The 127,805-nt window shown below is 43.6% G+C and overlaps 7 protein-coding genes across 12 annotated transcripts; 3 read left to right on the top strand and 4 right to left on the bottom strand.

The window, feature by feature from the left end:
- The first annotated feature begins 12,205 nt into the window (after positions 1 to 12,205).
- On the top strand, positions 12,206 to 16,772 carry lysmd3 (LysM, putative peptidoglycan-binding, domain containing 3). 2 transcript variants are annotated; one of them, XM_041937032.1, is made up of 3 exons: positions 12,206 to 12,326; positions 13,637 to 13,913; positions 15,088 to 16,772. In XM_041937032.1, the coding sequence occupies exons 2-3, from the start codon at positions 13,647 to 13,649 to the stop codon at positions 15,685 to 15,687; spliced, it is 867 nt and encodes a 288-aa protein (XP_041792966.1). In that variant the 5' UTR covers positions 12,206 to 12,326; positions 13,637 to 13,646; the 3' UTR covers positions 15,688 to 16,772. The 2 variants fall into 2 exon arrangements, with proteins under 2 accessions (XP_041792966.1, XP_041792965.1); XM_041937031.1 differs by having other exon boundaries at positions 12,211 to 12,326; positions 13,554 to 13,913.
- polr3g (polymerase (RNA) III (DNA directed) polypeptide G) lies at positions 16,042 to 20,152 on the bottom strand. Its single transcript, XM_041937033.1, has 8 exons — positions 19,936 to 20,152; positions 19,625 to 19,756; positions 18,317 to 18,446; positions 17,813 to 17,878; positions 17,671 to 17,730; positions 17,503 to 17,564; positions 17,169 to 17,294; positions 16,042 to 17,055 (listed from the first exon to the last, which is right to left on the bottom strand). The coding sequence occupies exons 2-8, from the start codon at positions 19,733 to 19,735 to the stop codon at positions 16,966 to 16,968; spliced, it is 645 nt and encodes a 214-aa protein (XP_041792967.1). The 5' UTR covers positions 19,736 to 19,756; positions 19,936 to 20,152; the 3' UTR covers positions 16,042 to 16,965.
- A 211-nt stretch (positions 20,153 to 20,363) lies between these two features.
- mblac2 (metallo-beta-lactamase domain containing 2) lies at positions 20,364 to 23,866 on the top strand. The gene is made up of 3 exons (XM_041937836.1): positions 20,364 to 20,919; positions 22,144 to 22,358; positions 23,133 to 23,866. Exons 1-3 carry the CDS (start codon positions 20,478 to 20,480, stop codon positions 23,304 to 23,306), a joined length of 831 nt encoding a protein of 276 aa, XP_041793770.1. The 5' UTR covers positions 20,364 to 20,477; the 3' UTR covers positions 23,307 to 23,866.
- Positions 23,867 to 24,360: 494 nt separating this feature from the next.
- Positions 24,361 to 79,056, bottom strand: rtkn (rhotekin). 5 transcript variants are annotated; one of them, XM_041937885.1, is made up of 11 exons: positions 78,661 to 79,056; positions 33,642 to 33,903; positions 32,947 to 33,000; positions 31,104 to 31,221; positions 30,783 to 31,007; positions 30,552 to 30,646; positions 29,863 to 29,969; positions 29,548 to 29,679; positions 28,331 to 28,496; positions 28,109 to 28,213; positions 24,361 to 26,905 (listed from the first exon to the last, which is right to left on the bottom strand). In XM_041937885.1, exons 1-11 carry the CDS (start codon positions 78,769 to 78,771, stop codon positions 26,190 to 26,192), a joined length of 2,091 nt encoding a protein of 696 aa, XP_041793819.1. In that variant the 5' UTR covers positions 78,772 to 79,056; the 3' UTR covers positions 24,361 to 26,189. The 5 variants fall into 5 exon arrangements, with proteins under 5 accessions (XP_041793819.1, XP_041793820.1, XP_041793823.1 ...); XM_041937886.1 differs by having other exon boundaries at positions 29,548 to 29,676; XM_041937889.1 differs by lacking the exon at positions 78,661 to 79,056 and adding an exon at positions 74,495 to 74,575.
- Positions 79,057 to 82,913: 3,857 nt separating this feature from the next.
- On the bottom strand, positions 82,914 to 87,347 carry smn1 (survival of motor neuron 1, telomeric). Its single transcript, XM_041936760.1, has 8 exons — positions 87,227 to 87,347; positions 86,656 to 86,727; positions 86,448 to 86,567; positions 86,003 to 86,194; positions 85,408 to 85,587; positions 83,802 to 83,876; positions 83,474 to 83,581; positions 82,914 to 83,188 (listed from the first exon to the last, which is right to left on the bottom strand). Exons 1-8 carry the CDS (start codon positions 87,272 to 87,274, stop codon positions 83,132 to 83,134), a joined length of 852 nt encoding a protein of 283 aa, XP_041792694.1. The 5' UTR covers positions 87,275 to 87,347; the 3' UTR covers positions 82,914 to 83,131.
- A 97-nt stretch (positions 87,348 to 87,444) lies between these two features.
- On the top strand, positions 87,445 to 91,784 carry hspb11 (heat shock protein family B (small) member 11). Its single transcript, XM_041936761.1, has 5 exons — positions 87,445 to 87,619; positions 87,783 to 87,889; positions 89,316 to 89,384; positions 89,478 to 89,521; positions 89,615 to 91,784. Exons 1-5 carry the CDS (start codon positions 87,528 to 87,530, stop codon positions 89,705 to 89,707), a joined length of 405 nt encoding a protein of 134 aa, XP_041792695.1. The 5' UTR covers positions 87,445 to 87,527; the 3' UTR covers positions 89,708 to 91,784.
- Positions 91,785 to 94,285: 2,501 nt separating this feature from the next.
- On the bottom strand, positions 94,286 to 100,015 carry lzts1 (leucine zipper, putative tumor suppressor 1). Its single transcript, XM_041937837.1, has 8 exons — positions 99,797 to 100,015; positions 99,560 to 99,697; positions 97,627 to 97,789; positions 97,132 to 97,523; positions 96,849 to 97,022; positions 96,558 to 96,689; positions 95,120 to 95,314; positions 94,286 to 94,834 (listed from the first exon to the last, which is right to left on the bottom strand). Exons 1-8 carry the CDS (start codon positions 100,013 to 100,015, stop codon positions 94,286 to 94,288), a joined length of 1,962 nt encoding a protein of 653 aa, XP_041793771.1.
- Between the last annotated feature and the right edge of the window lie 27,790 nt (positions 100,016 to 127,805).

Raw genomic sequence — 127,805 nt, 5'->3', positions numbered from 1 at the left:
TAAGATCAAAATCTTAAAGACTTCTGTGTGCAGTACTAAGAGTAAAGATGTATGAAGGAGAGGATTCAGAGTAAAACAAGAGAGGTGAGGACAACAGGAAAGCTTCCCAGACAAGAAAGCAAAATATTCACTTCATGCATGGTGGGCAGGCTTCTTCCAGTTTCATAAATGATGTCACCATGTCCAATAACCAATATGCAATCAGTTCAGATTAAAACTGATCTACGGGCAGTATTGAGTGGCCAGATGTTCAGAAAGCCTTCTGAAAATGTGCGGCCAGGCTGACTGGCAGGCTTGATGGTCACTGTGGTCTAAATGATTCATAACATTATTCCATAATTTTAACGGCTGTTGTCCTCATGTTGTCATAACTGTTACAGCAGTTGTTGTTGAGTTTATTCTTCCTGACCACATGAATATAATGTCATGCCAGAATAAATGTGATCACTCAAGGTACTTTCAGTAATTCAGCATGGAGCCTCAATTCTGCACTGCCAACACTCCCTTCTCTCTCTCTCTCTAATTATCTCTTCTGCTCTCCTTCCTCCTCAAATCATCCTCACATCTCAGCTTGTCTCTCATCTCCTGTCCTCGTCCCATCGCCTCATCTGTCCTCTGCTTTCCCTCGCCTCTCCTCTCCCCCTGTCCTCTCCTGCTCAGCTCTCTCACCCAGAATAATCCTTAAGATGGATGGAGCCACTCAGACAGTTGTCATGGTTAACACAACAAAACAACACAGCATGACAAGCGGGGTGGAGCCAGCTTGAAGCCGAAACGCGGGTACTCTGTCCTGCCTTTCCCCTCCCTGCTGCCTTTTACCCATCCCATTCATAATCTGCACCACACAGCCTCGCCAACAGCATGAACACGTGAGGTCTTTAAAAAAAAATATTTGCTCTTAATTACAAGGTTGAAAAAGAACATCAGCAGCTACGGTGGATGAAGTCATGCTGTTTGGTTCTTTTTTCATAAGCAGAAATCGTTTAGGAAAGTTGGACATTGAAAATATCCCATTTTTCATATGTTCCATTGCTGTTATATCAATCTGAGTTATTCTCAGTATTGGCCGGTGTTTAAATAGTAACCATCCATCAATCAGCTTGTCAGCTCAGAGAGGCGAACAAGACACTGTATCAGCATTAGAAACTGTTGGTTGACAGATACAGTCAGAATCAATTGATGCAGGTGTTATGAGTGTGCGTGTGTGGCAGAGAGAGATAGAATATGCATGAGTGTGAGAGTTTATGTGATGGAGTTCATGTCAAGGGGCACGTGTGTGTGTGTGTGCATGTGTCACACACATGCCAGCAGTGGAGAGATTGCTGGGAAATCCATCAAAAAGGGATTTAGAGCTCTTGGGTAGCAGGGCTGGACAGTGGGGAACAGAGGGTGAGGCTAAGGGGGAAGAGAGGTGAGCGTGTTGCTGGACAAAGAGGGGCCGGGGCTGATTAAATCCTGTTATCCACCCCTCTCTCTGTCCTGGGGTTGAGAACTTCCTGCACCACTGACAGAGAGCTTAAATGAAAAGCTACAAACCTTCTCTCTTGCACCATGTCACTGGGACTGCCTCACACAGTATAAGTCTAGACTAGTCTAAGCTATACTCTCATCGGTAATGATGCACCTCAGGGTGTGTGTAATTTGTGTGGACACCTGCTACTGTAGTTCCACTTTCCTGCCAAATTGATTTAATGTTATTGCACAATAACGGCACCAAATGTCTGTTTTAGTCATAGCAATACATTGTCACAACTATCACAAATTCATTATATAGAATAAAACATATTTCAGTGAATCTCAGTCTCATATTTCATGTCTTGCTGTTATTGGAACAGAAAGTCAGACTTCCCACACACTATTTCTTCAGAAGATCTTTGTGCCTCAAAACCTCACTTCCAAATGATTGCCTAACATCACTTGGACCACAATGTTTAAGATGGATGGTAGCAAGCATCCAACCCTCTAACCTCTTAACCCCTTACTCCAGAACAGAGGGGTGGTCTCTTTTGCATCCACTGACCCAGATGCTGCACTTCCTTCAAAGGTCCTAATACAAAGCAGATGCTGTGTGTATGGTACAGGTTTTATATGCGGCGTGGCAGTTTTTGTGCTAGCATCATGCATTGTGCCAACCCTGACCCCGGGGGCTACAGGGGGACCAAGGATCTGTCTGTCACAGCAATAGGCAGCATGGAGTGCCTGGCGCAGACCTCTGACATTGATAAGACTGGGAGTCAGAATCTGTGTAGAGAGGTGTGCAGAGACACAGTTGCATGCGTGCACACACACACACACACACACACACACACACACACACAACACACACACACACACACAGACACACACACACCACACGTTTGCATACATGGATGCATTTGCAAGAGCTGGCACAGTCAGCATATGCGTCCAAAATGCAAGGTCTCAATGCTGAGACAGACAGTTGGGTGACAGGCCAGAACACTGGAGAGCTCTGAAATGCATGAAAACACACTGTCCATCACAAATATCCTGGGCCAAAGAAACACAAAATTATGGCTGGGGCCAGGACTCTGGGACCTGGCGCTCTAACAAGCCACAGACAACACCACAACTGAAGAGACTTCACGTTCTGAACATCCAAAATTGCTTTTATTGACTTATTCTGTGACTCTGACCTCAGTCAGCTGACTTTTCTTTTATATTGCATTACTTTATTTCCTGGAACACACACAGCGTCCAATAAATACGTAATACCCACTATATATAGTACTGACTAAATATATGATGCACATCACTGTATCAACAATGCATTTGTTATTGTTGTGTATTCTTTAATACGTCATCAAGCTCAGACAAAAATTAACCTTTGTCCTGGAACAATCCTGAATCATTCTTCACAAACAAATACCTAAAGCTGTCGTTTAAATCGGATTATTATCTCGTTGAGGCTTGACCTTGAACCTGCTTTCGCCATAACCATTTTTGTCCAGTGCATAATACTTCCAGCTAGCTTCTTTCTTCTTTTCAATATGCAGAGCCATTTAGAATTATGGTCCTCTTGCACAAGAAGGCTTTGTGCTTGCCAGGAAAGTTTCTTAGCGCCGGGCATTGAGCTACAACATGAGTGTCACTAAGTCCACCCGTTTCACCAGCTAAGCTCAGATCAAAGCTGAAAGTAACAATGCATAGGCACCGCACACACATACACACATGCAAATGCACACACAAACACACATATACTATATATAATGTATCCCCTCAGTATCCACTTTCAATTACTCACTGCTCTCTATCTTCTGATCTCTCTCTGTCACACATCTTATCGTTTCCTTCTTTCTTGGAGACATACACCTTTTCCTGTATCTCTGTGATGGATGGCTCACCACCAGAGAGCATTCTCTGCAGGCTCAAAAGTGATAAGCACCAGCCACAGAGATCATATCAGTGCTGGTCAGTGGTCGTTTGACCCCGTCACCTGTCAGCCTTTCTTAAAGCAGCCTACTGGTGTAAAACTATTATATCAGATCCCTTGCAGACACACCACACACGCACACATACACACACTCATTCACTCACTCACTGATCTATTGGATATCCCTGTCAGAGGTGCTGAGGAGGTGTCTGGTTGCAGGGCTGCTCCTGGGGTCAGGGCTCGGCGCTGATGCCTCTTGGGTTTCTCCTGACAGTGGCCTCTGTGTCGTAATCTTTGGCATAAATTATTCACTGCAAGCCTAAGACTTCACAGTCAGAGGATGGTAGTAAGCGTGACACCGCAGGATTCACGGTATAGATGCCATGTGCCGTCAGTGGTTAGTCAGGCTGTTGACGTAAGCGTACGTAATCACAAACATGCTGTCAGAGTTTGACAGTCAGTGACCTGAATTTCTCCTTGTTAACTAAAAAATGTTGAAAAAAAACTGTCACATGAATTAGAGAATTTGTCATCCCTTTTTGCCACTTAAGCTCACTGGGAGCTTCTCAATAAAGCCTCCGTATAATCACTGTCAAGGACTTTGCCTTTCCCCCGGTTATTTAACTGAGAATACTAGGTATTGGAAGCTTTAAAAGGGGAAAGCAATGCCCTTACTTCCTTTTTGGTAGAGGGCGTGTGGGATAACAGTCTGTGGAGTTTTAATCAAGGGCTTTCCCATGAGGCATCCCTGCCCTGAGGCTTCCCTGGTCCTGAGACGCCCTTGTCGAAAAGCTTGTGGTTATATCCGGCAGTTGGTCACATGCACACACACTCACACACACACACACACACACCGAGAGGGATCTCCAGTTGTCTAACACTGGGAGGCCTGCAGTGGGATCTCATTCATCAATCTTACAGCTCTGGTCGGTGATCTGGAGTCAGTCTGGCCACAGAAAGAAACTGCTCTGTCATTAACATCAACTAATATAACAGTGTTCCTGGAACGCTTGTGTGTCTCCTCAGGACAAATTCACACGAAAAACCAACAACGCATACAGACAATATGGCTGATAGTGACAGAGATAAACAGATAAGTACACAGCAACAGACACAGAGATAGATGATGTGGTAGGCAGAAAGGAACAAAGACAGAGCTGATAATAGGCCTTCGTGAATATTAGTCTGTATTTATATATAATGTAAGGGGTGAAAGCTAATGAAAACATGTAAAACGTCTGCACACTGCTGCTCCTTTAAGCGCAATATAATGGTATATCAACCGAGGAGGACATGAGCAGTTGGAAAATGGAAGTACCTTGTGGTTGTATGGCCATAATATTATTCAGGGGTCAGACTACATATGAAAAATTCCTTATTAAATACATTGCAAACAAAATAAGAGAAGGTTTGTTAAAGCTCTTGACACCTTAAACATAAAATTCAATAGTAAAAATGAAAAAAATACTGCATCATTTAATGAATATAAACAAAATATTTCTCAGGCTGCTGTATTAGTTAGCTCACTTTGTATTTATAAGTCTCAGGCTATGTGTTCGGCCCAAAACCATGGTGCCTCCTCTGCTCTGTTTATTGGATTGTTTTCTGTTGGAGCTGTGCTCCACGCTAAGCAATGCCACCAGCCCAATGTGTGTCGGGTCCTACCTCAGAAACCACCCACCGTCCGTTCTCAGCCCGGCACAGCCGCGGCTGCCATACCCGGTCAACTCACAAGCCCATAATTGCACTTCGCATGTAGTTTCTCCCCCTGGTATTTTTAGATCAGTGAATGTTCTCGCCATACAGGGAAGTTGGGGAGAAGAAATTAAGAAACTTAATAAGCGAGTAGAACTAAAACATAGATCATTAAATCTGACAAAAACTCTGTGTTACTCACTGGGCTTATTTTGGAAAGCTTTACCCAAAAACAGAATTCTATTTATTTTGAGGAGAAAAACAGAAAACCTACCATTAGTCCAACAAGAAGGGGGGAACAGATTTTTTGGGGAAAGGGGGCGGCAGTCTGCTGAACTGCAGCCAAATTATGCCATTCCACATAACGGGAACAAGAAAACACTTGAATGAATACCTCTCTAAAGAACAAAAATGCATGAGGTCAGCCTTCCAGCTATTGTCAGACAATACTTTTCAACCAGGCATTTCTCCTTCAGGGGCAAGAGGCTGCCAATCAAGTGTGCATTTTACTGTGAAAAAGAAACAGAGAGGGAGAGTTTTCCTGAGGTATTGTCCACACAGCCGTGGTCGGCTGCTCTTAAGTTGAGCCAATAGCATCTCGCATCTCTAACTAAAAACAAGAGCTTTTTTCTTCTTCTTTGAAAACAGTGGGAAGGAAGGAATATAGCAAAAGGAAAGTGCTTCCAATTGAGTAGGAACCAGTGCGTGAGCAATTTAGAGCATTTTCCAGTTTGAGCATTTGGCTGACTGATTAGCCTGTATGACACACAGTGATGGAGGCAGACAGAAAAGCACTTTCAGAGGATTAAACAAGGTTGTGCTCTCCACAGTCTCGCAGACCAAAGGGCCAAATTAGAAAGGGTATTACTTCATTGCATGTAACCGGTTGGGCCTGGATGAAATGCTAATTGCATTTCAAAAGAGTTCCCAAAACAGAGAGGCAACCAAGAACGGGGGTGTATTTTCATTGGAGAAGAAGCGGGACTTTACGATTCACTGACCAGCACACAATTTTAAGGAGCAGGCTTTTGTTCGCTCATGCTCCTTTTTGTGTTTCGTGTGCATTTCTAAAATTGCCACAGTGCTCTATTCTTTTGTTTCTCCCACTTTCTGGCATGCTGGCCTCCTCTCCCAACAGAATCCAAACCATCCTATTCAGGCTCCCTTCTTTTATCTCGGCTCTACTCTATCACTCCTAAACAAGGACGCGCACAGCACACACATCCGCGGTACAGTAGGTGTGGGAGAGCCCCTCTTTCAAGCCTTTGCAGCTTTGGAAAACTAAGGGCCAGATGGCAGGATTGAAGGGGAAGAAAATCCCTGCACAAGTGTGGTCAACAGATCCTGATTTTCATACGGGAAAAATAATAAAAAGAACTGTTTTAAAAAGTGCTCGATGCTTTCAACTGTGACGGTGAGAGGTGCCTACAGGTACATTAAATAACATTTCAGCCTAATATAAACCATTTCTCCTCTGCAGTGCTTCACAGATCACAGAGCGCAAGAGAAAGATGCAGGCTGCGTTGTCTAGCGATCTAAGTGATCCTGATCTCTTGGCATGTTTTACTCACAAAGCTATAATCCATAATGAAAGGTGCCCGGAGAAAGTTGATGAATGCATCTTTTTACAACGATAAACACACGCCGCCACCTCTCAGCCATGCTTGGATCAACCACCCCCACCCACTCGTGGAATTCCTCTGCCGTGACCGACTACGGTACAAAGAGGGAAGTGAGAGATAAACAGAGAAAGACAAGAAAAGAAAGAAAGAGGGGCTGGTGTAAGGGACTGGGCAGATGGGGGGGTGGAGATGATTGTGTGTATGTGTGGATGAAATAATACAGAATGGGTCACACACACACACACATTGGGGGGATGGCGAAGGGTAATGGAGAGAAGCAAGGGTTTCGGAAGAGTCGGTGACCTACACCAAAAGGTTTATGCTTTAAATAGGCATCCTTCTTTTCTGAAGCGCACTTGTTTTCACTCTGTCTCACACACACACACACACGCACGCACACACACAAAGACCCTAGTGGGAGGCAGTAGGGGCACTAACAAAGAAAGAAGCGTAAAAGGATGGTCAGGCATGACGTCCTTCCAGCCAAACACCAAGTGTGACCCACTCAACCTGACCTGTCTAAATGTGTACAGGAAGCAGGGACCACCAAGAGATGTGTTCCACGTGGCTCCCCCAAAAACATCTCAGCGAGGGGTAGAACTCACAGGCATCTATGGCTGGACAGAGGGAGCCATGCATGCAGCGGCTTTCAAAGAATGGGATCAGTGAAGAGCAGCCAAAGAGTGTGTTGATTTAACAAATAAGGCTGAGGAGCAGCTTTATCATTTAGGGATAATAAGTCATTCAATGATCAAAGAAGAAGAAGAAGAAGACGAAGAAGAAAAATCTTGCTTTACAGTCCTCAAGACTTAATTTAATTTGTACAGAGTCTAGCCAAGCTAATGTGAACCAGAGGCCAGAGGAAACAGCCTTCCTAAAATGTTCTTTTTCTTTTCTCTATGTTTTGACATCTGAGGAAAGGATGTTGCTCGGTGTGCTTCCTGCACTGATTTTCCATCCAGCTTGCAAGTTGAAATGAAACATAGCTGCTTTAGTTTAACAGGATTTCAATGTAATTGCCATAGAATGAAGCGAACATGTCCCAAAAATATGTAAAGTTAAATTAATGTTTGATTTTGTGTAGAATATCTGTGGTTGAGCGTTTTGTTATTGATCGTTGTTCGACCTAACAGAGGAACTGGTCATGCGTTATGCTCAGCACAGCAGGTAGGAGAGGCTCTGAGGCTGACCTATGTGAGGCCACCGGCTTTACTAACATCACAAGAGGTCAGAGTTCAAGTTTAATACTCGAGTGGAGATGCTGGGCAGCTGTAGGCTGTAGGCAGGCTCCCAGTCGCCCCTACGGAGCTCAAGATACAACAATAAGCGTGTGTGTACGTGTACATGCGTGTGTGTATGTATGAGAGTGCGATTATGAGAGTTGACGGCGAGGTCATGACCGAGGGTTTGCTGCAGCGGCCATACTACCATCCTCTCACCGGGAACAATATGTGGTTGGTCAGGCCCACTAAAGAGACCTCAGGATTGTTGGCCATCGCTGAGGGCCCACCACTTTCCTGTCCCTCTGCTCCAAGGACAACAACTACTAAAACATGATACTGTCTCCTGTGCGTAAGCATGAACTGTCAAATGATTTTCGAAAACAAAGCATTAAAATCCCAGGGAACATTATAAGTGACTTACTTACAACTTGAATTTGTCCATTCAGTAAATCTAAAATCAACTTTCTCAGGGGTTTCCAGACATGTTGGCATCAGACCTGATGATCCCAGTCAAGTTAAACATCAGAAAGATGTGAATGAACTAGATGGTTGCTGGGGAGCACACTGAATGTTAGAAATAAGCAATTGTAACATTATCCACATCACATCTTTCATCTCATGCTCATTTCTTTCTTTGACCCTACCGCACACTCATTGTCTCTTCAATTTCTCCTCATGCAGAGACGTAATTATAATGTCTACCCACAGCAGTGCCTTTTTTCCCCCCCACACACTATCACACAATATCACACAATCAAGAAGCAACAAACTTAAATGACACCAAACAGTGAATGAGATGGCTTCAAACTCATTTCTGTCTTGGACTGACCAAGTCTAAGGAAATTATTCCGATACCTAGAATCCAATCCGGTCACCATGCACAGCATAGAAAACTGTTTAAATTCTTATCCATTATCTTTAGAAATATAAACAATTTTGTGATGTATTTAAAAAGTATGGGGAAACATTCCACATCTCAGCTGTGCATGCAGAAACGTTTGGCTAAGATGCTAGTGCTCCAAAAAAAATCATGTGAATTTGGTTTGGTGTTTTTAAAAATGTTAACGCCAGTGGTTCATACACTCAAATAAGCATCCAGCGAGCCCAGTCAGCTCCAAGTATAGTTAAAAAGTGGCAGGTCTATGGTATACATCTGTCTTGCACCACGGGATTATGAATTGTTCTACTGCATGGTACTACTGAGGGAAACGGTAATTTGAGGGAGAAGTGGGAAAGTAGGTGCAACATTTTATCCTCTCGAGGTGTGGAAATGAAAACCAGACCATAACTAATAAGACGTGAACGGTGGGTATAAGTCTGCTCAGGAAAAATGTAAATCCAGAACACTCACTGAGGAGAAGACAACCTTTGGCAGGTTTTCATGTGATTATTAAAGAGGAAGATGCAAAAACATAAGAAAACAACCAAATAACTTGTGTTTCTATCTATCTATAGTGCAGATATGTCCAGGAAAGAGGGTAATATATAACTATTGTAGATCCTGAACAAGATCATGTTTATCTGTACAGCTATCAAGCTATGCAAAGTTCAGACTCAGCTTTACAAATGTCCATTCAACAGATAAAGACATCCTTTACAGCTCTTGCCCCCAATAGTGAGCCATGGTGCACAGAGGCGGGCGCAGCCTGTTGCAGGGCGGTTCAGTGTATGTAGAGCCATGCCTCCATCTACTATTTCCCTCTATCCCCACACGCTGGGAATGCAAGCCCTCTCTCATCCCCTGCAAACATCAATCTCATCCTCTCTGCAATGTGCAACACTTCAGCACCTTTCATCAATGAACAGTCTCTTTTAATGGCACTGTCCCCTTTTGTGCTGCGCAGCCATTAGAGGGGTGAGACAGAAGGGGAGAGAGGCAGGCAGTAAAACAGTTTCCGCCCAGTGAATCACATTCAAACCCTCACACAGGCGACTGGGGGCTGACCCCTGCCAGGCGATGACATAAACACAGGCAAACAAAGGACCTGAGCTCTGAGCAAGTGTGGATCTTAGAGGATCCAAATCTACAGAAAGCAGACTGTGACCTGTGGGTTCGTGATGATGGAAATAGAGATTGTAGGTTCGAGGAAATAAAATCGTGAAGATTTCATGGCAAGTTTTATTGCTTCTTTGCAAACAAAGGGAGAAGACTGTTCTTCTTCAACTGATTCAATAATGCGGCCCTTGTATACAAAGACACATTTCAGAAACAGTTAACAGTGAAGGCTGACGCTGAGGAAGAGCAGGTGTAAGTGCTGAATGGATACAGAGCCAGCTCCCTCCCTTCCTCCCCAGCCAGAAAAGGGATTTAACTCTGCTGAGGCACCACTGAGGAGGCAACAAAAGAGATTTGCAGGGGACGCACCGCGATGACATCATGTCAAATCAATTACAGATAAGGTGGACATATTCAATTATTCAAGGACTGAAAACCCCACCCCATCAGCTGGTGTAAACTATGGAGCCTGCAACATCTGCGTAAAATACGCAAAGAAGCGGCAGCACAATGAGGCTCCGGGCACAACTCGATTTAACAGTAACAGCACATGTGCGCAACTCAAAGTGTGCCAAGATTACTTATGGCCAGAGTAAGCCTATAGATTAGTCAACGGAGCTCTTTTGAGAGGGTCTCCAGCTCACCATGTGTGGCAGTTCCCCCTGAATTGTTGTTTTATTTCAGTGGGAGAGAGAAAACCCACACAAAGCGCAGTAATCACACTGGAGATCCTGGATGTAACCATGGAAGCGTTTGTCTCCGTCCTCAATGGGCTACCCGGCCATTCATTTACTGATTGCGCTGAATCAATATTTAGGCTTTTCAATTTTATTAGCTGCTCCGAGGGGGATTTTTTGGCACAACGCAAAAAGAAATTAGCAGCGGCCAACCACTTTTAATCGTTTTCTTATAGTGTTATACAATATGTCTGCTTGAGCTGTCTGGCATAATTGATGAGGAGTATCGCTACTCATTTGTTTCCTTTATTCTCTGCGCTATTAATCTACCACTGGCCACCAATCATTACTGACTCGCTTGAAAATCAATCATCTCGCATCCTTTCTTTGAAATTATCCAGCAAAGTTTGCCTGGTCGGCACACATCCATACCAGCAGCCCACACTCACAATGACAAACAGCAACGTCTATGAAAACAGACGTAAAATGAATCATTCCAACTTACCTGACACCTTGCTTGGCCTCTCTGTCCAAGATAAATTAGTATAATATATCTGTTGCTGAGGATAACATCGATAAGTGCTCCCAGGGTCCTCAGCTCCGTCTCTTCTCAGACAGCAGCCGGTAGCTGCATCATTTTGTGCTCTGCTGAATTCGGCTTTTCCTTCGGCAGCTTCGGGTTCCCGGTGAACAACATGGGATGAAGCGCGTTTGTCATCTAACGGGACTGAAGCCGGGAGAGATAACGAGAGACGGAGCGGCTCCCCTGTGTGTTCAGGACCTTCTCCCCTCTCTACACACAGCTCCGGGCTCCTGCAGCCATGTGAGGGCTGCTGCTACTGTACACACACACACACTCACACGACTCACTGTCCAACAGACGGATTAGTTTGTAGATACTCAGGGAGTCCTGCTCGTCCCCCGGTCGCTGCCTAATGAGACAAGATGTTTTAATCCCATTTGTCTCTCAAGGGTGCTCGGTGTGGTGGCGGACAGCTCCACCCTGCGCACCGAACAGGCATCTGTCCTCATGCTAGCTGTCCTCCCCTCTGTTGTTGTCACTCCGCATAAACTTTGCCAGCGTACTTCATTATAAATAACTTAAAATCTGAGGAAATGACATAACAAGCCGCAACACAAGCAGTTTTACACGAAAGGCCTCTTGTATGGGTAGCGACCTGTTGATTTAGTAAAACGCTAAAAACGTCATAAGCTAACTATACAGTGAGTAAATTGAATTTAATTAGCTATCTAGCTGAGCATGCATACCCTCCTGTAGCCCATAGCTTGTATCTTCATTGACAGGGCAGTTAGTTTAGATAGCTAAGCATTAGGACAACCTAAAAATAAATCATTCGCTAATTTAAACATTAAATTAGCTACGAATAGAGATGTATGAATAAAAATAATCAGATTCTAACTTTAACCCAAAATCTCAGTACTTGGTCTGTTCCCAGCATGGATATAAAAAATTGAGCTCCAACCAACTATTAGCTTGACCTTTAGCGCCATCTCGCGATTACAAATGAGGGCTTCGTTGGGGGCGTCGGCGTTTACGTCATCACGCAGATATTCTGTTGACGTGGCGTGAGCGGTAGCGCTTCAACAGTAGCTAGCAGGTAGGTAAGTTAACTAAGCGAAGGGAAGGTGAAACCGAATATACTCCGGTGGAAGTATGGATATTATTCAGGTCAACTGATTGATCTGTGTTCACATTTTCAGGTAAAGGCAGTTGCTGACGACTTCTTTCAAATATATAATTAATCAACTTTGACCACTGGCCGATAGAATGTACAAACGTTACTACCCAGATAACATAGGTGGACGCTAGTTAGCTCTAGCTAGCTTTGTAGCTTATAGTTCGCTAACTGTGGACGTGCGCTGTGCACCACACTCCTATCAGTACAAGATCAACCTGACAGTTCGTGAAAGCCACTGATTTGCTTTCTTAAACAGACGTATTTGTAAAATTACGTAGTTATTCCTATCGGACGACGATGTGGTCTGGACTTATGTGTTGTGAGAGAGACTGAGGTGGCTATGGTTATATAGTCATGTTAAGCGCCTAGTTAAATAGTAAATTAGCTAGCCGGGATTTTTATCCACAGTAACTCTTTACAAGCTTAGGTAGTTAATCGCACCCCTGCGCGCTTATTAAAGAAGATGCTTGCAGTTGTGTTTATAGTTAACACCTTACATTGCTAGCGTTAGCTGCTAGCGTAGCTAACATCACCTTACATCGGCCAGCAATCTGCTATTGGTGTTAAAGTTGTAACCTAGAGTGAAGCCTGCCTTGCTCATAGGTTACAGTTGTGATAGGGGAATAGCTAGGTAATGTTATCTGAAAAGATCAACCCGTGGTCGTAATGGTTAGTGAAGCAGAAACATTACGTAAACAGGGGACCTTGGCATCATTAAGATAAAATGTACTGCCTGTAATGTCACTTATGAAACTGAAAGAGGCCCAGTCTTATCCATCTCAACTAAATATAACTTGACTGCTCAGGACTACCAGTGAAATGGACTACATGTTTCGGCTACTATTCTGATCATAAGAAAAAATATAATTAGTGTAATTGAAGTTGCTGCCGCCTGCCCCTAATTGCAGGTTTCAGAGAATGAGAGGCATGTTTAGTCTTGTATGGTGCCTTAAAGTTCACACAGGCTAGCTTTCATGCACAGTCTTTTTTTATTCTGTGCAGTTAAATTGGTCATATTTCTAACTTCATATGAAGAAGTGGTCACATTTGGGATGACACCGATAGTTATACACTACTTTATAAAGAGTCCACTGTTACCGTTCCCCCATGCTGTGAAAACAATGGCATTGTAGTCACCTGCATGTACTGTATGGCCAAATGTGTGGTGATAAAACATATTTCGCAGTGTATCCCTCCCTTGTTTTAGGTCTATTGGTTCAAACATGTTTTCCGTGTTTTCTTCCCTCAGGGTCAAGATTACCCTGCTGATATACCCAAAGAATTTGCTGCAGAATGTGGTACTCAAGCCTGTCTCTGCTCTTCCCAACACAGTGAAGAAAAAATGTCCAGTAGAAGCCAGCACTATGGGTTCCAGTCAGCCACCATGGTGCAGCCTGCCAATGGCGGTCATGCCTATCTGTTTGGAAACAATGGCTCAGAGAACGACCTGTCAGAGGAGGATGGGGAGAGCTATGAGCTGCGGCCACGTGGCAGAGAGAGGCTGCGGAGAAGCACCTCCAGAGAGAAGATGGAGGATATTATCTACCTGACCAGGGATATCCAGGAGGGTGACACCCTGAACAGCATTGCCCTGCAGTACCATTGCTCAGTATGTCCGCTCAAACCTGTGTGTGTGTATGCTTGTCTTTCTTTCTCTATTTGGGAGTACCCACTCAACTCTCATTATCTTATTTCTTCTCTTACATTACACATATACACAAACATTCTCCACCCTCATAAATCTTCTAATAGTGATTAGAAATGTCTTACTTTTATATGAATTGACTAACCAGTTAGTCTATAGAGTTATAACAATAACATGCACAACATTAATTACAAGGGTCCAACTGATATCCTAATTATTTTATCTAACCAATATTCAAACAATGCAGAATAATGAATGTACAATAAGAGAGATGGGGTATTACAAATATCAAAGCATCAGGCAGATTTTCAGTGAAAAAGCTCTTTTAAAAAAAACACCGTACACTAACTGCCCAGCATCACATGGCAGGCACACATGAATAGCTGGTGAAAATAGTGGTACATTCAGCAGGTAAAGAGCCAGAGGCTTTCCTCAGGAGTTGGTAGAGACTAAATAACAGCTAAACAGAGAGCGAATATTGGATTTACATTCACCAGGTGGCCAGAAACACAAATCCAAATGGATGATAATGTTGCTCTGTAACTGCTGGATGTGTAAATAAGGAACTGATTTCTTCACCGTATGAACTTAAAACGCTCAGTGTTGATGCAAGTTTAAATGTAGGTGAAAACATAAGTATAAAATATAAATAATTCCTAATTATTATTAATTCCTACTTCCCAGTTGCCTTCCTGTTACAAAGAATTAGTTCATGACTGATGCAAACACTCTTACAACAGATCCAAGTTTTTTGATTTCGAGAGTTCAGTGCATTATTTCATTTTACGGCTCCTAAATGACAAGGTAATTTTTCTAAGGAGCATTTTTTAAATGGTCAGTGCTCTGTATAATTTCACCATAATCATATTGACAATATTTAGTACTCTTTGATAATATGGGTTTTACTTTACAAGTTTTGTCAGTTCTTGTATTAAATAATTAAAATTATTTCCAGCATGCTTTTTGGAGGACATCTGCACTTGGTATTTTGTATCATGCAGTGTGTTTTGCAATAAGCCATTCTGTTTTAGCGGTTGACTCAGAATCCAGAGAATTCAGATGACAGTAAATGTAAAATATTAATTTGTGTCTGTATGCGGTATAGTAAATGTATCTTTTTTGTGTGTGTGTTTCCTAGGTGGCTGATATAAAGCGTGCCAACAACCTTTTGACAGAGCAAGACTTCTTTGCCCTACGGTCGGTCAAGATTCCTGTGAGGCGCTTTAGTGTCCTCACAGAGACTCACAGCACTGGACCTCACAAATCAGCCTCCCCCTCAGGTGCCAGGCGTGTACCCCAGATCTCTTCCATGACCTCCCTCCCCTCTGAGTCCTCCACAGACTCTTCTTCATCCTCTACCGACAGCGTGGAAGGATTTCTCCTGGAGAAGGACAAGGACATTGAGCGGCTGGTGAAGTCCACAGGTCCGTCTCGGAGCAGCCTGAATGAGGTTGTGTCCTCCTTAACGCTGCAGCAACAGCAGCCACTGCTAGGAGAAGTCGAGTATAAACCAGCACAAAAAAAGGACCCTTATTATGGAGCAGACTGGGGCATGAGATGGTGGACGGCTGTGGTCATCATGCTGGTTGTTGGCATTGTTACACCTGTGTTTTATCTGCTGTACTATGAGGTTCTCATGAAAGCTGACGTCAGCCATCATGGCATTCCTACACAAGCTCAAGGCGACATGCCTCATGGACATCTCCAAGACAATAATTTGGATCTTCCTGTTGGATAAAACAGCAGCGCAGATGCTGGACAGCAATGTGGTTTATGGAGATCCCACATGCACTCGATGTGGACAAAGCAGGAAGCGGTGAACACGGAGGGCTTGAGAAAACATAACAAGGGATTATCACTTTACATACAAGTTTGTTGCTAACTCAGAGACCAAATAAAACTGGGTGGATGTCCCCATTTGAGTAGTTATTATAGATTTAATACAGCAATGCAATCTGTCTGACTGAGACAGTCACTTTATAGTGGGGACAGTTACCAAGTAGAGGGACTAGTAATAAGGGTGCGGCCACAGTCATGCCGTGTGTCGGTCCAGCCAGATATGCTGTACAGAGTATAAAATGGGCCAAAAATAACAAGTGATATGATTGGCTCAGTTTTTTTCAAAATGATGGATACATTTCAGAGTTGTTATCAGTGTCGCCAGTAGAATTGAGGTGATGTTTTTTCATCTATGCTGCTGCACTCTCAGTAAGCTTCACACAAACTGCGGGACAGAAAGTAACACTAACCAGTTTGTTTATTCAGTAATGAGGCAGTGGTCACACCCTGAGAGAGTAATTAATTCTGTGGTTGTGGTTTTAAACCAGTTTTTACTTAATTTGGTCCAACTGTATTTTTTGCCATGTTAGAAATAGTGTATTTTCCAACGCTATTGCTGCCATTGTGTTTAATATAGAGTTAATTTATTACAAGACTATTGAGCATTTGCCTTTACCACTCAAACAGTATTCAGAGTTACCAGTTAAATTATGTTTTTGAATTTCCATGAAAGTTGCTTGAATTTTTCTTTCCTTTAGCTTGCTTGGAGAGAAGTGCATTTTTTTCCATTTCAAAAAACCTCAAAGAGCATGGTGAGGAAAATGGGAAATGCACAGTATTCCCACAATGACTCATTCTTGTAATTATGTGAAATTTTAGACTTTGTTATGTAGCCCTTTTATTTTATCACCGTCTTCACTTGACACTTCATGAAATGCATAATGTGTTTTTGACAGTATGTGCCTTTCAAACTGTGGAAATGTGCTACAGGCTGGAAAATAAATACATCTATTTTGAATAAATTATTGCCAGTATGCACATAGTTTGGAATTTCTTATTTACATAAGTCCTCAAGGAAAGCTTGCGCCTCAAGATCAAACAAAGCAAACAACCATGACTCTGCTAAACAGTATTCCCAGCTTATCTCCAACATTTAACGAATAGAAACAATCACATACTGATTGTTTACTTGAACAGTGCAAGCTTTCTTGAGTTTGCATGGTTGAATCACACTTTCTCAGTATGTTGCTTCACCGTCCATATTATCATCACTGTCTGCAGCAAAATCTTCGCCATTGTCAAAATAGCTTTCAATGTAGTCGTTTTCCTACAGAGAAACAAAGGAAACAGTAAAATATTAACTCGGCTTCTAACATATCAACCATATTAACTTTCCTTTAACAAACTATGAAGATTTCAGGTTGTCATGTGTAATCTAACCTCTTCGATATCCTCTTCGTCATATTCTTCTGCTTCAATTTCCTCCTCATCATCCTCATTCCCCGTTTTCTTTTTGGTCTCATCGTCTGATTTTTCAAGGTTCCCATCATCTTTCTTTTCCAGTTCCTGAAATATTGACATATTAAATAACTTGTGCAAAACATTTGCTTGCTCAGAAGGACATATATAGTTTTTGGTAAGCACATGTGCATCCTGAGCTCTTATATACTGCACCATCTACCCCCCTTTACATGATAAAACACATCAAGAGAAAATAAACAGTGCATGTAATGCTCAGTAGCTGAACACAACAAATAAGTTCAGAAAAACTTACATCTAATTTAGTCATCATATCCTCTGTGTGTTTGCGTGATATCACAGTTTTCTTCTTTGTGCCTGTTGGATTTAAGCATTTGGTCTTTATTCTTATGGCCATTTATTACTGTACAATTACATATATATTACATAATATATTCTATATATTAGATAATGGCTGTAATACCTGGTTTAGCCCGCCGTTTTTTCACTTGGGGCATCAATTCTTTTGGGAAAAGGTTCCAGTCTAAAATATTAAGAGTACTTCCGTTATTTTCCACTTATTTCTCTACTTGCTCTAATCAAGTGACAGTATGTTGTGCAAGTACCTGGAGTCCATTCCTCATCCTCCATCTGGCTTTTCTTGAGGTATCTTTCCGTGTATTTCTCCACGTCTGTTTCATATAAACAAGAGAAAGTTCTGCTTCAGTATACTCTTAAACAAGTCCCAATTCACGCTCACATCACAATCAGCAGTTTATCATAACTAGAGTCTTTCACCACAAACCACTGGGTGCTCCTCCTGATTCTTAGCCACAACGGTTAATCATAGGTTGAATAGTTTTGACTATACTACTTATTATGGATATATTTAGCTCATCACTGAAGAGACCCTATCAGGCCAGACCATAGAAATTGTATTAAAACCATCAGATGGGGTAGCAGCTGTAACTCAATATTCTGCCATAAATCTGCCTTTCTCTACTTTACCCAGATATCTTAATTAAATGTGTCAGTTCCTAAGTGCTGCATTATCTTCCCTCACAGCCGCCAATAGTCTTGCCATTGCATTTCTATTAGATGTCAGATTTCTAATGCACTACTCTCCTCACCTGCTTTATTGGAGTGAGGTCTGATGTTGTGTGGAAGCCGCTGCATCGATCCCCTCAGCTCCTGTTTTAAGGCCAGCATGTAGTCCTCATCCTCGCCAGCTTTTAACGGCACTGGCTTAAACTCTGTGTTCTGGAGGAGAACAGATAGTGGAAGGGAGATGACAGCAATCATGTGTAAGAGGTATGTTACTGTTAGCTTTGGATAAACATGTTGGTTTGTTGATGCTGGGTTACCTCCAATTTCTTTCTTCAAGAGCTTACATTTTAGTTGAACTAATAGGATGCCATTTCATCAGTTTACAGTCAAATTCTGTGCAGGAAAATAGTACCAACCTGTTCCCAACTGATCCTACAAGTAAAACTGAAAGAAGTAATATAAGGGCAGTTAAAACGCAGTCTTTCCAATCTTTCAGGTAATGGTGCACAACTAATTTGGTACAAATAAGAAAAAGCTGCCTCAATATATTGAATGAATGATTAAGTTATTCAAATTGGTGTATCTGTTATCAGTGGGACCTACAACATGTAAAAGTGAACAATAGTGAAGTGATTAACTTGAAAAATAATACTGACCCTCAAGAGCCTCAAAAGCCCCAGGTATGTCAGTTAGTCTATGTTGAATTGCTTTGGAAAATATATACCACCAAATCAGATGTCATGGTCTCTAGGCCTGTGAAAATAGCCACCCTCCGCCCAATGATGTAGCAAACAATAGAGGCATGCTCACACAACTGACGTTCTCGAGAGATGCTCAATTTTAAACAGGTGCAGGCTCTTAACATGATGAAGACTAATGTTACTTTACCAATTTATCATTTTATTCGTGGTAATACAAATTGATTTTTCCGACACATTTTCTTTATACATGTCTACTTTGTGAGGACAAATAGATGTATGTATAATAGATGTCCAGTATTTGTTGACAGGCAAGGGAGACAAATTTCACCTGTCTCTCTGACAACAACAACAAATACTGGTGCAGTTAGAGGCTTGAATCACTCCCGTCCAGGTGAGTTTAATATACTGCAATTCAATATGTCATCATGGGATCTCTGCATTTGTGTGTGTGTGTGTGTGTGTGTGTGTGTGGATATGTATTACTGATTTCCTGAGGACATAAAAACAGAGTCACAGGCCAGGTGAAGCCTTGGCTTATGGTAAGATTAGGTTCAGCATCAGGTTAAGGTTAAGGTAAGTCTCCAGGATTGAATGTCAGTTTATGTAATGGCCCCAAAAATGATAGAACCACGATTCTCTCTCTCTCTGTCTCTCTCTCTCTCTCTGTGTGTGTGTGTGTTCGGTACTTACCGGAAACAGCGGGCTGGGCCCCACCCTGGCTTCTGGCATGCTGCCCCTGCCGATGCCCAGAGCCTCCACACTGAACGTGAAGGCAGCCACTCCACGACCCCTGCCTGCCATGGCTGCAAGCCTCTTCTGCCCCTGCAGCACAGAGTCCACATGTCTGCAGTCAACTTCACTGTCAAACACGTGTACACACAACAAGTTCATGTCCCACAGCCTTCATCGCCGTTTGCCTCACTTTGCCCACTGTGCAACGCCGGTTAACACTGAAATACATTAGAGACGCATATACATACACAAAAAGTTGTAATACTCACTATGGGACTTAGTAAACTGCTCCTAATTTGGAGACGTAAAATCGTACAAGTCTGTGTATTTCAGGGCTATTAAGCGGCATTTAGCCTTAACTAAGTCTTCATGTTTTCACTTCACGACTTAACTTCTCATTTACACTCAGCTACTAGTTTGTTCGGTACGTAAACAAACTCCTGAAATCACTAAATTTAACAGAAAACCTGGTGAAGTCTGCACCGCTTTGCTAACACCGGCGTGGGAAGCTGTGCTCACACTACACTCAGCAGTAAATGTGGCTTTAACTCACCCCGCCCCGTGTGTGACGTTTGAGAAGGCGTGGCTTATTTACAGCCAATAGTGGCGGGGTTCAGGGCGGTCGTCACTCATCGGCTCGCCCAATGACATCGCTCTCCTGCAACAAGGGTGTGTCGGCCGCCACCATCACATTAACCCCAAATGAAAACATATCACCTCTAGCTAGACGGCTAGCTACACCTCTCCGCCGCAAAATCACCTGACAGCGCACGACCCGCAGCAGGTTACTTCGAAAAGTGCATGAACTGGGATGTCTGCAGCCGACTGGTACGCTCACAAATCGCTGGGAGACGGACTCTTCTGGATCCAGGAGCGATTCTACCAGTCAGACAACCGGGCCAACATCTGGCTGCTCCGCGGCTCACACCAGGACGTTGTGATAGACACTGGACTCGGCTTGAGGAGCTTACCTGACTACATCGACGCCAAGGGGCTGCTCGGCAAAGACCCGCAGAGAAAGAACCCGCTGCTGGCCATCGCCACCCACGCCCACTTCGACCACTCGGGCGGCCTGCATCAGTTCCAACAGGTGGGCGTCCACAGCGCCGAGGTTGATGCCTTGGCCAACGGAGACAACTTCGAGACGGTCACCTGGCTCAGCGACAGGGAGATCGCCGAGGCTCCCAGTCCAGGATGGAGGGCAAGGCACTACAAAGTCAAGGCTGTGCAGCCTACGCACATACTGCAAGAGGGTAGGTAGGAGATATATCCGCATATCAGCCACTGCTGATATGATTTATTACAGGGGAGTGGATCTGTGATCAAAGGCCGGTCTAAATGCATTTGCCTAGGGATAAGCATCATGGTCGATACCATTAGACGGTTTTTAATGGGTGCGCCTGGACTCAGTATCTTCAGTGTGCACATCATCCGCTGCACACAATCCTCTGTACCCCCACAGGAGGATTTCAGCGCACAAATAATTTTTAGAGGCACGTATGCCTGCACGTATAGAGGCATGCAACGTGCGGCAGAGAGGTACAGTAAAGTGATTGTTAGTGCTAACATTTTTCATCAGTTTCATGAGGGACGGTGCACGGTGTTACAAAAGGATGCTGTATTTGCTTAGGCAGGGTTACAATGAGGTGCTCGCCAGTGCTTAAGCAGGTGTACATGAATTAGTACTAGTGCAGAGACAGGTCATTTGCCACGGGCCTAGCATAAATGATGGTTTGTGAGATGTGACAATAAGAAATCTTCTTTTTAAGGCAGCTGCTGTGCTCATGCTTCACCTGTATTTGCAGAGCATCTCTATTTTTAGCCAGTGTGCAGATGACTTTGTCTACAAAGAAAAGAAAGGGGCCGAGAATGCAGAGACAGGCCATGCTTATGGAAAGCATCCCATAGAGTATTAATAACCTCCCAGCAGTGATATGGCCATCACCCACACGTCACAGATACACTAAAGATTTTTAGTTGTTGCACAAAGCTTATATCACTCAGGATGCTGCATTTGAGAGGAGAAGCTGTTTGTTGTTGGAGTTTGGACGGAAACCTTTCCCCTTTGAGTATTTAGTGTCCTTACAGGGAATCATTTCTGCATCGTCAGTCAATACACAGACTTGTTCTGCTGTGTCAGAGCCACTGCTGCAGTGCAGATGGAGTATCTCATTGCTTGGTGTGTAAGTTTCATCCTCCTGTCACACTGTGCCACTCATAGCTGTTCTGGACCAAATCAATTACAAACAGATTGTCCTCGACTCTGAATATCATGATGATTTGAGATGACATGTGGCAATCACAAATATAACTCTGACTTGATTCCAGCCAGCCATATTATGCAGAACATAAGGATGTAGTTTGGATGCAAGTCTGGGAACGGGATGCATATTCAGTCAAAGTTATACGTTACATTGTGTTTGTATGTGTGAATGATTTTGGTAATATGATCCTATGTCTTCCTCTCACCTGTCTAGGTGATGTTATCAACCTGGGTGACAGACAGCTGACTGTGCTCCACATGCCGGGTCACTCTCGGGGAAGCATCTGCCTCCACGACCGTGACAATAAGCTGCTTTTTAGCGGAGATGTGGTGTACGATGGCTCCATGATTGACTGGCTGCCCTACAGCCGCGTCAGTGACTACATCAGCAGCTGTGAGCGCCTGGTGGGGCTGGTGGACAGTGAACAGGTAAAACTGGAACACAGCAGGGGTTGGTTGCACCATTTCAGATCATAGCCCCACTATCTTGGGTCAGATTAATGGAGCTCTGATGCATCCAATCCCATGATCTGAAAAATATAGATTTCTATTAAAATGTCACTCAGAAATGTCCATTATATCTACATTTTAGGTGCAGAGCTGACTTTTATTCACCACCCTCAGTGACAATCAGATTTTATAGTTTACCAACAGCATTTTTCTTGCAAACACATCTGAAGAATGGAAAACAAAATGAAGTTAATTCCATGCCAATCAAAATATTTACCAGAAATGTTTTTTCAGCTGTTTGTAATAATCCTCCTTAAATCAGAGCTATGTACCAGGTACTGATGGACACATTTGGTAGCCAGAGAAATTATGCTTTAGTCCGCCACAACTGATGATTTAATAATTCACGTACAACCCCGATTCCAAAAAAGCTGGGACGCTGCGTAAAAATGATTAAAACAGAATGTGATTATTTGCTCATCCTAAAGCTAAACAGGTTGATTGGTAACAAGTGATATTGCCATGATTGGGTTTGAAAGGAGCATCCTGGGAAGGCTCAGTCATTCAGAAGTGAGGTTCAACACTTTGTGAACTAGATGGGCTCAGGAACACTTCATAAAACCGTTGTCAGTAAACACAGTTAGTTTGTAAATGATATTTAAGTTTTGCACAGCATCCCAATTTATTTGGAATCGGGATTGTAGCGTATACATCATTTTAACGTGTTTGACAACTGGCAAATTCATCAAACAGGTTGACCAAGTCCTCCCAGGACACTACAACACCTTCGGTGCTAAGCGGCTCCACCGGCTTGCATCCACATATATCAGCCGAGCTGGAACGTGCCCTGCCAAGTTCTCCACGTTTGCCTGGAGTACCCTGGCCGGGGTGGCGCTGCGGGCATGCAATCCACGGAGTGCCTGCTAATGAGAGGGGACCACAGAGCTGGAAGAAGCATAAGTGCACAAAAAAAGGTGTTAAAATATGGAGGACATGAAAGAGGGGGAGACACCTCATTTATCAGTAACTTGATGTAACATTGTTCATTTACTTATGTAATCCAACAGAAATCTTATTATTGCCAAACCTTGTGTGAAATGCCCCTTTTGGGTTACATAAGTCAATAATCAGCATCATATGAAGCATATAATATAAAGTATTTATTAGTGTGATTCTGTTCTATACTGACTAATATGTATTTATTGGACCGAATATGATTATATGTATGTTTTTTTATACTTTAAGCAGTTGTGAAGTTAAAATAGCACAACAATGGTACAACTCTGCACTGCAGACAGAAAGCAGGGAGCCTTATGTTCCCCTCTGAGGCATTTGAAACAGAGTCAATATGGCCATAGTATTTCTCTATGCATTTTACAATGCTCAGTGAAGACTCAGTGTCGACTACCTCCTATGTTTGTAACAGTGCTTTGTACTATTGACAAATCTAAGGCTTTGCTATCAGACATTGACAATAAAGCATCTGTTCTACTTGCCCTTCTCGGTGCTTCTATATGGAATTTCAGCTTTAACATAAGACAGGATGATCTCCTATGGGATTTGTCGCTGGAGGGAGAAAGAGAGAAGAACAGAATTGGATAGAATGTGATCCATTATATGCTCAAAGTGCAGAGAACTTAACGTACTTTACTGATCTAACAGAAATCTCTCCCGCTGCAGGAAAAAGTGTACATGCTGGAAAAGAAAACGTTTCCCTGAAGCTACTTTTGTATTCTGCTATACGACATTTAAATACAGTCGATGTTTGACCTGTTAACACACATATATTCTGTGCTACAATGACATGAGTAAGGAATATAGTATACTGTATATCAGTTGAGATACAGTTTCAACTTTAAAGGTTTCGCCATTGATAGATTTACATGTAATATTCCTAACAGAGTTCAAAAGATTAAGTCTCTGTTAGGATGTAGACAAAAATGATGAGGATGTGTGAAGAAACAGTCAGTTGTGAATGGATAAAACATTTATTATATTTAATGTTATATTATTTAAACATGAGATTTCCACATTTCTTATTTTATGTTCGCCTTCTAGGACGGCACACATGCAGAACACAAAGCCTGCTAACACGGGGAACTCTTGCAAGGTTATAACATTCAATGTTATCTATTCATAACAGTTAAAGATCTGCACATCATCTGTTAACACTATGATAATCAGGTATCAATATAGCTGCATTTATAACAAAATCAATAATGTAACAAAAGACAAAGAGAGGTTTATTTGTTAACTTATAAAAATTAATTTACAGGAACAAATGCTTCTTTTTCAAACATTTGACAGTTTTAATTCTTAGTAAAAATGGTTGCCCGAGTTCTGAGGAGACGGTTACCAAAGTAAAATCCACAGTAAACAAGAAAGAGAGAAGAAGAGGCTTTACTGCACTGACAGAGACACGACTCTCCTATAAGATTTGTTTTCACATGGACGCCTTCAGTCAGATGATTCTACTGCTGAGAGTTGTGTCAATGATAATAACTTACATAATAATAATAATAAAAACAGGTGGCAGTGTAAACAAAGCATTTTATTCTTGCTCTCACTATCATGACCTAATGGTTGACTGGAGTTTCATGTAAGTACTCTTAAGTTGCCTTGAATACAGCCACCATAAAGTATTGTCTAAGAAACGTTGCATAATATTTAATTGGTGGAGGTTTCACATTTTATTGGAAATTCAATAATAATCAGGGACTATTCTTAATATTCCTCAATACTGCAGTGAGGCAGTGTAGCAGAACTTAAAGTATGGCTTGGGTTTTGAATAATACTTAAGCTTTGGTTAATTTCAGTTTATTCTCGGGTTTGTTCTGTGTGTGTGGATCTGTTACCCAGTTCTGACGACAGCCTTTCAATAGTGTGCAGATAAATGTGTCAGAATTAAGACCAGAGCTCAGATTTTTACCCTGAAGAGATCACAGTAATAACCAGTACAGTAAGTATGAGCACTTGCATAAAGTTAAACTTTCACCAGGTTCATTGTTGAAATGATCTCAAGTAGTACGACATTTTAACTGTAAGTCAAATCATGCAAAAAACAAAATGGTGCATAGTAATTTTAGGAGAACCACAAAGATAATCTGTTGTATGAATATTTAGATACGTACACTGAAGTAGATCACAGTACAGGCAACAGACACCGACCCTTCGCTCCACACTTAACAGTTTCTAACATTTGAATCTTCTCGGTTATACCTTATCTTGGATGTTCGTCTGGCCACATGCTCACTGGCTTTCATAGCATAAACACCGCAAACCTTTATTTATAAAATACAGATAGGAAACATCCAGTCAAAAAACTGCTAGTGCATTAATGGAGATGACCTTGAAATAATGATTTTTTTTGTGGGCGGGATGGCTGATGCAGAGGACAAAACAAAACCTTTTCTAATATCAGAATTAGAGTCCAAGGACAGACAGTAGGCCTTTAGTATCACGTTCTCCCAAGCAGCACGACCATGATTTTTTCAAAGCAAAGCAGAGTACCTCCCATTCAGTTTTGGAACAGCTTCAAAATTGGGGCAACCCAGCAAAGTGCAGAGTCGCCTGCAGTGATTGTCACCTGTCTTTTGTGTTAGAAGACATTCCAGTTTGCCCCAGGAGGGTCTTCCATGATCCGTCCTCCGCCAGGAGGCAGGCTAGAGGCAGCTTATCCTCCTCAGGGCTGTGCATGTGGCGCAGCAGGTTGCCTGAGGTCGGTTCACATATGTTAAGCCAGTTACATCATGGTTTAATGAGCACTGGTGCCTTTAAGCCAGTGTAAAATGTCTGTCAGGCGACGCAAGTTCACACCTGACTTTGGAGCCAGTTGCGAGGATCTAGTCTGGCCCTGAGGTTCCTGAGGCTGCGGCGAGCCGGGGAGGGCCTTGAGAAGGGGGCTCCCTCAGATGACTCGGGGCTGTGGCTGCCCTCACTGTTGCTGGAGCTGTTGCTGGAGGTGGAGCTGGAGCAGGAGAGCGTGGTCTGCGTGCTGCGCTGCGACCGCGGCGATCGGGAGGAGATGGGGAGCGGGGCGAGCAGCGAGGAGGGAGGAGGCTGGCAGGGGCACTGGAAGGTCCCTCCTCCTCCGTACCCCCTCCCTCGAAGGGTGCTGAGCTTCGCATCCAGCGACAAAGTGCGGGGCCTCAGACGGGAGGGGGATGATGACAGGAGGGAGAAGTTTGAAGAAGGCTCGGGCCAGCCATGGCGCTGAGAGCAGGGACTGGTGCTGCAGTGGCTGTCGCTGTCTGAGGTCAGGCTTGCATCTGACGACAGCAGACCCAGCTGTGGACAGCGGTGGGGGCTCACGGGGCTCCGGGGCAGTCGATGGGGGGTGCAGGGGCTGTGGCCAGAAAGGCGGGAGGTACAGGGACGGGGGCGGCCAGCGCCTTTTGGGTTGCTCTCGTCAAACACAGACATCCAGGTGGGGGAGGTGCCCAGCTGGCTGCGGAGCTCCAGCTCCTGCATCCTCCGAGCCAGGATGTCTGACACGGTGCTGCTGAGGTCATCAGACGATTCAATAACTGCAGGAGAGATGCAGCAAATCTCATCATTATCACAGGACACACTGAAATAATCGGTTTGTCTTAAATACGAGATTTGAGTTGTTTATGAATTGGTAATCCAGTCATAATTTCAGATTAATTTTAAAGTTTCTTACACATTCATAAAGCAGGGCAGGGATTAGGATACTTCAATGCAAAATTAATGAATATTTTGATCTCACTGGAAGTATGGATTCTAGATGGATTTAGACACATTTGCAATTCATGAGACACGACTTTGTAATGTATCCTTGAGTTCAACTCTGAATGTTTATTTAATTTTTCTGAATAACAATCAGACGAAAAGATCCTGTCCTGTAATGCTTCGCAGGATCTACTCACTATCAGCCAGACGGGGCCGATCCTGGACTTCAACATTTAGCACAACATGAGTTCTATGGAGCCCTACTCCTGTTACTTCACCTGTCGTTGTAATAGGACGAGAGCAGAGCACGAATCTCAGCAGACACAGCGTTATCCTGCAGCAGAAGACCCTCACAGGAGGGTGTGGCAAGAGGCGCTGCCGGGAGGGGGGTTAGGAAAACCGAGAGGGAGGTTGGGGAGAGAGTGAGGGTGGAGTGGATAGGAGGTGTGCAACAGGTGGAGTTCCATGTTTTGATGGTCATGACAGAGATCAATAAAGGTTGATGAGTGTTTATTAAAGAAATGAATGTTAAGTAGTGAAGAGAGAACAAAAAACGATTCGTTCAAGGATGAAGATAATTCACCCGTTGAAAATTAATGGTGAAAGTTGATGAAAAATGTGGCGTTATTAATGAATAATGTATGAGGACACAAGGAAATAATAAAGAAGGACAAAGAGACAAAGCCAAGGAGTGATGAATTCAAGACACACAAGGAAAATTGAGAAGGACAAAGAGGGACAGAGAAACAAAGGACAGAGAGTGAGTCAGCGTGTCAGAGATAAGACCCTCTCTATCTACAGTACAGAGGAGTAAAGCAGAGTGTGAGTCTGAGATATCGGAGCGGAAAAATGTAATTGTGGCGGCATCTCTCATGCACATGGACCCAAGGAATTAAAGCTACACACAGTCACATGCAACGAAGGCACAGTCCTTTCTTTCCCTGCCGTCCCTTTCATTTTGTCCGCTTCCACCTGAGGTGACCGAAAATGTTTGCTGATCGCGTATCCACAGTGGTCTAAACAGGAGGAGGTCTTACCCATTTCGTGATAGAGTGAACCCTGCTTTGGTGGGACAGGAGCCGGTTTCCTTGGTGACGGCAGCTCAATTTTCATTAAGTCGTCACAGCAGTGCTTCCATTGGCCTGTATGTTGGAGATGACAGTCACTTTCAATGCACCAAGCAGCACATACGGATCAAACAACAGTATATATAGAGTCCTTCAAGCAGCGACAGTGACACACACTTCCTCTGTACTTACTCATGTCATAGAAATGTTGCCAAAAGGCCTCCATCCACCGGTGTGTGTCCTCGCGGCTGTCTGTGGTCAGCGTGTGTGTGACCTCCTCGCCGCCGTACTGGTTACTGATACAGATATTCTGAACTTTGCTGTGAGGGTCTTTCTCCGACGCACGTATTCTGGTCTCCTGAAACACGGGAGCGACAAAGAATGCAATCATCTTCCACAAAATGACTACAATCAGGAGTGAATGCCAGTGCTCCTGAGTGAACAAAATTACGTGCTGCAACAAGTGATCATTACGCCAATTGTAATTGTGAGTCCCCGCTGAAAATAAGCCTGCACTAATAAAGCCACTAATTAGTCCTCTTCCAAACCATTTCCCTTCAGCAATTATCCAACAAAAGGTGCAGACTCCCAATTCCCACCTCCTCCTTCTACTCCAAATGCGTCTAGGCCTATTTACAACCACTAGATGGGAGTGTTGCTCCATTAGTCCATTTGTCACGCATAACCGCCTCTTCCCTCTTTAGATGAGCCAGACAGCTGATAAAAGATCCTACAGACCTGATCTGACCGACTTGGCTTTAGGTCAGCTGTGAGGGTCAGAGGCTACAAGAGACTGAATGAGTCACTATGGAAGGAATGAGAAGCCCCACAGGCATCAACTCTCAGACACAGGAAATAAGATGATCGAGAACCTGACTGGCTCTTCACATTTGTGCCTGGAAAAATGGACGGACGGGAGAAATATGACTCCTGCTTGGATGGAGCTTGACTGCTGTGTCCTATTGTATTTGCAAAGACTCGAGAAGATATGGAGCAGATTTAATTTGGGAATCTTTAAAGCCTTTTATCTGGACATGTCTGCTCTTTTTCTAGCCTTGCTGAACATTTACACAGTTATGCCAGAAAGCTGAGAAAAAGAGCCAGTGTTATGCTCTCAGCTTCTGAGCAGCTCCACTGGGGGAACTGAGGGCTAAGTGCCTTGTTCGAGGGCACCCTAATAGTAGTTACTGAGAGAAGAGCATCGTTTCTTTTCGTTTTTTGCCTCAGAGTCTACTAGCTGGCTTGAGATTCAAACTGGCAGCAATCGATAATCTCAGTTCCTTACCATCTACGCTACCAATGCCTGAAGCATTACCAAAAAAGAACAACAACTGGTTCTGCAAGGCTGAATCAACCTCTGTTGAGTGTTTTACTCTGTTTCTCGATTTTCCTGTGATTCCTTTGCTGACCTTGTTGATGGCAATAGTGAAAGCTGGCTCAACATTAGCCTCTACATCTTGTTGCCGGTGGTAGCAGAAAAGGCTTGTTCCTTTCAGAACGGCATGCACTTCTGTCCAACTCTGAGGGTCACCGCCCAACTGCTGCGAGGCAGAAGAAAAGATCAGTTAAGTGTGGAGTAAAACAACACAAAAACACAAAGAGAGAGGGCAACACAAGAAGGAGAGGCGGGAAGTTAAGGAGGAGATAAGGACAGAAATAAACCAGGACAAAATCCAAAAATGATGGAGACCTGGAGAGGAGCGCACACACACCCGCCAACTTACCTTAACTTTCAAGCATCCACTCATCATCTGTTGGGTCATACAGTGAGGCTGAGCTGCGAGGCGGCAACACATACTGCCATAGAGCGGCAGCCAATAAGAACACTCTTCTACGGGGGGAGAGAGAGAGAGAGAGACGGATGGGCAAAAATAAACACCATCAATAAATAAAAATCTCCCCACATGACATTCAAAATTCACACGCAAACATGTACAGTCATGTGCATCCCCACAAGGACACACACACCTCTTCTCCATGTCGTACTGGCCCCCCTTTAACAAACAAAACAAGGCACAGGGGTGTCTAAGACTGGCAGCTGCACGGAGTGTCGTGAAGTGCAGCAATGAAACTTTACAGCAGGCTGAAGGGCCAATGAATAAAACACTAGGGGCCTGTCTGTCTGAGGTCTGGGCCCTTGTTAGCCCACATCATTACAGCTTTACACAGCAGTCACCTCACTAGCACAGCCTTTATTGCAGTGACCTTGACAATAGTTGTCTGTCAGAGAACATGGGAGGACAGAGGCAGGGGAGGAGGAGGCGCTCGGTTTAGGGGGAAAATATTAGAATGCGAGGAGGAGAAGGGGGAGCGTGACGAGTGAGAGGAGGGGAAAAAAAACGGACAGATGGCTGCTTTGGCAGGGAGAGGAGAAAGATGGCGAGGAGACAGACTGATGAAGGCTGCCACTCACCGTTGCCTGAGATGGTGAGGTCATGCGTGCGAAAGCTGTCCTGGATGTGTGACAGCGTCAGGGTGGTATGAGCTAAGAGGTGGTACTTCGGGCCCCTGTCAAGACACACGGAGAGGATGACATTTATTCTGTGTTTCAGCATGCATGTTTATACAAGAAAATGGCTTCCTGTGCTATCTGAAATAGAAGCTATTTCTCCCTCTAATCTAACTCTATTAACTTTAAACTTACGGTACAGAGGGAACTGGCAGCAGAAGAGGAGCTGACCCTCCATTGCTAACAGGACTACACGGTCCAGGCTCTATGGCTGCCCGGAGCTTTTTCCCAGCTGATCGCCCCAGTGAGGAGCTCAGTTTACTGGCTAGTTTCCTTGGCGTGCTCCCTGCTGAGTAGTCGTCCTCCGAGCAGCAGCTGTACAGCTCAACACGCAGCTCAAAACCCGGACTGGCTTCATTGCTGCGAAAAAGATAAGCGTGAGCGCATCAGTGTCTCCCACAGGATGTATGTGAGTATTTCAGTCTTACGTGTGGTTGCAGGTTGCAGATCACTTACAATACGATGGTGTTGTCAAAGCAAATATCGGTGAGCGTCCGGTCCACTATCACCATGTCTGTGTCGAAGATCTCTCCTCCCAGCTGTAGCAGGCAGAACACTGCACACCGGTGCAGCTCTACAAAGGACAGGGCAGAACAAAAGACGCAACATTTGTGAGACCTCGCAACAGCTTTCATTCAATTGCATCACTCGAAAAGTCATTTTCAGCTCAAAAACTGTTCCAACAAAGCGTTGAGGCCAAAGGCTGGAGAGGGCGTATGATCTGAGTCATTAAAGTTCAGCCCCTCCATTTGGCTGACAAGCACTTCTTCTCTTGTTAGTTTCAGCTCAGAAAGCTCATTGGCCAGCTGTGCTAGGAATTCCTGCGAAGCATTGTTGGCTGTTTTGTGGTGGAAAATGAGGCACAATGGTCTTTAATGTTGCAGCAGCCAGTGAGAGCCGGAACACAACAGCTGCCTTCTGAATGCACTGCGAAAACTGAAGCTATTTCAGGGAATACACGTGCATTGTAAAGAAGCTGTAATACTCTTTTTTGGGCACGCTTCGCTATGATTATGGGTAATTGGATGAATCCTTGTACCGAAAAACAACACCATCATATCCATAATAACAGTGAGATGTAAGAAATAGTACCTTGGGTATCATTCTTATAAAAAAAATATATAAACAGTGTGGCACGTGATGGTCTGGTTCTTCTATTGTGTTGTGTTTTCTTCTTCTTCTGCTGCTGCACAACCAAATTCAATCATTTTGCTACTTTGCGTTAAAAATCAAGGTTACAGTTGAAAAGGCTGAGAGAGGCGGCCTGCTCCAACCTGTGTGCCTCCCCATCCACACCACATTGACTCTTAATATTCAAACTTATTATTCCAAGAATGAGCTCAACGCCCATACAAATAAAATATGATTGGACACATGAGAGAGGCACATGCGTTACTCCTCCCTGCCTCCGGGGCTCAGTTTACGTCTCGGTGTGTTTAATGACCTTGACTAACAGCCTCATTAAGCTTTGTTAAGACTCTACTACCTGTCTCTTGAGTTCATTTATATGTGCAGGTCATGCAGATTAATTCCATTCAAGTTGCCAGGGGAGAGAATGAGCACTGAGACTGTTTGCACGGGGGTTAACCCACATTGAGTCCATCAGGAGGGGGCGGAACAGCTAACAGTCGTATAAAGATTGCCAGTGTTATATTTTTAACGCACCATTGAATTCTAAGATTGCCATAAAAGCGGTTAAATGTGACCTGGTTCACAAGACAAAAGACTCTGGGAGTTCCTTAAATGCATAACAGATTTCAGTTGTCTGCTAATAATGACCCAGTTCCGCCGGTGTGCTGCTGCTTCAGAGCCAAGAGGCAAAGCCAGCAGGGCCGAACAGTGGGTCAGGTTGTGCTGCCAGGAGTTTCTCACGTCTAAAAAAATCAGTTCCTGTAAAATGCAGCGATATCTGGCAACGCCGCAGCAGATTGTAACGATCAGCTCCAGGAGTTCTGTGATGGACCCTGCGTGCAGCAGGAAAAAACTCATACTGTCTGCACAGCTCCATGGGTCAGCATATTTTTAAAATATGAAGCTAAAAGTCCACATCAGTGTTTCACCCTGGAGCAAATGATGAAAGGCCATTAATTTTCTTCAGGCATGAGGGATTGCATGCTAACCCCTGAGCTTGTACGAAGCTTTCGCACACATTCAACATCTTTGAGTTAGCTTTTTCATAACCGTGTGAAGGCACACACCACTTCCCACCGCGGCGAATCATTAATAAATCCTACTGGCATAAATCATTAAAAAACCCATCAATGAACTTCTTCGCACGCACACACAGGTGGCTCCTCACCTCCTTTGTTCTTGAAGTACTCTGTGTCTTTCCACATGAGAGGGATCCGAAGATCTGTAACGACAACAGGCAGAGGATTAGACCACAAAAATGTTAATCCCCCTTGCTGTCTGACTGACGTGTGTGTATCTGTATGTGCGTCTCCCCTGTCCATGCTGCTTTCAGCCACTGGTTAACATGTCCACAGTTAATTAATGACTGTGTGAGTGTCTGCAGCATGCGCTCCAGCTGGGTGCCAGACATGCAGCACTGCCCCCTGTGAACCCCTACCCACAAACACACACACACACACAACTCATTAATATTTATTCTTCACCTTCTCATCATTTCCTAAAAACAAACACAACAAGAGCGGCTTGAAAAAAACTAAACGTTCGCTCCTGTTGTCTCGTTCCCTGGTGTGAATGATCTGTCTGCAGTGCGCTTCATAATCATTCATCTGACTGCCCTCTCTCATACTGCAGCATCTGCAAGTCACCACGTTCACCTCAGTCAATAAGGAGAGAATAAAACATCTAATAGAGAGAGAGAGGAAGCTGGATCTCAGCATTTGCCTGACAAGAGGAGCTTTGCATTAAACTATAACACTAAATGGATCACAAAGATTTAATTCAATCCGCCAGAAAATTCTCCCTTTAATCGTTTTCCACTCATCACCTGTTCATAAACACACATCCAGACAAGGTTTTACTTGCCTGAAATGGCCACTTTTCCTTTGCACGGGAGCCTGTCGTCCATCGGCCCGGCGTCCGACGACCTCCGCGTGACCTTCTGCATGACCTGAGCCTCCTTCATCCTCTGCAGCTCCGACATGTAGGCCATGATGCGAGTGCTACAGGTCTGCAGGCTCTTTGCCGCCTCCAGCGCCTGGTCTTTCTGGGAGCAGGCGGCCAGCAGCTTGCAGGCCCCGTCGCGCATCCGGATCTCATGGTCGATCTTCTTCTGGATGTCGCTGTCCTGCGAGGGCAAGGGACGGCGGAGGGGGAGAAGGGGGAAAAGAGAGTGTGTGTAAGCAAAACGGGGCTTAAAAGACAGATAATGAGACATTTGAAAGAATCTTGACGAATGGAGGAAGATGTTAGAGAAGTTAGGCATGACTTCTCTCACAGGTAGCGATATGAAGAAGGGCATTTTTGGGAGAAATGAAGGAAGGAAGAAGATTAGAAGCCTCTTGTCTTCTGGGTCTCTTGTGGATACGTTAGTGAGGTGTGTCTCTGAAAGCACTCAGAGGTGTGTGTGTATGTGTGTTTGGTGGTGTGTGTGCAAGTATGTGAGAGAGACAATATTCAAACACGTGGCCTTTTGCCCTCTAACCGACGAGCCCACCCCCCACTGAGCAGATGCTGAATCATTTAGTGCAAACTTATTCACTGCACACACAGAGAGGGAGCAGCATGTCTCAAGTGAGAGAATAAGGAATGAAGCTGTCAAACGCTGAACGCCTGCAGCCTAAATGAGAGACCCCAGACACACAAATGTACACATACACTCCCAGAGATTTCAAGCCACTGTGCTTTTCCTCAAGGGAAAAAATTAAACACTATTAAAGTGAATTTGACCTGGCTTATCTAGGGCAAGAAAGCCATCCTGCCTGTAATTAAAAAGACTCACTGCGTACACTTACGCAAGAGTACAAACACACTGTGGACACATGACACAAACCCCAACACATGAAACAGGAAAGGTTTCTCAATCCTAAACTGTCTGGCTCTGTGTCTGGTGATGCTGCCCACTTTAAACAAATTTCTAAGCCTCTCTTCACTCTGTCAGCAGCGTGAGAGGGATGAGTGAGCACAAAAGGATCCAGCGAATCAAACAAAGACCAAGCAAAAGCAAAGCCGGGTTGACCTTGAGTGTTCGTGCCAGTGCTCTTTTTTCAAGCTCAAACACCTTTGAATCATGCATTTGCACATCAGTCGCTTAGGTCCGGGGAATATTCAAAGAGCTGGTTAAACAAATTAGGAAAGGGTTAAGTTTACTTTGTGTTTGTAATGAATGAGTGAACAAATGGCGTGCAACATCTGCCCAACTGCTGGAGTGTGTGTGTGTGTGTGTGTGTGTGTGTGCTCGCCCTCTTCAGTGATTTATTAACAAGCTCACACTCTCCCCACAAATAATCTCCAATGCTCCTTTTGCCCTTCTTTTGCCAGCCCCTCTCTCTGCCTGATAAACGCACCTTCCCCTCCTCTGCTCCGATATTTCTCATTTATCTCCTCCCTCTCTCTGACTGATTCTTATGAATTTTTTATTCTTGTGATTTAGGCTTTTATACTTTCACCGCTCATATTCTTCCGCCTTCTCTCACACTCCATCCGTTCCACTTCGCTGTCCTCAATCGGCTTTCCTTTCTTCTCCTCCACACCCTCTCTCTCCTCTCTACCTGCCTCTGCGTTAGCGTGAGTCGCACACTTTGTTCAACAGAGGTGCAGTGGGCGACGAACGGACATAAAAGTACGCAATTGGACACAGATTCTCGCTCGGACGCGGTGCAGTTCAAAATGAGGTTTCTGATTAACCACTGAATCGCAAAAACTAACTTGCTTCTTCGGATGTAACCGCACTTTCTCTGCGTGGTGGTGAAAGCTACACTAACAGCTGTAAATCACACATAATATCCTAAGAACTACTCTCTAAGGGAAACCACAAAATATAAAACCACCTCCAGAACCAGCCTGACATGCATTACAGTATCACTTACTCCAGTTACATGCTATAGCATTAAAAGGGACAGAGGTTATTACTTGAATTCTCCTCATACACAATGCCAGAATGAAGGATTATGAGACAAAAAGAGAGCATGATTGAGTGTATTTAAACGGATGAAGATAATGATCAGTCCAGATTCATGTAAAAGCTACACTGTGGATGCTGAACACAATGTGGCTGCACAAATATGTCATTAAATAAACACTTTCGCTGGCTGCAAAGCAATTATACTACTCTTGACTTTGAAAGAAAGGAGGGCAAATTACAGCAACAGCATAAACACAGACATCAGTTAACTGCTGGGTGGCTGCAAGGTACAAGTGGAGAATTCAATTTGAAAAGTGTTTGTTTATGAGTTGATTGAGTTGGTTTCCTTTCATCCATGTGTCTGTCTTTGGAGAGAATAAGTAATTATGACTGAGAATGGGAGAAACAGAGAAGCACGCCCAGCCTGCATTCATGTTTTTGATATTTCTGCAGTGAATACTTGACTGATGCTTTAAGAGAGAGCCTTAAAAGACAGCGAGAGAGTATTTCCTGCATCGCCATTAAGGTTTGAGATTCCAGAGCTCAGTAAACAAAGTTCCAGGGAAGATAAACAAGATTCAGGCCTGAAACTATTGAAGAATCGATTCGCTGATGCATCAATAAACCTGCTTCTCGAATGTCTTTCATATCCTTGTTAATGGACAATTTGATGGAAATTTGTCATTGTTTTCGCCATTTTTAGTTGATCAGAACAAAACCATTAGCTGCAAGGGAGAAACGTAAACAAAGACGGGGAAAACACATTAAATTTGAGCCAAGGATGAAGAGAGACAAGAGAGATAGCCCAGCTCAGGCTCTGTCCAAATGTCCTTGTCAGTGGTGGCACCACAAACCATGCTCCATGCACCACTGAGCCGGAGGCTGGCCAGCCAGCTTTGAAGGAATGCACACTCGTATATAGAACACACACACAAACACACACACACAGAGCAAAGGAGCTGTCACCACAGTCAAGTTCCATGCAGCAGGTCTTAGAGTGACCTAGGAAGAGGTCCTGTATTTATAGCAGCTAAATTAACAGGCTTCTCCTACTGGGAATCTCAGAATAGAAGAGGAGCAGCCTAGATCTAACTCTAATCCACACGTCTGGCTGTATGTCGGGCCAACAGAGCATGGCAAACTGACATAAACGCTCACAGACGGGGAAGTACGAGATAAACATGCCACAACAAGCAGGACAGGCAGGAGAGCGGATGATGAACGCGTGTTCTTTTCAGAATCGCTCACAAATGCTCAAAGGCACACGTAGCTTCAAGCATAAAGACACACACATTGATTCCCTCACACAGCGTCGTCAGTGTGGCAGGTGTTAGACCAGTGGGCAGTGCCAGAGACGCCACTGTCACCTGCCTGCGACAGTGGCAACATGGACGGCGGCCAGATAAAGGGGTGAAGCAAGGGTGGATGGACGACAGGGATGCGGCACATTTCGGGTATCAAGCGGCGACGCAGAGGGGGAGGCAAAGCTGTCAAGGAAAACAAGGGGGGACTTGAGGAAAGGAGCAGAGAGGAGGGAGAGAAAGAAGAAAGGAGATACGGGTTGACAGGGCGAAAGGTCTGGGTGGAGTGTGAGAGGCAGTTGAGAGGAGGAAGATAAGAAAGGGAAGTGCAAGTGGGAGAAAAGACAGAGAAAGCACTGAATGTGAAGAGACAAGCAGGATGCAGGGTGAGGGGATGAGGAGGGGGGACGACAAGCGAGGAGGAGGCAGATCAAGGTGCTGGACTTGAAAGGGAAGACAGGAATAATGGGAAATACACAGAAAGTGGTAGCGAGAGGGAGGCGGCAATCAGGACACGAAGGGACAGAATTTCGACAACAGAAGAAGAGGCGGCGGGCTCTCTATGAGCAAACGTGCTGCCGAGGTAATGAAGCATAAAGCTGTGTAAATGAGCAGGCGTGGAAATAATTGGGAGAGAGAGTGTCTTTGTCTGAGCGGACAAAAAGACAAGTGTGTCACTTCAAAACCTGACACTTGCACTAATGGCTAAAGACAGAAAACTAGCAATTAACTCTGAAAGAGAGTTATGACAGAATTTGGATCAGCTGAATTCTTCTGGAGTTTTCAGGCTAAATCATGAAGATGTCGGGGCGGGTTGGCCGTTAATTGGAGGCTGGTGGTTCAGTCCCTGTCCTCGAACAAGACAACCAGCGTGTGTGTGCGTGTGTGTGTTGCTGCTTTGGATGAAACAAAAAAAAAACAACAAAAAAACGTCAAATCAATGCAAGGAAGAACATAATGAAAAATTTAAATGCATCCAATAAATCTAGTGTTTTTTTTCATTAAATGAAACAACAGTAAATACTGTTTGCTTCAAACAGCATTATATTGTGAAAGCATCACTGTATGACACACACAGCACACGCATGATGCCAATATAACCTTTCAGCCGGTAATTTGACGCTTCAGTAGATACCAGATGGTCACTTCCTCTGTCACCTCTCTGTCCCCGTCTGGCTGTGTGTGTTGATCCTCGCTTGTGTGTCTGTGGGTGTGATCTCAGAGACACTAACACACACACCTACACAAACATACGCATGCTGGTTGGGGATTTGACGCCGCTGCAGATGGTGTGTAATGGTTTGTTTACGATGTGTTGTTCTGCATGAGTAGGCTTTCCTGTTCAGGTCGCTGACCCTTGACCTCCGACCTCTATCCCCCGAGCGGACCAGACGACTGCAGCCACAGCGCCGGGTTAGTCCATGGGTTTAGGCTTAAGTCAGAAACAACACAGTTTGTGCAGCTGAACCATAATAATTCAGAACACTTGGGAGTGAAAGTCACAAAGAGGAGGAGGAGGAGGAGGAGATTTTACTAATTTGTGTTTAAATTTTGGAACAAAATGATTTACTTTCATAATTGTGAAAGGCTGAAACTAATTTCAGAGCTGGAAATAGCATATTTTCAGCCATGTGAGCAGCGCGGCTCTATGGATGGCAATTTCATAATGTGAGACTGCTGGTCAGTTCATCGCTTTGGTCCCGACTGAAATATCTTACCAGCTATTGGACGGATTACGATGAAGTTTGGCACAGATATCCATGGATAAATCTTTGGGGGACTTTGGGCCCACCTGACTTTTCCTCTAGCGCATTGTGAGCATGTTAGCATGCTTTAGTGCAACACACCGCTGTGTCAAAGTACAGCCTCAGAGCACAGAGCCGCTAGCATGGCTGTAGAGTCTTGTTAGATAATAGCAGTTCAGAGAAGAAGTCTTGGGTTTTACTGTCGGGCATGTGCATGATAATATGCTGCACACCTGAAACATTTAACATCAATACTGACACCAGCTCAAAAATTGTCTGTCTGCTCATCTTCCTCTATAAGGAGGTCAGAGGTGAGGAAGAGGATTGCTGACATGGGGATGGAATCTGCATCCTCCTGGTAAAGGATGGGTTCTCTAACCACTATAAACCCACGCCGCCTTTCCTTCTTTGCCAACTCTTAAATTGTTTTCTTTGTGAACAGACAGCAGCCGACACAAAAGCTGGTCGGGCAGACAGTGAAAGTGGCTGATAGCAAAGAGAGAAGTGTGAGGACGACAGTGGAGAATAACAGCAGGACAAAAACACACTCAGACAAAAAGGAAAAAGTCTCGCTCACTCATTCACGCACAGTCACGAGAAACAGCGCAATCTGTCAATCTTCACGGCCACGGACGCGGACGCTGCCTCTCGTTCACCTACACAAACACAACCAAGAACTGCAAATTCCTGACCACTCCCATACGTCGGGACTTCGCTGACCAAACTGCTGGCTTTCAATTAGCCAGCCACAACTATGTGCCTCGCCTTCCTCTCCACCCTCTTCCGCTGCTTTCCCTCATGCTCACTCTCTTCCCCTTTTCCTCTCCCACACCCAGAGCTCAGGGTGGACGGAGTGGCCGAGAGTGCGAGAAAGAGTAAGAGATAAATGGAGAGAGAGAGAAAAAAAAAAAGGCAAATTAGCTGGGAGTGAGTTGGAGAAAACAAAGAGTGAGAATGAGCGTGCAAGTAGATTAGAGGGAGAGCTGGAAGGATGGTGGAGAGAAGTGTGGCTAGAATATGGGTAGATGGATGGAATGGCGTGGTGGGTGAACTGCTGCGATGTTGAGGGAATCACATGAGCAGACTGTCAGTAACACATAACACATGTCACAATCACACTCAGGCCCACCAACACATACCAAAGCACACATGAAGTGTAATACGTACACATACTGTATGTACAATGATTCACAGAACACACAGCCTGGAGTCAGACTAGGAAAAAACAGAAAACAGACAAGAAACCCAAACCAAACCCAAACCACTCAAGAAACAATGGTCCAATTCACCAAACAACGTCCCTACAGTGTCTCAGACTCCAGCTGCTGCTGGGAAGCCAGGGCGCAACAACAGTGAAGGGAACTGGTTGGGTACTGGTCATGGAAGATGGCGAGGAGGGGGGAGAGAAACAGTAACTGGGTGGAGGGTGTGCATTCGCCTTTACGACAGCAAAGCTGGCTACAAAGCAGCCCAAGTCTGTTCAGCGCCAGGGCACACTTAACACACACACACACACTCCCAGGGCTCTCTCATATGGCAAAGTGCGGCTGTGTACCCCGGTCTAGGTGCCAACACGCTGATGTCATTATTGAGGTGATTGCTATAGAGTTTCAACAGTGGACCAACTCGCCCTTATAGCTGGAACTCTTTGACACCCCCCCCCCCCCCCCCCCCCCCCCCCCCCCCCCCTCCCGGCAGCTTATGCATTCAATGAATCGCTGACAATAGAGGCCGTTTCAGCTCTGCTTGTGTGTGCGAGCGTGTGTGCAAATGACTTTGCAGCCAGCTGTCCTCGCACAAAGGCGGTGTGTCTCAATGCAGCTGGGTCCCAGAACACACTGGGCGGAGTCGGAACAGAAAGTGCTAAAGAGAGGAATAATATGCATGCGTCTGCGTCCTAAATCATGTTTTATGTACGTGCAGGAGGTGACGGAATACGCCTGTGTACCAAAACAAGTGCATATTTGTTCTGTGTGTGCACTTTGTACCTGCAAGGTATTTGTTTTTTTTTGGCTGCTGGCCCCTAAGGAGAGCAACAGTGGAGTGAATTTCAAGCTATAAAACAAATTGTTTAGAGCTACGAGAGAGCACAGGGAGCTTAGAGTCTGCCAAGCTGTGATCACTTCAGCAATTTATAGGCACACTAAAGCTTGATGGCTCTTACACGGCTGTGCACACTCAGCCTAATACATCGAGTCTGCATTATCATATAGTAGCATAGTGGGAGCTGGGAGAAGCAGCAGGCAGGCAAACCAAAAGCAGAATCATTTGAAGGCAATGTATATGTGATAATAAAAGGGAGTGTGCGAGCACCTGTGCGTGTGTTAGTATATCTACTGTATGACTGTGTGTGGTCTAACTAACAGGCCGGGAGAGTATAGATTTATGAAAGGCTGTGTACAGGTTCCAGACCAGACTCGTAAATAACTGTGGGTTGGAAAAAAAAGGTATACATTCAACGGGCAGGGTAGTTTATTATGAGTAACAACAGCACAAAAACACTAATAACAGCAGGCCCCCCTCCTGTTCCTCTTCCATCTCATCTCAAAGAGGACCACGGGGAACAAACTGGACTCCGTTCAAAACACAAAACAATGCTATGGTCAGATATAATAAACCAGGCTGTAAATCCTCTCTGACTAAAATAAAGAATTCAACTATCCAAACTGACCATAAAAGGCTGAAAACAGCAGCAAAATGTGATGGTAATAATTGCATTCTCGTGCAGTTTTGGCATAGTTTTGCATGTTTCACAGCTCTGAAGTAGAGAAAACAGGATCCACAGCTTGTGATAAGAAAGGAGACAGAAAATGGACAAGCGTTGTCGCCAAGCGGCTTCCTTTTCCAAGCAAACAGTAATGGAGGAACCCTAATGAGAGCAACTGGCACACTGGGCTGTCTGGGGGCTGCAAGAGGCAATTAATGAATTAAGAAACACACACACAGCAATATTCTAACCTCATCAGTGAACTTTACTGGCACAGACAGTGTTGTGCACTGCAGGCCTGGAACACAGCTACCGACTATTATGCAAGTTGATACTGTTATTAACTGATTAGCCAGCTTTTCCTGTAAGCCAGAAGCCCATAGAGAGGAAGGAGAGGAGGGTTTAGAAAAGGAACGAGTATGAGGCAGGTCATTCTAAGCCTCTGATCAAAGACTGCTGTGATCTCTCTTAGTGAGAACACTTTGCTCATGCATCTCTGAGTGGAGACATAGAGTAATGGGGATTTAATCACATTAAAGATACACATATGAAGCAAAAAGGTACTGATGGGACACCGTAATCCAACCTGCGCTGGAATGCTTCACATGTGGTTACAGCCCATTTTTTTCTCCAACACATCAAATTACTGTCTGAAGAGAAGTGCTAGTCTGTGAACGGAAGCTGGCCGTGTCACTTAGCGCTCGCACTGATACGGCTGCGAGGCGCTGGGTGGAGTACGATGTGATTCTCCCATGAACCTCAGAGTGTGTGCAAGTGTCACGGTGACTGACAGCTGCTACCTCACACCTCGGGTAAATGTGGGGGAGGAGAAGGACGCAATGACAGGCCTCGGATTTGATCTCCGCCATGTGTCCGAGCACAAATTTTCAAGCCTTGTTCACGTCGTGCCCTGTGACCGGTTGGTTGTGTATTTTACAGGAGTCCTCCATACAGCATGGATAAATGAGCAATCAACAAACCCTGACATGCAAAGAGTGTACTGGTGTTTGCTCACAGCACCATTTTCCTCTGCAAAAATGCCAAACTAATTTGGGGCATACTGCTGGCATTAGAATCAACAATTCCCCTGCCGCGAAGACAGAAAAAAACAGAATAAACATGAACTTCTGCAGTACAAACACAGCCTCTTTCTTCAGTATGTTAATACTCACATCTCTTTTTCCTTTTCATGTCAGCAAACACAAATTAGGCGTTTTCCTTTTACACTGCAACCCTTAAATAAGGCAATGACATGTTCAAGTCATAAGATGCATGAGATGGATATAATAGGGTGGAGTGCTGCAGGAGTGGGAAGATAAGGACAGACAAAACGGCAGATGAGGAATAGCTAAAGGGTCAAAGGGTGGGAGGGCGCAGAGGGCGAGAGGTCACAGTACCACAGTTTCCTGAAGGAGAGTGGCATCCCTGCTGGGCCCCGTCCCATTAAGCTTCTTTTCATCCTCATTGGGGTGAGGGGTGGCTAGTTATCTCACTACCACAAGCCCATCCTAACACTTGCTGCGCGACACACTGTAACACATTTGTAAAGCTCTCATTAGTTGACTTCTGCAAATATGCAAACCCCCCCGAACCCCCTCCTGCCATGGAGCAGTTGCAACAGCCTGACACAATTTCAGCGACACACACAATGCTCGACTCAGTAATCCCAGGCTTTCCTCCATGTCTGAATCAGGATGAGGAAATCGGGTTGGGCTAATTAGCTCAGCCGGCCTAACTAGCATTTAAGCCTGCCAAACTCTCCCCCCTGTTGTCTTTTACCTCTGCTCTCTTTGCAGCACTGCAGACACACATGGAGAGGTGCAGATAAGCACAAAGCATGTGGGGCTAAGAACATATTAATGCAGATCAATCTGAAAAATGCATCATTCCTTTCAGATTTTGCCTTCCATTCACATTCAAATGTGCTCTTTAAACGCTGTAGCTTTCCAAACACTTGTTTTGCAGTGCAGCACGGAGGCAAGACAGACGGCTTTTATGAAATCCTAACATCAGAGGAGCAAAACCTTTGCCTATAAATGGACAGGTGCCAGTAGCAGAAGACAATGAGTCGACACAACAAAACAAAAGACTGCCGCACACTATCCTCTATATAAGCGATTAGAAAACAAATGTATGAATAATGATGTTTCCTTCATTAAAATGTCATTAATAATACATTTTTCTGATTGCAGGTGGACAGGATAGTGTGTGTGAGAATTATGTTTTTATAGAAATTACATATCCCTCCCCACTGCTAGTCGTATTATGGTTTTAGTGTTAAATGAGGTGAGGAGGAAGAAGACATTTAAGGTATTTTTTTAGTTTGGATTTTAGCTTGAATGGAAAACTCATTATACTTCCCTACTATATATGAATCCAGCTTTCTTATTTAAACTGAATAAAAGCATCAAATGTGCAGTAATAGCTTGTCATGCCAACAGTTTTTTGACTGGCAGCTTCACTAGCAACGTATTTCTACCCTGTACGCACACAGATGGTATATAAATATATATATATATATATATATATATACTGTGTGTGTGTGTGTGTGTCCACTATTCTCTCTACTTATCTGCTCTCCACTCTCTCAGAATACTCCACAATTCAATTATGCTTATGACTATAATATATAACTTGGGCATCAAAGGAGTAAAAGTAATCAGTGTCGTCTGTTGTCTTAATCCATGCAAATGCAGTTATTTTCTCTGTCCCTCTCTCTTATAGTGGCTGTGCTTTCTCAGAGCCCCATTTCTAGCCAAGAGCTGTAGTTGAAGCTGCTTTTATCACTCTCTATTATTCATCACTGTTGATACCGTTGCCTTATTTAGAATACATGGTCACATGTGTGTGTGTGTGTGTGTGTATATATATATATAATCACATGTGCTGACCCCACGTGAGATCTGTTGAAGGGGAGGGAAGGTTTTTATCTGTCATGAAGGTGTACAGGACAGAGACAGGCAGCAACAAGGCAGCAGATACTCTACAATGAAGCTGTGTGTATCTGTGTCCTTGAATTACTAGCGACCAGCATGAGCCCTGAAGTGAATGCAGTTCATTATAATATTCATGAAGCTGCAGGACTTCTGAGCCGAGTTAAAGCAAGGCCGGATATGACTAAACTGACCCTCGCCCCTCTGCCCTTGGGGTAAAATGGCCAAGAAAGGGGCAGATGAGGCTCGGCTGGAGGGTATCTCTCAGTATGAGTGTGGGGGGATTCCAGCTTATGGGCTGGAGAAGGCCACTTATTTCACAAATGTAGCAGTTTTCAGGAATGACAGTGAGGGACAGCTTTACAGCCTTGTGGTAAGCCATTCATTAATGGCGGCCATGAATTAAGACCAGAGGAATATTGCTATCACAGGATAATAACAGTAGTGTTTGTTTCAGCGCCTTGATTAACGACAGTCACATTAATGTTACAGGAACACGAGTAAGGTGAGATCCACTCACAGTCTGTCGCACTGGTTCCACCCTTCTGCCACTTTACAGCACTTACAGCCTGCTCTGGTTACTAATGGTGCACATTAACCCTTGGTGTCTCTGTGTGTACGTGTTACACATATGTGTGCGTACAAGCACGTGTGTCATTTCAGTGTGAGGCAGTCAGAAAATGAGGCGAGGAAGCGAACGAGGGCAGCTGAGATGGAGAGGTGAAAAGAACAAGAGAGGGAACACAGTTAATTGCATAAAGTGTGTGTGCATCTCTGTGCGTGTGTGTGGCTCTTATCTCTGCCCTCCAGAACAACTTAAACAGATTGGGGGACGAAAATTTACATACACGCACACAACCCAGCAGAAAACGTACAACTTCTGCACCCTCATTTACTGCAGCACTTATCTGCACACTGACACTGCACCAACGGACACAAGTTCAACATAATATCTATTCAGCTACAACAGAGCAACGCGCAGCCTCGATTTGCTGACATGTGAATGCACCACAAGCAGGCTGACATGAACAGAGCTAGTTTGATTCTCACAGGGTCTTACACTGCAATTCAAAGCGAACCCCATTCATCTTCCCTGCTTCTGTCCACTGTGGGGGAACTAGTGCAAAGCATTTATCTACTCTGGGTGAAGAAACCATGCAAATAACACATTACAATATCGAAGCATATTGAAATTATGGTGAAATTCAGAAATTGGAGCGTTAATGGCCTTGTGTTAAATACTGGAAAATTATTTTACCCCGCAGTCATCTAATATGGAAGCAGAAGTGATGGCACTTCCTCCAAAAACACAGCAGTATGTAAAAGCTACAACAACATGTAATTTCTTTGTGCTGTGCAGATGATGTTATTAAATTAAATTGTGTTTATGTGCACCTGGGTTTGAATTTAGAGAGGTTCACCGTCCCATGTAGGTTTAGACGCAGCTCAAATAGCTTTTCAATACAGAAATAATAAAAAAAAATGGGCAAAAGAGTAAATATTCTTGTCTTTGTTAGTTCAAACTTAAAGACGATTCAGGCCCAGCCAGACAAAAAATATTAGAACTGGCCTGTATTGGTCAAGTTTTTCCAGTGTGGAGCAAATGCAGAACAGAGGTCTGACAGTCAGTGAGCGCACAGTGTGGTGACTTACTTCAGTCACATGCACACGCACACGCACACATACACACAGGTAAATAAATAAATGCTGGTAAAAATGCTTCATTGTTCAGCAGCACTGCATCCCTTTCACATTCTCTGCCAAAGCAAATCCACGAGCTATTTTGTGTCCTCCGTCACACATGTTTGACACACAATCCTCTCTGTCTGCAGCATCTAACCACAACCCACAGTGAGGTATCATCTGAGGAGCATGATGTGTGCAAGGAATGGTGTGTGTGTGTGTGTGTGTGAGAGAGAGAGAGAGAGAGGGAGTGTAAAGCTGTGTCTTTGATATTATTATTATCGATTCTATACGGCCATGCCAGCATTTCATCAGAGGGCCATGGGAGCAGGATAAAGGGTAGCCTGGATGGATTATCCATTATGTTAGATCTCAGCAGATCTAGTGAGTGTGTTTGTGTGTGTGTGTTCGTGTCTGTGCACAGTTTTGTGCCTTCGCTCATATCTGCAACATGAAAGCAATTTTAGCAATTCCGCTAAACAAACAAAAGCTAATCATGAATTGGCAGCGCAGTTTCGGAGGAAAATGAAAACTTGCACACACACAACAGGTAGCAGGTATTAAACAGCCTGTCAAACTGTGTAAATGACTGACAGCTCAGCAGCTGCTTCCTCAGAAGGACATGACAGATAGACGTGGACCGGGTCTGAGAGTGGTCCGCTGCTAGCAGCTCTGCATTAGCCGCTTGTCTGATTATCTGTCTGTGGGACTGAAGTCTCTCCTCCATGACCATCAATCCCTTCACAATCTCCCTGTGCATCGTCAGGCCATCACTCCTCTCTAATTGTCTGTCTGTCTGTTTATCTGCCTGTTTGTCCATCACTCCTTTCCTCATCCACTGAATGGGCATCATGAGGCCAGACCATCAATCTGCTGCTGCATAAATATACACGCTGTCCCGTGTATGATTCTGATAATATACAGATCCATCTGTCCTCTCTCCCGTCTCTCGCTCTCGTTTTCTTTTCTTTTCGAGGCACTCGTGTCAGGACAAACCCACTGAGGGCTCTGCCACAACATTCGCTTCTAAAAGGAGAAAGAAAAATAGGACAGAACGTTACTGAGGGAGCTCTGCCATGCCATGGCATGTCAGGGCAGCTTTTGAAATGGCTTTGCTTAGTGTGTTAGGAGGCCAGAAACCGAAAGCATGCGAGGAGGCAGCAGAGGCTGTGAAACAGTAAGAACTCCCCTGAGAGAGGAAGAGTGTAAGAATGTATAAGTGTGACTTAGAAGATCCATAATTGGGTGGGCGGAGGGGCAATATTTTGGTGGAGCAGGATATAAGTGGCTCATTTTTCACACTATTCCTTAGACAACTGGCTCAAGGAGACACACAAACACAGTCCACTTCACCCCTTTCCTCATCCACAGCTGCTGTCACGCCGTACAGTACATAGAGTAATGTGTTGCAGTCCCCCCCCCGTTTCTCCGAGGCTGAGGAAGTCCTACCTATCTCAGTGCCAGCAGCTGCCTCCTGGGAAAAAGCAATGGACAGTATCAGCAGAGGAAACAGAATGACCGCTACTGCAGATGCACAGCAGCACAGAGCAGGGGCAGCAAGAGCAACACACACACACACGTGACTGCAGAGGTGAATGAAGGCTGGGGGAGGAAGAGGAGGAGTGACAGACGAATACAAGCAGAAGAGACATCCAGGATACGCATCTTGATAGAGAAAGAGGAGAGAGACAGAAAGCTGGGCAGACAGACTGAGACTTGACTGCAGAAAGCTCCTCTGCAGTAAGTGGTTATTGATTGGAAGACGAGGGCCGAAGGATTCCACGGGCAGCGAACTGACACAGGATGCTGACGCCCCCCCCCCCTCCGCCTTTCTGTAATCGCAAACGCGATGAAAAGCACAAGCACGAATGCATTTAACAGAAAACAGTTTAACGGCAGCGCACAATGAAAACGGCAAAAATCACTGCATTAGAAGCATCAGAAGGACTGAGTATCGAGGATGCTGAGCAGCCACTCTGAGGAGAAGCTGTGGCACACGAGTGACCTTTTCACTACTAATGATCAGAGATGGCTGCGGTCGTAACAGTAGTAATGAACACACGTACATGGACAGAGATACACGGAAGCAGAGGCGGCATTCCAGGAAAGGAAAGATCACATCTGTCTTACTCTTTCAATCTGTGAGTGATGTTGACGCAGGTGACCTTTCAAATCAGCATGAGGCTAAACTCTAAACTCCAGCTCTCTCTCTGTCTCTCTCTCTCTCTCTCTCTGGCATCAGGAAGCAGCCTGTCATTAAGTAAAGTGAAGGAAATCAACGCACAGACATGCAGCCGTTTTCTTTTGGTTAATCTGTGCATGGATAGAGTTTCAGTGGTGATAGAAGAGTTGATATAGGAAGTGGTCAGAGCTAGCAGTCTGTCGGTCAAATGGTCAAACTAAGAAACTAGAATGACCGGCTGTCTCACACAGTCAGCAGGACACCATACTGAGGAAAACATATTTTGGTGGCTGTCCTTTCTTTTCAGGACTTTTCTGTGGTTTGGCATGCGTGTGTTTAAGTTTAAAGCACGGCAAACTTCTTCCTGAAATAGAAATATGATAAACACGTCTCTGCTATGTGGACTCATATCCTCAGAGCCAAACAGCTTTATGTGAAAACCATGGAATTTTTATCATTTTATTTCTGCGGGGGGAGTTAAAAAGCAATGAAAAGCAAAAGCACTCTCACCTGTAAAGGTCTTTCCTACTCCAGTATTTAGTTTTAAGTGTGACTGTTTTCGTGCTGCCAATTCAAGGCCTTTAGGAAAGATTTATTCACAAGTGAGGGGAAAGGTTGACGACTGGGAGATGTAACTCATTATTGCAGTAATATCCAACGGTTGTCACATTGTTCCAGCTACGAGAGGCTGGGAAATGTGTCACAGTGCAGTCAGACAACATGGCATTAAAAGTTCAATCCACCTACTTATGAAAGCACCAGTACAGAGAGAGCCACAGCTAGAGCACAGAGGGAGGATGAGTTATTGTATGTAAAGGAACAAAATCATTAGTTGCTATCATTACTGACTTGGTCGTTATGTGATTAATGCAACATCTCCAGTCCCCTGTTGTAAAATGCCAATCATAAGACAATTGTTGCAATTTGGGATATATTGTAACAAAACTCCCTTAAAAATCGGGCACTTTAAATAAAAATCGTGATTATTATCATAAGTTATGACTTGAATAACATGACACAACATATTTCACAAATCATTAGGTACCACTCTTTAATTCGGGACAAATTGTATACACAAATTACACTTTTTTTTCCAGGTAATTCATATATCATTCCCTCAATCTTCTCCCACTTAGAAAGAAAAATGGTGGTTGGTAAAGAGCAGTGTGACAAAATTCTGAAAGTTGGAATTTTATTAATTAAATCCGCTGTGAGCCGAATTCATCAAAAGATCTTATCGATCCGAAATAGGTCCTGATTGGGTTCAATCGGAAATTAAGACTTGAGAGGTAAACAAGACAACTTGCCACGGTTTTAAAGTGTGTCTCTCCAAACCGAATTAACAGCACATTATCAGAGTGAACTCGCTATAATCAATAGCAAATCAAATGATTTGTGTCCAGGTCTCTTCGGATCATCTGCGTGATCTGACGGCGACCAACAAACCCAAAGCGTCACGTGCATTACAGCTGACTGATCATTTCCATTTCATCCCAAACTTACAGCGCTCTGAATGTCCCGGCAGGAAACAGTGGAAAACAAAACAGCGGACCTTACCCTGTGATTCTTTGAGTTGTTCATCCTATTCAAAGAGGAGCACTCCGCTTCCCAACTCTCCAAAACTGGCAGCACGCGGGCGCTTTACGCAACACCGAGGTCCGTTAACGTCCCACGTACCCCGCGAATACCTTAACTCAGATTTTCCCTTTGAGGCACCTCCATGTATGGGCGAAATGAAACATCCACTGTCAATCCGAAAATAGCTGCCGTTTATTAGCCTCAGAAGTTGTCAGGGATCCGCGCAGGACTCACAAACGCCGCTTCTGGCAGTCTGGGAACGGCAGCGGTCACGCGTTTGGACCTCGGTCTTCATTATCATTGCCGTCGTCGTTCTTGCTCCAGAGCTCCAGTCCGGGTTCACACACACCAGCACAAGGGAGGATAAAGACTGACCGACTGATGGACCAACCGAGAGCCGTTCCTGAGGAGGCGGGTGTGCGTGTGCGTGCGTGTGTGTGTGCGTGTGTGTGTGTTCGTAATCGGTGTGTAAGTTCGTTGCGCGCAAGCACAGCGGAGCGACGGTGGCTGTCAGAGCTCCAGGAACCTCCAGGGGTCCTTGAGGAGCATCCCGGGGGCGTTGGCAGATTTTAGGAGCAGTGTCACCTCACTGACATTCACCAGACTAACAGTGAATGAGATAATAAGAGATTCTCCGCAGGGGTTTGCTGTTGTGCGTGTTTGCTGTCCCATGAGGTTCCAGGGTCCCGATGAAACCTCACAGAACCGTAGCGCAGGGTTTGAAGCTATTTGGGAGAAACTGACATAAGAAGGATTTGGCAGCTCTGAGTTTGGCCATAGTTTGAAGTGGGTGCACAGTGTCTCTGCGCCTGCACCGCCCACAGTGGAAAAAGACGCTTTTCTTTTTTTAACTTATGACTCAACTTTTTTTTTTTTGTTGTTTTCGTTTTTTCACAAGGCACCGGTCAATATGCTGTTTGGATTGTTGAACATTGCTTTTTCCAAACAGTTTCAGTAATTGCATGATGACAGTCAGATACTAAATAATAACAATAATAAAAACCTTGTTTTTAAAGCACCTTTCACACAAGATGTGCAGCTCAAAGTGCTTTACAGCAAAAAAATACACGCACCAATTGCTTCACATAAAAACAGGGATCGAAAATTAATGTAAAACAAGATGGAGACTAAAAGCCACTTGACAATATTCTTGGAAATAAGCATGAAAATGAATAGATTACTGAAGACAGTCACAGCAAAACATGCAGTTCAGATAAAGAAGAAAACAATGCAGCTATCAGATGATGACCTGCATACACAGAGGACCCTACTTATTTAAAGTCCTGTAGGACTGGTACATCCTACATGAGGGATAAATTAGGCAATAAGTAAATTACAGTCACTATATCATCACATTTTAGGCTCCTCTGGTAATATGCGTTTATTGTAATGATTTGTTGGCAATGGAAACTGAATAATTCTACTTGGAACTGGACAGGGAATTAGACTACAACCTGGTCTAGATATGAGAAAATAACATTCCACTATGAAAACACCACAATGTCCATAAATAATATTGGCCAGCAGCCTAAAGGTGGTACATTTGTGTGAAATACCATCCAGACAGAACAGCTTATCATTCCAGGGAAAATAAAAATCTTCATCTGTCTCCCTCTGCCCTTGTGCCTGCCTCTGCTTACTGCCTAAGTGCACACCAGGAACTTGTTGTGCAGCGGAGTGTATCGCCTTGTCGACCGGTGATGTATGAGAGTGATTTGTGGGCAGGTGGAAACGGAAAACACAGACGAGTCCGCCTGCAATTAAGTGTGGGAATAAACCGGGGTTTAGGGTGAATCAGCTGACTGTGAGCTTGGCTCCAGGAAATCCACAGTGGAAAGCTGCGTTCAAGACATTGCTTGAAAAACATAAGGAGAGTGTTGTGAAACTATACCTCTGCAGGAAATAACTGAAAAGCATCAAACTGTGTTGCCACTTTTTAGCATCAACATTTTCCTAAATGTCAGCGGAGCAAAAAGGATAACGCGAAGGAGGATAGAAACCACGCCACTTGTTTTTGTTGCGTGCCGTTTGTGGGTGAGATGAGAAGCAGAGTGAGATACACGGTCCAGAGATGCAGCAGATGACATGTAGGTGGATCAGGACGGAGGAGGAGAGAGTCAGCCTGTGGGCTGCCTTGGCTAATGGCAACAGAGCAGCAAAGTCCATCTCAATGGTGCAATAATGCATCTGTGCATCTGGCTGGGTGAGTACAGCTCTTTACCTCTGGAGGGGAGGGGAGGGAGGGAAGGAGGGTTGCTTTGTCATGACATTTGCCTCATTAGATGGACATTCCCACAGAAACCAAAAGCATCAAACACCAACAAGGATGTTAACAAAGTCATCAACCTTTTTATGCCAATCTACCTCTCTCTCTCGTTCCTCATCTCTCTGTGTGAGTAGACGTGTGCAACGAAAACAAGATGAGCCTTGATAACTCAGGACTTAGAGCTGTAAATATCCCACAGTTAATCAGATTAAGGTTTCATCAGCAAGTAACTGTGCCAGGGAGACAGCCAGAGAAGTGCTGCCAGAGACCAATCTACACTCACAGTTCACTGAGGAGGGGGGGGGGGGGGTTCAGGGAACAACACGTGTGAGAGACAACACCAATGCAAGCATGCAGTCCATTCACAGACAAAACTATCCACTAAATCTGCGAACATGTTCAAGAATATGGATGTAAGATAAGACGCTCGCTTGCACAGAGTCAGCTGCAGTTTTCCCATGCTGAATGAGTCAGAGGCACCAGCTGAGTGACTGATAGCATCATCCCCAGTGTCACCGCAGTGCATTTCACAGGATGAGAGGACATTCCTCCAGCCAGACTAACCTACACAGCCCTCTCCCTCTGAGACTCGAGCACTTCCTATTGACTCTCTGTTTCCCCCATACAAGCCCTTCTCTTCCTCCCTGCTGCTACTGTACGTCCTCAAGATCCCTTCCTTCCTACTGTAGATAGAGGAGCCCGCTGCAGCCACGTGTCTAATTATAGAGCATTTCTGTTTCATTTGTAATCTTTTCATAAGCTCGAATAAGAATGAAATCTTAATTCCTATCACAGCCTGGAGGAGTGACTGCGCAGTAAATAAGATTACCAAAATTCATACTTGGGGTTTGTGCAGATTGGAATCTGGTGCCTTTGTTGACAGCAGTTGTTGAGGGACAGGCCTGTGTTTCTCTTTCACATATTTCACCCCCTGTTTTCACAGCCCTTTGTTTGAATAAAGGTCTCTGGGCAATTTCACATAAGCTGACCCAAAGGAAGCACTGAACCACACGGATAAGCCTCAATTGCTTTATTGCAAGGTGCCTGGGAATGAGATTAAGAACACAAGAGTGTGATACCTTTGTCCTCCTGTCCAACAAACATTTCTATCATTTAGCTAAAGAGAGCAGTGCATATGGATTACACTATACTGTGTAACTCATTACTGATTACTGGCCTATAATGACTAATTTAGCAATGTGCATTTTGACTTACAGGCCAGAAACTGGGCTTGGACCCTAAATTGTATGGAAAGGAACCATTTCTATTTCTAACATACTGCAACCCTTTTATATTAAATTTGCAGCCATATGCATCTATCCTTCATTTACTGCCTCTTATTTTCTGCTTTCATCATTCATATTACAACAGAATCTCTTGTTTTTAGATGAAAGACAGGAGAAAACCAATTTATGTATTCAAGTGGCCCTTCAGCCCCCTACTGGCCACAAGCAAGCACTGCTGCACCTCCAGACACTGAAGGATCATTCACCCTTCCCCTTAACTCTCATTGTTTCACTCTGCTTTGAGTCTCAGAAACTATGTCCATATTATTAAGTGCCTGTCATTGTTTTGTCTTTTACGCAAGGAACATGAAGCATGTAGAGACTTGCTTTCCTCCCAGTGTCAAACCGCAAGTATGCTGGGAGTGGACAACAAACAGGCATGACGTCGTCAATTGATTCCAGCTTGCTGTAACAGATAAGACATGATGTTCATTCACATCCCAATACTGTGGCATAGATACATAGCTGCTGCAACCCATACCTTAGTATTATGCAAGTTAAATCAACAGTGATCATATTCAAAGCTATTTATACACTGGCTGTCAATCTGGATGGAAGTTACAGTGACAGCTGTGGCTGCCAACTGTGAGGACATGAGCCCTGCATGTGTTTAAATGTAGTCCTGAAATAGTGCCTCAAAAAACTCACATGTGTAGTTACATAACAACCAGCCTGTGTCCAGTGACACACTGACCAATGACGCAGTGCATCACAGGGGCTGGGTATAGCGGGGGTTAACAGGGGTCTTCAGTCCGGTTAGATAAGTCTCAGCCAATCATATCGAGCCATGCTTCTCCCCACAACCAATAGGAATCCCTGTCCTGTTCCTTAGTCCGTCCCAGTGAAGATAAGATGGATTAACCTTTTCATCTCCTAATGATGACAAGGTTAAAAACACACACACACACACTGACATATGGACACACTGCAGCTCCACCAACACGCCGAGGAGGCTCGACAAGCTTTTTAATAACTTCACTAATAGCAGGGGTTATTAGCAAAAAGGTGTGTGCTGAGGTGTGCGTGTATGCAAGGAGACAGCAGATTAAGGGTCCAGCACAACAGGCTGTGTAAAATCATTTAACTCTCAAAGAGTATTACACACACCTCTCCCACACAGACACACACACACACACACACACACATCTTCTCCTAATGTGACCCTGAGCTTTTGACCCCATGTCCTAACCATGACATCATCCAGCCGGAGAGTTTGTTCCACTGATCTCATCATGGTGAGACAGAGCTGCTGTTTTTTGGGGGGGAGGGGGGTCTTGTTTGGGGGTGGAACAGCTCAGCCATACCTCTCAACACTTCATACCACAACGAGAGGCCCCTTTCAGGAGCCTTGGCCCTCAGATCTACCTCCGCCTTAAGCCCCAGCTCCTGCTGACCCGCCTCCAAACCCTGGAATTCCCCCCGTGACTGGTTTGCCTTCGGCATGTAGGTTTTCCTTAACAGCAGAGCCGCCAGTCTTCTCAAGGCGACATCAGAAGTCACGTAAACCTCAAGTTACTTTCTTGTTGCGGTGGTAACAAATCCTTCTGCAGATGCTGTGAGGCCATCCGCTCAGCTCGCCCTGTGTCACAGCCAAACTGCTGTTATGTGACGCTACCGGGTCTCTTACAGAATAAGACAATAACGCCATTACATCGCATAAGACAGAGAGAAGAGATCCTCTCTTGTCCTCGATGAAAGAAGAATGGACCCTCAGACGGTTCGACGGCAGCTCTCCAAATGCTGACAGAGTTGTTCCACCTGACACACACACACACACACACACACATACATGCACACACACATACATGCACACACACACACATGCACACACACACACATGCACACACACACACATGCACACACAGACACAGACAGCAACTTAGGGCCAAGGATCCTGCAGCGTCCACTGATTCAATGAGACACTGTGGCTTGCAGCCTGAACACACACACACACACACACACACACACTTCGCCAAAAGTCATAATCTTTGGGGTCGCAAGGATGCTGGTGATGCTGCGGATGAGATCCACTTCAGGGGATTGTTCACTGGGGAATGCGTTGTTTTAATGGTGGTAATTGTTTGTTTCGACAGCTCTTGCTTCGTACTTGTCCTCCGCCTCTCTGACTTCCACCTACTCTCCGTTCCAGGGCTCTCACTTTGCATGGCAACAGTGTTCAGAGGGATAGAGAGATCAGAGATCAGAAAGAGAGATAAACATACAGAAATAGCCTGAATTTATTCATGCACACTTAAAACTCCCCCACGTACTGTACATAAACCTCATCAAAGACACAGAAATCAATAAAGTCGCTGCATGAGCTATAAACTTGCAAACAATCGTAAGTCTATCTCACAAGCTGGAAAGCACGCAGATAGAGAATAAATTGTGTCCATATGGACAAACACAAAAGCAACATCTACAGGCTCAATTAAGCACATTACCAAATGCTGTTTTTAACACAATGTGTGTTCGCACACATTTTCAAAGACAGCCATCTGATTAAACAGCCTGCGCCGCCAGCTGCATCTCCAGGACGTGTTCAGATGCTCTTAATTACATGTTTTACAAAGGAATAAAACATTTCTAATACCACCACTTGAAAACAGTGATTCGTGAGCTGTTGACACAATAAGTCAAACAGCTTTAAATCCAGTCTGTGCTTATTTGAATAATGCCTACAGTCTCAAGTTAAACAGCTTAAGTGGCTCCAATTTTCTTTGCAGCTGCAAGAAAAAGAAAAAAAAATCTTTTAACTGCTAAAACCGAAGTGTCTTGCGCATTGCGTGCACAGGTAAAAGCAGGAGAGGAGAAGGAGGATTAAAGAAAGGCGATAATGAAGAGTGAGATAAAAGAGCGTGGAAATATGGGCTGAAAGCTGAGACAGAAGCAGAGAGACGAGAACAGTGAAATTATCAAACAGATTCTGGCAGAGATAGTGCAGAGAGGCATGTGAGTGACAAAAAGAAACAGGCTGGGAAGGCGCAGGGAGTCGGGTCGCTGTTCCAATAACAGCACCTCTCGGTTTGGCTCGGTGTTTTCTCCTTCTCACTCTCCTGGCTCACGCCTGCTGTTTTTCAAAGGAAGCTGGCTCAGGCCGAGGCATCTGACTGGTTCCTGCTCACACAGAGTGGCTATTCAGACCTGTGCTGCTCCTCCTGACAGCCGCAAGGGCGATGGCTGGGGTGGAGACCGAGGTACAAGGGGGGCACAGCACGGTGGTGAAGTCCAGGGGCGTTAGGGGAAGTGCAGAGGTGAGGTTTGGAGCCAGATGGTTTGGAGTCAGGAGGCTTGAGGCTGGCAGGGGAGAGGAGGGCTTGGAAGAGATGGCGGAGGGTTAGGAGCTGGATGTGAGGTTCCAAGAAGAGAGGAGGGCTTGGTAGGGAGTGATGGGTGTGTGTGAAGTGATACAAAGCCCCCTTTCTCCTCTACCTCACACACACACACACCGTGCCTGCTATTGGCATACAGCACTGGAAGAACTGGAACCCACTGTAGCTATCCACGGTACAGATGCCAAAGACACACTTAAAAGATACACAAAACACACACACAGCAAACAGACTAAACCCCATGTACATAACACTTACAAGTGAATGAACCTGGCTGTTTCCATTAATGTTAGGCTGTTGCACTACTGTAGGAAACTCTTCCACCTAATTCAAAACGAATGCAAAAAGCAGATTAAAAAACCTCACATTCACTGTGAAATAACAGGGTTATAAACCCAACGTCCCTAATTAAATCAAAGCACTTTGCCTGATTATATAGCTTACAGTATTTGCTAATTACTCTTTGCAAATATTTGCTCACACACACTGTCAGAAGCACACAGACACACACACAGACGAGCTCAGCAGGGAGCAACGTACGATGAAGTGGTCCGCTGTGGAGGAATGTGTTTTGGCTCAGATATGGCTGTGCACACTGTATCACATGAGAGCGCGCGCTGTTAGCTTTAGCACACCTTCCACTGGAGCAAGCAGGTCTGAGTGTAACTTAGGCTACCTAAACAACCTCACAGCTGAACTAACATACACACACTCACACACACAGTCGCCGACAGATGCACACACAGATTTCAACTGCTGACTGCTACTGCGTGGAAGGCTACACCGCTAAATGGATTCATTTATCTCAAGGAAAGAAAACGCATTAACGATAGCGATAACGATGAAAAAGAAAATAATTGAGAATTTCATGAACTGCAAAAATTGTATTATAACGTTAGGTCCCGGTAGGGGATTTAAGCTCAACCTGACATTGCAATGTTTTGCTGTCCCAGTATAAAAAAGATTAACCTTTGCTCTCACTACAAATTCATCATGAGGGTTGAGATTCTTCAGTCTAGCCGGAGTGCACAAGAACATACTGGTTACTGTCCCAGAGGCAAGCAAGCAGGCAGGGATTAACTGCTGTCAATTTGGCCTTTGCCTTCCAGGACCTCCTACATTTAGAAGGCATGAGGTTTGTGGGGTCTAAATATCTGTTACCATGGCTGATACTTAGAAGGCTTAGAGGAGGGAAATGGCAAAATGACCACAGCGAAAATCCTCAGACACATGACAAATATGTGCAAAGGAACAAACACACAGAAAACCTGCAAATACAGCAATTTCAAACAGAAACAGAGGCTGCACTGATCTGGGTGTGCAGACTTACTTCTGACGAGTCCCATCAATCAATCAGTAAGGCAGCTTGACCGGTGATCTGAGATCAGATGAAGAGAGGCTGCATGAATACCAGCCAATAGATATTTAAGGCCTGCCTGTGGTGTCTCGAATCTGCAGAACTATCTGAGGCACGGCTGGCCACAGCTAAGTTTAGGGTCTGGGAGCGTGTGAGAGGTCAAACATGAGTCCTGGGTGAGGCAGCAAAATACTCCCACCTGACCCCCACACGAGCTCGTCAACAAGGGTCGGGGTTTGAGCTTTCACGAATGCAACATGTTAAGGTCAATGTGTCTCTTTTTATGCTTAAGGACTTCAATAGAACTTGTAGAAGTTGTGATTTATCAGCCTTACTCCTAGCATGACATCCTGAGGGATCAAGATGCATTAAAGGAAATGCTGTTTGATGGTGAACTAAAATCTAAAAGAGGCAAAACAAAAAAAGCTGAACTTTTCAGTGGCAGATAATTTTGGGTGTTTCTAACCACAGCTGCTCTATAAGGTGTTTTCATCGAGCTGTGCTTCCCTGTTTGTGTTTTCCACAGGTTCAACCAATAGTGACGGGTCAGCTCTGGGTCCTAATGCCGCAACAAATACAACAACTGCAGCAGAATGCAAAAAGGGGTCCTGTTCAATCTTTCATCAGATGATATCACTGGTAAGATCAGCAGCAGCCAGAGCTGGAGCTAAATGTCCCAGGCTTCTGGGTAGAGCACAGCCACGGTGACCCGGTGAGGTCAACACACATACACACCCACACATAGAGAAAGTATTGTGCTTTCACACACAATGACTGACTTGCAGAATGAAAAGTCCAATTCTGCCTTTATAAGCTGGGCGAGAATGAATGACCTCGGAAAGCCTTTAACGAACGTCCACATTTAACTCTGGCAAAGCCGCGATCCATATATTCACGACCAGTCTGCGGGCTAAAATTAGACCGGGGAGAAAGTGTCCATCTACGGCCCGCTGGCTATGGACGGAGAGAAGGGGACAGGATGGGGGTACAAAGTCTGAGAAGGTGAAGAAGGCTCAGAACCACGAGAAGAAGACAGAGACATTAAAAAAAAGTTAAAAAAAACCAAAAAAACCAAACAACATATCTGTATCCGGGTCTACGATGACAGGAAATGCTGTGTATGTGACTATTAATGGCAGTGTGTTCAGTGACATCATGTTGTCCCTCCCAGTGGGAAACAGTAATTACACAAGACCATTTCCTGTTTCCCACAAGCCACCTCTGTTCTGAGGGAAATCCTGTATTCTGTGGGCAAAATACCTTTCACACTTTGCATGTGCACTGCAGCGACTGTCTTCTGGGCCTCATAAGAGATGAGGGAAAGACGGAAGAAAACATGCATTGGAGCCAAGAATGCAGTCATCCCTATTATAACAGACTTGTTAAAACCTGAACAGCAGAAAAGTTACTTCCTACTGAGCTCGAAAACAACACAATGGCTGCTCTCTCTCCCCTCCTGACACAGCAATTATAGATGCCTGAGGAATGCTGGAACCTAAGGACATGCATGATCTTCTCGCTTTTCGCATTTTCTTTCAAAAACGGACAGAAAACCTTATCTTCTGAGGCGAACAGTGCAGTGAAACAGTCACAAACAAGGTGGATTTCTGCATATGCATGAATATGTCTATGTGTGCAAGAGGAGGAGGATAGGGTTTACTGGCTAATAACGACTTAACAGGACACTTATGACAGACTCTGGAGCGAAAAACATCCATAGCTAGCTGAAATTACAGTTAGACTGTGGGCCGTGCAGTTCAGCAACACACAAAGAATCCCTGTCTCATAAACCCACCCAGGCAGAGGAGACAGGGGGGAGGGTGACTGAGTGAGCGAGCATGTGAGCAAACAAGTGAGTGTTTACCAGCAAAAATACTCATGAGTCCAAGACAAGCACAGATCTGAATCCTACAAACTGAAATTCTCACTGAGCTACAGCGGCGTAATGCCTCTCTGCAGCTAACAGCGACCTCTGAACTCCCTCTGAAGGAGAAGCGACAAGAGCGTGTTCCCACAAAGCTAAATAGGGCCTCGTCATCTTGTTATTACACATTCCTACCCTGGCAATTGCATTTACAGAAATAAAGCGAGAACCGAGACAATGAAATGCTGAACTATCTTCAGACAGAGATGCCTGCTGGATATTCCGCCATAATTCCCTAGATTCAATAATCAGACAAAGCACCACTTTCCAGACTGTGTCCCAGCTGTAAACAAGTTTCCTCACCAAAGGAGGCTCTGTGACAGGAACTAATGAACAGATTAGTGGCCGATCAACTTGTGGGAGCTGGTTTGTGCATTTCAGGCTACAGGCGTCAGGGAAATCCCTTTTACTCCGCACCCTTGAACAGGAGTGGCTCTCAAGTTTGATGAGAGTTTCAAAGACAGACCGACATTTAGCGAACCATAACATCCCAGAAGGAGAAAAGACTAGGGCTTCGCAGAGCCTACAGATGTCAAGAGTGTGTGTTGTTTCATAGTCAGATATCTCCTCTTCTGTGATAAAGAGCCAGACCTGGCACGCTCTGTGGTGCTTGGCACAGGCAGATAAACAAAGAAACACCTCACACGTGAAAACCATGCCAGACTGCTAGCAGGTACAACACACCAGCGAGTGATATCACCTCTCTTGCAGCCCCTGTGTCACACAGCTGAAGGCTTCTTGGACTGGAGCTCAGTCGACATAGCGACAAAGAAACAATCTACTTTTTACACCTCCAAACAGCTGCAGCACAGACAGCCAGTATCTTTTTAGATCATGGGGCCAGAAAACAAAGCATATTAGAATTTCCCTTTGAAATTCCTGAAACATTTCCAATGGCCATGTGCCTCCTCTGCCTTTCAACTCTGTCAGGAATGAACCAGACACATTCTTCAGCTTTTTCCTCAGTGACCGTTAAAAGACGAGTTTGTGGAGATTTGCAAAAAGCTGCTTAGATGCTGCATCAATGATAAATGCGGATAAATGCTTTCCCATGCTGAATGACTCCTTTCTGTCTTTCTCAGACCACAATACAAGCCGACACACACAAACACACACATTCACACACTCCCATAGGGACTTATGAGGCCCATATGTGCAGCTGTGGACTGTGCGTGAACCCCAGATGGAAGGGGAGACAGAGAGAGGGAGAGATGGATGGCATTCAGTGTTGTTTTCTGCTTGCTGTCAATGAGAGCTTTGCCATCTGCAAGCGGGGAGACCACACCGGTGTCAGCTCGACTTGTTTGTCATATAGAAACATTCTTCAACCAAACCCTCTGTAAACTTTACATGACGCCTAGGCTGCAGACTCCGTCCCCTAACGTCTGACAAGAAGATTTCAGTTCTGACAGAGCCTGTTTGTATGTGGTGGACAGCCAATCAATCAAGAAAAAGAAAGTAAAACAGTCTGAGACATCATTACGCTCAGTTCTCCGACTGACACACCCCACAGCTTTGAAATGCGTAAAAACTGGTGACAATAACAGCAATAAAAACCGTGTGCACACGGAGACAAATGATGGTCAACGGCAAGTGAAATCAACTTTTACCTGTAAGCTAAGTGCAATCTGACGGATGTACATCATGTTGAGGTCCTCCAATATCCACAGTTTTTCCTCCATGTTTGCGAATTTATCAACTGGCATCCTTCAGGCAGAAATCCACAAAACAACTTCTTGCTTCTTAGAGTTCGTGAACTCAAACCGCTAACCCGCAGGTACCGTGGAGAGAAAGTTCATCATGACAGTGTCCTGTTCCGTCGCGACTCGTACAATCAGTGCGTAAAACAATGCGTAAAAGTTCCGCTCCTCATCCAAAACCAGAGTAGTCGCTCCGGGAAAAGACACTGAGGTGGTGTGGATGACAGCATCGGCTGCACTGTAGTAACCCTGTCCATAAAATTCCCCCCAGCCCGTTCACGGCGCGTATTCTTCTTCTCTACTTTTCTCTGGGCAACAAAGATCGTCTCAAACACCCACAGTCAACACCCAGCGGTAGCGGGGGAAGAATGGCGCCTTTTAAAACGCAGTTCTTCTCTTTGTGTCCCTGTGTCCCAATTGTGTATGCCGTCTGTCCTCTGTGTGACAAGAGACCTCTCCACAAAAGGGCATCGCCTCTGCGGGAGTGATCGGCACAACTAGTCCACTGTGTGCGCCCTGACGCTCCCCAACTCAGCGCTAAATTAACCCCTGCGACGCGCCTCTGGTGATGGTAATGAACTTTAAAAAAGAAGAAAGAGGGGAAAGAGAGGGAGAGATTACTGTAGCAGCCCCCACGCCCTTTTAAACAAACAAATAGCAAATACCACTCCACCACACAAGCGAAGCGGGGCGGGGAGCTTTGTTCTTTTTACTGGCTTGGTGATAAATGGAGAAATTATAACCGTGTCAGCTGGCGCTCCTCATGAGGGAGGCAAGAGTGAAAACGAACACCCAGAGATGTTATCTAACACTAACCCGACTCACACAAAGTCTAGATGTGGTGCGTTAGTGAAATCAGATGAATCCACAGTTGAGTTTAACAGAGAAGCTTGAAAACATTTGTCCAAATGCTGCTTTGTGCTGTTGTTGTAAAAATCAGATATTTCAAGAAGGAATTGTGTAGTTTAGTAGGTCACAGGGTCACAAGCATTTGGCAAATTCAAATGCATATTTCATAAGTGAGATCCCCAGTGTCACAGATCGTTTCAATCTTTTATCACTTAACCCTCTTAAATATTAATTTAAGTCTCTACTGGCGGTTCTTACCGTCTCCAACAAAAATATCGGCTCCCAAAAAGCGCATGAGCTTCACATTCAGTGCTGTGATGGTACAAAACATGAGAAAGTTGTTTTAAAGAATAAATATTTCCCTACTTTGGAAAAAAAGAACATTTTAAGTCAAGCCAGGAAAGGAGCAGTCTCCCATCACCTCAGCGGTTTGATGGCCAGTTTCCTCTGACCTCAAAACCAGAAAATCCCAAAGTTTACTCCAAACTGGACTGATGGTTCCGCTTCTGTCCTCTGGGAAAACTGCTTTACAGCCAATCTGCCTTCTCTCCTCGAAACACAGGCAAGTAAAAGAGCATTTATCCTGGTCTCCTCTTCGGCGCGTTAATCCTGGACCTGACACAGCTGTGTGTGAGAGAGGAAGAGCATGTGTGTTGTGTGGGTGAGATCAAGCTGCAAACCACAGGATGACCCATCGACGGGAAACCAGCGTCACATTGCGCACTCCTCACTGAGGCCCCGCAGCCAAAACACATGCATTCTTCTGGTGTTCACCTACACCAGCTCAGGGGAGTGGACCAGAGGATTCCAGAGGGTCACTGACTGATTTCAAGAGTTCATCATGAGGGAGAAGATCACTCCTTACAGGAAAAATAAAGTATTACCGTGATTGTTTCTATGCATGTCATGTTGACTTGGCTTTTGGGACCACCCCTCTCCACACACATGCCCATATGGCACTCCATCACTCTGAAAGCACCTTCCCTTTACACAGAGCAAACAGTGAAAACAAAGCAGCTGTAAAAGCCCTTTCACCTCCGAGGAGAGGAGCCACGGGTGCCGGTAGCGAACCGGGTCATTTCCCCTAAGAAAAGCCTCCAGAGTTTTAAATCACCCGGCTAATCTGTCGCAGACACCAACATACACGCAGTAGGAGAAGAGATTTATTGTTCTCGAGGTGGAAAGAGAAATAGCTGAGGTGAATGCACAGAGGGAGGGTTATGGGTGCTCGCAAAACATTCTGGGCCTCTTGTGCGAGTGTGTGTGCATGCGTTGGATTCACAGTTCGCTGTGTGTTGATTCATATCCAGTCAATCCCCTCTGAAAATCGACCTGGCACGCTGCTGGACTGGAAAAATATTCTCTAAACAAGAACTATACTGAACTGTGCTAAAACAAGCTTGCAGCTGTTCTCACTCCTTTACTGATAGGTGTGGATGTTTCTTAAAGAGGGAACAAGCAACAGGACAAACAATTTATTATTCCAATGCCACTTAATTCATTTAGTCTTTCTCTTGTCTCTTGATTACACTGGCAGCCGTTCCTGGAAACAGAACATGCTGCAGGTAAATCTGCCTGCAGTAGTACACAAAGACTGACACCTTAAGACAAAAGCCTAGAGGCTGAACAAAAACAGACAGAAAACAGCTATTATCTCAATGACAGGGCACGCAGGCAGGCAGGCAGGCAGGCAGGCAGACAGGCAGCGAGCTCAAACACAGCATCGCCGCTTCTTGGCCAGGAGCCACTGAGGACGAGGCGAAATCAGGTGTTCAGAGCCAGTAGATTAGCCGCTAATGGAGAGGCCTGACAGCTTTCAGACCGGGATTTTGCAATGTTAAAATGGTGATTACCTGCTGATGGGATGTGGATTAGCAGCTTGTGACTAAAGGCCTGGTCCGACTGTAGCGGGGCCAGATGTGCTAACTGGCCGCCATGAGGGAGGAGTGAAACCAATATATTACACAATCAGTTAATCCAGTACTAACTCTGAGCTTTAATCAAAACAGGGAGGATTAGGTAAACAGGAATCACTTGTTCCATGAAAAGATTAGAGAATTTGGATAAAATCCCTCCTTCCCAACACACATAAACATACACGCACACACACACACGCACACACACTGACCTTTGAGTTATGGGTTCTGAGGGGTTAGGACTGCCTTCAAGACAATAGCCGGTGCATTTCTTGTTTCTGAACGGATGTGTAGAGGAATATGGAAAACTTCCTGTGCATACACCTAATCAGCTGGAGGAAACATGTCTGAGTCATAGCTCAGGGTCTCGCTGTCAGGCAGTCGTGCTGCGCAACAGAGATATCACCAACAAGTGTTTTATAGATATGATTTTTAAAGTGGATGACAGAAAATGTACTATTTGGAAGAAAGATTAGCTGTTAGTCAATCAGGTGGACATGTTTTGAGCAATGAACTGAGGATGGAAAGAGGCTGGTGAGACAAATCTATACAGTTCACTCTAGCTTTGGTTGTCAGTTTCTATCAGCTTTAATACCTTCCTCACAAAAGTACCCAGGAACACAACAGAGCAGAAAAACAGATGATCAAATGATCAACTAGGTTGTAAACTGTTGACCCTGTGTTAACCCTGATGACCCCAAGTGTTAATCCTGATGAATATTTACATTGAACAGTTTAGACAATGACTTTACTGTTTGTTAGTAAGCTTGTCTAACCCGGGTGTTTCTTTAAAACCTTCAGGTTTCCTCCATCAGAATTCTATTTAGGGACGAGGCTGCTTTTCCAGATCTCCGCAATTAACGTGGTGAATTGAATGTCATTATTTCTGACAGGAATAAAGGCAAAATCTTTGAAAATAAGACTCCAGTTGTGATGAATCACACTCATCCTCTAATATCAGCAGACTCCATATACTTCAGAGACCAGTGTTCAGACAGGCAGTGTAAAAAAAGGACAAAAAGGAACCCTGAGGAGATCCATATGATCCTCTGCAGAGTGTAAAGAAAACAAACACACTGATTATTATCACACAAATGTCATTTTCAGCTTCTAATCAGCACCATCTTATCGCCTCGAACGGCACCTTTTATCTTCTCAGCTGTGGATTCTGTGCTGAAAGGTTAAAAGCTGCCTTTAGTCTAACACAGTGTGGCAGCAGAACAGGGCAGAGAAACAGGACAGGGCCCGAGGCCAGCCGGGCCCCAAGCCACAACAAAGAGCCCTGACTGTCATCTAGACCCAGTCTGAAAACTGAACCCCACCCACACCCCGACTCTCACTCACCGAGCGAAACATACGCACACAGACGCAAACCTGCACTTACACGAATACACACCCAGGCATAAACAGACATAAGCAAACACACACATACACACACAAAGAGACAGAAGTGTCTGAAAATATGATTCAAATGCAGCTGATGAAGGTTTGTCTGTGTGATTACGGCCTGCCAAGCCAACATGCTCCCTGTTGTTTCACACAGAGGCCACAGAAGTAAAATAAGGCAGAATTATTACAGAGCTTTGTTCTCAGTGCACTTTAACGCTTTCAGACAGCTGATTGCAGAAGGGCAGCGAGAGAAGTGCAGGTAATCTTTCAACTGATTTACAGTCACACACACCAAAAAAACAGGATCTGCTATCCCAAAACTACACATCTGTTCCTGTAAAATGTGCATCACGAATACAAATCTAATTCACAAACTTGCCGGAAAGATAAAATAATAAAATGATCATGATATGGTTTCTTGTATTTACCTTGAAGAAATTCTGTATACTTTGTCTTATCCCAGGTTTCTTAAGATCTGGGGACCTTTTATTGAACATATTAGGAGGGAGAGATGTCAACCTTGGGACTAGTTGTATTGGACTGTACTTAATAGTTTTTCTATTGTGCTCAGCTCTAGATTTGACTTTACTAGCCTTCATCTTGGCCCTTTCTCAACCTCACTTGGCTTAAGCCTCATGGGCTCTCTTCCTGACCCTCAATCCACCTGTGGACATTTCAGCCACTTCACCTTTGTTTTCTTTGTTGTAAAAATGAAAGAATTCAACAATAATATACATATATAAATAAAAAAGAAAGATGAAATGAAACTTCCTGTGATTGTGCACAGGTACAGAGAGAAAAATGTTCTGATCAAGTCAACCGGCAGCAGTTTAAAAGTCAGCCGACTTAAAAAAGAAAAGAAAAAAATCAGTCTCAATGGATTTGAATATCACAGAACTTGAATTACATGCCTGTGTCGCGGCAGGTACCGGGTCACATCTGCTCCGCTTGATGACAGCAGCGTGTGACGTGCTGTGAAACCAGACGTATCATGAGAGAAACCCCCCTGGAGGTCAGTTCGCAGTTATAGAGCATGGAAAACCTGCGCTGACAGCTACGCCGACATAACTCATCCACAGAGACGCAGTAATGACATTGTAAATCTCATCGACGGTCTACCTTGTTATTAGGTGTATCAGTTTCAGTCTGTAATGTCTGAGAGACCTGACTTCTACTTTAAGATTAGATAGGGGGGGTGTTATGCTGATGCATGTCGTAGAGAATGTTCTTCTCTATATGCATGATCAAAACTTGAGTAATGCTGCAAATGAAATGTTGGACATGGACCCATAAATCATGCAGCTGGCGCTCTTCTTCCGCTGGAAATCCCACAGTGAAGAAAAGGATGCGTGCGTCACAGTCCACGGATTAGCTACGAAAAGGTGGTGGAGCAGCCTGCCTCGTCACACACGGCGAGAACAGAACTGGGAGTCTTTCTAGCAGCTGGTTTAAAAGGCCATCTTATTTCTGAACATGGCCTCTTGTACAGGTAGCCATGAAGGAAAAACTGAAGGACTCAGTCACACACATAACTATGGAGACAGGAGTAAGCACAGCACTCTGGCTGCTGCCCAGAGTTATTGCTGACTTTCAGCAAAGCTGCCTCAGCCTGTCACAGGAGACTGCAGCATCTCATCACTACGAAGGGCCGGGCAGCTCAGTGAAAGAGAAACTTACTTGTTAGGCAATTCATCTCCATCGATTTCTACCCTCAGGGGTGCAGGCTGTGCAATATAGAGCAGGATACGAGTGGATTTAAGAGGATATGTACACTGAGGCAATTAATTTAGCATTTAAAAAATGTGAAGGCGTTTCTTAAATTGCTATCATTGGCTGTAAGGGGAATATAAAGTGAATGTCACAGCAGTGAAGGAAAGGTGAATAAGAAGAGAGGCGGGTGCGTCATGGCTGCTGCAGAATATGAAATGGAGCAATGGCTCCCTCTGCAGCAACAGTGCAAGATGTGCCACCACTTAAAACACAACGCGACAGCCAGGTGAGTAGCACAGGACTTTATCAGTAAATAATAATAATCATAATAAGAGACGTGTTTCCACATCTTATTGTTAAATTTTGAACAATTCCAGTGGGAGGAGAGAGAAAGAGAGTGAATGCTAGAGAATATGATGTGTTTGTATTCCTTTCTAACGTCAACCAGACATGACGAGGATGAGCTCTGCAGACATGAGGGTGAGCAGTGAATAGAAAGACAGAGACAATGAGAGACACAGCAAAAGTCACTGTTCTATGCAGTGTTAATAGAAATTCTGCACTTTTATTCGTCGTGAGGTCACTTCAGCCAGACTACAATAAATGTTTTTAGTGGAGCTCGCACCATGAGGCTGCTGTTTGTCGTAAAAGTCTGTCTAAACATCTGCAGAAACAATCTGAGAACGCGCAGAGGAGGGAGACCATATCTCAAACTGACATCTTTAAAGGTTACTGATCTCTGGTCAGCTAGGAGCGAGGCAGAGGAGAGTCTAATGAGGCAATTGACTGAACAAGGTAGTGAACATGATGTCAATATGTGTCAACCAATCTGCACTAATACACATGCACAATGCACACTAAGCCACTGAAAACACCTGCAACAAGCCTTTGATCACTGGCAAGATGCATGTTAAAATGTGAAATTAGTCCTGAATGCAAACAAGACTAAATATATGCTATTCTCTATGGATGTTGAGGGCAAACAGCCCCTTGTCTCACAGTATAAAGACATACATTCAAATTTTGCATTGACACACTTGTTAGCAAGCTTTAACAAAAAAAAAAAAAGGAAATTTGTCCAGAAAGAGAGTGTCTCTTTGTCTGTCTGGGATTATGTCGTTACCTATAGACATGCCTCTGCCTCCACTCTTAAACCTCTAGAGTCAGATCATCACTCCACCCTGTGATTCATTACTGATGACAGTTATTCTGCTCACTGCATCACTGTATCTTGTATGAAAAGGCAGGGTGGGAAACAGGCAGACATGACAGGCACTGGTTTCTATTTATTTCTAAAGCCCTTAATGGCAGCATGCCATCATATATCTTCTTAAACTTGTCCCATCATCATTATTTGACCCGATCGTGTGATTTTTGAGTGCTTTCAGTTTAAATTAACGGATTCAGCCTAAATGAATTAAAACATCTTACACAAACCATCCCTCGCTGTTTTATGCACCTGACTTAAATGTTTTGATCATGTCCTGGGTTGCACTGGATTCAGCATTTATACTGAATGTTGCCTGGCGTTATTTTAGTGGGCTTGCTTTCAAGAACACATATTTGAGTTTTGTTTATTACTCGGTTGAAAATTACATGGCACAAATCATCAGCCATAAACATCTCTGAGTCAGCTGGTTTTCTCATCCGGCCGGCTGGTCATAACTGTGGGGAATCCCCTGGTGGGAGCTGAGTCTGGATTACATACACATGTACACATGCAGTGCACATACTCTACATGCTGTATAGTTACATAACTGAGTTATTGTGGTCATTAAATCTGCACATTTTTTCTTATTCAATCAGCTACTCTTTCTCAGACGTCTTCAAATGCCTCATTTTGTCCCACCAACAGTCTAAAATCATTATGTCTAATGACTTAAAACAGAGAAAAGCAGCAAATCCTCACATTTGAGGGGTAACAATTAGCAGATATTTTTGTTATAACTTTGCTTAACAAATGACTTAAATGATCCATCATTAAAATAGCTGATACCAACAGATAATATTCAGTGTAGATGATTAATTGATTAATCGTTCTAGCTCTGATTAGGTTGTATGTTGGTGTGATAAACAGGAATGGTTGATCACTTCAAAAGAAAAAACTCACTACAGTACTGCAAACACAGCTACTACATTACAAACTAACTGTGAAAACCCTGTTTAACTTCACTTATTTCCTCTTGTCAGTGCAGCAGTCTTGCCGTTTCCAATAAAACAGATTAAATATATTACTAATAACTAGACCTCTTCTAATGCCGACAAATGGCACCAATTCAACCTGATCCACCTTCTAGGAGCATTTTGGGTAATATGACTCCTGTTTCATAGAAGGACTTAAATATTTCATGGCATTCAGTATCATTCAGACCTCCAGTGTAGGTGATTAAGCGCCCAAATCCACCTGAGTGAACATCTAGACAGGCTGATCTCTTCCTTTTTCTTGAGATAGGCAATAATGGAAAACTAGAGACAGATACGATAAAAATAATTGCTGAGAGAGCAAGAACAACACGACGATACAACAAGATCTGACACCACACCGTCTGCCACTGGGCCCAGTAAACAAACACATTAAAACGCAGGCATGCTGGCAGGGACTGGTACACTATGCAGCATGCAGGGAAGGCAGACATGCATAATAGACCCATCTGCTCTCATAGAGTCAAACACCTGCTCGGCATCATCAAAACAGAGAGCAACATCATTGGTGGTTGTGCCCTTTTGCCCTCTCCTCTCTGCACCTTCTTCCAGTGATCTCCTGGCTGGCCCGCGCTGCAAAAATCTCCTTTCATCTGCGACGCTGTTTTGAATTCAGACTCGACGCCGCACTAAGCGACGCCTACAGTCGCTGGTTATCACGCGCAGTTCACAGCGTGCAGGTGACTTAGCTTGAACTCATCACTTTGTAACTCAGCGAGATTGCACAAAATGAAAACAATAGTCCAAATCAGTGCAGGAGTGGGCATGCACGTTACACCTACCCACCACACACACACACACACACACACACACACACACACACACACACACACACACCTCTAAACATTCCTCAGTATTGATTACTTTCACAGTGCATTCCTCTGTATGAAAGAGAGGCCCTGACTCCATCTATTTCTCAATAACATCAGGTAGTTATGTGATGTATAGCAGCAATGGATAAAAAGCCTCTTTGTTCAGAAAAAAAATGGGAGAACAGACCGGAATAGAAAGAACAGTTGAAAGCATGCAGCATAGTGGGCTGACATCGACATGCCCCATATTCTTCATCCTTAATGACCGTGTGGAATTGAAGGTTAATGACTTGTCCCCGGTGAAGTTACAGGCTAAACTTGGAGCACAGTCTTGTAATGGATTCACACAGAGCGCAAAGTGACTTTCACTGCCTATCTGCGTTCAGGCTGCCTTATTGTAGAGTGTAAGGCCAACTGCAGTTCACCGTTGACCTGTTTGGTTTACATTCTCCATACAAAATGTAACAAAAGCCACACATACCTGCTCTTTGTGTTGCTTTTTAAACTACTGTTATAACAAGGGGGTAAAAGAGAAACAAACCAGCCTCCTTTATTCTGATGATTCCAGTGAGATTGACAAGAAAAAACAGAAAACGAGGAGAAAAATGATGCACGCAGCATTTGCAACTATTCATCAAAGCATCCAGCATAGCATGTATGTCAGCGAGTGGCATTTTTCCACACAGAGACAAAGCCTCTCCTGTTTCTAAGCTCTCTGTGATAAGTCAAAGGGGTCTGACAACGAGGGTCCTGGACTGTAAATGAAACCACCGTCGGAATCTGTGCGTGTGTGTATGTGTGTGTCTTTTACGTCAATGTTTAACAGAGCAGAGCGCAGTGGGGGTTACGTTCACAGAAAGAAGATACCTTTGGCATGAAGCAGTCAGGTTCTGTTGTACAGTCTGCTACCGCCGGGCTCGACGGGCTATGGTTCAGATCTCTGGTGGGACGTGCATACAAAGACGAACAGTTAAAGTAGACCGAGAGAGAAACGGACGTAGAAAACCAACAGTAATCTTCTCTGGCTGTCTAGAGGTAAAGACAAAGGATGACTTCCTCTGTGTAATCTGGATCAGGAAAGTGGGTTAGCCCCACACGCCAAAAAAGAGCAATTTTCCTGCTTCATCAAGGGACCCAAGCCTCAAAGAAGTAGTGTGGCCCACATAACGTGGCTCTCCTGGGGAAGGGAGGCATTGCATGTGATAGATTGGGGGGTAATGAAACAGTGGAAGGACATGAAAGCTCACAGAGGCTGGAAGCAGAGCTGATTTACCTGCACTATATTTCTTTAATGTTAACCATTTCCATTATTAGTTTAATCTAAAAGAAACAACATTTTACTGTATTAGATCATCTAAGATCTAATCTAATTTATTTTAAACCTCTTTGACTGAGGCTCAGTCTCATTCATGTTGTCTGGGATAACTCAAGGACTCATCCAAAATCCCTGCATTGTAACATTTCTGCAGCATGACACAGTAAAAACGGGGAAGCTTGAAAGGACTTGACTGGCAACCATTCTGGGTGACTCTGATTCACAAGCATTATCCACTTCACTAACCAAGGTAGTAACTGAATGAGACAGGTGTGATGATGCATGGAGGAAGTTTCCCATCTGGGGGAGTGGGAAAGTATCCAGCGATTACGCCAGCTCCATCTATCTCTCCATCTGTCTGTTAACCGAGTCACTGCCTGTGACAGCCTCGCCCAGGACAGCATACACTGTGTGAACAAAGCCTGTCTATGTCTGGGAATACGCAATGGACCTTGCTCAAGGAGACACTGCTGCTTAGTCACTGTCTGAAGGTGTGTGAGTGTGTGTGTGCGTGAAACAGAGGCTGACAAACTGCAGTTAGCATGAATGACTAACCAAGAGTTCAAAACAGCAAATATATCTGTTCATATCAGCAAAATACACAAACATGTGTGAACTGGACGCTGACAGCATGTGTGACTCACTTCCTCTGTCTGTGTATGTGTGTGTGCATACATGCCACATCTATCTTTACTCTCACTATTAACGCCTTGTTCAGTGTCAAGTCCTACAACGGACCAGAAAATGCTCTGTGGTTGGGTGGGGTTCACATCTTGCAACAGCCCCTCAGCTGTTAAACTGCACCCTGACACCAGTTGCCACATAGAGACACGGGCCACTAACCACATTCCAAGGCCAAAACACTTACGCCTAAAACATGCACGGCCCTCACACTGAGGCGGTCTACTCGGGATCTATGTAGAGCAATGAGGAGCTGGAAATAGATGACTGGGTGGTGTCAGAACACTGTAACAAAACAGCAAATAAGAAAGGAAGGCGAAAAATCCTTAAATGCAAATTACTAATTTTACCATGTCTCCGAGCTAAGATTTAAATGGTTTGCCTAGCATGTCCGGTTAATGAGACTTTGATAAGATAAGGCTGTGAAGGAAAGCGCTGTCCTTGGGTCCGCGGAGGAGGCGAGCGTGGGTCATATGAATACGGAACAAACAGAGTGGCCCGACATCAAATCAAGTGAACAAAAATCAACAGTTTATGAGGATCGTCAGCTGTTCATACAGCTCACGGTGTAAATGAACAAATGAGCCACAGAAAGAGATTATCACTGCACAACAGCAAGGACGTTATGCGAATTCTATTTGATGTGTGAAAATCCCCCACAAACAATAGGTCATTGTGTTAAATAATAAACTACAACATAACCTTGCCTTCTAACGAAAAGATAAAGGATATGCGTATGTGAGTTCAACAGTGAAAGCAGTAAGAATCTTTATTAAATGTTTTATTTGAACAATAAAGCTTTGTTCTCTCTTCCACCAAACCTATTAGGCAAACAGTCCAGTCATTACCATGGGAACAATAGCAGGACATTGGCTGAATTTTACTCACGGCTGGGAGAAACTGAGATTAAACAATTTTTCATTTGTGCTAGCTCTCAGAGGCTGAGCGGGAACAGTGCTCCACAATGATGTACACACAAAGCCTGGGTAATAAAAAAAAAGTTAAACATTTGCTGGTTAAAATAGCCCTCAACATACCAAGAAAGCCTCCAAGCAGAAAGCTCCAGTGGTCGGGCTTTGTTTGAGAGAAAGGGTCTTAAGAGGGGTAAACTTTTCCCTGGCATCTCCCCCTGCACCCCTGCAGTGCTCAACATGCCAGACAGCCCTGAGGGTGCACACACACTCACAGTGCATAGAGATACTACTGGGTAGCCCCACACTCACCCCATATCACAACTCTCTCACCAACTCTCAAACCAAAAGAAATCTAGTGGAATGCATCCACTCTTAAGAACCTCCAGGCCCCTGAGCCCCTTTGCATGGCATTTCATGCCCCAGCACAGGGTTTGGTTTGGGCTGCCGTGCAGTGATGGCCCATTGTTCTCTGGGTACACAGAGCTGCCTTGAGAAGGAGACTCAGGGGAAGCTTTGGCATTCTGTGAAAACGACTCTTCTCTCAATGGGATCCTGGTCTGAGGTGCTTCCTCTTTGCCTGGCAAAAGTGTCGTCCTGGCAACATCTATACGACCCCTCTCCCACTGTGTATGTGGGGAGGCAAACATATGCTTACATAAACAGGCTTAGCTCATCACAGGTTTCTGCCAGGCCACATTAAACACAAGCTGAAGCCACACTGAGAGGCTGCTGAGCAGGAGGCTGCTTACAGTGCAAGGTCTGCCTCTGTGAACCATAAACCATACATCCAAGCATCTGGAGAAATCATATCAGCTACAAAGCCTCTCAGACTTGGGAGGAATAACACCAGAACGCATCAGTTTCCACTGATAAAAGCTACCTCATACCAGAAAAGATCGAAAGAAGATAGGAACTACTGCACTACTGGTGTGACCAACACATTCTTTTTAGGGTGGGTGAATATATGCTGAGCAACACCCAGAGTATCCAAAATTTCACTAAAGCCACTAGTATGTTCAGTTTGAATACTTACTGGTGAGAATATGTGGATCAACAGGGTGGAGAAGGGCAGAGCACCAAAACCAACCACACCGCAGCCTGAAGCTGTTAAGGATTTTACTCAGCACAAATGGCACACTCCCAGACCTTGCCATACACTCCCGAAGGCCGGGAGAGAGTGTGGGTGGATGGGTGTGTCATTGCACACACATCTAACCGCTTCCTGGCCCTGCATAGCTGGTGGTGGCCACAGCGCTGTGGACTTGCAGGAACCGTCGTGGAGTTAAAACAGAAGACGTTCCATCCACACCTCCGTAATAATAACTAGCACTAGCCCAGGCTCCCGCTGCATGCCTGGGTGGCTTCAGCTGAAACAGCAGAGGCGACGAGGGCCGAGACAGAGCAGAGTGCAGACGCACACTGGTGGTGGCCTTATGGATCAGAGAGGAGGGGTGTAGAAAGCAGATGTCTTCTCAGCTCCCACTGAGAGCAGCAGGCAGAGGATCGACAGGGTGGCTGCAGAATGGATTTCTGGACAAATACTGTATGAGCATGTAATCGTTCGCTCGGTTTCTCATTCTCCTTCCACTCTGTGGCCATATTAGCCTGTCAGTTTGTGATACCCACACAGCAGAGTGATTCAGCACCACCGGAGCTCGGAGTCGGAACACAGCGAGACTGACTGTCGGGACTTCTATTGATAATGCAGAGACGCATGAATTATGTTTGCATCTTGAGAAGGATATAAACATTGAAACTGAACGCCTGGCAATATGTCAAACATTAAACATCTGTTTACATAACTGACTGCAAAAATTAGGCACATCTGCAGTCTCTAGATTAATGATAGCAGTCATTCAGGCCTACAGAATCAGCCCCTGGCATTTACCTCCAGGCCCATAAACACATGCACGCACACACGCAAGCACACACACACATGCACACAATCAATTTCACTCCATTCAAATGATACTACAAGTGTCCCTTGAGCACAAACACATGTATTTAATGCTAAATTTTTAAGCTAATCAAATATACATAAGTTCGCTGTTGTGAATATGACCCAGTGGAAGTAAGAGCTTAGGTTTGGGGCACATAGGGGAAGTCATGACTTATATCCTTTCTCTACTGAATGCACATTTTCATTGTCCACACACAGTATTTACAAATGAGGGCGCAAAACAAACTAATACTCACTTTGGGTTCAGTCCAACAAAGGAGTCATTCTATTGGCTCGTTCTCTGATAACGTGTCATTGACCAGCAGAAATTCCAGACAAATCACCTTCTACATACACACATTTACATAAGAGGCTCAAACATTGGCACAAATGGACACACACACACACACACACACACACACACACACACATGCACGGACACACGCGCACACACACACACACGCACACACACACACACACACACACATGCACGGACACACGCACACACACACACACACACACACACACACAAATGTGATATCCCTTGGCAGTGTGAAAAGAGGGTGCTTTCACACTGAGGTGGCCTGCTTCATTGAAATGCCACAGGCTGGTTCCACGGTGGCATTGAGAGCGTCCTAACACACAGAGCTGGAGGAAAGTCCCAGTCTCTGAAAGAGGATCATTAGCATTGGCAACAAAGGCAGAGACACAAATTAATCTTGTATGAGAACCATCTGAGAGCAGATTACAGAGTTAAGGAAGCAATGATTGTTGGTGTGAAAGGAAAGGAAGTCTTTACCCAGATAAATAACTAATGCAGAGACTAAACAGGGGAAGGTAGCAGGAGTTAGGGGTGGAATTGAAGATGAATGTGATGCTTTGGCATATGCCTGGCCAGTCCCTTTTATCCCTTTTTCATTTAATTTTCTCTCTAAAAAAAAAGTCCTCCTCTTTCATTCACTTCTGCTCCCTCCTCATCTGACCCTCACCTGAACCGCTGGCCACATAAAAACATAAACAAAAAGCCAACGTGTGCTACTGCTCATCTTTCGTATCACACTGCCTCTGAGGAAAACTGCTTACACTGTTTGCACTCTCTGTAGACAGTCGCCAACTCACACCACCTCGACAACACATGAGATCACTCACTCCCGGCTGAGACAAAGTTCAGATTTGACCACACTGACACTGCTGCACCTCCAGGAAGTGTTGCGTGTCACTGGCCTTTACCAGCTCGCGTGCCAGATATGAACTCATGCTGCTCAGACACAAGATCGGGATAATTCTGACTGCAGATCGATATGACCGAGTGCGCCCGGTTCCTCGGGGGTTAGTGGTGTTTTCCTGTGACATGAATTATAAACACCTAGTACACATAAGCGGACTAAGCGTATGCCTGCACACACGCGAGGACAGGGTGAAAAAGCAAGAGAGATTCAGAGAGTGAAGGAGAGAGACAGGATCGATACCATATCTTTTCCATTCTCCGTATTGCACCATTAACATTCCTTAAGTATCCTCTTACCAGTGAGTCCCCCCTTCATTGCTCTCTCTCTTCCACACACACATCCCTCTGTCTAGTTTTACCAAAACAATTCTCTGAACTTCTAAAACCGTGTACGTCTAAAATGTGGGTTTAGTTTTAATTTAACAGACACAAACACCCCAAAGACAGGAGCATGTTTCTGACTGAAATACCAAATACCAGCTCTCTACAGTGAAGCTGAAGGAATATACAAACTGCAAACAGCTCACAGGCGAGTGTGTGTGTGTGAGTGACAGAGTGAGAGAAAGGAAGAGGAGGCAGGAAGGCAGAGGGAGGGCTTTGCATCAAAACAGTATTAAAGCAGCCTGTTTGTAAAAATAATCAGAGGTTAGATTGGAAGTCGCGTCTGTGTCTGCTCTGCCGGCAAACGGTGGCTAATATGAAGCAGATGTTGACATGGGAGCTTTGCAGAGAGGAAGAGGAAAACATGCATGAAGAGCACCACTTCTAATCCAGCGATAAACAGCTGAGAGGGATACACAGGCTACAGCTCTGACCTAGTTCTCAACTTTTGGCTGCAGCCTTTTTTCATGACTGCTCCCTTGCAGGTGACTGGCCGCCATGCTGCAGTCAAAATAAAGCAGTTTAGAGGCGTACAGGTGAGCCAAGGGGCGGAAATCACAGAGCAGCTCATGATGCGATACTATCATGTCTCCCATGATAACGATGGCATCACCATACAGCGACATTGTGATGCTTTGCAAACCAATGCATCAAAAAGTCTGTGTAACTGAAGAAGAAAAATAACCCCGAAAAAGACAGAAAGCAGGAATTATTATGCAACTGTTCACTGCACTGTGGTGTCAATTTCACAGAATTTGACATCTGAGATGAAACAATGTTCAAAAAGTTGAAAGAGCCTTAGCTTAGTGCCTTTGTAACACACACACACACGCTGACACAACTTATCCCTGTCTACGCCTGAGAATTCAAATTGGGAGAATCAGTTTAGAGCAGCTCCATGTTTTTAATAAAAATATCGATATCTGGGGCCAGTGTATTGATAATGCATTGCAAGAGGAAGACATACAATATATTGATAATCATATCCCAACTCCAGCTACATTTCCAGGTGCTTTACAGAAGAGCAGTTTTGAAATAAAATATTGAAGAACAGTTGAACAAGGTGAATATCAAGGGAAGAAAAGATCTCTTGAGAACTAAATGATCACAAAAAGGATAAAAGAACTTCGTAAAATTTTAAATGAGCCAACATGATAAACAAATGTCAAGCAATAACCACCTGAAGGTGCAGCCCTCACAACAGAAATGTGCAATATTCAACTAGTAGGACTATAAAACAATACCATGGGAGTGGGAACATAACATAATGCACATTTAAGTTACTATCAACGCACTGCTGAGCAGCACAGACACACTTCTAAGTCTCCGTAGGCATATTATTGGGTTCTGTTAGGAGTCGGGTAAAATGCAAAGTAGTTTGGAAATTCAGCAATTAAGAGCTTTAACGGGACCTGAACGCAACAGCACAGCTCCCCGGTGCAGTGTAATTAAAATGCCGCACAAAGCAAAGCGCACACTCAAATGCCTTCAGAAGAAGATTAAACGTGTGCCAAATAAGTTAGTTTGCAGAGGGAGAGAGATCAGTCAAAGTAGTAAACAGAGAATCCCCCATAGCGTGTGTGTGTGTACACACTCTGTGTGTGTGTGTGTGCGTGTGTGTGGCGATAACTGGCGGACAATCAGAGTCTACCTGTGATGTGTCCAGGAAAACGCTCTTTCTGAACTTCCCTCGCCGTATCTCCATTTCAAGGGCAGAGCCGCGGGCTACGGTGGCTCTCGCTGTTTGATTTCGGCAAAACATCGTCTCCGCTTCCTGGCAACTTCTCAGATGGTCCTGCGCGCTGCGTATCAGCCGAACTTAAAGCGTGCGCAAAAGGCAGGAATCGCTTCGGAAAGTGCCAAACAGCCCAGCGCGGATCCGGGCGGCACACGGCGGCCCCACCGGAGAAAACTCCCAGGAGATTTAGGCAAACCCCGAATCAAACACCGTCGTTCCTTCTGATGTGGGAGCCGAGACTGAAGCAAGTCCACAAGCAAGGGGAGGAAAAAAACCCACAGCTGACTTTTCACTTTTCCAAACACTGCCTCCTGAGCGTCCAACTGACACGATGACACCCCATGTGGTGCAGCTGAGACCTAACTTGTCCCGTATCCGGAGACCTCTACCGGCCGTGGATGGCCTCCACTTCGCTGAGGTTTACTGATGACTGCTGCAGGCCTGCTTGTGCAAGTCACCCAGACCACATGTGCGCACCACACCAGTTGTTTTATTAACATCTGTGGGCCTAATTATTTTATTATGGCGTATCAGTACCAAAATATACAAAATCTGTCCAAACAGCCTACATGTAGAATAAATCGGCTACTTTTATGAATGTATTTGCACTTTTTGGTCTGTTTTATATATATTTTGCAACAACATATATTGAACCCTTTTCACTCTAAAGTGGTCATTAATATTCCCTTTATGTAATTTCAAAGTAAGAGCATTACCCCATGCTGTAGGAGATTTATCACTGTATTTAATTTAAGTTGCATATCACACTTTAATGTGTCTGGTTTGGTTTAAATGAACCAAAAAGTATGCATGAGATGAGCAGTACAAATAGAAAAGCTATTATGTTTGGTGACAGTGTCAAACAGATGCCGTTTTTAGGGCTGCACCACTCCATCAAATTCGATGTATATTGAGCTCAGCTGGCATGTTTGATATCACTGGAAAGCTTTGACAGAATAAATATGGGTGTAAAAGATGTTTGGCCAAATATTAAGCCAGCAGTTGGAATCTACTGTTTAAAAAAGCTCTGATGAGGAGTTTTTTTTAAAAGTGTTTGAGGTGATGCTTCTCTGCTTCTCTTAAGCCTTTAAGAATCTGTAGTCTTGTCAGGGGCCTGTAAAGCAGGGGGGAGTGGGCTTCGGCTTCGTGCTACAGTATTCTATGTACGAGCATCTGCAACAGAGCATGAAGATCCAGCAGGAACGTGAATCCCAATCTGTGGCGGCACCAGGAAGTGACCGGACCTGCTGTGAGAGGAATTCTGAGAGGTCAGAGAGTCACCGAGGCCGAGGTCACATCCACGTCGAGAGTGACTGAGGTCTGCTGGGATGACACGAGGTGATGCTGCTTATACTGTCCCATATTACATCCACCCGCAGCCTCTGCCTGGTCTTGTAGTAGCTGTGTGTCTGACTGGTCATTCTATACGTTTCAAGCAAGCAGTGTACTCTATCTTCACACACAGCCTCATACCGGCCGATAGTTTGTACATCCTGCCTGAAATGCTTCAATGCCAGAATACTTTCATTTCTTCCACTTTTCAGCGATGACTCGACCAGGTCAGCTTTGATATTACAAGACCAATTCTGTGGTAAAAAGCGTAAAAAGTGTTCGACGCAGCTCTATTTTTCCATTTCCTGCAAATTCAGATACTGTGTAACCCCGGCCATGACCCACTGTCTCACCTGAATCTATCCAAAGATTTTGGATATTTTAAATAGAGCAGAATCAAAAGGCTCACTCTCAATAATTGTTCACTGTGATTTTCCTACTATTTACAACTTAATGATTAACACTGGGTTTGCAATTAACTCTGAAATTCCACCCTCTGGAATCATGGTATCATGTTGTGATGGTGAGCACGGTTTGTTTATTTTGTCTCAAACAGCCTTAATAGGGGAATCTGTCTCCCATCATAGAGTCTAAATTTAACATCTGTTTGCAGATGCTTGTTTGTGTTGTTTGAAAAATATAAATAGTGTTGCATTTTCAATCTATGTTTCAGCATGATTACTTCACAGTTTGGTGCACTTTGCTCACTGTGAGACAAAGTCTTGCATACACTTTAATCCAGTGATTTAGCACAATCCACTTTTCGTGCTTAATAGTCCAAATTTATCTTTTCCTGTCTCAAAAAACACTTGCTCACCTCTGTTGGGGTTAATGTTGTTTGCGCCCCAATCTTAAACATGTAATGATGACTGGAGTTCTTCAATGTGCTGCGCGATCTCAATGGAAAAAGGGAAAGGGGCTTGTGCAGCTCGTTTCTCTAATCTCCCCCCAAGTCTCTTATTTAAAAGCAGGATGTTTGTTGATGTCGGGAGCTTGAGTAAATAGCTGAAGGCGCTGTAGCTCATGCAGCAATGTGATCTCACTTGGATGCCTGTCTGTTTCCTAGAAGGGACTATGTGAAATGCAGATTATGTTTACATGCCTCATGCTGCTCTGGTCAGTAGGGGGTAGACAGTCACAGAGGGGAACAGTGCTTTCCCAAGCTAGGTCTGACCCCCTTTTTAACTCCTCTTTGGGATCCACCGAGCCCTTTGGGCAGCTCAGTTTACTGCAGAGTCAGGCAAGCAATGGGCTTATGTGCAGGCTTTGCCGTGGCAGATTTTAAACCCATCTGTGGGGGAAAGATAGGTCTGGTTTATCACCCCTCGTTTATAGTGCATATTCTATTTGTAAACCCCAGAGACTACATTTTCTCCTGTTGCCGTCACTCTTTTCTCTCCTGTTTTCCCCTCTTTTTGCCCACACAGATGCACACAAACAGGCGAAAACAAAAGTGACTGCTACAGTGAGAATCAAATACAGCAGTCGACACTGGCACAGTTACAGTGGGCTATAAAACGCCGACCACAGTCAGTACACAAACAAAGGGGCCGCTCTTCACTCAGAAAGCAATGGCAGCCGAGCAGCTGGAGGAAGATCACATGGTACAAAAAACAGGAGACAATCATGCTGTTACATCGTACCACAAAATCCTGTTGTTTCTCTCTCTCTCTCTCCTCACGCACACACAGAGTATATGATCAGTTGCCCACCAGTTTAGAACCAGAGGAGTGGGTGTAAGCAGGCAGCAAATCACCAGTGTCGAGAATATGGGAAATCAGTTTGGTTTCCTTTTCATGGAATGAAAGCGCTACAGGCTGAGCAGAATGATTGTGGCCGTTCCCACTGTAATTACATGTGTTTTTCTATATTCTAAATATACTCTTGCATACAGTATTTGCAACCACCCCACTTCCTCTACTGCTCTCACATTATTAAACCTCAAACATTCCAGGAACGGATTTCAGGACAGCTCGGGAAAATAAATTAAATCAAGGGTGTGAAGACACAAACTAACGGCAACGGAGCTCAGACACTCACTCCACACAATTATAAAACATTAGTGTGACGATTCCAATGTCAGCATTTAAGGCTTGCAAGTTTGAGACCGTCTAGTATAGAGGAGGTTAAGAAAAAAATGTGTTTCAATGATTTTAATGTCTCAAAAACTTTAAGAATCAATGTTTATCTGCACAACTGGCCCAACGTGTCACAAACCTTGCCTACTATCTCCTTGAAATATGCACCCATCTGATGCGAGTTGAAAAACATTATGATGGATGCGATCCTATATCGGGTCGTGTTCGAGGGAACACCTCAGGGAAAGCGGAGAGCTCAAATGCAAGGCATATACTGGAACGACTCTTTGAATTAAGTGTGTGGAATGCACCAGAGGGAATAAAGCAGGACTTACGTCTGGCTTGCAATCATATTCTTAGCATGCCAAGAGACACAAGTGTACAGCAGACACGCAATTAAGAGTGGAGAGTGTTTCTGGCTGTATGGCTGTGATTCTCTACAGATTTAAACTCAAGCTATTATGTATTCAGGCCACATTTTCCTGTAACGTAAATACATTATACTAGTCTGACTTCTGCTGGACAATACTTGCCATTACAACAACACGTAATTGAGTCTGTCATATATACATTATCCAATCTCCAGGGGACAATTTCCCCTTCAGATTATTAGTAACACAAATGGGAGAAATAGAAAAAAATAGATTTATGAATGAAAAAATGGCTATAATTACACATATGTACTGCCCAGTATTGTCATTTTACAACAGTGTGTTGATCCAACAGCGTAATAAAAACAAAACACTGAGCGACTTATCAAGTGCTCTGAAATGCTTTATTTCATCTATTTACAAAGAATACAAAACTCTCGTCCTTGAACTCCGATGTACGTTCTGCTCACAGCAAGTACACTTCATTTTATAACATTTCTGCTCGAAAAAAGAAGAACACACATCAGACAAAACAGGGAGGGTGACTGCCGCTCCGGGTGATGCCCTGAGTAACTGACACCATGAAATCTTGACTTGATCATTTCATTTGTGGTGCAGTTTCGTCCAATTGGCAGCTTCTTTGCGTCCTTGTTTCAACCCCTGTATAAAAAAGAAGATTATGATGTTAATATAGCTTCCCTTTTAAAAAAAATCAAGGACTCCCACTTATTATGAAGCTGGATGCATTTGATGAAAAGGCTCTTCTGGTTAAGAAGCATGACAGTAAAAATGGAGTAACTTCACCAAAAAGGGCAAAACAGCGTCCACATTACAATATACTCCCACTGCTCTTCACTAAATAATGCAAGAGAATGAAGCTGTAAATAAAAGCTGTGAATCCCCCTTTACAGCCCATAATAAATAGATTAGCTGCTGTGCACGTACCAAGTAGTATCCCGTGTGATATCCACTCATGTACCAGGAGATGAGCACGCTGCCCAAGGCCTCGTCATCCACCATGTCAGGGCTCATGGGTGGAGGTGGAGGGATCATCTGAGGCAGAGACGTCAACAGAAGAGCGAGTGTGATCACAATGCTGAAAGCTGACAATGCTTGTGGTCTGTCACTAACATGCTAAACTGACGGCTGTTTCTCAGTTTACCAGCTGGATGAGTAAATATGTGCCTTTTACATGTACATTGCAGACCCCATTACTCAAATTAAACAGTAGCTGCTGTCTTTGTAATTAGTGTAAAGATATATTCAAACTCACTGGTGGCCCAAAAGGCATCATGGGAGGCCAGGAAGGAGGTACAGGCCCATGACCAGCAGATCGTCTGCTCCCCCCCTGACAGAGGATACAAAAGAAAAAAGGGTTGAAAACAACACACGGTGATCTCAGTCACACCAAATAGGAGCACAGATCATTTTGGAAAGGATGTTAATGGCTCAAACAACCCTTTTTTTTTTTTTTTTTTTTTTTTTTAAAACATGTCTTTATTGAATTTTCCACAATAAACATAGTCATGTAGCAGTCAAATACACATTAATCAAAAGACACATAACAAAATAAACAAACAACAAAACTTCCCCACTTGAACAGGCAGCATATAACCTTCAACCTTTACTTATATCAAACGGTACATAAAAAATTCACATCTCCTCACAATTATATACTATAATTTACAAAGCATCTTCTATATCGCCATGTTTAATAAACTCTAAAAATCTTTCCCAAATGTCTTTAAATTCAGAGGTTTTATTCCTGATAGCATAGGTGAGTCTTTCTAAAGCCAGAGTTGATATTAGATTACTCAGCCACATACTGAGGGTCAATCACAGGGCGATTGAGCGCCTAGTCTGTAGTAGACAAAGACTTGCCACCTTTTTTTCATTAACAGGTAGAGAGCAATTAGCTGGATAGATACCCAAAACACACAACTTAGGATTTAGAGCAGGCATGTCCAAACTATTCCATAAAGGGCCGTGTGGCTGCAGGTTTTCGTTCCAACCAAGGAGGAGCACACCAAGCCAACCAATCAACATCAAGGGATCCCTTAGTTATCAGCTGAAAAGTGAGATCAGCTGATTAAATGAGTCCAGCCTGGTGTGCTCCTCCTTGGTTGGAACGAAAACCTGCAGCCACACGGCCCTTTATGGAATAGTTTGGACATGGCTGATTTAGAGGAATCAGGGTAGAGGTCAACTGTGAGATATACTGTGTCACCATACTCCAAAATCTTTGAATAACCTCACACTCCCATATGCAATGATACAGAGTACCTTGATATTCACTGCACTTAAAGCAAAGATCAGGAATATTTGGGTTAAATCTGTTCAATTTTACAGGAGTAGTGTACAAAAACAACCCTCTTTAGTGGACTCTGCATTCAATAAAATAAGCGCAGTCATTCAGTTCTTATAATCTCAGCAGCTTCTGTGTATATAAAGTGTGACCTGCAAGGAAAGCTGATGATAATAACCTGTATGTCATTCTGAAAACACATTTTTGTATTCCTCTTTTTATGACTTTAAACAGAGTTTAAACCCATTATCATAAAGGCTAGTTCAATTTATGGCAATCCAATAATACTCCAGAGCTGAATGTATATGCTCGAGTTTTTCTTTCACGCTATAAACACTTTATTGTATTATTAATGTTCAGCAAAGAGCTGAACTCACTGAATGTATGAAGCATAAACCAATTTAATCTCAGCTTTAACATTTTATCTCAAACAATGATTAAGTCTGCCAAAGGGGTGATGTTCCTAGTCCAATTTTTTTGTCTGTTCATGAGTTAGCAGGATTACAGAAAAAAAAAAACTACAGTCTATTACATTGCTGACAAATGAGGAAAGGTACTGAGTCATTCTTCTTACCGGTCTGAATGCATGCATGGGAGGTGGGCCTGGAGGAAACCCTGGGAAACCAGAAGCCCACATAGGAGGAGGTCCTTTGTGGGCCTTGGACTTCTGAGGTTTACTGTGGGGCTGCTGTTTGTGTTGGTTTGGTGTTGCTGACCTTTCACTCTCCTCTGTTGACGATTCTGCCCCATTTACCTGAATTGCAGAGACAGATTGCTTTAGTCTTGATTCATCATTTTCTTTTTTTAAATACCAATTAAATCCAACCAAAACAATTCAGCAACAATTATTAATATTGAGAGTGTAAATTTCCAGTCTGGAAAGAAGTCTTTTCCTTCGATTCTGACAAACTGACATCAAAACCTTTTACAGTAAGATATTTCAGTCATGCTCTCAAATTCTGCTGTTTGAACGTGACAAAATACCTTTTGCATTTGACTTGAGGAAATAATACAAATACACCGCCAAAATAAAACAAACTCCAGAGATGGAACGTACATGATCATTAACCTGTTAATTAAACAGACAACAATGCAGATCTAATACAATACAAGAAACACATTGTATTTCCTAATCACTATATAATTTGAATTTGTTTTGTTTGCTTTACCTTGGCATTGGTTTCTGCATCACCCTCAGAAATCTCTGAAAGCAAGTCTGCAAGGTTCTGCTCCTCCTCGTTGCCGTAATCTGTATAAACAACTACACAAGTGCCCCTCGTCTCGTCTATGGAGGAGATGGTGGCTGCATAGAGCTGGCCGTCCTCTGACCAGTAAGCACTGCACGAGTCCCCAACCTGCCACTGTGACACAACGTAAATAGTAATAAAAGTCAAAGTGCAACCAAACTATCTTCTTTGTCTCCTGGTCTGAAGTTAACCAAATCCAGAATAATGAAAGGGGCGGACGAAACACGAATATAGATCACTGAAATGTGTTGTTGAACACAGAAACTGAACTGTTACTATGATTCCCAGTGCTGTCATTGAGACCCCGACAGACTGTCTGTAAATATGTATGTATATTTATCTGTAGTCTTTAGTTCCAGTTACACACCTCTTTATCTGGGGGTGCATTGGTTCTTTTCCTGCTCTGGTTCCGTTTGTTATTCTTGCGTTTTTTTCCAGGTTGGCTTTTCTTGGAGGCTTGAGGCTCATCCTCGCCTTTTAGGGCAGTCTGAAACACAAAGCAAGAGCAGAGACATAAGTGGCAAAACAAACATACATGCGTCATGTGCATATACACTGCAGAGCTCCTAATTTACCTTGAATGATGCAACTGCCTTGTCATAAGCCTTTATCAATGCTGTGTCATCCCATATATCCGAATCATCACTCTGGAAAAGAGAAGAACAGAAATAAAGCCTCTGGGAATGAAAGATTGAATTTTTCATAAGCCTTTCAAAAAGGACAGAAAAGGTGCATTAGTATTGTGGACTCTGTTGATATTATTCTTATTAATTCTCCGGGCCGATTTTACAGGGCAGCTAATTCTTGCAGTTAACTTGACATGTTTATCTTTGCATCCCCTACACTGTGGAAAGGATGGAACAGGAAGTCAAAGTGCAGCATCTTTGTGCAACTAAGGCTAATTCACGTTACGTCTCTCCAAGCCGGCGTATCACAATATGTCGACTAAAGAAACATGTCATCTACACTGTGGATTTTAGGTTCATGTTTCCAATTCCTGTCCTCTTTGTTACCCAACTTACTCGTACTCGGCGTTGATTTGTAATTAGCTTAGCTTCCTAGCACACCATATCAACCAATTCTGTAACAGCCTACAAAAGTTTACATGTACTGTCATCTTGTGCTCAGTAGTGCAAAATTACTAACCTGCCCAGCTCCGCGCATGAACAACACGTCTTCGCATCCATTCGCCATGTAAAGACAGATTTCACTGCTAACCGCTAATTGCTAAACAAGCAACGAGCAACGTGCGTCGGAAATGGTGACGTAGAACTGTAATGATCACGTATATATCTTGCGACGCAGTGGTTGGCGTGGCAACGACGGTAGCTCTGATAGTTGGCGTCTCCGGCGTAAACAAAACAGATTGCTGTGTATCGTTACCGAAGTTGCTGTTGTTTTCCTCCACCAGAAATCATCGGGTACTTTGCCGTGTGACTTTCTGAAGATGATTGAGTCCTCTCTGAGTTCTTTGGGTGCAAAAGTTGTCGTCGCTACATCCAGCGACGAGAATCACCCACCAGAAAATATCACTGACGGGTGAGTGTTAGCTTAGCTAGCTTAAGTTGTTTCTGAAATACCGCCAACGGTTTTGTCGCTACTGTGAAAGATAATGTCAGACGTTCAATTTCTTCAGTGCTACTGAATCCCAACCTAACCAGATCGATGTTAATTTTAGTGTTGTTTGTCCCCTTTCACCCAGAAACACCAACACGTTTTGGATGTCCACCGGTATGTTTCCTCAAGAGTTCATCATTCGCTTCCCTGAACCCACGAAGATTTCTTCTGTGACAGTGGACAGCTACAATGGTTTGTAAACTATAATGGTGACATATGTACTATTACTTTAAAATAACTAGTTTGAGAAATCCAGCAAAGAGTTAACATCTCATTTAACGTTATCTGTCTTGAAGTCCCCCATGACATACTGAAAACACAGGTCGTATCAATTTCCTCAATACATGAATTGAATAAAAGCTAGTCTGTTAAGATAAACTTACTCATTTTGATAGTATTAAAATTGTATATAGATCTTACATCTCCTAATGTTAATAGTTGATTTCATAATATAAAACACTTATGGATCACAATTAATATTCCTAAGTATGGACATTCCTAATTTAACATTTAAACACAGTGTACTAAAAATTTGAAAACAAATTGCAACCTAACACAGTACATGTATGGTCAGCTGTCAGCACACTTTACTCTGCCTGCCTTGTGTTTTAGATTGAAGCCATGTGCAATCACAGTCTATACTTCCAAATGCTTTTTTAAGACTAAGACAAAGTTTTCTGTCTTTCATCTTTACTGTATTTCTTAAGCTCAGTAGTGTTTTTAATCACAAGTAAAGAGGCTTATATCAATTCCGACCAATTGAGAAACACTTGAGTTTTGAGTTTTTTATTGTATCTATTCATTAAACTCTTTGATCATATATGTGACTAAAACTGTGATTTACATGGTCAGAAATGACTGACTTCATTTTTAAGATATTGGACAAGAGCTGACTGAGTTGAATAAATGTGCATAAACAAGACTAAGAGTCTGCAGCCATGTTACCGGCACTGTGAGGCTGTGCACACAGTGACAGTGCTAACATGCTGATCTATAATAATTACCATATACAGCATCTTAGTTTAACATACTGGCATGCAAACATTTTCTGATTAGCTGCAAGCACAAAGTACCTCTGAGACTCATGGCAATGTCCTTAGTTTTACTGGTATTTGGTTATAAACCAGTATTGGACAAATTGAAAGTTTGACCTGATGGTGGTGCTAGATGGAAAGACAGAGGATTAACAAGCTGATTTCACTTCATCGTGTGGGAGGTTGAATGTGTGTTGCAGATTTCATGGAAATCCATTCAACAGTTGTTGATATATTTCTACACAAAACCACAAGTGATAACCTCATGGTGGCGCTAGAGGAAAAGTGAACAAAAAAAAAAAAAAAAAAAAAAAAGAAAAAGGCTTACCAATGTCATTAGGAATCCTCATCTGGGGACCATGAATGTCTGTACAAAATTTCATAGCAGTCCATCCTATAGTTGTTGGGACTAACATGACATGATGACATTTTACCAAATCTTAATTCTACTGCCATGCTCATTGTCAAAATAAAATTCTTCCTAGGTATCAGTACCAGACCAAAAATGTTTGTCATATTTTATTGGAAAACCTGAGATTATATATATATTTATAGATATATGGTTGTTTTTTTTTCTTTTGCAGTCAAGCATCTAAAGATAGAAAAGAATACCTCACAAAATGCTTCTCAGTTTGAGTCTGTTACAAAGAAAGGTAAGGGGGGTTCCACCTACAGTATCTGTTTGCACATTTAGTTTAAATGCCAAAGAACTGAGCATTAGCATTAACAAGGTGATTGTCTTATAGAATTTGAACATACAGAGGGGCATCTTCAGTCAAATGCTATTTCGGTAAGTCTGAATGAAAGCATAATTATGTAAAACATACTATGATTGAATAGAGTTAATCGATTAAAAAAAACTACTTGTCTTTTTTTCTTTCAGCTAAATGGAAGCAGTGCAACCCACCTTCGTTTTATCATCACCTCAGGATATGATCACTTTGTCTCAGTGCACAGAGTCAGTGTACAAAGTTGACATGCTTTATTGTTGTGAATTAAGGCCTTGTGGTATATTTTTTTGTAAATATATGGCTTTATTACATTATTTGATAATTGTAAATATGAGACGATCTCATTATAAGCTCAGCCTCCTACACACTGGCAGACAACTCTAATAGTAACTGGAAATCTGATAAGCATATCCCATGAATATGTGCGGTAAATTGATTTTGAAAACCAATTAATGTCTAGGCAAAATATACTTTATCATCTTAATCTTATCAGTGAAGTTGCAGTTGCAGACAAAGTTAATGATCGAAAGGTACATTTTTATATTTTACCTCAAATTCTGAAACTGGCCTGAACCCATTGTCTGTGTTTGTGCTTTCTTAATGTTATGGAGTCACGTATGGGGTTTATTTTTCTTTATCCCACATTCAACTGTTCCTGCTATTTTCACAAGCTGATAGCTGGCAAAGCTTTAGAATAAAATAGTTGGATTGTGATGAATGGCAGAATTACATACAAAGGAAATTTCTCTCTGTGTGAGAGATAGAGTTAATTAACCAATTTTGGGCAGTGGGGGCTTAAACTGGCATCAGTGCAGCCCCCCCATGAGCCAGATTTTACATCCCCATAGAAATCGTGAACCTTTGGCAATGCAGCTGGGGGGTTGGGGAACCAGATGGTTTCCCAGCCATCCAGCGAGCCTCTAAAGACCGCAGGCCTATTCACACAAAGTATTCAAGCCACCTCCTGTACTTATATCCTCCCTTTACGCACTAACACACACACACACACACACACACACACACTTTCACACTAACACATACTCCTATCTACCTCCACTGCCATTTCAACTTGTCAGTAGCAAAGGGTTCAGCACTATGTGAGGACCCTTTGGGACTCCCTCCCCAATTACTTTGCTGACTGCAGAGGAGCTTGGGGATTTGCTGAGGCTGTGTTTGCTGTAGCTTGGTCTGCATTCAGAGCTCCAAATAAACCAATAAAAATATGAAATACATGCCTGAATAACTAGCCCCCTGATATTTTAGACCAACTAATTGCTTAGGGGTATAGCTGGGATATAGCATACTTGAGTATGTGAGTGTGTAATGAGTAATGAGGCCAAGGTAGAAACTGATACAGTGTTATTGACTCATCTATTATTTACTGGTATGGAATATATATTATAATTTTGGACATGAGGGTCGGTCCATGAAATGAAGTGCAAACTCCCATTCTTTGGAGTACATTTTTTTTCCTACAATAGTTCAAATTGTGAATTTGTTTGCTGAATATTTAACCAGAGATCCCTTTTTTGTATGTTGAACAAGTTTGCATACGCGCCTCCCCATTACTAATGAATTCAGCCTCTTTTGTGCTTGACTGTCAGCCGATCAGGAGAATCACAGCAGGAAATGAGTGCATTATTATCATGTCACTGCAAGGCAGAGCTAAATTATCTACCAGTGTCTTCTGACAGCTGCCTAACTGCTGTCCAATCACCACGAGACATCTGCTGGACCAAAACTCTGTATGTTCAGCTGAGTCCATTCAAAGAGATGCATATCATAACCTTCCACAAAAACCTCTCTGCCACTACACGTCAGAATTGAAAACGGTAGATTTTATGAAAAACAAATATTGAAAGCTAGAATTGTCTCGTAATTGTCATAATGTGCCTCTAAAATTATTTTTCAACTATTCTGCTGGGGAAGTACCTGTATGGTTATGTCATGAAGCACATGAGGACATCTCTATATATTGCTTACAGTCCTGTAAGTGTAGGTGATGATTCTTACACGTTTTTAATGAGTAAGAAATTGCACCACCCACCCAGCTCTGTTATTTTCTTTCATGTCAAACCAGCGACTTTGAATTTCTTGTTATCTCTTCTGTGTGGTCCCCCTTTCATGGCGGTGACGGAGCCACGCGCGTTGACAATGGGCCTTAATTTGATTTCAGTTTTGATTTGGTCCAATCAGCTTAGTTTTGACAGATGCTGAGCTGGAAAGAGCTTCTGTGTGAGGAAGGAAATGCTATAAAGGCTGAAATTAGATGATTAGACGGGAGAGGAAAACAATCTTCTCATTATTTAAGTCCAAGCGGAATGGAGAATGATAATGAGGGATTGACAAAGAGTGCAGTTGACAGCTTTGAATATATATCAACAGCATTCATGTTTATTTCTAAATCCAGCATTTGCTTGTGAAGTTATGTAATGAATTTTAAGTGTTTGACAACCTTTTTTTTTTCAAAATCGAGCACCTCTATGCATTTATAGCTGCAACATTGTTCATTCTGGTGTGCCGTACCTAATCAACATCCATCATCTTTCAACATGGAGTGCATTAAAGGACAGTTTTAGTAATAATTCAAACAAAACATATGAACATTAGTCTCCTTCTGACAAAAAGAGCCACAAAAAGCGTCTGTGTGCTGAAATAGATGAAAAATTTACTTTTTGAGAAAAACAATTTTAGTATACAGAAAAAAGTAAATTAGCAGAGGTGTTAGAATGAGCACTGGTGCACAAATTACCAACTTTTGTTAAACCACCTGCCTTTGCACCATAGCTTGTTTGTTGGTACTTTTTCCAATTCTAACGCAGTGTGCCAGTTGTTTTACTGAGGCTTTTTTTTTTGCCCAAGATCTGCAAGTCGCCCTATGTTTGATATTTGTTGATTGAATTCCAAGAAATGTTCATCTTTACCATAGCTGCAGTGTCGACTGTCCTTTTGCTACATCCCTATTTGACCACTTTTCTCTCCTGAGTCCCAGAGCGAGGGCTGTGAAACACTTATCAGTCACCTCAGTTTGAGTGCCACTGATTACAGCGCCTCACCTTAGAGTTCCACTTAGTCTGTCTGCCTCCGAATCTTTCGTGACATGCTGTGGTAATGTAATGTAATGGTGGCTACCTGAGTAATCTCAAGCTGCCTCATTGCAGAGATTGCCAGACGTTCCTGACCACAGCAGTGTGTGCATATATTTCTGCCTGATAGTCTATGTGAGCCCCTGAGTATTGAGTGGGTGGAGTAGTTAAACTTTTGCTTCACAAACTACTTTGCCCTTGTGGGAAGTGGAATAGCTCCAAAATAGTAGAGCCAAATGGCCGTGGCTGCTGCGAGGAAGGATTGTTTGTCTCCAAGTGGAGCAGTGCCAGCTAACTCTCACAAAGTTAGATGAACAATGTATGGAGAGAGATAGACATTACTGGGAAATCACCCTGTTTCCTTTGTTTTTCTCTTGAAATATTTACTTTTATTGTATTCTGTCCAACCCCCTTTAATCCATCTCTCTCTCTTGCTAAACACACACAGAAAACAAAGTGAATCCCAACATTTGCATTTGCCCTTGTATCTGTCAGATGTGTTCTCCAGCACTTACTGTACTATATGCATTTCTGTATCAGGACTTAACATGGCATATTGATAGTGTAATAAATGGTCCATCCCCAGTATGGTTCAGGCATAAACTTTGTTTCATGCACAGTCAGACAATGCAGTGACGCTGTCCACTAATCCAGAGCGTTCATAATCTCTGATCAAGTATGTAGATGGAGGCGTAGAAAATTAAATTAGACACGTAGATCACAACCATAAGACCTCATCAACACAGTCAGCCTGAACTGCAAGTAACCACTTTCAGAAGTTTGTGTTCATATGGAAAATAGCTTCATGCATCCATATCTGTTCAGTGGATTTACTGTTGTTGTATAAGTGAAATTAGGACTTAATATGGCACCTGAATTGACACATGTAACTGCACTGCCATGCAGAATGAATTTATGATCACTGAAATGTTCTTCATAACACAAAGTTTGAATTTTACAAGCTCCAGCGTACGTACAGATGATATTAGAAAATATATTAATCTCAGTTCTGTCTGTTTGCATATTGACTTTTCTGCGCTGAATTCAAGGATGACTGCTCAAAATGATGTATTTTGAGGTGCAAAACACAACATTGGTGTGGATATAACAAATATTCACATCACAAGACCTGTGTATTGTTTTGAAAAGACCCATAAAATGGTTTCACACTATTTTCCATGCACAAACCCCTGCAGGATGGACAGTGTGGGAGCACACAGTAACATGGGTACACAAGGGAAAGCACATGAAGGTTTAGAAACCCAGACTCACAATAGATGATATATCAATGCCATTGTCCACGCTGGAAGGGACAGATGTTAAGCCACGATGTGTCACCAGGCGTTAATCATGAAGCAGATAAATCAGCTATAGTCTGGACTGTATTAATGAACAACTAATAAATGGTGTTTAAAACTACAAAAGTGTTAATGATTTTAATGATGCATGATCCTGTTAGACAGCAAGGTAAAAAAATAAAACTTATTCTCATTTGAGCATTAAATAACTTAGTATTTACTTTTAAACAAGTACTAACAGTGTCATCACAAAAAGCTATTTTACTTTATTTTTTGTGACCTGGACACAAAATACACTAGGCGCATTCTATTAAATAACCCTTATAAAACGCTAACTACCAGTGAATGATCTCCAGGTGGTAAAATATGATAAATATCTGTGGTGATAAAACAGTCAAGTGCCCGGTTCACTTTTACTGAAACTGTGTGAGTGCTCCCATCAAATTTCTGTGGCGATGACATCGTCATATGTTTGTAACCCTGAGCTGTAGTTGATGTCCATTCCAAGCTCTGTCCGGCCCTCCAGTTCAGCGGTCAGCTCCTTCAGGATCCTCTCCAGGTCCTGGTTCTTCCTGTGCATCTGCAGGTAGTTGATCTGGAGCTGCTTCTGGTACTTGATGACCCTGCCTTTCTCCCTGTTCCACGTTTGCCTCTCCTTCTCAAAGCTGTTGGCCAGCCTCTCTTGGGCGTCCTTCTCTTCCCTGAGCTGCTGCTTCAGTCTCTCTACTTCCCTCTGGAGTGATTCCGTGGGGACATGCCCACTGTTCTCCTCCCCTTGGCCCTGGGCGGGGGAGTCTGAGCCTTGGATTAGTTTGTCCAAGGCCTGAGCGTGGGCATGGGCCTCAAGTTGCAAACTGCGCTGCAGCCTCTGCTCTTTGGCCATGGCCAGATCCTGTTTCATTCCTTTAATGTCTGTCTCCAGTTTGCCCACTTTTTCTCTCAGCAAATCAGCCTCATTCTTCTTGCGTTGGAGTTCATTTTGGCACACCTGAATTCAAAATGTGAAATATTCAGACATAGGCAGCAGACTATTTTGACTGATCCAAGAGGTCTAATCATGTGAAGTGTCAAATAAGCTCACTTATTAGGCCTTTGATTATTTGTCTGACAAAGCATGGACATTGAAAACAGTCTGAAGGTCACAGTTGAATCTAGGACATAATAGCAGGTATCCTCACTAACTAGAAGTGTTTTCATCATATTAGCACTGCGTGGGCATATTATTCACACATCCTTATTGTGGAATGAACTGCCATTGAATCAACAGACTAACCTCAACCTCTATGGTTCGACAGTGGAGTTTGTCCTCGTGGTCTTTATTCTGCTTCTCGAGCGTCTCCATCTTTGCCGTGTTTTCCTTCAGTGACGCCCTGAGGCTGACAATCTCATTTAGCTTGTGGCTGACGTCCGCCTGGCAGTCTCTCAGCTGCTGCTTCAACAGCGAGATCTCCCCTGTCTTCTGGCACACCTACATTTGGACAGAGACTATTATGAAGACGAACCAGTGACAGTAAATATTGTGTGATATGTACCCCACGCTGGCAGGTTTTTCAGTAGTTCTCTTCGTTTTGATATATTTCTCTCCACCCAGCATCATGTACAGTTTTACAACAACACATTTTGTGCATTGGATTATGAAAGCACTCAGAAAATGGTTTGCAACATGAAATTGTTTTGTGCACACAGTGTCATAAACGTATGAATAAATTATATTCCTTTCTGAAAGATCATATGATCATAACAGTATGCATGGGAAACATTGCTTTCACCGTGTCATGTAATACCAAAGTAAGGTTTGATGAGCAAAAGTTGAGAATGTGTTTAAATGTACACTAATTGATGTTTTGGCCACTTCTGGGCGATGCGGCTGTCTGTAAACACAACTTTGACATATTATCGGCATATGAAGTTGTTGGTAAATGAGTTACTAAACAGTTGCCTGCTTACATCCAGCAAACACGGAGCAGCATTAGCATTTTAAGTCCTGATTCTGGCAAACGTAAGTCGAATATTCACTCTTGTTTTAGCTCTGTTTTGTTATCCACCAACTCCTTAGGGAAATTTCTGGCTCTTTTGCTCCTAAATGCTCCACTATGTTCACCAACTTTGTTTTTCCGCCGTTTCGTGTTGGACGGGTAGCAAAACTGCTGGAGATGACTCTGATGAGATTGGACCAAAGCAATGATAAATAAATTAAATGAAATGTAAATAAATGACAAATAAAGTTGTGGGCTGTAAAACAAAGCACTAAGCTGAAAGATGCTAAATAAAAATCTTCAGAGAACTGCAGAGTTGGTGATAATTCTTTGTGGGTTCATCACTATGAGTGACCCCTTTAGCACCATTTAATTCATTGTTTATAGAACAACAACGATTAGCTCACAACACTAATAGCTGACAAATTCATAGGAACTAAGTGTGCAGCTAGGGATACCTGCACAGGTGAAGGGAAGCATTGTGCAGTACAATACAAGCAAGCACTGTGAACTACTGAGAAAAAAGTGAAAAGAGAAGTTGGTACCTCTGACTCCTTTGTGATGGCTTTTTTTCTTTTTAAACATGATGCAAAATGGTAGATTTTTCTTCTAGTGATGATGGAATAACTTCATGTTCCCACACCTCAGCAGCAGCCGTCAAGGTCGCACCAGATTGTGTTACATGCTACAAGGTTTCAAGGCCAACTGATATCACACATATGACTCATGGCTCACCTCCCATTGAGTTTCCTCCAGTGTCGGAGCGAGCTGTGTGTTCTCGGTCTCAAAAGACCTCAGTCTGAGCTCGACAAGATCCTTCTCTTGGGTTAGCTTTGAGACATCCTCTTGAAGCCTCTCCTTCTCTGCCTGTACAGAAGTTTATTTCACATTTCACCTATTCACGCAAGAGTGCAAGGTGTGGAATTTCTATGCATCTGCTAATGCATCTTAATTGATTCACTGGAAAGGGAGACGGGTTGTTGAGATTATTATTATTAAGAAATGAAAAGTGGGAGGTTGGCTGACCTGGAGCTGCCTGACCTGGAGCTGAAGTGCTTGCTGGGTTTTTGCAGCCATTTGGGACACTTGTCGTAGCTTTGTGGAGCATCGCTGCTTCAGCCCCTCCATCTCCTCGGCACAGTACCTCTGTCTTTCATCAAACAGCTGACAGGTGTCTGCTTCCTTCTCCTCAAAACTGACCTATTGCGAGGGGAAGACGTGAGACAGGTGTGCAGTCTAACTTCTAATGAAAAGTACTGATTTTGATGAAGAGCATGTGCTGTTTCTTTGTAACGTGCCAGCTCGGTACCTGTAGCTCCTGGAGTTCAGACTCTCTCTCCAGCAGCCTTTGTTCCAAACGTTCAATCAGTGACTCATCTGTAGTAATAGGGGACCGAATCCCACCTGAAGCTTCAGACAAAGGGTTTGACTCATCTGCAGAAAGTGGGTAGCCAGCATCCCCATTTGCCTTAGGTGCCGACCCCCCACTGTTTAAACCAGCCCTGTAGCTACAGTCAAGGTTAGCGCTATTCCCGTTGACCCATGGAGGGAAATTGGGCTGCACTCCCTTGCTGAGGCTGTTTGCGGGAGCTGAGCTGCCATCGCTGTGACTGACAGGGCCCGTAGAAGCACTTAGGCTGCCGCTGGTGCTGTGGGTGGGCAGGCTAGACATAGAGTTACGTCCGGAGTCGGAGAGAGTACCTGAAAGGAAAAGAAATGGCATTTTATTTTACTGTAAATTGTCATTCAACCAGAATGAGTTCATTTTAAGGCAGCGGTTTATAGTTAATTTATAGATAAAGACCTGAAAAGGTGTCTTGCTTGTGTCTATTGTTTGGACTCCTTGCTTTGTCCAGGGGACAAAGGATGTGGTCCAGGCTGTTGTGGCTTGTCTCTGTGGAGGACGTACTCCTGGGAATCACATGCTTGAACGCAGTGGAACGGACCAATGACTTCTCAGCAGAGGTCTAGAAGAGTGATATGACACACAGTCAGGGGTGCTCTTTCCTATTTTTTTGTTTTTGTATTCAGCGGCTCATCTTAGCTGACAGCACGGCAAAAAAGCAAGTCCTCTCCCCCTGTTACCGAGAGCACAGAGAGGCAGCGATGAGTCGCACTCTGCAACTGGAGAATCATAACCAGTGGCTTTTGCAGAGATAAATGTTGTCACGTGCTAGAAGTCTGTACAAATGGAAGGGATAGATTTTTCAGGACCACTGAAGCACGCAGAAACGTCATGCTGCCAGTTTTAGAAGCTACACGGCAGTAGTTGCAAGTAAAATCTACTTGACTGTCGTAGGAGAGAAGACTCGTTTCATAGATTAACTTGTACTCCACGTGCCCCATCTCTGCTGTCCAAGAGCGTCAGAGGCAGTACCGTACCTCCCCTCCTCTCTGTCCTCCTCTCTTCCCCTCTGCATCCCACATCTCTCCCCCATGTGCTGTCTGAGGGAAGATGAATAGCCCTTCTCTGTGATATTAATAATATGAGCTACTGCTGAAGTGTAAGAGGTAAAGCTTGTGAGCTCAGCATTCCTTCTCACTGACTTCATGACTGGGATGCCGTTCCTCATTTTTTCTTCTCTTTTTCTATCCCTCAAACCCTCTTCGGCCCTCGATCTCTCTCTCTTTTCTCTCTTATTCTCTGCTCTATCTCTTTCAACGCTGCTTCCTATTCCTCTCCTTTCTCCCCCCTTGTGCCCCTGAGGAATAAAGACCTATTGAAGGAGACTCAGTTTGCCTACGTATTCTTGGCACAGAAATGACTTCTCTGAGGAGATCAAGGCATTCTTAGGTCATTAATCTGGGAGGGGGTGATTAATAAGATGGGAAGGTTCAACATAGGTTATGAGGAATGGCTGCTACCAATTAAACTACCTGCTGTGCAGGTTTTAACCTCAACTTTGCTGTGAAGTCTGTTGCAGTTATACAGTATGACTTCTTAATTGTCATAAGAATAACCATAGCAACGGCTCCAGACAAGTAAAGCACAAAGACATAAAATCTCCATAATATCTAAATCTAATATTCTTAAAGAAAGTCCTTGACATTTTGGGAAATGCATGTATTTACGTTCTTGCTGAGTTACATGAGGAGATTGATACCGTTCTCATGCTTGCACGCTGAATATGCTGCTACCGCTCATAGCTGATTACTGCTGATGAAACAGCTACCCTGACTCGGTCCAAAGGGAAAACAAAATGTGCCTACCAGCATCTCAAATCTCACTAATGAAAATGATTAATCTTGATTGTGTATTCTGTAAACAAACCAAGTGTAGAAAGGACAGTTTGCATTTTACAGGAGGTTACAGTGTGTGCCAGACTGTTTCTTGGTTGGGAGCAGAAGCCTCCTGGAGTCCTTGCTGGTTGCCTGGTAAACGCTGCTGGCTGAGAAGTCGCCTGGCACAGAACCGCATGTAAAATGGCAAATTGTTGTTTAACATTTTGTTTTTTTTTAACATATAAACAAAAGACAAATAACATGTTAATAGTCAGCTTCAGAATTGCCAGTTGGTGATTTTTTTTTTACCTTTGCACAGAGTCAGGCAAGCTGTTTCCAGCCTTTAAGCTCAGATGGCTCCAGCCACATATTTGCCATACAGATATAAGTTTGTCATTAAACTTTGCATCAAACGCACATCTATAGATTGTTCTCATAAATGTTGAACTATTCCTTTAAAATCTAATCATATTTTTTGAGTAAGGCACCATGATAATAATGGCCATTTTGCTCACCCTCTCAGTCATATTTCCTGACATGAGCAGTAGTTTTGGTTGCAGTCGTCCATCTGATTCCCCCTCTCTCTTCTTTCCACCTAAATGCTCTTCCATTGATCCTCCTCTGTGGTACACTGACCTCGGTTTATGGCTCACCTTGTATGGAACAGTTTTATAGACGCAGTACATTATACATGCAATATATTTCTCAGGGATTAAAACATTTTGATGTCATCTGATGGCACAGGGGCTTACTTTGATGTAAAAAAAGTCTTCGCTTCTTCCCGACCGTGAGTGGGACAGGCCTTTAGAAGGATGAGTGCTGGACGAGGAGCCGCACTTCAGTAGCCCGTCAAGGCTGCAACCTCCACTCTTTCTATGATGGTTTATTTCCTTTTTTAGCCTTTGGTCAGACGCCTTGCAGTGTTTGCTGTTGAGGCTGTTGCCGTTGATGAGGCTGCTGACACTACCCATGGTCCTGCAGGCATAGGTGAGCGGAGGGTGGGGCTAAAGTCCAGGTGGTCAAGTTATGCAGAAGTGGAGGAAAGACACAACTCATGACCCCGGAGAAGTACTGTCAGTGGCTTAATCTGCAAGACAAGAAAGGGATAATACACATTAGATGCAGGGAATGTGGTTGATCCTTAAGCAGAGGATGACAAATGCATGTCCTAGTTTCCTTTGATGCTTATCAGTTTTTTACTGTGGTTTTATTTGATTGCTTCCTGACAATCCAGTCCGGACATGCACTGTTAAAGCAGGTGTGTTAACATTTGCAAAACAAAGAAAGTGAAAAAGTCCCTCTTGGCTCTCTGCCTGGCTTTGTGTGTCTAGATTTATGGCTCAGCCGTTGGATTTGACAAATAACCCTTTGGGTGCCCTTCCTCTAAACAAACTGGCAATTAGGCTACTTACTGCCTACTCAACACTTGGCTGGTGCTGCCACTTAAATAATGCTATGCAACAATTTTGTGTTTGTGGTTGTACTTGAACATAGAATAGACAGATCTCACAGTAATGCTGTTGGTTGGTATTATGGAATAAATACTGGATTAAGCACACAAGACATGGATTTGTGCTTCTAACATTCTCGCTTATAATACAAGGACATTTGTTCATAGAGGTACTAGTGATGCTCTCTATTTACTGTCCCCACCTCCCTTTTAAAGACGACCAGACCCCAGATGTTGCTAGTCATGATCTCTAACCCACAGGGGAAAAGTCCCCTCAGTTGTGACATAGTAGAAAAGGCCTCCATACTGGCTGATCAGGCCTGTGAGCTCCCCTAACCACCTGGTCCTCATCCTTTAAGCATTTTGTAATGGCCACACCAACAAAATGTGGGACTAATGGCCTGCCGTAAGTCACTTATTAGTCTACATTGCATTTGGCTTGAGGCTAATCCATAATTATTGGTTGCATGGCGGTGTTTGTAAGAATACACATAGCTGTCACTGTCATTTTCCTGAGGTGTTTGATGGGCATGCTTGAAGAGGAAAATGCTGAATGAAGGCGGGAGTGCTGATCAAGCCTGTCACTTTTCATCGGCCGGTAAACAATGATAAGCTAGATGAGACATGTACAAAATAGATGTTTCATGATGAGGAGAATAATAGGAGCATTAGAGACAGACAGCAAGTGAGGCAGAGTAGCATGCATGCAGAGGGAAGGGGGAAAGTTTCAGTGGTTGCTATGGCAGAATGAAAAGCTGACAGTTATAGTGTATTTAAGGTGAACACAGGAAAGGAAAGATAAAGCGAGACTGCGAGAAACCTTCTAATGATGAAAGAATGACAGTCAGTTGGAGGTCTTCCAACACAGCTTCAGTTTTGATTTTCTGTTTCACTCAGAATGAAATCTATAATATATTCCTCACATTAAACAGCCACCGAAAATCTCGAGTCATGGTACACAATAAATTTGTACCTGCAAGAGTACAAAGCAACGCCACTGACGTAAACAGTCTCTGACATGACTGTGACTGCCCACGTTCTACTGTGCCTGGATGGCTGCCGCTAAATCTAAACTCCAGCCTTCACTATCACTCTCAGATATTAGCATCCACCACTGACACGGGACTGAAGTAATAAAACAATAGATTTTACTTACTGCCAGGTTAAACTAAGCATCCATCTCTAGCAAGGCCCCTGCAGAGTCATCTATCCAGTCCTGGAGAAACTGAGCAGGCAGACGTGTGTGTGCCCTTGAGTGAACCAGCAGCAAATGCAAACCTCACATTATCACCACGGCCAGGAGGGTCTGCTAACTGTTCTGTGGGAGGGGGTGGGTCTTCTGCCTTTCTGCTCGGCCCGTATCCAGCTTTGCATTATAACCGACATGTAAATTCAGCTCTGTGTGTGTGTGTGTGTGTGTGTGTGTGTATGTGTGTGTGTGTGTGTGTGTGTGTTTTAGAACCTCCCGCTCCCCCCAGGGGAACCAGTGTACAACATGTGCTCCCATAGAACTGGCGTGTGCCGCTCAAGTGATTAACTCCCAGCCTTCACAAAAGATCTTTTACACCCCCTGTGTGCCCCCCTCCTCTCCCCACTATCACCCACAGACACTCTGTGCATTGATTTCACTGTGTAATAACCATTCACCCCCTCCCTTCTCCCGTCAGTCCCTCCCTCATCCATCCGTCCGACTCGGTGCCCTGCACCCACCCTGAACAAACAACACTCCATCTGAAGGAGAAAAAAAGGCGCTTGGCCTCTCTCTTTTCGCTCTTTGTCTGTTGAAGTGTGCCGCTCTTTGTGTGGACTCTTGTGTGCCGGTTGATGTATTCTCCCCAAACAGCCCAGGACCATATTTGAGTGTTAAATAAATGACTAGTCCTCACAATGAGAGGGCTGGAGAGCTTCAGTTTTACAGTGATTTACCAGCATCCTGCCTTTGTGCTGTTTGTTCAGACGTACACACACAGGCTCACTCTCCCTCACACACCTTTACACGTGCACACAAATAACACACACTTTCACACGGTCTTATTGCTGGAGTGCGAGTCTGTCTAAGGCAGCGGAGTGCTCGGCATCCCACAGAGTACACACTGTTGACAAAACACCTTTCGGATGAAATACAATCACACATCATGACAGGAAAATATACAAGCTACTGTGTTCCAAATGAACAAACAACATCCGAAAAGATATGGCCCCAAAGCTCTGCTGCTGACAAAACAAGAGTAAATCTCACGCCCCATTTTTGTCACAAGTAAAGGCATACGTTCTCTTAATGTGAAGAAAGCAGACAGCTTTACCACGTGTCCACAGACAGAACGCAGCTGATTCATTAATATCATCACACAAATAAAGAGGTATATATAGATAAAGACATCAGTTTGTTAAAATTGAGCCAATAACAAAGCGTGGGAAGCATGACCCTATGCTGTGATCTTTCAACATGTGCAGACAGAGCTGCACCACAGTTTACATCATATTACATCATTCTGTCTGAAACTTTCTTACCATTAAGTCCTTTCACCCGCTAATGAAATAACATACAGTATCTCTGTAGATCTACCATAATCTTTTTCAGCAGCACTGCACATTCATCCTTTCAGCTGACTACTATTGTTCCTCGATCTGCCCCAGTCAGCCCCCTAAAGCCTATTTGTCTGGACAATGATCCCTCCATTTCACTTTTAGTTTCCCACTCACTTGCCAGAGAGAATTGGTCCGTTTCACTTCTATTTGATGCAGATATTGCAGTGACTTGAACATCTTTTTATCGCTCCATCATCATTGCTATTTTAATCATTGCATTTTAATAAGTGGTACAAATGGTGTGACCCCCGCGGCTTTAGAGTGGACAGTGTGATTTAAGACCTTTGGTGAGGTGGGATTGGGGGGGGGGTGTGTGTGTGGATGCATGCATATATCTAATCTGGCATCTGATTGGCTGCATGTTTTCCTGTGTCTGCACAAAAGGGTGTGTGCACTTGTGTGTCTGTGTGTAGGCAGGAGTTGTTGTGTGTGTGTGTGTGTGTGTGTGTGTTTGGGCAGGGTGTCACCCCAGCTTTCGAGCCCCAGCTGACCTGCCTGTCTGCCTGACAAAGCCCTGTCCTGCACAATACACCCCCACCACTCACAAGCAGAGACACACTCACACATAGACGCACACGCAGAGAGCATAGCCAATCCATTACCACAGCCAGTGGAAGGCAGCAGTGTGCTATAAAGGTCCAGGATTTATACCTGTGTCACAATGACCATGAAACTCTCCCCTGTTCTCACTGTACCTCGACACTGCCACGGTGCCAGATGGCATCACTTTAATTCTCACTGTCTTTATGGTAATTTCTAACAGATGCACGTGTAATCTATCTAGTTCAGTGTGTCTGTTTTTTTTAGGTCAGCCTCAGACAGCTTATTGTTCTTTGTTTATGTGTGCCGTCTTAAGTGCACACAGAATTTATACACAGCAACTCTTTATCTGAAAGCCCAACCTGCTGAAACACTTTCCATCTGTAATGTACTGTTCAAACTTTTTAAAAGGATGATTCTGGAGTATCTGCATGTTTTACTCCATTTATTATACAACCCAGATTCTAAAAAAGTTGGGACTCTGTGTGAAATGGAAATTAAAACAAAGTGAAATCATATCTAAATTAACTGTTTGCCGACAACGGTTTTACAAAGTGTTCCTGAGCTCATGTAGTAATATCCTCTCGACAATCATGTGTTCACAAAATGTTGAACCTCGCTTCATCCTCGTGAACCACTGAGCCTTTCCTGGATGCTCCTTTCATACCCAGTCATGACAATATCACCTGTTACCAATCAACCTGTTTACCTGTGGAATGTTCCAAATAGGTGTTCTAGAGCGTTCCACAACTTTCCCAGTCTTTAGTTGCTCCTGTCCCAACTTGTTTGAAACGTGTTGCTGCACCAAATTCAGAGTAAGAGTAACATTAAGTCCCTCAAATGGCTGAAACTCCAAAAACACTTTCCATAATGCAACTCAGTGGCATCTTTTCTTTGCCATCCATGCCCATGTCTGTTAAAATCCATGCTGACAGAATATCTGTGAAAAATTCAGGTAACCCTGTAGGGTACACATTAGCTGCTTATTAGCATGCATATCAGCACCTCTTTGTTAGTCATCATAGAGCACTTACTGATGCCTCTTTCCGCAGCACCACAATCCACAACTAGAGTTTTCTCTTAATAACCTCGCAATTACTGCTTATTGAAAATAAGTAAGGACGTTGTTGTACATGAATTACAATCTTAATAACCTAACCCTAACCCTTAATAACCCTAAGCCCCAGTATAAGGCATTAATAAGTGCTTCAGAATGACTAATAAAAAGCCAATATGCTACCAATATGAATGCTAATAAGCAGCAAGTAAACCATCACCAGGATGTCACCATTTTTGTTTGTGACTTTAGTATACGCCCTCCAGAGCCACAGAATGCAGCACAGAGCGTTCCCCTCCAACATTAACTTCAGTTCATTTTCTATTTACTTATTTAAAAATTTAAATGTGTTTGTCATAGTTTACAGGCAGTCAGTGCTTTTGACTGATGTCAGCACACAACATCTTGTCGACTTAAAAAGCAGTTTGTTTTGCAAAGGCTTCCCGTGTGGTGTGTTCAAGTGCTTGTGGGGATGTCTGACATCAAAGACTTATGCTTGGAGTTGACTACTGAACACGCAAAAAGCTACAAAGCTGATGTTATCATTTCCACAACATCCATGCTGGCTCATCAACTTGTGGGCCAACATAAGCGATACGAGACTGTGACTTCACAGGCAAATCTTGTTAGAAAATTCATTGCTGGTTTTAGTCTCTCTGGAGACTAAAAATAGTTTATATTAACAAGATAAAACTTAAATAGGCAGCAGTGTGTCCAAATATTCTCACATTTCCGTGACATAAATGCTGTTTCTGAAAATTCTCCAAAGTGCCAGGAATAAAGCCAAACAGAGCAGTAACTAAAATTAAGATGGCCAAAAAAAATCTGGATTGTACCTTTAATCCTGGAGGAGACATCGGTCTAAATCAATCCTTATTATGCTGTTCGATCCTCCAAATGTACGCTGAACATATTGCTCCCAGTGTGATGTAACTCGTTAGATAACTGGAATCGATCTGTGGTTCGCACAAAGTAACTGATGATTCACATGTAATGAAGCAGGCATTTCCCATCATCCCGGGCATGCCACGGTGGAAATTAAACTCACAAATTAAAGCAAGGAGAAGAAGACACAGCTCATATATGACAGCGCATGGTATATTTCCAGAGAATGATAGGCTGAATTATTGAGAAGTAATACTGTGTCTCTTTCTCTGGCATCCTCTGTGGCCTGTCAAGGCCCCAGTCACACACACACACACACACACACACACACACACACACACTTTCCCATCTTGTGTCTCACTCAATTGTGGGGATGAGTAATGTGGCCTACAGCAGAACATCAGCTGGGAATGAAGTGTGGGGTACAGACAGCCATCTATCTTCCACTTTCACTGCTAACACATCTATTCACTGACCAAACCTACACTCACTAACACACACACACACACACACACACGCGCACGCACGCACGCACACACACGCACACACACTAACCCAAGCATACACACATCCAATGGCACAATGGCATCCAATAGTAGCTAATTGGGTAATCCTTTTAGTGCATTGTAAAGGAGATTGAGCATGAATAGGCCTTCAATGCTGAAGAGCAGAATACCAGACACTCATTATCGCCCCAGAGTAAGGAGATGGAATACCAGGCACGGAGAGGGGGAGAGAGAGAGGCAGTAGAAGAAAGAGAAAGAGACCGACATGGAAAGACAGAGAGCGTGTTGGAGAGATTTATATTCCGTGGAGCTGACATTGCATTATACATTGAGGACTGTTGTATTGTCCAGCAGACAGTCAGTGTCTCCTGTGTTCAAAGTTTGAGGGGTTTGGATGCAGGGAGGCTTAAAAACTGCATGCTAACTTGAATCACATAAGCAAAACATTTGTTACTCATTCATTTGATCTCAGTGTCTTCTATTGACCAGCAGCCAGCTTTTAGTGAAGGACCCCCGTTGAAATTAGATTGCATTCAGATGCTATTATGTGCATCCAAATGAGACATTAGGTCAACCAAACAATCAACCTCCTTGGGTTTTAATAGATAAGGAGGTTGTCTGCACTGCTCACTGGGTTTGTATGGCTGGCCAACTAATGCTCCTGTAATACGAGCATTTGCATAACCTTGGCAGCTGGAGTATAGAGGGAAATGTATTTTTAATGGAGCCTAAATGGGAGCCTTTAGTGCTGCGACGAGGATGGGAATTGATGCTCATGAATTTAAGGAGTCTTAAAATTAAATATCTGAAATTTCCTTTTATATTTCTTTATTGAGCTGCATCCGTCCATACAAGATTGATTATTGCCTTACCATATGTCTCTGCACTTTTCTGTAATGCTTCAAACTTATGCAGTGCCCTGGAATCTGTCCAAAAATGGTTTTAAAGAGCTGTACGTGTCTTCAGTTAGATACAACAGATCACCAGCCAGCTCCAAACTCATGAAATATTTATATCGAAGGCTTTTATCCCACTCTATAAACAGCAAGGGGAAACTGTATTGTAACAAGTGAAGTATTTTTAGACATTTTGAATTATCACCCATCCATTAACCACGAATATTTACCTTTTCCATTAACCTTCACTTGTTTTGAACAGGCTTTGTCATTTATGCATGATATGACAGGCTCATGAATACGAAACTTCAACTTGATGGACTGTCATAAAAGCTTTGTTGTGGTGTCAGATTATTATTTGTACAATACCGTAATTGAGCAAGGAAGGCACGCTTGTTAAAAGTACTTAGTACTGCTGTCAGATCAGTTTTCAGATAAATTTGGCTGTCAGGTCTTAAAATTGTGTTCCCAATACAACTTAGACATAAACATTTTTAACTTGGCACAAACAGTGAACACCTAACATTGGTATTTCTCACATAGTCACACATACAGTCACTGCACCATTTCTTAAAAGTCTGTCTTATATATTTTACTTTGATATGGTATCAGAGTGGTATGACATGCATAGGTAGGTGGAAAAGAATGAGGCCTCTCCTGGCACCGGGGCCCATTGACCCTGCAAGCTGAAGACTCAGTGATAAGGTTGTCATTCTGGAGCATAACCATCCTCCTAATCTGCTGTGGCTGTGTGTGTGTGTGTATATGTATGTGTGTGTGTGTGTGTGCGCGTGCATGGATGGTGTAATGTGGGAGTAAGAGAAGACACAATGAGCTCACTTTCAGGGGTCTATACTGTATCATTCTGAAAGCAGCTGGAAAAATGTGCTGCGGGCGGTACCTGTGCTCAGCTCCAAAATAAAAGCCCCCTGACCTTGTAATGCTAAATTGTTCATTGTAGGGAAACTCTGCATGGTTCTTTTAACAGTTTGAGGTGTCATATCTAACAAAAGTCAAGGCTGATAATCACCTGCTGTGCACAGCTTCTCACTTGATTCATATACCATCATAATATAATTATATTTTAAGGGAGTCGTCTATGAAGAATTACTGAAAAGTTGAGAACTCTGCAACATCATCGTGAGCTGAGACTCACCAAGATGTTGGGATGCTGCACTTCTCTGAGACAGAGCCTTCACTCACGAAAGAATACTGCATTTGGGTATCTGGGACAGTTATTTTAAGACGCGTCTTCTTTAGCAGGTCATGACAGCTCCAACGGTTTGTCACACGCTACAGATATGGAACTGAGCCGCATTATTTCCCATGAAAAAAAAAAGCAAAATAGAAAAGGTATAAAATGACCTGTGAAGTCAAGATATTTCCATCAACAAACAAATTTGCGTAAGAAAAGCAAATAGCTCAGATATTCTCTGCTGTGCAGACAAGAGACCTGCCTTCGCTGTACTTTCATCCTCCACACCCTCAGCTGTCTCTGTGTTTATCTCTGTGCAATAAGTTGCAGTACAGAGCAAACCTGAACATGTCTGATCAGGTGCCCTATACTTACCCATTCACCTTGTCACCAGGGTAATGCACAGTAATTCATGATCTCTACTTGTCTCAACACATACATTACTTACACAGGTGTGATGGTGCTGAAACTGGGAGGTTGTGCAACAGCCAAATGATCCCCCACACACATTAATATACAGCAAAATCATAAGAATAATTAAGAGGAGCTTGGCCAATTACTTTAGAGAATCACAGGGTGGGATATATATAAATGAACACACTTAATTCATGCTTAAAACACTTTTAACAACCGACTCTGTGCCCACTGCCATTTATTTCCCCTGAATTGGTGTGTCTAGCATTACATTTAAATAAAGCCCTATGCTGCTCCCTGTTATTTCACCAGTTTAAAAACAATGGTTTGCTCAGCAATGGCTGTGCTGCAAGTAAAGAACATGATTAGCACTTTTCTCAGAAAAAAAAAGTTGAAAGCAGACTTTTCATTCATAGCTGGCATGTCCTCAAACACAGCGATGCTTTTACTTTGAAATTCAGCTCACATATTAAAAGTAGCAAAAGGCTTGGACTGCTTCCATGTGAGAAACTTTGCTTCAGTCAAAATGTTTAACTATATAAACAAGAGAAATCATTCAGTGTGGTGCTAAAATGAGCCTGGCATATATTTTGGTCCTTACTTAGTAGAAACAGCAAAAAATCTGAATGTAAGCCACATCAGAAGCGCTCCGCTTAGCAAATCACACATACTGAATTCTGTGGGATCTGCTCGTGTCACCCAGGCTCACTCCTGTTTGAAGTTGCAAGTCTGTGAGCCCTGACTGAGCCTGCACCATCATTTGTCCCCTGTCACATCCAGTCAAACAGCCATAACCTTCCTTAAAGTCTGGCTGGAGGGGACTTACCTCCATTATAGTCTGCCTGCCCCCAGTCACTGCCGCTGCTGCTCTGTTTCCCAGAGCTGTGTAGATCACTGTGGACAAACCACTTCCAGCCGGATACTAGCTGGCACTGCTGGTGTGGAGATCTCTCTAGGTCCCCCTCTCACCCCTCTTCAACACCTGGTATGGTGCAATCAGTCCGTCCCATCTCTCACACACTGAACACTGTCACATTCCTCCATAAACACGCTCTTTCTCTTTCTCCCCTCCCTCTCTTTACAGTGTATCCTTGTTGCCTCCCTTCTGAACTCCCTCCCACTCTCTCCTTCACTCTGAACATCCAACACTCCCTCCCACCCGCCCTCCCTCTGCCTCTCCACCTCTTACATACATTTCCCTTCAGTTGTGCACTATTTCTTTAGTATCTTCACCCTTTCATCCCTTGTTCCCTGCATCCATCTCTCTCTACCTGTCTCCTCACTCTCTTTTTCTCTTTTCCTGGCATCGTGCCCTGCAGCTCTGCTATTCATTTTAAGTCACTTCGCTGCCTACATACAGCACATCATCCCTGCCCACACTTCTAAACCACACACAATATCAGTGTGTCTGAGTGTGTGCGGCTTCAATAGTCCCTTTTATCGTGCGTCCATTTCTGTGACAATATTCATGCGAACCTGTGCAGCCCATATGTGTGTGTATGTGCACCTGCAAGTAAGTCAGTTAAGTGGCCACTGCGCTGATGACTCATCTATGTTGTTACCCACCATGCTCTGCAGCTGTGGATTTAACCTGCTCCACTGCTCCAACTGGCTCCATTGGCTCTCTGGCACACAGAAAGCCGGGGGCAGAACTGTTGTGTGTTGGTTTATTTATGTAACAGATGAGTTGAATAAATGATCAGGATGGTAGTGCGCAGGTTATAACCCCACAGTGCAGTCTTGGCAGAATACCCATTTGACATGCGAGTGCGTCCCTCATCTTTCTGTTTTGCCTTTCTGTGCCCATCATTTTCTTCTGCGCAGGCTTCGCGTCTTTCTTGTTCTTGTTATCTTCCTCTTTCTTCTTTCTTTCCTCTTTGACAGTCCACCCTCCTTTCTCATTCTTAACCTTTTGCCCCAAAACTCTCAACAGCTGCTGCATCCCAATTAGGAGCATCAAACCTTCCAGTCTCTCTCACAGTTAACATAATAAAATGAAATTTGAAGTTACTTTGCTGGCTGTGAACAAAAAGTACAATATTCCACTTTGCTGTCTGGCCATGTTTGGTGGAGATATAATGACTGGTGCAGACACCCTTCAGTGCTCCTGGTGTGCCAATATGTCCTGAAATGATATTCTCCTTTTAGTAATCAGCAGCCTGTAACGCAGTCGGGGACATCGCCTTTGCACTCAGTGGGCGCCAGAGATGTGTATATCTGTGTGTGACTGTGTGTTTGGGTGCTTGATACAGACCTTTAATCTTAGCTGCGGCAAAGGTGCATTTGAAGCATCTCATTTCGATGCTTGACAGTATAATTTTTTGCCGGTGCTGTAGCTGACCACATCCAGGTTATTCATGTGTGTGTCAGTGTGTGTAATAATGACAGAATGACTGTCTGTTATCATGACAGAGTACACTAGTCAGTGTGTCATTGTCTGCTCACTCTTTGAATGCCCTAAACCTGACTGGTATCCTGTTTGCCCTCACATAAGCATCTGCCTGTGTGTGCATGAGTGGATGTGTGGGCAGTACTGTGGTGTGTGTTTGTGTGTGCGTGTGTGGATGCAAACATATAATTTCACGGTTGTCTCAAAAGCAAAGAGGCTTTGATGGAGTCTGCTTTTATACCTCAGTCCAAATGTGTCAATGATGGTGTGCAGGGTTGTTAAAAATAGTTATTTATTATTCATCTACCTCAGCATCCTTTTCCACATGAGAGTACGTGTGCATGTAGGATATGCACGTGTATAGGTCTTTGTGTACTTACACTCACTGTCATATAAATCTTCTAGCAGGTCTCTAAAGATTGCATTACAGGAAAACAATTAAGAGATGTTTGTGTTTTCTGCCAAAGCGAATGAACTGGTGTGATTACTCATGTGAGTTTAGCATTTGGTGTTTTCTGTACTTGAAGGAGCAGCTCAGGCTGTCAGACTGTGAATGGGCTGCAGCAATTGATTAGATTTTATGTCAAATTTGCTCTTCCAGAACGTGCCTCCTTTTCTTGGCCCGGCCCCATCTCCCTGCTTATCTTCACTCACCCCCACAGATCCGCACACACACACACACACACACAAATGAACACATGGAGGAGGATCAATACCGCGTTGAATAAAAAGACCCAGCATAATGTTGTTGACCCAGCTGGCCCCAGAAACTGACCCCTTGTCAATGTCAGGTGGGCAGAGGCCGGACACAGCTGAGATGCACAAACGCACACACACCCACACACCCACCCACCCACACACACACACACACACACACACACACACACACACACACACACACACACACACAGTCACTACATGCACTCATATCTTCATGCATGTACACTTAACCTTAAATACACAGTCACATACGCACATGCATTTAGACCCTCAGGATTTCGGTGAACCAGTGCTTTAACAAGTATACAAAAAGCCACACACACACACACACACACACACACAGCCGATCTTGAAATCCAATTTCTTATGTAAGCCTGCTCTGTGTTTGCACATATGCCTTTTTTGGCAGACTGGTGGATGTAGGCAGCTGAACGTGAATCCAATATGAAACCACATTACACTGGAGAAAATAGACACTGTCAAGTCACAACAGTATCACACGAGGAGCAACCACATGCAGTCGCTGTATGATTTACAACTGTCATTTCAAATGGTAAGCAGCTATGAATACTGAAATGTTTCAGTCCACACTGTCAGACAAAGGCTTTGTTGGAATGAAACATTAGTCCAAAATTCAAGTTGTTGTTTTGCAATAAGCAGAGTACCATCATTTTTTTTAGGGCTTTCTCATCTCATCCCAAAAGAGATCAAAGAGGAGTAAAACATGCCCACTCTTATAAAATGATCGCTGGCACTAAAGCAAAGCACCATGCTATTACAGTGCATACACACATTTTTTTAGGTTTAATTTCAACTAGATAATAAGCAGTAATTTAAATATATTAACTATTCCAGACTATAGCATTTATAGCATTCTTTATTTTAACCCTTCATCTATACTTTACAACTTTAACACAACTATTATCGCAGAGGAATCATTTTTGTGGGGAAATATTTCCCAAGACAAAATCCAAGTCCTTTGTGGGAGGACTTCATAATGGTAATCGACAGTAATAAATGAAAGCCAAACCTCTTCACCACAGGAAACTGCTACTCTTTTGGGTCATAAACAGGTAGCAGTGACATTGACGCTCCAGTTTAATTACCGTGAACTACTCCCTAGTGCTCCTTCTATCTCTCTAATAGCATTTCCACTGCTGTCTGAAATGGTTTGTGGGTACTACACAAGGCCCTCCATCATTTAAACTGTCTATGTGGGGAACATTCACACCTCCAGTGCTTGAATCACTCAACCCCTCTGAAAAAATTAAGTATGCATTTGTCTGATGTAGGTGCTGCTGCACTAACAAGCTGAATGGCCTTCGGTAATCCTCAGGCCTTGGTCTTTTCTTTCTTTCTGAAGTGCTTCTCTCTTTTTTTTTCATCTCCTGTCAAGGCTGACAGCTCCACTGTGTATCAGCATGTTCACCTGGGGCCGAGCAGAAGGGCAGATAGAGATAATATTGACAGAAGCTGTAGTCAGACACAGATAAATGATGTCACCCTGGAAAAGACAGAAGTGGAGAGAAAAATGTACAATAAAGGAGGGAGGGAGAAAGAGATGGAATTTGAGTAAGAGAAGAAGCTAAAGAGGCCGAGGCGAGGTCTGAGTGCACAGGGCTTGAGCTAAGGCTTTATCGATTCTGTTGGCTTTGTCTGTCACTGCCTCGGAGGACACAGTTGGCCTATGATGTATGGCTGTTTCATCGTCTGCTGCTGTAGCGAGGGACACGAGTCAGGGAGTCAGGCACCACGGGGACCTTGTGTTACGCTGCTGGTACAGCAGGGCCAGGGCAGCCCTCCGAGCCCCGTGCATCACAACTCCTCCGAGAGCTGCTGTGAACCAGCGAGAGCGAGAGAGACACTCACCTGCTCGTTGACCACATGACTTCACGCTGAACTTGATAAATCTCTAGCGCTCACTGCCAGACAAGAGGCAACATAAACTTGTCATCAATAAATAAAATCCATGCACAGATCTTGATTTTCGCCTGGCATAAATACGAACAACTTGCCCTGGCTGCTGCAAGAGATGAAGTGAGGCTATGCGCGCACACACACACACACACACACACACACACACACACACACACACACACACACACACACACACACACACACAGATGCTCACACTTCAAAGCAGTGATGGCTGTCTCTCTCCGTGCAAGGCAATTTGCTCCCCCCAAGATCTCTCTCACCGGCAGCATATAAATAAGCCTGGCACCAAGCGGTCAGAGCGCACAGTAACAGCCTGTCAGGTTAGATGAGGACAATGAAGTTGTCTGTCTGTCCCACACACCTGATGAGTGGGACAGAGTACGGTGCGCATTACACACCCAGATGCTGATGTTGTCACTAAGACACACACACACACACACAAACACAAACAGGGGTTATTAGTATTGATTTATTGTACCTTGCTCAACTCCGCTAAGCCACAGTTTGATGAGGCTTTAATTCATCAACATACTCTCCCCGTTGAAGGTGTTGGGCACGGAGCCAGGGCAAGCATTGTCCTCATAGACGAAGAAGGATTAACTGGCTTCGGAGAAGCGTATAAGGCCAAACACGTACAGATCTGCTCATCAATATACATCTTGACCCCTTGGAAACGTCTAGAAGTGAGAGGTCAGTGTTGGGCGCTCACCGATTCTCTGTTTGGAGCATCCAGCTGCTTTTTATTTTACCTCTCAGACTAGATTTGCACATAATCCTATTAAGTTGCGGGGTTAATGGAAGAACTCTCGCTGATGATTTAAATGTTTGATGCAGGGGCGTAGAGGCGCAGGGTGCCTGTATCCATACGCGACACAGATGGATCACTGCCAAAGTCACCCTGATCCAGACGGTTTGCCCCCCAGGTGTTACGTGCATGATATAAATTTCACAAATTAAGTCATCCATCTCTCCCTGTGGTTAACACTTCACAGGCTAACAACAGTTAACTGCTTTGAGAAGTCTTAAGCATCTGGTAATAGGGATTATATGGAGTGTAACTAAGCTATAAACTGTAGCAAGGTGCACGGCCGAGTAGCATGAACAGAATAGCAGAATACGCCAGGCACGTCCTCCCTCTGAGACCTCTTTGCTTCATCGAGCACATTCGGGTTCTGTTAGCTTGAGATGACGATCTTATTGGTTTTTGTAGCTTCTTCTAAAGACTGATGGTGTAATATATGTAAGTTGCTGTAATGACTAACCTATTGCTGACTTTTGGGCCTCATGCCAGCTCTCAACAAGTGCCTCAATTGAATCATGGAAATAGTGGCCTGTAAGCCAGTAGTTATTACTTTACAAAGAGGCCAAGCTGGTGAAAAATGGCCTTCGCTATCGTATAATTAAGCCGCTGTGAACACTAGCGCAGCACTAAACAAATGTGTTAATACTTGCTACACTAATTAAAACTGAGGCCCCGCTGCACGAATACACATGCAAAAAAAATCCTGCAGTAGACATAATAGCAGCGTGTGATTGCACTTTGTTCATACTGTTATTTTATCCGTCTTTTATTCTGTGCCACAAACTGCTCATGAGCTGGTACCTTAAAATAACCCAACTTCACATAACCCATTTTCCTCAGCCATTTTGTCAGTCCTGATCTTTCCTGATCACTTAATCCTTTTTAGCATGGCTAAAGTAACTAAGGTGTGTTGACAGTATGAGGCTGAACCGCACAAATCAGCTTCTTAATGTATGAAAGAAAAGAAAAATGTGGAGCCATTGCAAATCTTCAGCTGTTGTGTTTCTGAATGCAGAGAAGTTGCTCCTCTGCTTCACTAGGGGGCACTGTTGCCATTCCCTTCATAAACCAAGATCTCCTCAGACATTATTTTTCATTTTCTCTCCTTCTAGATGATATCATACATGAAATGAAATTATGTTATTCCTTATAAGCAGGAGGGGAGTATTAACAACAGCTTCCCCATTTCTCTCCTTGGTTAAAATTAGCTGAGTGATCCAGGGGGCAGTCCCTCCATTGTGCTTGCGGCACACTGGGTCCCTGTTAATTTCCTATCTCAGTGGCGAGGCAGTCATTATCTGAGGATGGGCATCTACAATGGATAATTATCCTGGGAAAAGGATTTCAAACTGTGGAGAAAATACTGCTTTCAGCAAGGGGGCCTGAATACACAAAATCACTGGCTAGCAGTTAGTCGCTGCAATTACGTCTTTCTATCTGCCTTTTCCAAACTCCCAGTTGTGATTTGGACCAACCCCCAACAAAACAATTTTAAAGTCACTCCCTTTTCCCTTTTTTCCCACCCAATTCTATATTTATTGCTGTTTTAAATCTCATTTCCAAATGAGTTTGCTGGCTGGAGAGACCAGATAATAGGGTGTGTAATTTGAGTGGACCGCGAGACAGAACAGGAGAGCGGACACAAACACCAGCACGTGCACACCAGCGAACACAGGTGCATACACACAAACACACAAACGAGGCAAAAGGAAATAAAGCCGTGCAGGAGTGTGACATGTTTCGCTCAGTGTCGGGTTGCGATCAGTAATTACTTTCTTTTGTTTCAAAGGCAGCTTTTTAGGGCTGGGTGGGTTGTTTTAAGTTGTTGCTTCCTTGGTGAGAAAGCAGAGTTAAGTCCAACATCAAACACTCCCTGAGAGGGTCCATTTATCAGCACAGACGCTCTCATCTTCATGCTCTGACTTATAATTTTGATGAATAGGAAGGCCACTAGACCCTGATAAGAATCCTCTTCTACTGTCAATCAGTTTATCACAAGTCGAAAGATAAAATACTCCACATAATGTCATGTCAATGCTATCTGTACCTCTTACATGCAGATCAATACTGCGGTCAGTTTCTCTGTGTTTGAGGGGACTCCACTGTGATGGTTAAAACTAAGGCTGGCTGGGAAAGTTTAAATAGATCCTGGATCAGAAGTTGTTTGACCCTACAGCGCTGGGAGTTCAGTTCCCTCACAGTCCTTATGAACTGTGGTAAAAAGTACCATTTTATTCCACCGTGGCCCTCATCTCCTGTTGGACAAATCCTGCAGAGACTGAATTGATGCCCGGCTTTTCTGTGCGGTAAACTCAAATAAACTCAATCATATCAGACCAAAAGAACATTATTAATGACTTGGAGCAGCTTCACACACGTACACTGCACTCTATTCCCACTTCCCTGTTGCAGTGGTGGTTGACCCTAGTGGGCAAGTGAGGAAGAAAAATAGATTATACCCTAATACTGTTATGCTCTATAAGCAGATAGAATAAAATAACAGGAATTCTCTCTGGATCGGGAACAAGCAGATGACAACGCTGTGTTCTGATTTGTTTCTGGTGCGCTGGTTTCGCTCAATGTAATTGGCCGTACGGTCTGCAGAACACAGGTGATTTACCGATAAGTGGGTCTGCATGGGGCCTGGTTCAAGCTAATGCTCAGCCACTAACGTCAGCAGTTGGTCTCTTTTTTTGTTTCAACTCATTAGACCTGAGTGCTGCGTGGGGGGCCGGAGCTGAGAGGCATAGAGCTGCAACTCTTAGAACAGCGTTGCACGTCCAGATCTGTGAGCTCTACGGCGAGAATGCTTCAACTTCACAGTGGACTTCAGCCTTACGCGCATGTTATGGTAATTTGCAGTTGTGCCTCCTGGGAGAGTGAAAAATGAGAAGAGACAGTGAGCGAAAATAAAGATCATAATAAATTTTAGGCTCTGTCACGCTAAACCTGTCACTGTCACTTGAATACCGTAGTTTTGGATGTCAGGATTTTTTCCTCTTCTTTACCTTCTTTATCGCATTTTCAATCCCCTTCCCAAAGATGTATCGTTATTCCTGTATCAGCGGCTTGAATGTCCCAGTTGGCTGAAGATTAAAGTGAAGATACCCACAAGAAAAACAATTCCAGCTAACAGTTTTGCAATCTGATTATGCATCATATAGTTTGTACCAAAACATTTAAACTCTCCATGCTAGAGTCCCAAAATACCAAAGCTATAGTCTGCCGTGCCTTTACTCTGTAATATATTCAAATGTGCCTGCTTTTCTAAAGGCTATTTAGTCACTTAAATGAATCATTTAGATCAGAAGGCCAACAAGGGGTATGAAAGGTTTTTGAATGCCATGGCCTTGGATGATGTGTTCCGCAGTGTATTAGCTGCAAAAATGTTTGGATGTTAAACAGAAGGAATCTTAATGCTGCCGTCTGGCAAAAAAAAACAAAAACCTTTAAAATCAGAGCAGAGGACGAGCACAAAAGCACTTCTGTTGACAGGAAGCATTTGGAGGAAGCATTTCCATGAGAACAAATCATCAGCTTTGTGTTTCTCCATTATTGTCTTATTGTCTTCCCCCATTAGCTGTAAGCATCAACAAGCAGCCGTCTTCTCTTTCAGCGCACTTGACCTACTCAATTAATCACCCCTCCTCCCTGCTTTTTCCATGAAATGTTTACCGCCGTGCTCGCTCTCCGGCTCCACATCTGCCTATCGCTTCTTTCCATCTCATGGAGTCGCCAGTGACGTCTTTATAAAAGATGGAACAGTCATCATGTCGGTGATAGAGAGTCGCCATCACTTATGATAAAGGCATGTAGACTTCTTGGACCAAATTGATCCACCAACATGAATATCGCCTCGCAGTTGTGCAGTAGTTGTGCAGTTTAATTTAAAGGAATAGTTTGATATTGTGGGAAAAAACACTTAGTCACTTTCTTGTGCAGAGTTAGATGAGAAGATTGATGCCACTCTTAAATCTGTCCGTTAATTATAGGGCCTCAGCTAGCAGACATTAGCTTAGCTTAGCACAAAGACTGAAAACAGGGGGAAACAGCTAGCCTGGCTTGTTGTAACTGTTGCATAATCTGTCTACAAGCTCTTCTAAAGCTCACAAATGAACACATTATGGTTTGTCTAATCACAAATTCAAGAATATAAACAACAACATGGTGTTTTTGCAAGGGATGAGCAGATGTTAGCTACGGGCAGGGCTACTCTTTGTACCAAGCTAATAATTCAACTGCCAGAAATCTGTTCTGACTGATTAATTAGCAACTGTTGAAGGAGTAGTTCAACATTATTTCACTCTTTGGTAAAAACTAAACTAAATGTTGTATGTTGATTAGTGAGCTGGCAGACAGAGAGAGCCATGGCTAGCTGTTTTACCCTGTTTTCAATCTTTGTGCTAAGCTACGCTAGCAAATTGCACGCTGTAGCATCATAATTAATAGGCAGACATGAGAATGGTATAAATCCTCTCATCTAACTGAACTAACTAAAGTGGAGCGTAGTCCCCAAAACATTGAACTAATTCAAACTAATAAACGAAGCCCAGTTAATGAGCAGAAATATTTTATAACAGAGATTTAAATAGAGTTAAATATTACATCCACATTTACAGAAGAAGCTGTTTTTTAAGGGCACTCTCTTCTTCCAGTCATGCCTCTGTAAAGATTCTACACTTTTCTGCGAAAGGAGTAATCACGGCTTATTATTTAGCACCATCTTCAGAACTTTACTGTCGGTTGTAACTACAAAGTGCAGCACTTGGTGTGTGTCGGTGCTGTATCAGTATTCACCCAGAAACTGCAGCAGTGGGAGAAAGAGAGCACAGAAAACTGACTTGGTGAAAAAAAAAATCTTCAGCCAGGTTTGTGATTTCTCACTTTTTGCATCTTTTTTTTTCTTGCCCCCCCTCCATCTCCCTTTTGCTCTCTCTCTCTCTCTAAAACTCCACTGCATACACACATACATGCACCACACACATCCACACAGTGCATACAGGACTCCCCCTTCTCATCGCTATCTGTAAGACATCACCCCACCCCTTTCATTTTTCCTCCGTTTCCCCAACTCTCGTTATTTCTCACTGTCCGCATCCCGTCCTCCTCCACCTTTCCTCCCTGCACTCCCCCCTCCTCCCGCTCTCTCTCTCTATCTCCCCCTTGCCTGATGTGTGGTTGTAAGAGGAGGTGGTTTGACCTGACATTGGGTTTGTTCAGCACGTCCGTCCACAGCTGCTGGAGGCCCTGTGGGGTCCTCTGGGGTCGGGGTTTGTTGGTTGTGGAGTGCGGTTCTCCAGCCAATACGCTCATTCAGAATACAAACCCGGAGATCGGCTCTAAGAGAGGCGGGGGCTCAACACTCGTTCGCTCTCTCATCCCCCCCCTTCCTCCTTCTCTGTTCCCCTCCCTCTCTATGCCTCAGCGCATACATAAAGTACACAGACTCAGGGTAGTACAACGGCCCTGGGCAAAGACCTAAAAATACAAGCTTCAACACACTCTTACACGGGGCTACACACGCGCACACGCACACACACACACACACACACACACACACACACACACATATGCACTGGCAATATCACACTGAGATTCCCAGAGCTGCTCTCTACATCTCACGGAGCTTCGTATGATGTTCACCTTTACTCAGACTATCTTTCCACTAAATAAATCTCTGTCCACACTTTCACTGTACTCTGTCACTCTATTGTGTTTTTAGCTGCATTAAAAAAAAAAAAAAATCAGGCGTAAAGGTGTTCTAGCTGTCAAAATCTCTCTTTTATCTCCCTCTTTCTCTTTTTTTCCTCTTTAATACAATGTTCAAACACTGCATCACTGCTGATTCTGACAAATCTAATATTCATCATAATGATGCATTTTTTGTCAATACTCTTTGATAAGCTGACAGGTCATCTCATGATGCGTAGTCCTCAGTAATGGCCACTTCACTCCAACATGTCCAGACTTACAAGTTTTCCTCCTCCTTTTGGTTGTGCAGCAAAATATTTATAATTCATTAATATCATTTGCAGTTGGTTATGATGTGACTGTTAACGCCAGGAAATAAATAAGACCACAGGCACAGTTGCGGCAGGTTTGCTGAGCAGCGAAATGCTCTGTTTTACGGTAATTGATGAAGCGCTAGTGTACGGTATTTCATATGCTGAGTAATTTTCTAATTGGTCGAGGGGTAGCAGGTTGTTGTGCAGCCCTGCAGCACCCACAGTGAGGGGAAACACTTGCTCATAAGAGAGAAAGAGAAGGGAGGAAGAAATGTGATGAATTGTGAATCTCCTTCAGATATGCAGCATGGGCCGAGTCTCTGAAGTTTCAATGAAATTGTTTTTTCCAGACAGATACTTGCTGCCGGACTGCTCACTGTGGCTTTTCTTCTTCTTCTTCTTCTTCTTGGTAATAGTGATGTTTTACTGTGGTTGGCCTTCAGAATCCTCCCCCAGTGATTGGCTCTCGTACAGCAACCCTGCTGGAATATGTACAGTTCATGTAAATGTGATTACAAATCTGGAAGCCTAACACATGAGGTTACATGCAGTGTGTTCATGTCCACAGAGAGAATGAGCAGAGATGCTCCTATACTGGCCCCTTCGACACGGAGGTATGGATTGAATACATTTGCATAATGTATTTTCACACCTTACTGTCTCTTGAAATCCTGTATTGTATTATGAGTGATGTTTTAGATGATGAAGTTGTGGGATTAGATAAAAAAAAAAACACATAGAAATGCGTGCGAAATGCAAAAGAGTGTAGACAATGTAATGAGTAGACTTTCAAAGCGGTTGCTGTAAAAGAATTTGTTCTTCCCACCTCATTTAGGAAATACTGTAATCATGTAATCAAAACCTAAAAAAGCAGATTGCAAAAGCCAAGTGAAATTGTAAAATTGCTGGTGTTTTGTTTTATCCGCAGGAGGTGTCTTGATGGGTCATCTGCTCTAAATTCAAATATTCCAGCAGTGAGAAAAACCAAGGCTTGTTTATTTTTTTTTTGTCGGAGAACTCCTGTAATCCAAAAATCCACCCGTACCATTTTAAATCACCACAGGCAGCAGGAATAATGAATCTTTCGCTATGTGTACGTCATAAACATGTAAACGCGCTGGGCCAGGAGGTGCAAGAGTAATGAGAGGCAGTCCAAACAGTCTGTCATCATCTATGCCTTTAGAGTGGGTCCTTTACCCAGGCCCCTGCAAAGTATATTGGTAGCATTATAGCATAGCGGTCCTCCATTTATCAATAAAAGAACCAATGTGTCACTCCGGCAAACACACAGCCGGCATTTGCATTCAAGATAACGAGACCTGTCATGTGAATTTTATACTCTGTCTCCTCGCTCTGTTTGTGCTGTCCCTCTTTCTTGCTCTCTTGCTTTTCGTTTTTCCTCCCTTTGGAAATTTGGATGAAAGCTCCTCCCGTTGCCACAGTGGCTCTTCATGGAGTCCACTGTAATATTCAGATTCCATTCCAGTGCAGTGCTGATAAATTATTCATAAATTTGCTTTGCGTTACGCCATTTCTTTTACTCTATTCTGTTCAAATCTATTCTCTATTTCATTCTATTACTACTACATTCCTGCTGTCCCCCCATAATACCACTTGCAGAACTCTTCCCACCAACCACCCATTGTTGCGTGCCGTCTGCAGCAAGTGCTGATACCAACTCTGGCTCCAGTTTCCACTCCTGCTTTTGTTCTTCGGGAGCCTGCGTCCATTATGTTTGCATTCTGCCTTCTCCTTTTGCACGAATAATATGTTTTCACAAAGTGCAAACAAAATTTAACTCCTGAGTCAATTCCCAGCATTCTTTCGAGAATGAAAATCCGCATTAAAATGCAGTAAAAGTGAACTGTTGACAACCGACCAATCCAGAGAGGGTAAACAATACCTACAGCGGCGAGCAGCAATATAAGCCGGGGCTACACGCAGGACTCCATACGGCACTGTGTATTATGTGTGTATATATATGTGCCTTCCACAGGATGGCTGTGGCTGCACAATAAAGGCCAGACTACAGCTGTGCGAGAGAGACAGAGATCCCATCGCCAAATCCAATAAGAGGAGTAGAATTTCATTACAGATGTTCAGCCTGGATATGACGGCTCCATCAATAACCACCCCACATGTGAGAGGCAGGGGGATGAGCATGACGCAGTCAAAGTCGTACAGCCATGGCAGAATCTATATCGGATTGTTTCACAGGTCCACTAGCTTGAGTCCTCTCCAACGCCTCTTTGTTCTTGCTGATGCCTCTCTTTCAGTCTCTCTGTCCCGCTCTCTCGCTTTAACCTTCACTTTTTTTTTTATTTTTTTGTCTTGACAATAGAAATGTCCAGTCTTTCTTCAATGGAGCAAGGAATTACATCTCAAGTGGTCTGGTTCAATACTGCTGTCCACTCCCTTTGCCAGACAACGAAGATGTTTGCTTAAAAAGATATATGGCCCTTGTTTTGACTTCCAATTACAGTCTCTCTCTCTCTGTCTCTGTGTCTCTCACGTCTTCGCTGAAACAATTTTCACCTGTCAAACCGCCTGTCACAAGTAACGCTGTGTCTTATATAGCAAGTGCAGAGGCAGTTTAACAATTAATTAAAAATAACAACATCGTTTAATGGAAAAAGAAAGCTTAAAAAGAGACGCAGCCCTTATTGGCTCTTTTCCAGTAAGATTTTACGCCTCTGTCACATCCAAAACTAGTGTCTCTTATGTACTCATCATGGGCTGTACTGTCCTTTTGTAAAGCGCTGCATATAGAACACAGCGTTCCACCCGAGATACTGGCACTCATGTGCACAAAGGTCTTACGAAGGTTAAACCAACTTCAGTAGACGCTGAATAGACAGGAAGGACAGCCGCATGTGGCAGAGTTGTCACCCCTCTCGAAAGTTTTGTTTCAACAGTCAGTTGAAGAAAAGTCTGGGGAGCCATTTTTCAAACCATTGAACTTTTTCAAATGCATCTAATATTTGCTCTTTCAGACTAAACTATCTGAAGGATTCCAGCATTTCTTTCAAAGATACTGTTATTAAAAAACAGTTTCTGGTTGGGTAGAAATCTCAGGTCTTCTGACAAACATTAGTGTTTAAGATAGATAATAGTTTCCATTATATCATCACTGACTTAAGCAGGCACGATTTCTCACACTATGATTACAATATTTCTCAGGTGTGACACGGACAGGAAAGAAATATTTCACATCAGGGCCAATAAAAGGTTTTTCAAGCTTGTTATTATGTAATGTAAAAAAAAAAAAAAGCTAAAAAGGTCACACTGCAGATGTGTCATTTATATTGATCAAATTTGTCTTGTCACGCAGGAAATTCACTGGAGAGGCAGAAATATTTGTGTACAGCCGCCACTTGGGTTGCATGAATGCGGGGTATTGGAGTTCACATTTTTCAATTACCTCGCGCTGCCATCTGGAACCGCCACCACTTGGGTACTGCTTTGGCCGACCTTTCTTTTATTGAATGTGTTTGAAAAGTACATTTAATGGAAGCGCATGCTGGAATTCCAGAGTGCAAGACAAATATTCTAATAAGCAAGATTTTGTAATTTAAAAACACCTGTAGTACCAGCTAGAAGAGCAATAGAGCGAGAGCAGCCCATGTTGCCTGACTGAGACTCGGTGGATTTGCTCTTTTTAATTTTTAGGGTCTGGTATTATTGTTCCTTCTCCTACAACAAATAATATGCAAAATAATGTGCAAACTTCAGAGAAAAGAAACAGGTGGCTTAACTAACACCATGTTGCTGTGATGTTCATATTGCTTTTTCTGATGCTTCACATCTCTCTCTGCTCTGATTTATCTGAGAGAGGCGAAAAAGTCCTCTTGACAGCAATAGATGAGCACTGCAGTCCATCCAGAGAAAGCTGGAATTGCATCTGTCTCTTTCTAATCACTTTAATTCTCCTCAACTGCCATTAATATTGTATTGCAAATCGATTAAGCAGAGAGGATTTCTCACATGATAGTAAAATATTAACACCTTCAGTGGAACAAGTGAAAGTGCAAAGTAAATAATATGTTTTACCGCTTGCGACAAAAAAATCGGAACATTTTTTAAGATGGCATTAAAGTAGTATTTAATCACACAAGGGTGTGTACACACAACAATATGAGCAGTCCATTACTTTGAATTTATTTGTCTGCTGCTCCGTCTTTTCTCATTTTTTCCCCCTGTGATTTATTTTCACAGTGCATTACAGTGTTAAGGATACATGCTGCGGCGGGGATTTTTCTGCCCAGGCATTGAAAGAACTATCATTCTCAGCTCATATCGCAGTGGTTTTGAGAGCCATTAGTGCATGACATACATATTTATCAAGAATCAACACATCCAGGCTGCGTATCAAACTTGATAAACAGGAGTTTATATCAAACATCCAGTCCTGTCAAGCGTGAAAGTGATATATTTTCAAGCACATCTGTAACTATTACCAAACATTTTACTGGCGGATCTTTCTCGGCTGTCAGCCGGCAGCCTACCATCCTTTCCTCTTGCATGATGACATCAGCCACATTAACAACTTATTACAGGCATTTACATCAGTTCCTGCGGTAATCTCTAAACAAAGACTGTGAAACACAGATGTATCACACACTTCTCAGACAACGGCTCACTGGCACTTTGTTTAACACAGGGTAAAGGGTCCAGTTGCGTCAGCCACAAAATGTGGTGGACAAGAGAAGAAGAGGGGTCCACAAAACAGGTGGGTGAGCAGAGAAAGGAATGATGGGACGGCAATGGGAGCTGTCTGTGATTGGAGCATTCCTAGCCCCAGTAAACCTTTCTTCTCTCTCCGCCATGTGCAGAGTGTTGATAAGAGACATCATCCCACTGACTCATTAATCAACTGTGAAATGTACAGCTACCTGCCGCTTTCTTATTCCCGTGGCCCCAAAACCCCTCCGCTTCTCTTCTTCTTCCCATCTGTAAAGAGAAGAAACAAACTGGACTCCATAAGGATTCCTTTTGAAAAAAAAAAAAATGCTCTCATAGCAAATTTCCTGTTTGGAGACTTTGTGCTCCTTCCCAACCGCATCCACATGCACACATTGGTCCACACACCGAGACGAGAGCGAAGCAACGCTCTGTCTTTAAACGCAGGAATGCAAGGACAAGAGGGCAGGAGGAGCGCCCAACGCTCTGCAACTGGTTGGCGCTTTGAGGTCGTGCAGCTGAGCACTTTGTTCTACACACACAGACACATCTCCAATGCGTTTCTGTGTCAGTAGCTTAAATTATGATCATTCAGACAGATAACTACATCATTTTGGCTATACATATAACGCCCAAACCCAGCTGCCTCCGTTCACTTTTTTCCCCTATCAAAGCACTTTATTCTGGCTCTTTCAAGGCAGAAGGCATCCCCTGCGGTCCCGCACAAGTAATATCTGCCATAAAGTCCCTGAAACATTTCTAAATTGTGCTGTGTGTTGTGTGGGTCTCCTGCATATACATTCTGTTGAGCTCTGGAAAAACTGCTGATCTGTCGTCTTTTTCACCTCAAACTCACTCAGGAGAGGTTTGAATTTTGATCAGTTTATTTGCATTTTCTACATGTCAGAACCCTTAATTTATCTGCCAGTTTTGATCGCCTTTATGGGAAGCTGACTATATAATCAGTCACGCCGCGTCATCAGTTTTTCTGAAAAGTAAGCAACAAACTGACCAAATCAAAGTTTGATTAATAGGCAGGGACATGCAGACAGCATTGTTCTGGTGACGGCTGCTTAAACCGTTATCCCAGAGAGCTTTTAGCTGTAAATCTTCTGATTGGGCAGATTGTAAAATACACACAGCAGGCCAGAAGTTCACTTTCATGTTGTATTTATGCAACAGAATACTGCTAACAGGTAAATGCTGTGATTTAGATTTATGGCAGGCGGCGGAGGCATGAAGAACTCTATTTGTTGCACATAAATTGAAAGCCAGAAAAAAAAAAAAAAAACATTTTATGTTGTCAGACGAGTTGAACATCAAGTGTCAGTCAGTGACTCCTCACAGTACATAACCCAGAAACATCACCAGACTCTTGTTATCATCCAGGCACAAATGCTGCAGTCTGTTTGCATTTTACCTTCTCCCAGTAATAATCCTGCTGTAGACTCTGCTGAGCTCTAAATTATTTAGGCACAATGTAAAATGCATAGTGGTGTAAATGACTGCAGGTGAAGGAGAGCCCAAGTGTCAAACTGGACAAACACATCTTGCCATACGAAGATCAAGTATGCTGTACTTTTATATGAAAATGTAAACATATAGAAAACTGATTTCATGCTATAAAAAGGACCCGTCTGTGCTGGAGAATCAATTTTGAGCACTGGCTTGTGTCTGCTGTATATTATGGCTGTATTGCATTATGGACTACTGTGGCTGCTGGAGAATTGGCAGCTCTGCTTCATCTTTGATTGATTTCTCCCTCAGAAATTGTTTAATGTTGAAGTAAGATACTTTTTGATCCTCGAACATCAAGCCTGACTTTGAACGTTGATGTTGCAGATGTGTTTCAGATAGATGTCTTTCAATTCAGCTGTTTTGCACACAAGACCAACTTCTCTTCTCTATTTTTTTAAATGTTAGAGAACCGTGTCAATACGTCATATATTCTATACCTTAAGGGTAATGAAGAGCAGCTTGTAAACCTTTACAGGGGTGCATTATAATTCAATGCAGCATTACCAGGAACAATATCTGATAAGGAAGAGAGATGCTTGCAAGCACACATTACGAATGTATTCTTTATCATTTCATCTTTTAAAATACTTTGGTGGTTTGAAATGATGACTGATGCTTCAAATGTGAGATTATTTGTTATAGGACTGGTGGAAAACCCCGAAAATGGAACAGCGTGTACCGTTCACCTCATCTTCTGACATCCAAAATGATAACAAGGCCGAGCCAAACCATCAAACACGGTGTCGCTGTTCAAACGTGTTGAATGATGAAAACTTATACATTTTATATTCAAGTGTTTGATATCTTATATTCCCAGAAGCCCAGCGCAGTAAACCCACCAGTTTAGGTAATCGCTGTAATTTGTGCCAGACTTTACCACACTGTATAAAGTGCAACCGCAGTTAACAAAAATATATTGAGCGGAGTTTAATTTGACATCTGTTCCCGTGACAGATCGTAAACCTTTTCTAAATAAGCCGGGAACATAAAGCTGTTTGGTTCAGTAGCGTGCATTTTGTGGCGCTGCACTGTACTTCATGTGCCGCCTGAAGACATAAACATTTTGGTGGGAACACTGATTGTGTGTCAGTTACAGTCAACATTCATTCACTGCGAGGAGAAAAGTATGTATGCATAAACGTGCAAAAAAATGCATCTTTCATTAGCAAACATGCTG

Source organism: Chelmon rostratus, chromosome 5 (assembly GCF_017976325.1).
Source record: "Chelmon rostratus isolate fCheRos1 chromosome 5, fCheRos1.pri, whole genome shotgun sequence".
Classification (NCBI taxonomy): Eukaryota; Metazoa; Chordata; class Actinopteri; order Chaetodontiformes; family Chaetodontidae; genus Chelmon; species Chelmon rostratus.
Note: the sequence above shows the minus strand (reverse complement) of the source record. Positions and strands in the feature narration are given on the sequence as shown.

What these genes read in the sequence shown, in the direction of transcription:
- lzts1 (XM_041937837.1), bottom strand. Translation starts at nt 100,015, where the DNA reads ATGGGTAGTGTCAGCAGCCTCATCAACGGCAACAGCCTCAACAGCAAA. An exon ending in CAAGCAAGACACCTTTTCAG is followed by an intron (nt 97,524 to 97,626) that starts GTCTTTATCTAT and finishes TTTTCCTTTCAG; the next exon opens with GTACTCTCTCCGACTCCGGA. An exon ending in TCCAGGTCAGGCAGCTCCAG is followed by an intron (nt 96,690 to 96,848) that starts GTCAGCCAACCT and finishes ACTTCTGTACAG; the next exon opens with GCAGAGAAGGAGAGGCTTCA.
- polr3g (XM_041937033.1), bottom strand. Translation starts at nt 19,735, where the DNA reads ATGGCAGGCAGGGGTCGTGGAGTGGCTGCCTTCACGTTCAGTGTGGAG. An exon ending in GGCCCAGCCCGCTGTTTCCG is followed by an intron (nt 18,447 to 19,624) that starts GTAAGTACCGAA and finishes GTTCTCCTCCAG; the next exon opens with AACACAGAGTTTAAGCCAGT. An exon ending in ACCTCACTCCAATAAAGCAG is followed by an intron (nt 17,879 to 18,316) that starts GTGAGGAGAGTA and finishes TATATGAAACAG; the next exon opens with ACGTGGAGAAATACACGGAA.
- hspb11 (XM_041936761.1), top strand. Translation starts at nt 87,528, where the DNA reads ATGATTGAGTCCTCTCTGAGTTCTTTGGGTGCAAAAGTTGTCGTCGCT. An exon ending in GACAGTGGACAGCTACAATG is followed by an intron (nt 87,890 to 89,315) that starts GTTTGTAAACTA and finishes TTTCTTTTGCAG; the next exon opens with TCAAGCATCTAAAGATAGAA. An exon ending in TTCAGTCAAATGCTATTTCG is followed by an intron (nt 89,522 to 89,614) that starts GTAAGTCTGAAT and finishes TTTTTCTTTCAG; the next exon opens with CTAAATGGAAGCAGTGCAAC.
- lysmd3 (XM_041937032.1), top strand. Translation starts at nt 13,647, where the DNA reads ATGTCCAGTAGAAGCCAGCACTATGGGTTCCAGTCAGCCACCATGGTG. An exon ending in CCCTGCAGTACCATTGCTCA is followed by an intron (nt 13,914 to 15,087) that starts GTATGTCCGCTC and finishes TGTGTTTCCTAG; the next exon opens with GTGGCTGATATAAAGCGTGC.
- mblac2 (XM_041937836.1), top strand. Translation starts at nt 20,478, where the DNA reads ATGTCTGCAGCCGACTGGTACGCTCACAAATCGCTGGGAGACGGACTC. An exon ending in TACGCACATACTGCAAGAGG is followed by an intron (nt 20,920 to 22,143) that starts GTAGGTAGGAGA and finishes TCACCTGTCTAG; the next exon opens with GTGATGTTATCAACCTGGGT. An exon ending in GGCTGGTGGACAGTGAACAG is followed by an intron (nt 22,359 to 23,132) that starts GTAAAACTGGAA and finishes TTCATCAAACAG; the next exon opens with GTTGACCAAGTCCTCCCAGG.
- smn1 (XM_041936760.1), bottom strand. Translation starts at nt 87,274, where the DNA reads ATGGCGAATGGATGCGAAGACGTGTTGTTCATGCGCGGAGCTGGGCAG. An exon ending in ATGCACCCCCAGATAAAGAG is followed by an intron (nt 86,195 to 86,447) that starts GTGTGTAACTGG and finishes GTTGTGTCACAG; the next exon opens with TGGCAGGTTGGGGACTCGTG. An exon ending in ATGCAGAAACCAATGCCAAG is followed by an intron (nt 85,588 to 86,002) that starts GTAAAGCAAACA and finishes TCTGCAATTCAG; the next exon opens with GTAAATGGGGCAGAATCGTC.
- rtkn (XM_041937885.1), bottom strand. Translation starts at nt 78,771, where the DNA reads ATGTTTTGCCGAAATCAAACAGCGAGAGCCACCGTAGCCCGCGGCTCT. An exon ending in GTGGATGCTTGAAAGTTAAG is followed by an intron (nt 29,680 to 29,862) that starts GTAAGTTGGCGG and finishes TCTGCCTCGCAG; the next exon opens with CAGTTGGGCGGTGACCCTCA. An exon ending in GCAACATTTCTATGACATGA is followed by an intron (nt 28,214 to 28,330) that starts GTAAGTACAGAG and finishes TCCAACATACAG; the next exon opens with GCCAATGGAAGCACTGCTGT.